This window comes from Eleutherodactylus coqui, chromosome 5 (assembly GCF_035609145.1).
Source record: "Eleutherodactylus coqui strain aEleCoq1 chromosome 5, aEleCoq1.hap1, whole genome shotgun sequence".
Classification (NCBI taxonomy): Eukaryota; Metazoa; Chordata; class Amphibia; order Anura; family Eleutherodactylidae; genus Eleutherodactylus; species Eleutherodactylus coqui.
In genome coordinates, this window is record NC_089841.1 from 21,680,909 (window position 1) to 21,825,087 (window position 144,179).

The 144,179-nt window shown below is 49.1% G+C and overlaps 1 protein-coding gene across 1 annotated transcript; it reads left to right on the forward strand.

The window, feature by feature from the left end:
• Positions 1–15,868: 15,868 nt before the first annotated feature.
• LOC136629001 (oocyte zinc finger protein XlCOF7.1-like) lies at positions 15,869–87,405 on the forward strand. Its single transcript, XM_066605102.1, has 5 exons — positions 15,869–15,948; positions 73,673–73,776; positions 81,084–81,263; positions 81,346–81,469; positions 85,501–87,405. Exons 2-5 carry the CDS (start codon positions 73,699–73,701, stop codon positions 87,087–87,089), a joined length of 1,971 nt encoding a protein of 656 aa, XP_066461199.1. The 5' UTR covers positions 15,869–15,948; positions 73,673–73,698; the 3' UTR covers positions 87,090–87,405.
• Positions 87,406–144,179: the final 56,774 nt, after the last annotated feature.

Genomic DNA, 144,179 nt, shown 5'->3' on the forward strand with positions numbered 1-144,179 from the left:
TCCCGCCCTAGGGTCTCTAGCATTTCTGCCGCTACACAGTTAAATAATCTACCCTCCTTAGACAACCTGGTGGCTCTGAGCTCCCCCAAGGTCACCATATTGATACCAAACTTAGTGCGGACACCCGATCGACATAGCGCAGAGCAGACCAGAACTCCTGGACTCAAGTGATCCGGCAAGACATGGAGGTGGGACGTACACACAAATAGACAGAACACTAGTATGGCTGGCTTAGTCTCACTGCCCCTTGGGATCCTGTCTGCCACTTCCCTTTCTCCTAGGTCTATTACCAGACTCTCCGAAGTAGCGATACCTGTCCAGACGTTTGACAGTTCCCTTACTCTTAGGTTTTGTAACCAAACCTGACCCGAGTAGGGATACCTATCAGGTTCCCTCCCCCTTTTTTAGGGCAACTTATTGACCTCGCCAGCCGACCAGTACTCTCAAGACAACAGGCATGTAAACATTCCTTTTCTTTATCTTATGACAGGTTTTATTGAGTGGTCGAGACTTAAAATACTTATCGTGCGGATCCAGAGCGATCGGCCTTGACATGGCACATAGGCAAGCTTGGAGTCAGCCACACAGGTATAGATAATTAATTTATATTACCGTGTTCTGATGATCTGTTGGGCCCGCCAAGTCCAAGGTTGCCTATGTCGGTGCCTTGTTTCCGATCTCTTTGGAGCCTATCGACCAATCACCGTACGGGCCTCCAACTGTCGTGGATTTCCTTTTGCGTCCAACGACTTACTTAATTAGGAATGTTTACACCCTTCCAGATGAATTATGAATTGATTATGCGCATAAGAAGATTTCACACTGACACAGGTTCAGCATGTATAAGCTTCCTCAATTCTGCTTTATTGTTGGGCGCGCAGCCTCTTTTAAAGAGTTTAACATATCTGCCCATCTGGGCAGGTCAAAGATTACATAGATACAACGTATTGTTTAATTATTGGATAAGCATCTTGAAATTCTTCCATCCTCCGGTCATCTGTGATTGGCCATCATGTGGTAGCAGGACGAGATGAGTGGGTTGTCTTGGACCCACGTGTGGTTCCTCCGATATGATTGGATATTACAGCTTGAACTATTAATTGCATAAATTTCCTGTGTTATTTGCATACGTTTCCCGTAAAACTGCTTGGGTTATTACTGCGGTAGCTGCTTCAGACTGCGGTTATTTATGTCTGATTTTACTTCTTCTAAAGTTACAAAACACACGGAGAAAATATAGAGTGTTTTTGCTAAATACTAGCTTGTCAGCAGAGTTTAGAGAATAGAAGTTTCATTAAAGGAAGTAGATACATTGGATACATGAAAGCATATATATCTATATTTGTATCAGAACAGCCAGCAATGGAAAAGTACTGTCATTTAATATACAGAATGCTAAACATATAAAAACAGGTTCACTGTCCACTACAAAGGTCCACAATCCAAAATATAGATATATTGGGTTTCCACTAAAAGTGAGGCTAGCATTCCTATATAGAGGAAGCTAGACCCTACTGCTCAGGGGAACCAGATCCTTTGTCCCACTATAGCTAGCATTCTTATATAGAGGAAGCTAGACCCTGTTGGTCAGGGGGAGCAGGTCTTTTGGCTCACTATAGCTAGCATTCTTATATAAAGGAAGCTAGACCCTACCTGTTGAGGAGACCGGGTCTTTTGGCCCACTAGAGCTAGCATTCTTATATAAAGGAAGCTAGACTCTACTGATCAGGGGGACCGGGTCCTTTGGCCCCTTCTTATATAAAGGAAGCTAAATCCCAGTGGGAAGAGAAACCTGTTTTTATGTCTTGATTTACCAAAGTATTTTTAATTGCAGCCTTGCAGAAAATGTATTATCTGTTACTGCGACCAGTTTATATAATTGACTACTACTTTAGAGTTATTTCCATTTTCACACATCAGGACTTTTAGAAAAATCCATGTTTTACAAAACGTCTCCAGTCAGTTTTAAGGCAAAAAATGTTTGTTAGCTGTACGGCTCCAGTCACATGTGCGGCTGTAATTCCGCTACTTTTTCGTTATCTGGCACTGACTTTGAAGCCGAACACCAAAAATGTTGGAGCTGCCGATCTGGCCCATACAGGACCCAAACAGTGTCGGACGGACCCCACTGATTACACAGATCTGCGACTAAAAAGCTGTTTGATTATTTTCAACTCATTTCCATGTATTTTGGTGTGCTGAAGACAATAAAAAATGAGAAAAAAAATCCAAGAAGCCAGGATTTACCACAAAATGCAAAATTCTCTTCAAATTTAGTATTTTTTTTTTAATCTTAGGATTTTTAACTAAATTTAAAGTCAAAATTACTATTAATTAATTCACATCAGTGCATTTAAGATATACAATGCCAAAAATACAACTTCCAACATAACACAATGGTGTTTTTTACGCTTCCATCCCTGCAGGTCATTCCGTACACTTGAAGGAAACCTACGAGAACTTGGAATTGTTTCTTCGTAAACTTAAATATGAAGACCACGGTTGGCAAGTGTGTGGGGATTTAAAGGTCTTATGCATGCTGCTCGGGCAACAAGCTGGATATACCAAATCTCCTTGTTTTCTGCGTTTATGGACAGTCGAGATCGACAAAATCACTGGACCAAGAAGAGTTGGCAGCCAAGGGTTCTCACAGTCGGTCAGAAAAATGACCTCCGAGAATCTTTGGTACCTCCACATAAAGTTCTTCTACCACCTCTTCATATAAAATTGGGATTGATTAAGCAATTCGTGAAATCACTTCGAAGAGATTGAGAATTATTCAAATATTTGGTCACCAAGTTTCCAGGCCTCTCGGAGGCAAAATTGAAGGAAGGTGTGTTCATCGGACCAGACATTAGAAGGCTTGTAGCTGATCAACCGTTTGTCAATACCATGACGGATATTTAAAAAGAAGGGTGGATTGCATTTAAAGATGTCATAGAGACATTTTTAGGTAATAAGAAAGATCCTGACTACAAAAAGATCGTCGGACGAATGCTGAAACCATTTCAAGCTTTAGGTTGCCTGATGAGTTTGAAAGTGCATTTCCTCCAATCCCACCTTGACTAATTGCATGAAAATTTGGGAGCTGTGAGTGAAGAACAAGGTGAATGATTCCATATAAACAAAAATAGAAATGTCATTCTTTATTGAATAAAAAAAAGCATAGAGCTCACAGGCCCACGCTGAACGCGTTTCGGCTATAGTAGCCTTTGTCAACAGCTATGAGGTATGAAATACACAAGACATTTATAGACAAAATACAAATTAAAATCAAAGAAGCAATACCTGTGTGTGCTAGCTTGTCAGGAGGAGAGATGGCTGAGGAATGGTGTGGAGGGTGTGTTCAGGAGTTAATTGCACCACATGTTGTAACTAGCATACAGAGATTTGTTGCAAAAGAGTTTTAAACAGACAGACAGAGGAACAAGTATGTATGTGGATATCTGGAAAGTAGTATTTGAATACATCTATACAATGATAAATAAGTGAAAATTCTAAAGGGAAAAGGAATCTGGAAAGCAAGAATTCCAACAAAGTAAAAGTCCAAAAGAAAAAAAACACAAAAACTTGAATACATGCTCTTAGATCTCCTAGATATATAGTTGCATAAGCTATCTCTGCATAGTAATAAAACGATTGTAGGGTATATAAGTTCACCAAAATCTACAGAGCAGAAGTCAAGAAGAAAAATAAATAAATAAATAAAAAAAATGCAAAAAAATTAAAAAAAAAAAATAAATTTGATTTTTTGCTCCTTTCTTCTGAATGCATACTCCCAGATCTCATAGATATATAGATACATAAATTATCTCTGCATAGTAGTAAAACAATTGCAGGATATATGAGTTCATCAAGAATGTACAGAGCAGAAGTCAGGAAAGAGAAAAAAAAATAAAAATTTTTTTTTGGTTTTTTAATAGACACAGAATAAATCCGTTCTATAATTCATACCAAACGGAAATATAGTATTTAGTTCCAAGATCCAATACGCTTCCCTACGGAGAATATCCTTCATTTCTACTTTTTGTTTCCTATTTTTCCAAACTCCGTCTATACCCAAACATGAGAAATTTTTTGTCTCACCACCATGTTTTAGGATAAAATGATTTGCAACCCCTGATTTTCCTAATAAATTTTTTTGGATGTCCCTCAGATGTTCTGCTATTCTGATATGTAGTCTTCTGGAGGTACATCCTACATAAAGTAGATTGCATAGGGTGCATACTATTATATAGATTATTCCACTAGTTTTGCAGTTAATAAAACTATTGATTTTGTATTTTTTGTTGTTCTGTGGGTTAATGAATTCCCTAGATTTATTAAGGGTGTACTGACAACAACCACAACGGGGGTCCGCACATTTACAGAATCCATTAATATTAATCCAATTATTTTTGGGTTTCTGACATATAAAATTCTTAGATACTCTGTCTCCAATAGTACGGTTTCTGCGAGAGGTGCATAGCACGCCTTTATCCAAGATAGATTTTAAATCATCATCCTGTTTTAAAATTGGAAGGTAGGAGAAGAATAATTTTCTTATCTGTGGGAATTCCCTACTGTATGGTGTAGTGAAGACAATTTTGTTGGATATACCATCAGATAAATCTTTATCCTTGTACAGTAAGGTCTTTCTATCCATTTTATTAACCTTGTCTTTAGCATTCCTCAAAATTTGTGGGTTATAACTTCTGTTCGCCAAACGGGTACAGCTTTGATTTTCTGACATATTATAGCTTGATGTATTAGTGCATATGCGTTTTGTCCTAATGAATTCCGTGAGTGGTATGGCATTGATTGTGTGTCGGGGGTGACAACTAGTAGCCTTAAGTATTGTGTTGCCACTGCTAGGTTTGCGGTATACTGAGGCATTGATACTATCCCTAGAACAACTGACCTCTAATAGGAGATCCAAGAAATTAATTTTGTTCTGATCACTATTAATGGTGAATTGTAAGTTAGTTATTTTTGTTAATGTAACTCGAGAATTCTAATAATTCTGAGTGGGCATCAGAAATAGCGACATTTTGGGAATGGGAAGATCCCTGTCTCCAAATAATAATGATGTCATCCAAGTATCTGGCGTACCACACCACGCTGTCAATGAACGGATTAGATATAGAGAAAATATAGGATTCTTCCCACCAAGCCATATACAATATGGCTAAAGTGGGAGAGAATTTCGACCCCATAGGAGTTCCTACCAGCTGTAAGAAAAATTGATTGTTAAAAATAAAAAAATTATGAGTGAGAAGAAACTCTGTACAAAGCATAATAAATTCTCTCAGCTCACTACTGTACTCGCTATATTCTTTCAGATGATAATGTAAAGCTTGTAGGGCAGCGTGGTGTGGTATACAGGTATAAAGACTGACAACATCACATGTTACCCAAATGTAATCCTCCTGCCACACAAATGTATCCAATTTTTTCAAAACACTGCTGCTGTCTTTCAGGTAACCCGGTACCCGCATAGCTAGTGCTTGTAAAGAGTCTTTCACATAGGGAACCAATTCCCGAAATAATAGGGCGCATGGGAGGAGGGAAGGAATCCTTGTGCGTTTTAGGGAGGCCATACATAAATGGGACTTTTGGGTTAGTAGGGATAAGGTATTCTCCCATATTAGTAGTAATCACACTAGAGTAGTGGGATCTCCCTGTAGTTTTTTATAAGTAATCCTATCCTCAAGAATGTGATTAATGCAATTAATGTATAGGGTAGTGTCCATAATAGTGATATTTCCCCCTTTGTCTGACTGACAAATTCTGATGTCTACATCTTTGGATAACCACGATAGCTCAATTCTCTCCCTCTTCGTCATATTGTTGAAACCAGAATGTCCATATTGATTGTCCTTAGTTTGTGCTTGTAATAACTTCAGTTCTTTTTCCATAATCGTTTGGAAACCTTCCACAACCTGTGTGCGGGTTTGTGTTGGATAGAAATCAGGGTTAGGTGTTTTCATGTTGATCCTGTGTGTAAGGACATCAGCTGTAGCTGACTCCCTATGTAGATGATGCAAGTCCAAAAGGGCAGCTGTGTCCTTCGGGGTTAAATCCTCAAAGGTATCCTGTATAGGTTCTCTCTTAGTAGCTGGAGTAAAGGAGTCATCACTGTTAATGAAATGTTTTTTCACCATTAAATTGCGGACAAATTTGTTGAGATCCAGAAGGGTTTGAAAAAAGTTGAAAGATATGTCAGGAACAAAATTGAGTCCTTTATTGAGTACATTGATCTGATTTTGTGTCAAAACCCGTGGTGTGAGGACTATGATGTTATTGTCCTCTATTTGTTTCTCCTGGATGGGAATCTTCTTCTTGTGTCTGTGTCGCTTGCATCGTTTTTTGAAGTAGATGGCTTGTGGTGGGCTCTATGGTCCTGTTCTTCAGAATATGAGCATTCCCAGCTGGAGGTGTCATACGTTCTGTCAGATCCTTCCTGATCTGAGGAGGAAAAGGTAACTGTAGAATTGCGTCGTGTGGGACCCCTCCTAGTTTTTAAAATGGATCTAGGGCGATGAACAGGCCCATCTCTCCATTGATTCCACCAGGACATTAAAGAGGTGGGAAGAAGATAGCAGGGAAAATGGAGCATTCCAATGATGGCAGACTGCTGTTGGATGCTGCAGAGAGACATTCCAGATGCTACTCACAAGTGTAACTGTACCAAGAGGAGCCTCACAGGAAAGAGGAAACGGTTTTAGTGGCTCATTTCAGCTCAAAAATGATTTTCATGTAAATTTTGTAATTAAAAATTAATTTTATTAGTTTCATTTATTTTGAGGCATTTCCTTATTTAACATAGATAACTGGATTGTCAGGAAACGTGATGTCTAGAGATGAGCGAACGCACTCGTTAAGGGCGATTTCGCAATCGAGCATCGCTTTTTTCGAGAACCTGACTACTCGGGGGATAAGATTCGGGGGGTGGCGTGGTGGAGCGGGGGATAGCAGTGGGGAACAGGGGGGAGCTCTCTCCCCCCCCCCACTCCCCTCTGCAACCCCCTGCTGACCCCCTGAATCTTTTCACCCGAGTAGTCAGGTACTAGAAAAAAAGCGATGCTCGATTGCGAAATCGCCCTTAACGAGTATGTTCGCTCATCTCTAGTGATGTCCTATGACATAGCGGAGGTCATTTTCGGATTCAGTGAAAAATATAAAGATTATGTGGAATAACCAAAACAGACATGTGTTATGTTTAATCCCTTATCGTTACATTTTACAAATATTTCCCAGACATTAGGGAACAGCAATAGAAATCAAGACCGGTCTCGCAGGATCTTCAATTTACATTGTACAACAATTAGGCAAATCTTCATATTAAAGGGGTTGTCCCGCGCCGAAACGGGTTTTTTTTTCAACCCCCCCCCCCCCCCCCCCGTTCGGCGCGAGACAACCCCGATGCAGGGACTTAAAAAAAAAACCGCACAGCGCTTACCTGAATCCCCGCGCTCCGGTGACTTCTTACTTACCGGTTGAAGATGGCCGCCGGGATCTTCTCCCTCGGTGGACCGCAGGGCTTCTGTGCGGTCCATTGCCGATTCCAGCCTCCTGATTGGCTGGAATCGGCACGTGACGGGGCGGAGCTACACAGAGCCGGCATCCTGTACGAGCGGCCCCATTGAGAAACGAAGAAGACCCGGACTGCGCAAGCGCGTCTAATTTGGCCATTAGACGCCGAAAATTAGACGGGCTCCATGGAAACGAGGACGCTAGCAACGGAGCAGGTAAGTGAAAAACTTCTTATAACTTCTGTATGGCTCATAATTAATGCACAATGTACATTACAAAGTGCATTAATATGGCCATACAGAAGTGTATAGACCCACTTGCTGCCGCGGGACAACCCCTTTAACAACAAATAGAACAAATAGTTCTTCTAGCCCAAAAGTAATCCCCCAGACCACCTCACCCCGTCGTCTACTCTTTTACTATATCAGTGCAAAACTGACTGAGAAGTAGGTGTGCGGCCCCATATCATAATAAAATGTTACCATTTAGACAATAGAAATTAAAAACAAGTATGACAATAGTAAGGCTCTTCAATAATAACACACAAAAACAGAGGAGACAGCGGGAAAAAAAGGGGGCGGGGGCACCTTGAGCGCATTCCTGTCAATCCCTTATTCTGGCGGACCTGTGTCACCTTCAAGGCTCATGGGTAGGTCTATTGAAACAGGCTGGTGAACTCTGTAGAGGACTCAAACAGAATGCAGGGCCACCAGGTTTCTCTGTATTTTCCCCTTTATTTTTCGTGTTCTCCAGAGTGTTCCGTGCATAGCCCTCCATATGGTTGGGATATGACATTTCTTGTTGCCACTCCTTCATGGAGGGGACTTGTGTGGTTCTCCAGTGGCGAGGGATGACTGCTCTGGCTGCTGCAATGCAGAAACAGAGTAGATCTCCCTTTTGAGCGCTAATGGAGGCGGATAGAATGGAGAGGAGAGATATCCGCGGAGTATTGTTTATGGATTTTCTGCACATCGAGTTATTGGTGGCCAACATCCTGTCCAAGAAGAGGTGCAATTTATCAGAACCCCACCAGACGTGTATCAGAGTGCCTCTACTGGTCCCACAGCGCCAACACATATCCGACACTGAAGGGAACATCGCGTGGAGTCGCGTTGGGTATCTGTACCATCTAGCCAACACCTTGTACCCTTTCTCCTGAGCAGCGCATGCCATGGTAAACTTGTGTGTGAAAATAAATGACTTTTGCCAGTAGCTCTGAGTGTTTTCTTCCCCCGACTCCTGCTCACAAGCCCACTTGGAACTTCTCCACTTGCTCCTGCAGAAGAAGACCGTATATTTGCGACAATGCGCGCTCCAGAGGGGACCGCAACTCAAACAACTCCTCAAAGGGTGTCAGCTCCAAGCCCAGGGTGCCACCTCCTTCCCAAGGCATTAGAAAAGAGCCTAGCTAGAAATATTGGAGCCAGGAGATATGAATATCTCCAAATTGGTGTTTGAGTTCCTGAAGAGAGGGCATTGATTGTCCACCAAAAACCTGCTGGACCCTGATATCAACCAATTCTCCCAACCCAGAAACCCATCTCGCGCCCTCCCTGGCAGGAAAGCTGGATTATCAAATAATGGCGTCAAAGGACTATTCCCTCTCTCCGTATGATAGCTTTTAAAGTCAAGCAAGCCTGCCCCTTCTTTTTGATTTGGGATACGACAACGTGCGCATACCCACCCCGTGGTCTCTGTCCCCCCTAAACAAATCTGATCAGTGCCGACCTCAGTTTGTTAAGAAATGTTTGTGGTACCATAATCGAGATGGCCTGGAAAATGTATAAGAACCTCCCAAACCATGACAAGACTCTGGTGGAATAGGAGGGGAGGTCTTGTAGAGTGCGGTCCAGCAGGGTGGAGTAGTTCATGGAGAAGAGCTTAGAGTTTTCCATTGGGACATGTATTCAAAGATATTTTATGGCCTCTTGTTGCCACTTAAGGGGATAGTGTTCTATTATGTGGGGTTTTTTTCGTTTCTGGGCCCAGGGATATATTTTGGGCTTTAGTTTTGCTGTAGTTAATTTTAAAATTGGATAGGTGGCCAAATCTCTCAAATTCTTCAATCAAGGAGGGAACTGTGGTTGTGTGATCTATAACAATAGATCATTGGCATATAGGGCCGCTTTATAATAGGTCCCCCCCACTGTCAGTCCGCTGATGTTCGGGTTGTTCCCAGCAGCTGGCACCTCAATTATAACGGTTGACATGAAGGGGGAATAAGTCCCATTCATCTCCTGTCCCGCTGGTCTTGTGGGTAACATCGATAAACCAATGCTGTTTTCCCTCACGCAGTGTGAACGGTTCTTTATATCCACCAGTACACTATACTATCCACGGTCCGTGGGCGAGACCTGATTATCACACTGACGTCTCATGTCCACGGCAAGCGCAGATTCCAAGTGCCGAATCCCGCAATGGAATCAGCTGTGCCCATAAGCAATGGGCACTTTCTTATCTGTGCGGATGCGGTGTGGGTCCTCTCCGCCCCAGCCAGATCTTCTTTCTTCTGCATGGCGGATGTGTGCTGGCGTACCACGGATATTTTTTATTTTTAAATCTCCTGCTATCTTGCGGATCCGCAGCACGTCCGCAGTGTCAGCTGCAGGTGAACCGCAGAACGCACGGTTCCCAAGGACTTTAATGGAAGCTGTCCATGCGGGAATCCGCAGAAAATGGAGCATGCTGCTGGTTACAGAAACTCATCGCCAGAAGACCCAGAGTCCGTAAATCACATGGAACGTCTATAGATTAAAGGGGTTGTCCCGAGGCAGCAAGTGGGTCTATACACTTCTGTATGGCCATATTAATGCACTTTGTAATGTACATTGTGCATTAATTATGAGCCATACAGAAGTTATAAGAAGTTTTTCACTTACCTGCTCCGTTGCTGGCGTCCTCGTTTCCATGGTGCCGACTAATTTTCGCCCTCCGATGGCCAAATTAGCCGCGCTTGCGCAGTCCGGGTCTTCTCCTCTTCTCTATGGGGCTCCGTGTAGCTCCGTGTAGCTCCGCCCCGTCACGTGCCGATTCCAGCCAATCAGGAGGCTGGAATCGGCAATGGACCGCACAGAAGCCCTGCGGTCCATGAAGACAGAGGATCCCGGCGGCCATCTTCAGCAGGTGAGTATGAAGACGCCGGACCGCCGGGATTCAGGTAAGCGCTGTGCGGGTGGTTTTTTTAACCCCTGCATCGGGGTTGTCTCGCGCCGAACGGGGGGGGGGTTTAAAAAAAAAAAAAAACCCGTTTCGGCGCGGGACATCTCCTTTAAGGGCGGCATGTGTTTTTATGCGCACTTCAGCACAACTCATTTGCTCCACGAACAAAGCGCTTTTGTGTGCGTATCTGCGCATTTTACCATACTTTCTTGCACATGATGGGCGTGTTCACTTGCATGCGGGACACGCCCACGCCATGATTTAAAGGGTTATTTAGCCTAACGAGTCCCAGCTGTGCTCTTTTCTCAGCAAAGTTTTGTAGTGTTTCAACCATTCGCCGCGCATTTGACGCACCCCCCCCCCCATAGACTTCTATAGGAACCTTTGGAGGCAAATGCACAGAAAATAGAGCAGGTTCTATGTAAGAAATACCCGTATAAATAACCGAAATGGGAGAGAACCCGCTGATATTAGTGGCTGTTTCTGTTTCACGCTGTACATTTTACGTGCTCAAAACAGCCCGTGTGAAGCCGCCCTGAGGGTGACTGTAGATAGAGCAATTATGGTTCCTCATGAAGGAGCCGGCGCCCCCTGGTGGATGATGGGAGTCGCTGCCGGAAGTTGCCAGCTATAACCCTTTCACTGTGTGGGGGAAATTATCCAGGACCCCATTATTGTGTGATACTATTTATTAATTCTACAGTCTCAGAGATTCATTTTCTCTATCACATACAACACTAACACATATGACCCTTAGACATTGCAATAATTCAGAAATAACTAACAAAGTAATAAAATAGCATTTGCAGGTTAGTCAGAGGGTGGGGAAAGATAAAGCTCTCAGCTGATGAAGGCTAATGTACAAGGGCGTACCAGGTACAAGCAATATATTTGCCTGTAAATAAAGCCATAAAGACAAACATGTATTGATAAATAACTATGCTGAATCATTATGAAATGTTAATTAGAATAAAATAGCAAAACCGCTGAAGAATGGAAAATATTAGGTATTATGAATGGACTTTGATCAAACATGTGGCAGACTACTGAATGATGTAAACACATATGTAATGTTTGGTTCAGAATCAATGTCACTTTAATTATGTGATATGCTTATAAAAGACCTCTTGTAACACCAATAAACTCGAAGGTGATTTTGTACATTCGATGGACATGTACGGTCTCATTTCTTCCTGCCGATTGGCATTACTTAAACAATAAGGAGTACTCATTACAATTTGGACGCCGGATGACATACCAAGGGGATATTTCCCCAACAACTGCCTGAGAGGCAACCTGTGCCCCTTACACAGCAGGGGGGGCAATTAGGAGTTTAATACCTCCTTTACATTGGTCACGGCCCGATATCACCCTCGCAACCTTTCTGAAAACCCCTGGATGTGAGGCATTTTCACATGAAAACAGCCTCACATCGCTATTGGGCTTCCCTTCCTCCCACATATCTGATGGGATTCCCTTCTTCCCGCATTCCTGGTGAGATTCCCTTCTTCCCGCATTTATGGTGGGATTCCGCTGTATCAGTGTCCGGACAGCCTGTAAGGTGGAAATTAGTGAGCAGGACCTGTGATTGGCATAGCAACGCGAGACTGCAATGCGGCCCACGGCCATCCCACTCGCCCCTATTGTAATCTGCACTGCTAAAGTCCTCCCTGCCTCTGAAAAGCATAGCGGCAATGGCAGACCCTATTACTACTAGGGCCACAATGTGGGACTGTATCGTTATTGGGGTGGCATTGGAGGACCCTATTACCACTAGGGCCACAATGTAGGACCCTATCATTATTGGGGTGGCATTGGAGAACCCTATTACTACTAGGGCCACACTGTGGGACCCTATCATTATTGGGGTGGCATTGGGAGACTAACGTTAGGACTGGTAGTGAAATGAATATGACTCCATTTTGTATGCGGCAGCCATCTTGTATGATCCTTCATACATTGTCATTTTTCTTTTTAAAATAAGAAACTACAGATATTAAATATCTGTAGTTCAAAAAAGCCTTGAGTGAAGAGCTGAGGCCGGGGCTACTGAAGATAATGAAAAGGCCTCCAGACTGCCCCCGTGTGGAGATGACATGTTCCTCGCTGTTCACATATGTTCCAAAATATGTTCTCTCTAAACCCCTTAATGATGCCATTACTGTACTTACGTGTTCTGAGAAGCTAATCATATATGATTCTACTGCGCCTGCTTGGCATTTTAGAGGTTAAATTCTTTATCTTGCCTATTCATATTGTGTTTATGTTTCATTGACCAATAGTAATAAATGAATTATAATAAATGTGAATTATTGTAATCAAAGCTTGAGTCTCCATAAAAGCTGCTGCCTGTCAATCAACAAACAGATAACTTTGGATCACATCCAGTCTGACAATTTGTTTTCGGGCCCATATATACTTCTAACCAATTTGGACCCCAGAAGCATATCACATAGCAAATATATTTATTTGCACTAACAGGGGCAGCAATGGGGGACCCTCATACTATTGGGGCAGTAATGAAGGGTCCTATCACTACTGGGGTGGCAATATGGGACCCTATTACTACGGGGTCCGCAATGGGGGTTACTATTACTACTGGGGCCGATATAAGGGACAGTATTTGTTAGGGTTATGCTGTGCTGGAATCTTTTTCCTTAGTGTTTCTAGCAGCACAGCTTCACAAGTGGTTGATTTAGCTAGCCAGGTTGTTTGCCCAGCTCAGCTAATCCCCATATATATGTGCATATATGTCTGTTCAGCTTGCTATGATTTGTGTCTTGCTGCCTTTGCAGTGCTCTGCTACATCCACAATACACATACAGTACAGGAGCGTGTACATTACACACATACAGCTCTGCTACATCCACAATACAGGAGCGTGTACATTACACACATACAGTTCTGCTACATCCCCAGTATACATACAGTACAGCAGCGTGTACATTACACACATACAGCTCTGCTACATCCACTATACTACATACAGTACAGGAGCATGTACATTACACACTGTAGCACAGCGGGGGTTAAAGAGCACTCCAAACCGTCACTTTTCTTCTTGTTTGGTATATTTATACAGACTTTAACAGAAACATAAATAACTGGGTCTCCAGATAAATGGTAAATGATAGCAATAACAAAAGTCTCTGTTCAGGTTTAACCCTCCACAGTCCGCAGGTGACGCAGGTAACTCCTCAGCTGAGGAGACCATGCAAGTCCATAGAGGTGCACAGACCTGTGGATGTCCAGAGCGCAGCTGGTCCTTGTGCCTTCAATCTTTCAGGATCTAGTCCAAGGGCAGGCGCATCCCCTCCAGGGGTCCTGCTGCAACCAGGCAGCGCCTCATCCACAGCGCCTCTCTGCTCACACTGGATGTCACAGAGTAATGCAGCCTGTATCTCCCAGGCGCACACACCTCCCTCTACCTTCCACCTGTCTCCTTAAATGGCATGCTGGACAGGTGGTAAGATCTGGCCTAGAGTGAGAGAGAACAGGACTACCTCACAGAGGCTAATAACCTCTGTGACACATACCTTCCACTCCAGACCATTCCTCTCACCCTGTTACAACACATACAGCTCTGCTACATCCAAAATACACATACAGTACAGGAGCGTGTACATTACACACATACAGCTCTGCTGCATCCACAATACACATACAGTACAGGAGCGTGTACATTACACACATACAGCTCTGCTACATCCACAATACACATACAGTACAGGGACGTGTACATTACACACATACAGCTCTGCTACATCCACAATACACATACAGTACAGGAGCGTATACATTACACACATACAGCTCTGCTACATCCACAATACACATACAGTACAGGAGCGTGTACATTACACACATACAGCTCTGCTACACCCACAATACACATACAGCACAGGAGCGTGTACATTACACACATACAGCTCTGCTACATCCACAATACACATACAGTACAGGAGCTTGTACATTACACACATACAGCTCTGCTACATCCACAATACACATACAGTACAGGAGCGTGTACATTACACACATACAGCTCTGCTACATCCACAATACACATACAGTACAGGAACGTGTACATTACACACATACAGCTCTGCTACATCCACAATACACATACAGTACAGGAGCGTGTACATTACACACATACAGCACTGCTACATCCACAATACACATACAGTACAGGAGCGTGTACATTACATACATACAGCTCTGCTACATCCACAATACACATACAGTACAGGAGCGTGTACATTACACACATACAGCTCTGCTACATCCACAATACACATACAGTACAGGAGCGTGTACATTACACATACAGCTCTGCTACATCCACAATACACATACAGTACAGGAGCGTGTACATTACACACATACAGCTCTGCTACATCCACAATACACATACAGTACAGGAGCACGTACATTACACACATACAGCTCTGCTACATCCACAATACACATACAGTACAGGAGCGTGTACATTACACACATACAGCTCTGCTACATCCAGAATACACATACAGTACAGGAGCGTGTACATTACACACATACAGCTCTGCTACATCCACAATACACATACAGTACAGGAGCGTGTACATTACACACATACAGCTCTGCTACATCCACAATACACATACAGTACAGGAGCGTGTACATTACACACATACAGATCTAATACATCCACAATACACATACAGTACAGGAGCGTGTACATTACACACATACAGCTCTGCTACATCCACAATACACATACAGTACAGGAGCGTGTACATTACACACATACAGCTCTGCTACATCCACAATACACATACAGTACAGGAGCGTGTACATTACACACATACAGCTCTGCTACATCCACAATACACATACAGTACAGGAGCGTGTACATTACACACATACAGCTCTGCTACATCCACAATACACACAGTACAGGAGCGTGTACATTATACACATACAGCTCTGCTACATCCACAATACACATACAGTACAGGAGCGTGTACATTATACACATACAGCTCTGCTACATCCACAATATACATACAGTACAGGAGCGTGTACATTACACACATACAGCTCTGCTACATCCAGCAGCAGAATGCTGCAGAAGCTAATCCTCCTGGTCATGTGACCATTGACTCCTCCTACATCAGTGATCACATGACAGTGACATCATCACAGGTCCTGGAAGCTCGCGGCTCTGCAGGTTTTGGTCTGTGGAGTCCTGAGTGAGTTGATCAGTGGAGCTTATAAGACCTGCAAGCAGTAAGTGTAATTGTTTCAGAGGGAAACTAGGGGTGCGTGTGGGGGTCACGATTACTGCTCGGGCCGCCGTGTGTGTGTGGGGGTCACGATTACTGCTCGGGCCACCGTGTGTGTGTGGGGGTCACGATTACTGCTCGGGCCACCGTGTGTGTGTGGGGGTCACGATTACTGCTCGGGCCACCGTGTGTGTGTGGGGGTCACGATTACTGCTCGGGCCGCTGTGTGTGTGTGGGGGTCACGATTACTGCTCGGGCCGCCGTGTGTGTGTGGGGGTCACGATTACTGCTCGGGCCACCGTGTGTGTGTGGGGGAAACACGATTACTGCTCGGGCCACCGTGTGTGTGTGGGGGAAACACGATTACTGCTCGGGCCGCCGTGTGTGTGTGGGGGAAACACGATTACTGCTCGGGCCACCGTGTGTGTGTGGGGGTCACGATTACTGCTCGGGCCACCATGTGTGTGTGGGTGTCACGATTACTGCTCGGGCCACCGCATGTGACAGGACACCAGGGAAAGCAGGAGTCGGGGGTCCCTGCAACGTAGCCCACAACCCCTGTCCCTGCCTACTTTCCTCCACTCCAGGCTAACCCCAGAAAGGCAACTGGGCGACGGTCCCTACACTGGCTAGGGGAATGCTGGGGAAATCCACAATCCCTGGAAACAGAAAACAAATGGACAGACAAACAGACAACCACAGCAAGGCACAAAGGGAAAACCGCAAACCAGTCCAGGAGCAAGCCAGGGTCAAGCACAAAAAGTCCGGAGAAACGTAGTACAGAAGGAGGAGACGAAGTCAGGTCAGGGGAAAAGCCGAGGTCAAAACACTAGTAAACAGGAATACAAGGTAACGCTGGTGAGTGCAAGGAAGCCTATACAAACACTGGCAGTGTCAGGAAGAAACTGAGGGGTTTAAATGCTGTCAGAGCTTCCGCCCCAGCATCTGATTGGGGCAGAGCACCTGACAGCAGCAGGATGATCAGAAAGTGCTGGGAGAACCTCCCTTAGCACTAGCAGACCAGACTAGGTCAGTGGGGATGCAGGATGCCATGTAAACAGGAACACGGCACCGGGCAGCAGCCACCATGCTCCTAGCACCTCTGCGCCGTGTAGGAGCCGGGCGGCCAGGAGTGATGACCAGCTTAGGAGTCCCCCTGTAACGCGCAATCGCAGCAGGGGCCACATAGCCGCCCATCCTGACAGTACCCCCCCCTCTTACGGGGAGACACCGGACCCCCATGACCCGGGGCTGGCTTGAGGGGGTAGGTCCTATGAAAGTGACGGACTAGCTGCGGTGCATGGACATCCTTGGCCGGAACCCATGACCGCTCCTTGGTTCCAAACCCCTTCCAGTGCACTAAATACTGGAAAGCACCCTGTACCCGCCTGGAGTCCAGAATTTGATCTATCTCGAACTCCATCTCTCCTTGGACAAGGGTGGGAGGAGGAGGTTTGCGGGTGGGCAATACCAGGGGAACAAACCTCTTCAAGAGCGACTTGTGGAAGACGTTATGCACCTTCCAGGAGTCTGGTAAGGTTAGTTCATAGGCCACCGGGTTAATAACCTTGGAAATAGGGAATGGCCCGACAAAACGAGGAGCTAACGTGAGAGATGGTACCTTCAACTTTAAATTTCTTGTGGACAGATAGACTAGGTCACCAATTACAAAGGGGTCAGACAGAGTGCGTTTACCAGCACCTTGTTTCTGCAACTTCTCCTGCGATTCCAGTAAGTTCTTGCGAACCTGGACCCAGACTGCGTCCAGCTACCCCGTAAAGGAATCATACGACGGCTTATCCGACGGCAAGGAGACAGATACGGTAAAGCAGGGATGGAACCCGTAGTTGCAGAAAAAAGGGGAAAACTGAGATGATGAGCTGGTATGGTTATTTATAGCGAATTCTGCCAAAGGCAAAAACTTCACCCATTGTTCCTGGTTGTCCGAGACAAACAGACGAAGGTACTGAATGAGTTCCTGATTCATACGCTCTGTCTGTCCGTTGGACTCAGGGTGAAAGGCGGAAAAGAACGACAGGTTAACATCGATGCGCTTACAGAACACCTGCCAGAACTGTGCCACAAACTGTACCGCCCGATCAGAAACAATATCTTCTGGAACACCGTGTAAACGGACTATCTCCTTAATAAACAGGTCAGCTAGGTCCCTAGCTGAGGGTAATTTACTTAATGGAACAAAATGGGCCATCTTAGAAAACCTGTCAACCACTACCCAGATGACGGTATGACTCTGAGACGGGGGTAAATCCGTAGTGAAATCCATGGATATGTGCGACCAAGGTTTACATGGAGCTGGTAGGGGAGGAATAAGACCTACACGGCGTCTCCTAACATTCTTTCCCCAAGCACAAACAGCGCAGGCCTTGACAAAACCCCGGACATCTGGGGCCACCAGTATAACCGGGAGCATAAATCCAGTGTCCCCCTAATGCCAGGATGACCGGTCAGAACTGAAGAGTGTATCTCTTCGAGAACCCGTAGTCTCAGGGAGAGGGGAACAAACAGTTTGCCCTCCGGAAGGGCCTCCAGGGCACCTTGCTGGGCGGCATGTAGCAGAGATGAGAGACCGGGGGTTAAGGCCACTAGAACCCCTCCAGGAGAGAGGATCCCCTCTGGCTGAGAATCCACGGGTTCAGGCATATCGAAGCTACGCGACAACACGTCGGCTCTAATGTTCTTCGACCCAGGCCAGAAGGTGACGACAAAATTGAAACGGGAAAAAAATAAGGCCCAGCGCGCCTGCCGTGCATTTAGTCGTTTAGCTGACTCAAGATACACCAAGTTTTTGTGGTCAGTGAGGATGGTAATCTGGTGTCTGGCTCCCTCAAGGAAATGCCGCCATTCTTCAAAAGCCCACTTGATGGCCAACAATTCCCTATTACCTATATCATAGTTACGTTCAGCAGACGAGAATTTTCTTGAGAAGAACGCGCAGGGTGGGAGGTTAAAGAGGGTTGCTGGACCCTGAGACAGGACGGCGCCCACTCCAAATTCAGAATCATCTACCTCCACAATGAAGGGGCTGTTCAAGTCGGGTTGAACAAGGACAGGCGTGGAGGAGAAGGCTTCTTTAAGATTCAAAAAGGCGGTGACCGCCTCCGGGGTCCAGCTGCCAACCTCAGCCCCTTTCTTGGTTAAATCAGTTAATGGTTTGGTGATGACTGAGAAACCCTTAATAAATTTGCGGTAGAAGTTGGCAAATCCCAGAAAACGCTGCAAAGCCTTCAGGTTAGTAGGTTGCGCCCAGTTTGTTATTGCTCTAACCTTCCCTGGATCCATCTTGATGACAGATGGGGTAATTATGTACCCTAAAAATGAGATCTCCTGGACCCCAAGCAAACACTTCGAGTTTCGCAAACAGCTGGTTAGCCCGAAGTCGGTTGAGGACTATCCGTAGGTGAGAACGGTGTGACTCCCAGTCAGCGGAGAACACCAGGATGTCGTCTAAGTAGACCACCAAGAATATGCCCATGACATCCTGGAATATAGCATTAATGAAACCTTGGAAGACGGCTGGGGCATTGCATAAACCGAAAGGCATCACCAAATACTTAAAATGCCCCAATGGCGTATTGAACGCCGTCTTCCATTCGTCTCCCTCTCTTATTCTGATCAGATTATAAGCTCCCCTCAGATCAAGCTTGGAGAACCATTTAGCTCCTGATACTTGATTCAGGAGATCAGGTATCAGAGGAAGAGAGTGCTGGTTACGGACAGTGATCTTATTCAACCCTCTATAATCGATGCATGGCCGCAGGCCGCCATCCTTCTTCTCTACGAAGAAGAACCCTGCCCCAGCAGGAGACTCAGATGAGTGGATATAGCCCTTGGCCAAACTCTCAGAAACGTATTCCTTCATGGCTTCTCGCTCAGGTCCAGTGATGTTATATATACCCCCCTTAGGAAGTTTAGCCCCGGGAATAATGTCAATTTTACAATCCCACTCCCGATGAGGTGGTAATGCATCGGACAGCCGTTTAGAAAATACATCAGCAAATTCGGTCAAATAATGCGGCAGGGTCAGATCCTTGCATTCAATGGTATGGACCTGAATGGCAGGCATGTGGTCACTGCACCCTGCCCCCCATCGGACTAACTCCAGAGTCTTCCAGTTGATGATTGGGTTATGTACCTTTAACCACGGCAGGCCGAGCACCACATCCACTGATAAGTTTTCCATGGCCTCCGTGTGTGTGTGTGGGTGTCACGGTTACTGCTCGGGCCTCCGTGTGTGTGTGTGGGTGTCACGGTTACTGCTCGGGCCTCCGTGTGTGTGTGTGGGTGTCACGGTTACTGCTCGGGCCTCCGTGTGTGTGTGTGGGTGTCACGGTTACTGCTCGGGCCTCCGTGTGTGTGTGTGGGTGTCACGGTTACTGCTCGGGCCTCCGTGTGTGTGTGTGGGTGTCACGGTTACTGCTCGGGCCTCCGTGTGTGTGTGTGGGTGTCACGGTTACTGCTCGGGCCTCCGTGTGTGTGTGTGGGTGTCACGGTTACTGCTCGGGCCTCCGTGTGTGTGTGTGGGTGTCACGGTTACTGCTCGGGCCTCCGTGTGTGTGTGTGGGTGTCACGGTTACTGCTCGGGCCTCCGTGTGTGTGTGTGGGGTGTCACGGTTACTGCTCGGGCCTCCGTGTGTGTGTGTGGGTGTCACGGTTACTGCTCGGGCCTCCGTGTGTGTGTGTGGGTGTCACGGTTACTGCTCGGGCCTCCGTGTGTGTGTGTGGGTGTCACGGTTACTGCTCGGGCCTCCGTGTGTGTGTGTGGGTGTCACGGTTACTGCTCGGGCCTCCGTGTGTGTGTTTGGGTGTCACGGTTACTGCTCGGGCCACCGTGTGTGTGTGTGTGGGTTTCATGTTTACTGCTCGGGCCACCGTGTGTGTGTGTGTGTGTGTGTGTGTGTGTGTGTGTGTGCGTCACGACTGCTGCTCGGGCCACCGTGTATGGGGGTGTCACGATTACTGCTCGGTCCACTGTGTGTGTGTGCTTGGGCGCCACAATTGCTGCTCTGGCCACTGTGTGTTTGGGGTCACGATCACTGCTCAGGCTTTTCGTGGATTACGTAGGGAGGTTACTGTTAGTACTGGGGATGATATATGAGACAATGCACAGTTTGATTGTAAATTGGCCATGTATGTGCAGCTAATTTCTGATCTGGATAATATTTTCCTCCAGCAGGTTTCAGGGTATTCTGTAGCTTCCAAATTGTATAGTGTGCACACATAATGAAAGAAACCAGTCAGACACAAGTCATCAGCCTTGAATCTCAACCAGCTCTCTCTCGAGTTACAGAGCCTCGGGTTTTTATTGAAACACATGATACCTCCCCTTTATGGGAGTTACTGCTCGGGCCACCGTGTGTGTGTGTGTGTCACGATTACTGCTCGGGCCACCGTGTGTGTGTGTGTGTGTGGGTGTCACGATTACTGCTCGGGCCGCTGTGTGTGTGGGGGTCACGATTACTGCTCAGGCCGCTGTGTGTGTGTGTGTGTGTGGGGGGGGGGGGGTCACGATTACTGCTCGGGCCGCTGTGTGTGTGTGTGTGTGGGGGGGGGGGGTCACGATTACTGCTCGGGCCACCGTGTGTGTGTGTGTCACGATTACTGCTCGGGCCACCGTGTGTGTGTGTGTGTGTGGGTGTCACGATTACTGCTCGGGCCGCTGTGTGTGTGGGGGTCACGATTACTGCTCAGGCCGCTGTGTGTGTGTGTGGGGGGGGGGGGGGTCACGATTACTGCTCGGGCCGCTGTGTGTGTGTGTGTGTGGGGGGGGGGGGTCACGATTACTGCTCGGGCCGCTGTGTGTGTGGGGGTCACGATTACTGCTCGGGCCGCTGTGTGTGTGTGTGTGGGGGGGGGGTCACGATTACTGCTCGGGCCGCTGTGTGTGTGTATGGGGGGGGTCACGATTACTGCTCGGGCCGCTGTGTGTGTGGGGGGGTCACGATTACTGCTCGGGCCGCTGTGTGTGTGGGGGGGGTCACGATTACTGCTCGGACCGCTGTGTGTGTGTGGGGGTCACGATTACTGCTCGGGCCGCTGTGTATGTGTGGGGGTCACGATTACTGCTTGGGCCCCTGTGTGTCTGAAGGGGGGTCACAATTACTGCTCGGGCCACTGTGTGTGTGTGTGTCTGTGTGTCTGTGTGTGGTCACAATTACTGTTCCAGCCGCTGTGTGTGTGTGTGTGTGTGTGGGGGGGGGGGGGGACACGATTACCGTTCGGGCCGCTGTGTGTGTGGGGGGATCACGATTACTGCTCGGGCCGCTGTGTGTGTGGGGGTCACGATTACTGCTCGGGCCGCTGTGTGTGTGGGGGTCACGATTACTGCTCGGGCCACCGTGTGTGTGTGTGTGTGTGTGTGTGTGTCACGATTACTGCTCGGGCCGCCGTGTGTGTGTGTGTGTGTCACGATTACTGCTCGGGCAGCCGTGTGTGTGTGTGGGTGTCACGATTACTGCTCGGGCAGCCGTGTGTGTGTGTGGGTGTCACGATTACTGCTCGGGCAGCCGTGTGTGTGTGTGTGGGTGTCACGATTACTGCTCGGGCAGCCGTGTGTGTGTGTGTGGGTGTCACGATTACTGCTCGGGCAGCCGTGTGTGTGTGTGTGGGTGTCACGATTACTGCTCGGGCAGCCGTGTGTGTGTGTGGGTGTCACGATTACTGCTCGGGCAGCCGTGTGTGTGTGTGGGTGTCACGATTACTGCTCGGGCAGCCGTGTGTGTGTGTGGGTGTCACGATTACTGCTCGGGCAGCCGTGTGTGTGTGTGGGTGTCACGATTACTGCTCGGGCAGCCGTGTGTGTGTGTGGGTGTCACGATTACTGCTCGGGCAGCCGTGTGTGTGTGTGGGTGTCACGATTACTGCTCGGGCAGCCGTGTGTGTGTGTGGGTGTCACGATTACTGCTCGGGCAGCCGTGTGTGTGTGTGGGTGTCACGATTACTGCTCGGGCAGCCGTGTGTGTGTGTGGGTGTCACGATTACTGCTCGGGCAGCCGTGTGTGTGTGTGTGGTGTCACGATTACTGCTCGGGCAGCCGTGTGTGTGTGTGGGTGTCACGATTACTGCTCGGGCAGCCGTGTGTGTGTGTGGGTGTCACGATTACTGCTCGGGCAGCCGTGTGTGTGTGTGGGTGTCACGATTACTGCTCGGGCAGCCGTGTGTGTGTGTGGGTGTCACGATTACTGCTCGGGCAGCCGTGTGTGTGTGTGGGTGTCACGATTACTGCTCGGGCAGCCGTGTGTGGTGTGTGTGGGTGTCACGATTACTGCTCGGGCAGCCGTGTGTGTGTGTGGGTGTCACGATTACTGCTCGGGCAGCCGTGTGTGTGTGTGGGTGTCACGATTACTGCTCGGGCAGCGTGTGTGTGTGTGGGTGTCACGATTACTGCTCGGGCAGCCGTGTGTGTGTGTGGGTGTCACGATTACTGCTCGGGCAGCCGTGTGTGTGTGTGGGTGTCACGATTACTGCTCGGGCAGCCGTGTGTGTGTGTGGGTGTCACGATTACTGCTCGGGCAGCCGTGTGTGTGTGTGGGTGTCACGATTACTGCTCGGGCAGCCGTGTGTGTGTGTGGGTGTCACGATTACTGCTCGGGCAGCCGTGTGTGTGTGTGGGTGTCACGATTACTGCTCGGGCAGCCGTGTGTGTGTGTGGGTGTCACGATTACTGCTCGGGGGCAGCCGTGTGTGTGTGTGGGTGTCACGATTACTGCTCGGGCAGCCGTGTGTGTGTGTGGGTGTCACGATTACTGCTCGGGCAGCCGTGTGTGTGTGTGGGTGTCACGATTACTGCTCGGGCAGCCGTGTGTGTGTGTGGGTGTCACGATTACTGCTCGGGCAGCCGTGTGTGTGTGTGGGTGTCACGATTACTGCTCGGGCAGCCGTGTGTGTGTGTGGGTGTCACGATTACTGCTCGGGCAGCCGTGTGTGTGTGTGGGTGTCACGATTACTGCTCGGGCAGCCGTGTGTGTGTGTGGGTGTCACGATTACTGCTCGGGCAGCCGTGTGTGTGTGTGGGTGTCACGATTACTGCTCGGGCAGCCGTGTGTGTGTGTGGGTGTCACGATTACTGCTCGGGCAGCCGTGTGTGTGTGTGGGGTGTCACGATTACTGCTCGGGCAGCCGTGTGTGTGTGTGGGTGTCACGATTACTGCTCGGGCAGCCGTGTGTGTGTGTGGGTGTCACGATTACTGCTCGGGCAGCCGTGTGTGTGTGGGGGTGTCACGATTACTGCTCGGGCAGCCGTGTGTGTGTGGGGGGTGTCACGATTACTGCTCGGGCAGCCGTGTGTGTGTGGGGGTGTCACGATTACTGCTCGGGCAGCCGTGTGTGTGTGGGGGTGTCACGATTACTGCTCGGGCAGCCGTGTGTGTGTGGGGGTGTCACGATTACTGCTCGGGCAGCCGTGTGTGTGTGGGGGTGTCACGATTACTGCTCGGGCAGCCGTGTGTGTGTGGGGGTGTCACGATTACTGCTCGGGCAGCCGTGTGTGTGTGGGGGTGTCACGATTACTGCTCGGGCAGCCGTGTGTGTGTGTGGGTGTCACGATTACTGCTCGGGCAGCCGTGTGTGTGTGTGGGTGTCACGATTACTGCTCGGGCAGCCGTGTGTGTGTGTGGGTGTCACGATTACTGCTCGGGCAGCCGTGTGTGTGTGTGGGTGTCACGATTACTGCTCGGGCAGCCGTGTGTGTGTGTGGGTGTCACGATTACTGCTCGGGCAGCCGTGTGTGTGTGTGGGTGTCACGATTACTGCTCGGGCAGCCGTGTGTGTGTGTGGGTGTCACGATTACTGCTCGGGCAGCCGTGTGTGTGTGTGGGTGTCACGATTACTGCTCGGGCAGCCGTGTGTGTGTGTGGGTGTCACGATTACTGCTCGGGCAGCCGTGTGTGTGTGTGGGTGTCACGATTACTGCTCGGGCAGCCGTGTGTGTGTGTGGGTGTCACGATTACTGCTCGGGCAGCCGTGTGTGTGTGTGGGGTGTCACGATTACTGCTCGGGCCGCCGTGTGTGTGTGTGGGTGTCACGGTTACTGCTCGGGCCGCCGTGTGTGTGTGTGGGTGTCACGGTTACTGCTCGGGCCGCCGTGTGTGTGTGTGGGTGTCACGGTTACTGCTCGGGCCGCCGTGTGTGTGTGTGGGTGTCACGGTTACTGCTCGGGCCGCCGTGTGTGTGTGTGGGTGTCACGGTTACTGCTCGGGCCGCCGTGTGTGTGTGTGGGTGTCACGGTTACTGCTCGGGCCGCCGTGTGTGTGTGTGGGTGTCACGGTTACTGCTCGGGCCGCCGTGTGTGTGTGTGGGTGTCACGGTTACTGCTCGGGCCGCCGTGTGTGTGTGTGGGTGTCACGGTTACTGCTCGGGCCGCCGTGTGTGTGTGTGGGTGTCACGGTTACTGCTCGGGCCGCCGTGTGTGTGTGTGGGTGTCACGGTTACTGCTCGGGCCGCCGTGTGTGTGTGTGGGTTGTCACGGTTACTGCTCGGGCCGCCGTGTGTGTGTGTGGGTGTCACGGTTACTGCTCGGGCCGCCGTGTGTGTGTGTGGGTGTCACGGTTACTGCTCGGGCCTCCGTGTGTGTGTGTGTGTGGGTGTCACGATTACTGCTCGGGCCGCTGTGTGTGTGGGTGTCACGATTACTGCTCGGGCCGCTGTGTGTGTGGGGGTCACGATTACTGCTCGGGCCGCTGTGTGTGTGTGTGTGTGTGGGGGAGGGGGTCACGATTACTGCTCGGGCCGCTGTGTGTGGAGGGGGGTCACGATTACTGCTCGGGCCGCTGTGTGTGTGTGTGTGTGGGGGGGGTCACTATTACTGCTCGGACCGCTGTGTGTGTGGGGGGGTCACGATTACTGCTCGGGCCGCTGTGTGTGTGTGGGGGTCACGATTACTGCTCGGGCCGCTGTGTGTGTGGGGGTCACGATTACTGCTCGGGCCGCTGAGTGTGTGGGGGTCACGATTAATGCTCGGGCCGCTGTGTGTGTGGGGGTCACGATTACTGCTTGGGCCCCTGTGTGTGTGTGTGTGTGTGTGAGAGGGGGGGGGTCACAATTACTGCTCGGGCCACTGTGTGTGTGTGTGTGTGTGTGTCTGTGTGTGGTCACAATAACTGTTCGGGCCGCTGTGTGTGTGAGGGGGGGGGGGGGACACGATTACCTCTCGGGCCGCTGTGTGTGTGGGGGGATCACGATTACTGCTCGGGCCGCTGTGTGTGTGGGGGGTCACGATTACTGCTCGGGCCACCGTGTGTGTCACGATTACTGCTCGGGCCACCGTGTGTGTGTGTGTGTGTGTGTGGGTGTCACGATTACTGCTCGGGCCACCGTGTGTGTGTGTGGGTGTCACGATTACTGCTCGGGCCACCGTATGTGTGTGTGCGTGTGTGTGTGTGTGTGTGTGTGTGTCACGATTACTGCTCGGGCCACCGTGTGTGTGTGTGTGTCACGATTACTGCTCGGGCCACCGTGTGTGTGTGTGTGTCACGATTATTGCTCGGGCCACCGTGTGTGTGTGGGTGTCACGATTACTGCTCGGGCCACCGTGTGTGTGGGTGTCACGATTACTGCTCGGGCCACCGTGTGTGTGGGTGTCACGATTACTGCTCGGGCCACCGTGTGTGTGGGTGTCACGATTACTGCTCGGGCCACCGTGTGTGTGGGTGTCACGATTACTGCTCGGGCCACCGTGTGTGTGTGTGTGGGTGTGTGGGTGGGTGGGTATCACGATTACTGCTCGGGCCACCGTCTGTGGATCATGAATAAAAGCCTTTTTATGGACATTTCTTGGTAAGAAGATCTATTCCAGTGTGCTGCCTCTCCTATATCAGTTGTGTGTGTGTGGGTGTCACGATTACTGCTCGGGCCACCGTGTGTGTGTGTCACGATTACTACTCGGGCCACCGTGTGTGTGTGTGTGTGTGTGTGTCACGATTACTGCTCGGGCCACCATGTGTGTGTGTGGGGGTGTCACGATTACTGCTCGGGCCGCTGTGTGTGTGGGGGTCACGATTACTGCTCGGGCCGCTGTGTGTGTGTGTGGGGGGGGTCACCATTACTGCTCGGGCCGCTGTGTGTGTGGGAGGGTCACGATTACTGCTCGGGCCGCTGTGTGTGTGTGGGGGGTCACGATTACTGCTCGGACCGCTGTGTGTGTGGGGGGGTCACGATTACTGCTCGGGCCGCTGTGTGCGTGTGGGGGGTCACGATTACTGCTCGGGCCGCTGTGTGTGTGGGGGTCACGATTACTGCTTGGGCCCCTGTGTGTGTGTGTGTGAGGGGGGGTCACAATTACTGCTCGGGCCACTGTGTGTGTGTGTGTGGGGGGGAAACACGATTACCGCTCGGGCCGCTGTGTGTGTGGGGGGATCACGATTACTGTTCGGGACGCTGTGTGTGTGTGTGTGTGTGGGGGGTCACGATTACTGCTCGGGCCACCGTGTGTGTGTCACGATTACTGCTCGGGCCACCGTGTGTGTGTGGGTGTCACGATTACTGCTCGGGCCACCGTGTGTGTGTGTGTGTGTGTGTCACGATTACTGCTCGGGCCACCGTGTGTGTGTGGGTGTCACGATTACTGCTCGGGCCACCGTGTGTGTGTGTGTGTGTGGGTGTCACGATTACTGCTCGGGCCACCGTGTGTGTGGGTGTCACGGTTACTGCTCGGGCCACCGTGTGTGTGGGTGTCACGGTTACTGCTCGGGCCTCCGTGTGTGTGTGTCACGGTTACTGCTCGGGCCTCCGTGTGTGTGTGTGTGTGTGTGTGTGGGTGTCACGATTACTGCTCGGGCCGCTGTGTGTGTGGGGGTCACGATTACTGCTCGGGCCGCTGTGTGTGTGTGTGTGGGGGGGGGGGGGGTCACGATTACTGCTCGGGCCGCTGTGTGTGTGGGGGGGTCACGATTACTGCTCGGCCGCTGTGTGTGTGTGTGGGGGGGGTGGGGGGGGTCACTATTACTGCTCGGACCGCTGTGTGTGTGTGGGGGTCACGATTACTGCTCGGGCCACCGTGTGTGTGTGTGTGGGTGTCACGATTACTGCTCGGGCCACCGTGTGTGTGTGTGTGTGTGTGTGTCACGATTACTGCTCTGGCCACCGTGTGTGTGGGTGTCACGGTTACTGCTCGGGCCACCGTGTGTGTGGGTGTCACGGTTACTGCTCGGGCCTCCATGTGTGTGTGTCACGGTTACTGCTCGGGCTTCCGTGTGTGTGTGTGTGTGTGGGTGTCACGATTACTGCTCGGGCCGCTGTGTGTGTGGGGGTCACGATTACTGCTCGGGCCGCTGTGTGTGTGTGTGTGTGTGGGGGGGGGGGGGGTCACGATTACTGCTCGGGCCGCTGTGTGTGTGGGGGGGTCACGATTACTGCTCGGGCCGCTGTGTGTGTGTGTGTGTGGGGGGGGGGGGGGGTCACTATTACTGCTCGGACCGCTGTGTGTGTGGGGGGGGTCACGATTACTGCTCGGGACGCTGTGTGTGTGGGGGGGTCACGATTACTGCTCGGGACGCTGTGTGTGTGTGGGGGTCACGATTACTGCTCGGGCCGCTGTGTGTGTGGGGGTCACGATTACTGCTCGGGCCGCTGAGTGTGTGGGGGGTGACGATTATTGCTCGGTCCGCTGTGTGTGTGGGGGTCACGATTACTGCTTTGGCCCCTGTGTGTTTGCGTGTGTGTGTGTGTGTGTCAGGGGGGGGGGTGTCACAATTACTGCTCGGGCCACTGTGTGTGTGTGTGTCTGTGTGTGGTCACAATAACTGTTCGGGCCGCTGTGTGTGTGAGGGGGGGGGGGGGGAACACGATTACCTCTCGGGCCGCTGTGTGTGTGGGGGGATCACGATTACTGCTCGGGCCGCTGTGTGTGGGGGGGGGGGTCACGATTACTGCTCGGGCCACCGTGTGTGGGTCACGATTACTGCTCGGGCCACCGTGTGTGTGTGTGTGTGTGTGTGTGTGTGTGTGTGTGTGTGTGTGTGTGTGTGTGTATGTGTGTGTGTCACGATTACTGCTCGGGCCACCGTGTGTGTGTGTGGGTGTCACGATTACTGCTCGGGCCACCGTATGTGTGTGTGCGTGTGTGTGTGTGTGTGTCACGATTACTGCTCGGGCCACCGTGTGTGTGTGGGTGTCACGATTACTGCTCGGGCCACCGTGTGTGTGGGTGTCACGATTACTGCTCGGGCCACCGTGTGTGTGTGTGTGGGTGTGTGGGTGGGTGGGTATCACGATTACTGCTCGGGCCACCGTCTGTGGATCATGAATAAAAGCCTTTTATGGACATTTCTTGGTAAGAAGATCTATTCCAGTGTGCTGCCTCTCCTATATCAGTTGTGTGTGTGTGTGGGTGTCACGATTAGTGCTCGGGCCACCGTGTGTGTGTGTGTGTCACGATTACTGCTCGGGCCACCGTGTGTGTGTGTCACGATTACTGCTCGGGCCACCGTGTGTGTGTGTGTGTCACGATTACAGCTCGGGCCACCGTGTGTGTGTGGGTGTCACGATTACTGCTCGGGCCACCGTGTGTGGGGGTGTCACGATTACTGCTCGGGCCACCGTGTGTGTGGGTGTCACGATTACTGCTCGGGCCACCGTGTGTGTGGGTGTCACAATTACTGCTCGGGCCACCGTGTGTGTGGGTGTCACGATTACTGCTCGGGCCACCGTGTGTGTGGGTGTCACGATTACTGCTCGGGCCACCGTGTGTGTGTGTCACGATTACTACTCGGGCCACCGTGTGTGTGTGTGTGTCACGATTACTGCTCGGGCCACCGTCTGTGTGTGTGTCACGATTACTGCTCGGGCCACCGTGTGTGTGTGTGTGTGGGTGTCACGATTACTGCTCGGGCCGCTGTGTGTGTGGGGGTCACGATTACTGCTCGGGCCGCTGTGTGTGTGTGTGTGGGGGGGTCACCATTACTGCTCGGGCCGCTGTGTGTGTGGGAGGGTCACGATTACTGCTCGGGCCGCTGTGTGTGTGTGTGGGGGTCACGATTACTGCTCGGACCGCTGTGTGTGTGTGGGGGGGTCACGATTACTGCTCGGACCGCTGTGTGTGGGGGGGGGTCACGATTACTGCTCGGGCTGCTGTGTGTGTGTGGGGGTCACGATTACTGCTCGGGCCGCTGTGTGCGTGTGGGGGTCACGATTACTGCTCGGGCCGCTGTGTGTGTGGGGGTCACGATTACTGCTTGGGCCCCTGTGTGTGTGTGTGAGGGGGGGGGTCACAATTACTGCTCGGGCCACTGTGTGTGTGTGTGTGTGGGGGAAACACGATTACCGCTCGGGCCGCTGTGTGTGTGGGGGGATCACGATTACTGCTCGGGCCGCTGTTTGTGGGGGGGGGGGGGGGGTCACGATTACTGCTCGGGCCACCGTGTGTGTGTGTGTGTGTGTGTGTGTGTGTGTGTGTGTGTGTGTGTGTGTGTGTGTGTGTCACGATTACTGCCCGGGCCACCGTGTGTGTGTGTGGGTGTCACGATTACTGCTCGGGCCACCGTATGTGTGTGTGCGTGTGTGTGTGTGTGTCACGATTACTGCTCGGGCCACCGTGTGTGTGTGTGTGTCACGATTACTGCTCGGGCCACCGTGTGTGTGTGTGTGTCACGATTACTGCTCGGGCCACCGTGTGTGTGTGTCACGATTACTGCTCGGGCCACCGTGTGTGTGTGGGTGTCACGATTACTGCTCGGGCCACCGTGTGTGTGGGTGTCACGATTACTGCTCGGGCCACCGTGTGTGTGGGTGTCACGATTACTGCTCGGGCCACCGTGTGTGTGGGTGTCACGATTACTGCTCGGGCCACCGTGTGTGTGGGTGTCACGATTACTGCTCGGGCCACCGTGTGTGTGTGTGTGGGTGTGTGGGTGGGTGGGTATCACGATTACTGCTCGGGCCACCGTCTGTGGATCATGAATAAAAGCCTTTTTATGGACATTTCTTGGTAAGAAGATCTATTCCAGTGTGCTGCCTCTCCTATATCAGTTGTGTGTGTGTGGGTGTCACGATTACTGCTCGGGCCACCGTGTGTGTGTGTCACGATTACTACTCGGGCCACCGTGTGTGTGTGTGTGTGTGTGTGTGTGTCACGATTACTGCTCGGGCCACCGTCTGTGTGTGTGTCACGATTACTGCTCGGGCCACCGTGTGTGTGTGTGTCACGATTACTGCTCGGGCCGCTGTGTGTGTGGGGGTCACGATTACTGCTCGGGCCGCTGTGTGTGTGTGTGTGTGTGGGGGGGGGGGGGTCACCATTACTGCTCGGGCCGCTGTGTGTGTGGGAGGGTCACGATTACTGCTCGGGCCGCTGTGTGTGTGTGGGGGTCACGATTACTGCTTGGACCGCTGTGTGTGTGTGGGGGTCACGATTACTGCTCGGACCGCTGTGTGTGTGGGGGGGTCACGATTACTGCTCGGGCCGCTGTGTGCGTGTGGGGGTCACGATTACTGCTCGGGCCGCTGTGTGTGTGGGGGTCACGATTACTGCTTGGGCCCCTGTGTGTGTGTGTGTGAGGGGGGGTCACAATTACTGCTCGGGCCACTGTGTGTGTGTGTGGGGGGGAAACACGATTACCGCTCGGGCCGCTGTGTGTGTGGGGGGATCACGATTACTGCTCGGGACGCTGTGTGTGTGTGTGTGGGGGGGGGGGTCACGATTACTGCTCGGGCCACCGTGTGTGTGTCACGATTACTGCTCGGGCCACCGTGTGTGTGTGGGTGTCACGATTACTGCTCGGGCCACCGTGTGTGTGTGTGTGTGTGTCACGATTACTGCTCGGGCCACCGTGTGTGTGTGGGTGTCACGATTACTGCTCGGGCCACCGTGTGTGTGTGTGTGTGTGGGTGTCACGATTACTGCTCGGGCCACCGTGTGTGTGGGTGTCACGGTTACTGCTTGGGCCACCGTGTGTGTGGGTGTCACGGTTACTGCTCGGGCCTCCATGTGTGTGTGTCACGGTTACTGCTCGGGCCTCCGTGTGTGTGTGTGTGTGTGGGTGTCACGATTACTGCTCGGGCCGCTGTGTGTGTGGGGGTCACGATTACTGCTCGGGCCGCTGTGTGTGTGTGTGTGTGTGGGGGGGGGGGGGTCACGATTACTGCTCGGGCCGCTGTGTGTGTGGGGGGGTCACGATTACTGCTCGGGCCGCTGTGTGTGTGTGTGTGTGTGTGGGGGGGGGTCACTATTACTGCTCGGGCCGCTGTGTGTGTGGGGGTCACGATTACTGCTCGGGCCGCTGTGTGTGTGTGTGGGGGGGGGGGTCACGATTACTGCTCGGGCCACCGTGTGTGTGTGTGTGTCACGATTACTGCTCGGGCCACCGTGTGTGTGTGTGTGTCACGATTACTGCTCGGGCCACCGTGTGTGTGTGTGTGTCACGATTACTGCTCGGGCCACCGTGTGTGTGTGTGGGTGTCACGATTACTGCTCGGGCCGCTGTGTGTGTGGGTGTCACGATTACTGCTCGGGCCGCTGTGTGTGTGTGTGGGGGGAGGGGGCGGTCACGATTACTGCTCGGGCCGCTGTGTGTGTGTGTGGGGGGGGGCGGTCACGATTACTGCTCGGGCCACCGTGTGTGTGTGTCACGATTACTGCTCGGGCCACCGTGTGTGTGTGTGTCACGATTACTGCTCGGGCCACCATGTGTGTGTGTATGTGTGGGTGTCACGATTACTGCTCGGGCCGCTGTGTGTGTGGGGGTCACGATTACTGCTCGGGCCGCTGTGTGTGTGTGTGTGGGGGGTCACGATTACTGCTCGGGCAGCTGTGTGTGTGGGGGGGTCACGATTACTGCTCGGACCGCTGTGTGTGTGTGTGTGGGTCACGATTACTGCTCTGACCGCTGTGTGTGTGTGGGGGTCACGATTACTGCTCGGGCAACCGTGTTTGTGTGTGTGTGTCATGATTACTGCTCGGGCCACCATCTGTGGATCATGAATAAAAGCCTTTTTATGGACATTTCTTGGTAAGAAGATCTATTCCAGTGTGCTGCCTCTCCTATATCAGTTGTGTGTGTGTGGGTGTCACGATTACTGCTCGGGCCACCGTGTGTGTGTGTGTGTCACGATTACTGCTCGGGCCACCGTGTGTGTGTGTCACGATTACTGCTCGGGCCACCGTGTGTGTGTGTGTGTGTCACGATTACTGCTCGGGCCACCGTGTGTGTGTGTGGGTGTCACGATTACTGCTCGGGCCGCTGTGTGTGTGGGTGTCACGATTACTGCTCGGGCCGCTGTGTGTGTGTGTGGGGGGGGGGGGGGGCGGTCACGATTACTGCTCGGGCCACTGTGTGTGTGTGGGGGGGTCACGATTACTGCTCGGACCGTTGTGTGTGTGTGGGGGTCACGATTACTGCTCGGACCACTGTGTGTGTGTGGGGGTCACGATTACTGCTCAGACCGCTGTGTGTGTGTGGGGGTCACGATTACTGCTCGGGCTGCTGTGTGTGTGTGGGGGTCACGATTACTGCTCGGGCCGCTGTGTGTGTGTGGGGGTCACGATTACTGCTCGGGCTGCTGTGTGTGTGTGGAGGTCACGATTACTGCTCGGGCCGCTGTGTGTGTGTGGAGGTCACGATTACTGCTCGGGCCGCTGTGTGTGTGGGGGTCACGATTACTGCTCGGGCCGCTGTGTGTGTGGGGGTCACGATTACTGCTCGGGCCGCTGTGTGTGTGGGGGTCACGATTACTGCTCGGACCGCTGTGTGTGTGGGGGGGTCACGATTACTGCTCGGGCCACCGTGTGTGTGGGTGTCACAATTACTGCTCGGGCCACCGTGTGTGTGGGTGTCACGATTACTGCTCGGGCCACCGTGTGTGTGGGTGTCACGATTACTGCTCGGGGCACCGTGTGTGTGTGTGTGGGTGTGTGGGTGGGTGGGTATCACGATTACTGCTCGGGCCACCGTCTGTGGATCATGAATAAAAGCCTTTTTATGGACATTTCTTGGTAAGAAGATCTATTCCAGTGTGCTGCCTCTCCTATATCAGTTGTGTGTGTGTGGGTGTCACGATTACTGCTCGGGCCACCGTGTGTGTGTGTCACGATTACTACTCGGGCCACCGTGTGTGTGTGTGTGTGTGTGTGTGTGTGTGTGTCACGATTACTGCTCGGGCCACCGTCTGTGTGTGTGTCACGATTACTGCTCGGGCCACCGTGTGTGTGTGTGTCACGATTACTGCTCGGGCCGCTGTGTGTGTGGGGGTCACGATTACTGCTCGGGCCGCTGTGTGTGTGTGTGTGTGGGGGGGGGGGGGTCACCATTACTGCTCGGGCCGCTGTGTGTGTGGGAGGGTCACGATTACTGCTCGGGCCGCTGTGTGTGTGTGGGGGTCACGATTACTGCTTGGACCGCTGTGTGTGTGTGGGGGTCACGATTACTGCTCGGACCGCTGTGTGTGTGGGGGGGTCACGATTACTGCTCGGGCCGCTGTGTGCGTGTGGGGGTCACGATTACTGCTCGGGCCGCTGTGTGTGTGGGGGTCACGATTACTGCTTGGGCCCCTGTGTGTGTGTGTGTGAGGGGGGGTCACAATTACTGCTCGGGCCACTGTGTGTGTGTGTGGGGGGGAAACACGATTACCGCTCGGGCCGCTGTGTGTGTGGGGGGATCACGATTACTGCTCGGGACGCTGTGTGTGTGTGTGGGGGGGGGGGGTCACGATTACTGCTCGGGCCACCGTGTGTGTGTCACGATTACTGCTCGGGCCACCGTGTGTGTGTGGGTGTCACGATTACTGCTCGGGCCACCGTGTGTGTGTGTGTGTGTGTCACGATTACTGCTCGGGCCACCGTGTGTGTGTGGGTGTCACGATTACTGCTCGGGCCACCGTGTGTGTGTGTGTGTGTGGGTGTCACGATTACTGCTCGGGCCACCGTGTGTGTGGGTGTCACGGTTACTGCTTGGGCCACCGTGTGTGTGGGTGTCACGGTTACTGCTCGGGCCTCCATGTGTGTGTGTCACGGTTACTGCTCGGGCCTCCGTGTGTGTGTGTGTGTGTGGGTGTCACGATTACTGCTCGGGCCGCTGTGTGTGTGGGGGTCACGATTACTGCTCGGGCCGCTGTGTGTGTGTGTGGGGGGGGGGGGGGGGGGTCACGATTACTGCTCGGGCCGCTGTGTGTGTGGGGGGGTCACGATTACTGCTCGGGCCGCTGTGTGTGTGTGTGTGTGTGTGTGGGGGGGGGTCACTATTACTGCTCGGACCGCTGTGTGTGTGGGGGGGTCACGATTACTGCTCGGGCCACCGTGTGTGTGTGTGTGGGTGTCACGATTACTGCTCGGGCCACCGTGTGTGTGTGGGTGTCACGATTACTGCTCGGGCCACCGTGTGTGTGTGTGTGTGTGTGTGGGTGTCACGAATACTGCTCTGGCCACCGTGTGTGTGGGTGTCACGGTTACTGCTCGGGCCACCGTGTGTGTGGGTGTCACGGTTACTGCTCGGGCCTCCATGTGTGTGTGTCACGGTTACTGCTCGGGCCTCCGTGTGTGTGTGTGTGTGTGTGGGTGTCACGATTACTGCTCGGGCCGCTGTGTGTGTGGGGGTCACGATTACTGCTCGGGCCGCTGTGTGTGTGTGTGGGGGGGGGGGGGGGTCACGATTACTGCTCGGGCCACCGTGTGTGTGTGTGTGTCACGATTACTGCTCGGGCCACCGTGTGTGTGTGTGTGTCACGATTACTGCTCGGGCCACCGTGTGTGTGTGTGTGTCACGATTACTGCTCGGGCCTCCATGTGTGTGTGTCACGGTTACTGCTCGGGCCTCCGTGTGTGTGTGTGTGTGTGTGGGTGTCACGGTTACTGCTCGGGCCTCCATGTGTGTGTGTCACGGTTACTGCTCGGGCCTCCGTGTGTGTGTGTGTGTGTGTGGGTGTCACGATTACTGCTCGGGCCGCTGTGTGTGTGGGTGTCACGATTACTGCTCGGGCCGCTGTGTGTGTGTGTGGGGGGAGGGGGGCGGTCACGATTACTGCTCGGGCCGCTGTGTGTGTGTGTGGGGGGGGGGCGGTCACGATTACTGCTCGGGCCACCGTGTGTGTGTGTCACGATTACTGCTCGGGCCACCGTGTGTGTGTGTGTCACGATTACTGCTCGGGCCACCATGTGTGTGTGTATGTGTGGGTGTCACGATTACTGCTCGGGCCGCTGTGTGTGTGGGGGTCACGATTACTGCTCGGGCCGCTGTGTGTGTGTGTGTGGGGGGTCACGATTACTGCTCGGGCAGCTGTGTGTGTGGGGGGGTCACGATTACTGCTCGGACCGCTGTGTGTGTGTGTGTGGGTCACGATTACTGCTCTGACCGCTGTGTGTGTGTGGGGGTCACGATTACTGCTCGGGCAACCGTGTTTGTGTGTGTGTGTCATGATTACTGCTCGGGCCACCATCTGTGGATCATGAATAAAAGCCTTTTTATGGACATTTCTTGGTAAGAAGATCTATTCCAGTGTGCTGCCTCTCCTATATCAGTTGTGTGTGTGTGGGTGTCACGATTACTGCTCGGGCCACCGTGTGTGTGTGTGTGTCACGATTACTGCTCGGGCCACCGTGTGTGTGTGTCACGATTACTGCTCGGGCCACCGTGTGTGTGTGTGTGTGTCACGATTACTGCTCGGGCCACCGTGTGTGTGTGTGGGTGTCACGATTACTGCTCGGGCCGCTGTGTGTGTGGGTGTCACGATTACTGCTCGGGCCGCTGTGTGTGTGTGTGGGGGGGGGGGGCGGTCACGATTACTGCTCGGGCCACTGTGTGTGTGTGGGGGGGTCACGATTACTGCTCGGACCGTTGTGTGTGTGTGGGGGTCACGATTACTGCTCGGACCGCTGTGTGTGTGTGGGGGTCACGATTACTGCTCAGACCGCTGTGTGTGTGTGGGGGTCACGATTACTGCTCGGGCTGCTGTGTGTGTGTGGGGGTCACGATTACTGCTCGGGCCGCTGTGTGTGTGTGGGGGTCACGATTACTGCTCGGGCTGCTGTGTGTGTGTGGAGGTCACGATTACTGCTCGGGCCGCTGTGTGTGTGTGGAGGTCACGATTACTGCTCGGGCCGCTGTGTGTGTGGGGGTCACGATTACTGCTCGGGCCGCTGTGTGTGTGGGGGTCACGATTACTGCTCGGGCCGCTGTGTGTGTGGGGGTCACGATTACTGCTCGGACCGCTGTGTGTGTGGGGGGGTCACGATTACTGCTCGGGCCGCTGTGTGCGTGTGGGGGTCACGATTACTGCTCGGGCCGCTGTGTGTGTGGGGGTCACGATTACTGCTTGGGCCCCTGTGTGTGTGTGTGTGTGAGGGGGGGTCACGATTACTGCTCGGGCCACCGTGTGTGTGTGTCACGATTACTGCTCGGGCCACCGTGTGTGTGTGTGTGTCACGATTACTGCTCGGGCCACCGTGTGTGTGTGTGGGTGTCACGATTACTGCTCGGGCCGCTGTGTGTGTGGGTGTCACGATTACTGCTCGGGCCGCTGTGTGTGTGTGTGGGGGGAGGGGGGCGGTCACGATTACTGCTCGGGCCGCTGTGTGTGTGTGGGGGGGGGGGGGCGGTCACGATTACTGCTCGGGCCACCGTGTGTGTGTGTCACGATTACTGCTCGGGCCACCGTGTGTGTGTGTGTCACGATTACTGCTCGGGCCACCATGTGTGTGTGTATGTGTGGGTGTCACGATTACTGCTCGGGCCGCTGTGTGTGTGGGGGTCACGATTACTGCTCGGGCCGCTGTGTGTGTGTGTGGGGGGGGTCACGATTACTGCTCGGGCAGCTGTGTGTGTGGGGGGGTCACGATTACTGCTCGGACCGCTGTGTGTGTGTGTGTGGGTCACGATTACTGCTCTGACCGCTGTGTGTGTGTGGGGGTCACGATTACTGCTCGGGCAACCGTGTGTGTGTGTGTGTGTCATGATTACTGCTCGGGCCACCATCTGTGGATCATGAATAAAAGCCTTTTTATGGACATTTCTTGGTAAGAAGATCTATTCCAGTGTGCTGCCTCTCCTATATCAGTTGTGTGTGTGTGGGTGTCACGATTACTGCTCGGGCCACCGTGTGTGTGTGTGTGTCACGATTACTGCTCGGGCCACCGTGTGTGTGTGTCACGATTACTGCTCGGGCCACCGTGTGTGTGTGTCACGATTACTGCTCGGGCCACCGTGTGTGTGTGTGGGTGTCACGATTACTGCTCGGGCCGCTGTGTGTGTGGGTGTCACGATTACTGCTCGGGCCGCTGTGTGTGTGTGGGGGGGGGGGGGCAGTCACGATTACTGCTCGGGCCACTGTGTGTGTGTGGGGGGGTCACGATTACTGCTCGGACCGTTGTGTGTGTGTGGGGGTCACGATTACTGCTCGGACCGCTGTGTGTGTGTGGGGGTCACGATTACTGCTCGGACCGCTGTGTGTGTGTGGGGGTCACGATTACTGCTCGGGCTGCTGTGTGTGTGTGGGGGTCACGATTACTGCTCGGGCCGCTGTGTGTGTGTGGGGGTCACGATTACTGCTCGGGCCGCTGTGTGTGTGTGGAGGTCACGATTACTGCTCGGGCCGCTGTGTGTGTGTGGAGGTCACGATTACTGCTCGGGCCGCTGTGTGTGTGGGGGTCACGATTACTGCTCGGGCCGCTGTGTGTGTGGGGGTCACGATTACTGCTCGGACCGCTGTGTGTGTGTGGGGGTCACGATTACTGCTTGGACCGCTGTGTGTGTGTGGGGGTCACGATTACTGCTCGGACCGCTGTGTGTGTGGGGGGGTCACGATTACTGCTCGGGCCGCTGTGTGCGTGTGGGGGTCACGATTACTGCTCGGGCCGCTGTGTGTGTGGGGGTCACGATTACTGCTTGGGCCCCTGTGTGTGTGTGTGTGAGGGGGGGTCACAATTACTGCTCGGGCCACTGTGTGTGTGTGTGGGGGGGAAACACGATTACCGCTCGGGCCGCTGTGTGTGTGGGGGGATCACGATTACTGCTCGGGACGCTGTGTGTGTGTGTGTGGGGGGGGGGGTCACGATTACTGCTCGGGCCACCGTGTGTGTGTCACGATTACTGCTCGGGCCACCGTGTGTGTGTGGGTGTCACGATTACTGCTCGGGCCACCGTGTGTGTGTGTGTGTGTGTCACGATTACTGCTCGGGCCACCGTGTGTGTGTGGGTGTCACGATTACTGCTCGGGCCACCGTGTGTGTGTGTGTGTGTGGGTGTCACGATTACTGCTCGGGCCACCGTGTGTGTGGGTGTCACGGTTACTGCTTGGGCCACCGTGTGTGTGGGTGTCACGGTTACTGCTCGGGCCTCCATGTGTGTGTGTCACGGTTACTGCTCGGGCCTCCGTGTGTGTGTGTGTGTGTGGGTGTCACGATTACTGCTCGGGCCGCTGTGTGTGTGGGGGTCACGATTACTGCTCGGGCCGCTGTGTGTGTGTGTGTGTGTGTGGGGGGGGGGGGGTCACGATTACTGCTCGGGCCGCTGTGTGTGTGGGGGGGGTCACGATTACTGCTCGGGCCGCTGTGTGTGTGTGTGTGTGTGGGGGGGGGGTCACTATTACTGCTCGGACCGCTGTGTGTGTGGGGGGGTCACGATTACTGCTCGGGCCACCGTGTGTGTGTGGGTGTCACGATTACTGCTCGGGCCACCGTGTGTGTGTGTGTGTGTGTGGGTGTCACGAATACTGCTCTGGCCACCGTGTGTGTGGGTGTCACGGTTACTGCTCGGGCCACCGTGTGTGTGGGTGTCACGGTTACTGCTCGGGCCTCCATGTGTGTGTGTCACGGTTACTGCTCGGGCCTCCGTGTGTGTGTGTGTGTGTGTGGGTGTCACGATTACTGCTCGGGCCGCTGTGTGTGTGGGGGTCACGATTACTGCTCGGGCCGCTGTGTGTGTGTGTGGGGGGGGGGGGGGTCACGATTACTGCTCGGGCCACCGTGTGTGTGTGTGTGTCACGATTACTGCTCGGGCCACCGTGTGTGTGTGTGTGTCACGATTACTGCTCGGGCCACCGTGTGTGTGTGTGTGTGTCACGATTACTGCTCGGGCCACCGTGTGTGTGTGTGGGTGTCACGATTACTGCTCGGGCCGCTGTGTGTGTGGGTGTCACGATTACTGCTCGGGCCGCTGTGTGTGTGTGTGGGGGGAGGGGGGCGGTCACGATTACTGCTCGGGCCGCTGTGTGTGTGTGTGGGGGGGGGCGGTCACGATTACTGCTCGGGCCACCGTGTGTGTGTGTCACGATTACTGCTCGGGCCACCGTGTGTGTGTGTGTCACGATTACTGCTCGGGCCACCATGTGTGTGTGTATGTGTGGGTGTCACGATTACTGCTCGGGCCGCTGTGTGTGTGGGGGTCACGATTACTGCTCGGGCCGCTGTGTGTGTGTGTGTGGGGGGTCACGATTACTGCTCGGGCAGCTGTGTGTGTGGGGGGGTCACGATTACTGCTCGGACCGCTGTGTGTGTGTGTGTGGGTCACGATTACTGCTCTGACCGCTGTGTGTGTGTGGGGGTCACGATTACTGCTCGGGCAACCGTGTTTGTGTGTGTGTGTCATGATTACTGCTCGGGCCACCATCTGTGGATCATGAATAAAAGCCTTTTTATGGACATTTCTTGGTAAGAAGATCTATTCCAGTGTGCTGCCTCTCCTATATCAGTTGTGTGTGTGTGGGTGTCACGATTACTGCTCGGGCCACCGTGTGTGTGTGTGTGTGACGATTACTGCTCGGGCCACCGTGTGTGTGTGTCACGATTACTGCTCGGGCCACCGTGTGTGTGTGTGTGTGTCACGATTACTGCTCGGGCCACCGTGTGTGTGTGTGGGTGTCACGATTACTGCTCGGGCCGCTGTGTGTGTGGGTGTCACGATTACTGCTCGGGCCGCTGTGTGTGTGTGTGGGGGGGGGGCGGTCACGATTACTGCTCGGGCCACTGTGTGTGTGTGGGGGGGTCACGATTACTGCTCGGACCGTTGTGTGTGTGTGGGGGTCACGATTACTGCTCGGACCGCTGTGTGTGTGTGGGGGTCACGATTACTGCTCAGACCGCTGTGTGTGTGTGTGGGTCACGATTACTGCTCGGGCTGCTGTGTGTGTGTGGGGGTCACGATTACTGCTCGGGCCGCTGTGTGTGTGTGGGGGTCACGATTACTGCTCGGGCTGCTGTGTGTGTGTGGAGGTCACGATTACTGCTCGGGCCGCTGTGTGTGTGTGGAGGTCACGATTACTGCTCGGGCCGCTGTGTGTGTGGGGGTCACGATTACTGCTCGGGCCGCTGTGTGTGTGGGGGTCACGATTACTGCTCGGGCCGCTGTGTGTGTGGGGGTCACGATTACTGCTCGGACCGCTGTGTGTGTGGGGGGGTCACGATTACTGCTCGGGCCGCTGTGTGCGTGTGGGGGTCACGATTACTGCTCGGGCCGCTGTGTGTGTGGGGGTCACGATTACTGCTTGGGCCCCTGTGTGTGTGTGTGTGAGGGGGGGTCACGATTACTGCTCGGGCCACCGTGTGTGTGTGTCACGATTACTGCTCGGGCCACCGTGTGTGTGTGTGTGTCACGATTACTGCTCGGGCCACCGTGTGTGTGTGTGGGTGTCACGATTACTGCTCGGGCCGCTGTGTGTGTGGGTGTCACGATTACTGCTCGGGCCGCTGTGTGTGTGTGTGGGGGGAGGGGGGCGGTCACGATTACTGCTCGGGCCGCTGTGTGTGTGGGGGGGGGGGGGGGGGGGCGGTCACGATTACTGCTCGGGCCACCATGTGTGTGTGTATGTGTGGGTGTCACGATTACTGCTCGGGCCGCTGTGTGTGTGGGGGTCACGATTACTGCTCGGGCCGCTGTGTGTGTGTGTGGGGGGGGGTCACGATTACTGCTCGGGCAGCTGTGTGTGTGGGGGGGTCACGATTACTGCTCGGACCGCTGTGTGTGTGTGTGTGGGTCACGATTACTGCTCTGACCGCTGTGTGTGTGTGGGGGTCACGATTACTGCTCGGGCAACCGTGTGTGTGTGTGTGTGTGTCATGATTACTGCTCGGGCCACCATCTGTGGATCATGAATAAAAGCCTTTTTATGGACATTTCTTGGTAAGAAGATCTATTCCAGTGTGCTGCCTCTCCTATATCAGTTGTGTGTGTGTGGGTGTCACGATTACTGCTCGGGCCACCGTGTGTGTGTGTGTGTCACGATTACTGCTCGGGCCACCGTGTGTGTGTGTCACGATTACTGCTCGGGCCACCGTGTGTGTGTGTCACGATTACTGCTCGGGCCACCGTGTGTGTGTGTGGGTGTCACGATTACTGCTCGGGCCGCTGTGTGTGTGGGTGTCAATATTACTGCTCGGGCCGCTGTGTGTGTGTGGGGGGGGGGGGGGCAGTCACGATTACTGCTCGGGCCACTGTGTGTGTGTGGGGGGGTCACGATTACTGCTCGGACCGTTGTGTGTGTGTGGGGGTCACGATTACTGCTCGGACCGCTGTGTGTGTGTGGGGGTCACGATTACTGCTCGGACCGCTGTGTGTGTGTGGGGGTCACGATTACTGCTCGGGCTGCTGTGTGTGTGTGGGGGTCACGATTACTGCTCGGGCCGCTGTGTGTGTGTGGGGGTCACGATTACTGCTCGGGCCGCTGTGTGTGTGTGGAGGTCACGATTACTGCTCGGGCCGCTGTGTGTGTGTGGAGGTCACGATTACTGCTCGGGCCGCTGTGTGTGTGGGGGTCACGATTACTGCTCGGGCCGCTGTGTGTGTGGGGGTCACGATTACTGCTCGGACCGCTGTGTGTGGGGGGGGGTCACGATTACTGCTCGGGCCGCTGTGTGCGTGTGGGGGTCACGATTACTGCTCGGGCCGCTGTGTGTGTGGGGGTCACGATTACTGCTTGGGCCCCTGTGTGTGTGTGTGTGAGGGGGGGTCACAATTACTGCTCGGGCCACTGTGTGTGTGTGTGGGGGGGAAACACGATTACCGCTCGGGCCGCTGTGTGTGTGGGGGGATCACGATTACTGCTCGGGACGCTGTGTGTGTGTGTGGGGGGGGGGGGTCACGATTACTGCTCGGGCCACCGTGTGTGTGTCACGATTACTGCTCGGGCCACCGTGTGTGTGTGGGTTTCACGATTACTGCTCGGGCCACCGTGTGTGTGTGTGTGTGTGTCACGATTACTGCTCGGGCCACCGTGTGTGTGTGGGTGTCACGATTACTGCTCGGGCCACCGTGTGTGTGTGGGTGTCACGATTACTGCTCGGGCCACCGTGTGTGTGGGTGTCACGGTTACTGCTCGGGCCACCGTGTGTGTGGGTGTCACGGTTACTGCTCGGGCCTCCATGTGTGTGTGTCACGGTTACTGCTCGGGCCTCCGTGTGTGTGTGTGTGTGGGTGTCACGATTACTGCTCGGGCCGCTGTGTGTGTGGGGGTCACGATTACTGCTCGGGCCGCTGTGTGTGTGTGTGTGGGGGGGGGGGGTCACGATTACTGCTCGGGCCGCTGTGTGTGTGGGGGGGTCACGATTACTGCTCGGGCCGCTGTGTGTGTGTGTGTGTGGGGGGGGGTCACTATTACTGCTCGGACCGCTGTGTTTGTGGGGGGGTCACGATTACTGCTCGGGCCACCGTGTGTGTGTGGGTGTCACGATTACTGCTCGGGCCACCGTGTGTGTGTGGGTGTCACGATTACTGCTCGGGCCACCGTGTGTGTGTGTGTGTGTGGGTGTCACGATTACTGCTCTGGCCACCGTGTGTGTGGGTGTCACGGTTACTGCTCGGGCCACCGTGTGTGTGGGTGTCACGGTTACTGCTCGGGCCTCCATGTGTGTGTGTCACGGTAACTGCTCGGGCCTCCGTGTGTGTGTGTGTGTGGGTGTCACGATTACTGCTCGGGCCGCTGTGTGTGTGGGGGTCACGATTACTGCTCGGGCCGCTGTGTGTGTGTGTGTGTGTGTGGGGGGGGTCACGATTACTGCTCGGGCCGCTGTGTGTGTGGGGGGGTCACGATTACTGCTCGGGCCGCTGTGTGTGTGTGTGGGGGGGGGGGTCACTATTACTGCTCGGACCGCTGTGTGTGTGGGGGCTCACGATTACTGCTCGGGACGCTGTGTGTGTGGGGGGGTCACGATTACTGCTCGGGACGCTGTGTGTGTGTGGGGGTCACGATTACTGCTCGGGCCGCTGTGTGTGTGGGGGTCACGATTACTGCTCGGGCCGCTGAGTGTGTGGGGGTCACGATTATTGCTCGGTCCGCTGTGTGTGTGGGGGTCACGATTACTGCTTGGGCCCCTGTGTGTGTGCGTGTGTGTGTGTGTCAGTGGGGGGGGGGTCACAATTACTGCTCGGGCCACTGTGTGTGTGTGTGTCTGTGTGTGGTCACAATAACTGTTCGGGCCGCTGTGTGTGTGAGGGGGGGGGGGGAACACGATTACCTCTCGGGCCGCTGTGTGTGTGGGGGGATCACGATTACTGCTCGGGCCGCTGTGTGTGTGGGGGGGTCACGATTACTGCTCGGGCCACCGTGTGTGTGTCACGATTACTGCTCGAGCCACCGTGTGTGTGTGTGTGTGTGTGTGTGTGTGTGTGTGTGTGTGTGGGTGTCAGGATTACTGCTCGGGCCACCGTGTGTGTGTGTGGGTGTCACGATTACTGCTCGGGCCACCGTATGTGTGTGTGCGTGTGTGTGTGTCACGATTACTGCTCGGGCCACCGTGTGTGTGTGTGACGATTACTGCTCGGGCCACCGTGTGTGTGTGGGTGTCACGATTACTGCTCGGGCCACCGTGTGTGGGGGTGTCACGATTACTGCTCGGGCCACCGTGTGTGGGGGTGTCACGATTACTGCTCGGGCCACCGTGTGTGGGGGTGTCACGATTACTGCTCGGGCCACCGTGTGTGTGGGTGTCACAATTACTGCTCGGGCCACCGTGTGTGTGGGTGTCACGATTACTGCTCGGGCCACCGTGTGTGTGGGTGTCACGATTACTGCTCGGGCCACCGTGTGTGTGGGTGTCACGATTACTGCTCGGGCCACCGTGTGTGGGTGTGGGTGTGTGGGTGGGTGTCACGATTACTGCTCGGGCCACCGTCTGTGGATCATGAATAAAAGCCTTTTTATGGACATTTCTTGGTAAGAAGATCTATTCCAGTGTGCTGCCTCTCCTATATCAGTTGTGTGTGTGTGGGTGTCACGATTACTGCTCGGGCCACCGTGTGTGTGTGTCACGATTACTACTCGGGCCACCGTGTGTGTGTGTGTGTCACGATTACTGCTCGGGCCACCGTCTGTGTGTGTGTCACGATTACTGCTCGGGCCACCGTGTGTGTGTGTGTGTGTGTGTGGGTGTCCCGATTACTGCTCGGGCCGCTGTGTGTGTGGGGGTCACGATTACTGCTCGGGCCGCTGTGTGTGTGTGTGTGTGGGGGGGGGGGGGGTCACCATTACTGCTCGGGCCGCTGTGTGTGTGGGAAGGTCACGATTACTGCTCGGGCCGCTGTGTGTGTGTGTGGGGGTCACGATTACTGCTCGGACCGCTGTGTGTGTGTGGGGGGGTCACGATTACTGCTCGGACCGCTGTGTGTGTGGGAGGGTCACGATTACTGCTCGGGCTGCTGTGTGTGTGTGGGGGTCACGATTACTGCTCGGGCCGCTGTGTGCGTGTGGGGGTCACGATTACTGCTCGGGCCGCTGTGTGTGTGGGGGTCACGATTACTGCTTGGGCCCCTGTGTGTGTGTGTGAGGGGGGGTCACAATTACTGCTCGGGCCACTGTGTGTGTGTGTGTGTGGGGGAAACACGATTACCGCTCGGGCCGCTGTGTGTGTGGGGGGATCACGATTACTGCTCGGGCCGCTGTTTGTGGGGGGGGGGGGGGGTCACGATTACTGCTCGGGCCACCGTGTGTGTGTGTGTGTGTGTGTGTGTGTGGGTGTCACGATTACTGCTCGGGCCACCGTGTGTGTGTGTGGGTGTCACGATTACTGCTCGGGCCACCGTGTGTGTGTGTGTGTGTGTGTGTGTGTGTCACGATTACTGCTCGGGCCACCGTGTGTGTGGGTGTCACGATTACTGCTAGGACCACCGTGTGTGTGTGTGTGTCACGATTACTACTCGGGCAATCGTGTGTGTGTGTGTGTGGGTGTCATGATTACTGCTCGGGCCACCGTCTGTGGATCATGAATAAAAGCCTTTTTATGGACATTTCTTGGTAAGAAGATCTATTCCAGTGTGCTGCCTCTCCTATATCAGTTGTGTGTGTGTGGGTGTCACGATTACTGCTCGGGCCACCGTGTGTGTGTGTCACGATTACTGCTCGGGCCACCGTGTGTGTGTGTCACGATTACTGCTCGGGCCACCGTGTGTGTGTGTGTGTGTGTGTGTCACGATTACTGCTCGGGCCACCGTGTGTGTGTGTGGGTGTCACGATTACTGCTCGGGCCGCTGTGTGTGTGGGTGTCACGATTACTGCTCGGGCCGCTGTGTGTGTGTGTGGGGGGAGGGGGGCGGTCACGATTACTGCTCGGGCCGCTGTGTGTGTGTGTGGGGGGGGGGGGCGGTCACGATTACTGCTCGGGCCACCGTGTGTGTGTGTCACGATTACTGCTCGGGCCACCGTGTGTGTGTGTCTCACGATTACTGCTCGGGCCACCGTGTGTGTGTGTATGTGTGGGTGTCACGATTACTGCTCGGGCCGCTGTGTGTGTGGGGGTCACGATTACTGCTCGGGCCGCTGTGTGTGTGTGTGGGGGGGGTCACGATTACTGCTCGGGCAGCTGTGTGTGTGTGGGGGTCACGATTACTGCTCGGACCGCTGTGTGTGTGTGTGTGGGTCACGATTACTGCTCTGACCGCTGTGTGTGTGTGGGGGTCACGATTACTGCTCGGGCAACCGTGTGTGTGTGTGTGTGTGTCATGATTACTGCTCGGGCCACCATCTGTGGATCATGAATAAAAGCCTTTTTATGGACATTTCTTGGTAAGAAGATCTATTCCAGTGTGCTGCCTCTCCTATATCAGTTGTGTGTGTGTGGGTGTCACGATTACTGCTCGGGCCACCGTGTGTGTGTGTGTGTGTCACGATTACTGCTCGGGCCACCGTGTGTGTGTGTCACGACTACTGCTCGGGCCACCGTGTGTGTGTGTGTGTGTGTGTCACGATTACTGCTCGGGCCACCGTGTGTGTGTGTGGGTGTCACGATTACTGCTCGGGCCGCTGTGTGTGTGGGTGTCACGATTACTGCTCGGGCCGCTGTGTGTGTGTGTGGGGGGGGGGGGCGGTCACGATTACTGCTCGGGCCACTGTGTGTGTGTGGGGGGGTCACGATTACTGCTCGGACCGTTGTGTGTGTGTGTGGGGGTCACGATTACTGCTCGGACCGTTGTGTGTGTGTGGGGGTCACGATTACTGCTCGGACCGCTGTGTGTGTGTGGGGGTCACGATTACTGCTCGGGCCGCTGTGTGTGTGTGGGGGTCACGATTACTGCTCGGGCCGCTGTGTGTGTGTGGGGGTCACGATTACTGCTCGGGCCGCTGTGTGTGTGTGGGGGTCACGATTACTGCTCGGGCCGCTGTGTGTGTGTGGAGGTCACGATTACTGCTCGGGCCGCTGTGTGTGTGTGGAGGTCACGATTACTGCTCGGGCCGCTGTGTGTGTGGGGGTCATGATTACTGCTCGGGCCGCTGTGTGTGTGGGGGTCACAATTATTGCTTGGGCCCCTGTGTGTGTGTGAGGGGGGGTCACAATTACTGCTCGGGCCACTGTGTGTGTGTGTGTGTGTGTGTGTGTGTGTGTGTGTGTGTGTGTGTGTCTGTGTGTGGTCACAATTACTGTTCGGGCCGCTGTGTGTGTGTGTGAGGGGGGAAACACGAACCGCTCGGGCCGCTGTGTGTGTAGGGGGATCACGATTACTGCTCGGGCCGCTGTGTGTGTGGGGGTCACGATTACTGCTCGGGCCACCGTGTGTGTGTCACGATTACTGCTCGGGCCACCGTGTGTGTGTGTGTGTGTGTGTGTGCGGGTGTCACGATTACTGCTCGGGCCACCGTGTGTGTGGGTGTCACGATTACTGCTCGGGCCACCGTGTGTGTGTGTGTGTGTCACGATTACTGCTCGGGCCACCGTGTGTGTGTGTGTCACGATTACTGCTCGGGCCACCGTGATTGTGTGTGTGTGCGTGGGTGTCACGATTACTGCTCGGGCCACCGTGTGTGTGTGTGGCTGTCACGATTACTGCTCGGGCCACCGTGTGTATGTGTGGGTCTCACAATTACTGCTCGGGCCACCGTGTGTGTGTGTGTCACGTTTACTGCTCGGGCCACCGTGTGTGTGTTTGTGTCACGATTACTACTCAGGCAACCGTGTGTGTGCTTGTGTGTGTCACGATTACTGCTCGGGCCAAAGTGTGTGTGTTTGTGGGTGTCACGATTACTGCTTGGGCCACCGTGTGTGTGTCACAATTACTGCTCGGGCCACCGTGTGTGTGGGTGTCACGATTACTGCTCTGGCCACCGTGTGTGTGTGTGTCACGATAACTGCTCGGGCCACCGTGTGTGTGTGTGTCACGATTACTGTTCGGGCCACCGTGTGTGTGTTTGGGTGTCACGATTACTGTTCGGGCCACCGTGTGTGTGTTTGGGTGTCACTGTTACTGCTCGGGCCACCGTGTGTGTGTTTGGGTGTCACGGTTACTGCTCGGGCCACCCTGTGTGTGTGTGTGTCACGACTGCTGCTCGGGCCACCGTGTGTGGGGGTGTCACGATTACTGCTCGGGCCACTGTGTGTGTGTGCTTGGGCTCCACAATTGCTGCTCTGGCCACTGTGTGTTTGGGGTCACGATCACTGCTCAGGCTTTTCGTGGATTACGTAGGGAGGTTACTGTTACTACTGGGGATGATATATGAGACAATGCACAGTTTGATTGTAAATTGGCCATGTATGTGCAGCTAATTTCTGATCTGGATAATATTTTCCTCCAGCAGGTTTCAGGGTATTCTGTAGCTTCCAAATTGTATAGTGTGCACACATAATGAAAGAAACCAGTCAGACACAAGTCATCAGCCTTGAATCTCAACCAGCTCTCTCTCGAGTTACAGAGCCTCGGGTTTTTATTGAAACACATGATACCTCCCCTTTATGGGAGTGCAACAGATTACATCGTTAACATATACATATTCTTATTCGCTGGGTCATATAGAATTCCCTGCCTCCCTGCCCACCTTGTCTCAAGTCCAGTGTAGTGTGGACTTTGTCCTCTTAGCATGCAGTCTAGCTGAAGGAATTTCTGTGTACATGAGAAGTCAATGTTTAAATAGTTTCTGTGTTATTTAAGAAGTTTCTGTGTGGGGGCAGGGCTGGGGAAACATCCAAGATGAACACAAGCAATACATATAGCACTGTGATTTAACTCTTTCCTTATGCAGCAAAACTCCACATTTGGCTGAAGTCACAAAACACACATCTTTCACCATGCCATTGTCCAGCAACTACCATAATGAAATTATGCAGTCATTAGCCTCTATAGAGTCAAATCACTACAGCTGCGTAATACTTCCAGTTTACTACAAATCAATAGACATTTTACGCTAACTAATTATCATGTCTATCACAATTTCATACTATGTGGCGCTCCCCCTCACCCCCTCTGCAGGTTTCCTTCTGTTGGCGCTACTCCCTCACCTCCTCTGCAGGCTTCCTGCTGTCAGCGCTCCCCCTCACCCCCTCTGCAGGCTTCCTGCTGTCAGCGCTCCCCCTCACCCCCTCTGCAGGCTTCCTGCTGTCAGCGCTCCCCCCTCACCCCCTCTGCAGGCTTCCTGCTGTCAGCGCTCCCCCCTCACCCCCTCTGCAGGCTTCCTGCTGTCAGCGCTCCCCTCTCACCCCCTCTGCAGGCTTGCTGCTGTCAGCGCTCCCCCTCACCCCCTCTGCAGGCTTCCTGCTGTCAGCGCTCCCCCCTCACCCCCTCTGCAGGCTTCCTGCTGTCAGCGCTCCCCCCTCACCCCCTCTGCAGGCTTCCTGCTGTCAGCGCTCCCCTCTCACCCCCTCTGCAGGCTTGCTGCTGTCAGCGCTCCCCCCTCTGCAGGCTTCCTGCTGTCAGCGCTCCCCTCTCACCCCCTCTGCAGGCTTCCTGCTGTCAGCGCTCCCCCTCACCCCCTCTGCATGCTTGCTGCTGTCAGTGCTCCCCCCTCACCCCCTCTGCAGGCTTGCTGCTGTCAGGGCTCCCCCCCACCCCCTCTGCCGGCTTGCTGCTGTCAGCGCTCCCCCCTCACCCCCTCTGCAGGCTTGCTGCTGTCAGTGCTCCCCCCTGACCCCCTCTGCAGGCTTGCTGCTGTCAGCGCTCCCCCCTCACCCCCTCTGCAGGCTTCTTGCTGACAGCGCTCCCCCCTCTGCAGGCTTCTTGCTGTCAGCGCTCCCCCTCACCCACTCTGCAGGCTTCCTGCTGTCAGCTCTTCCCCTCACCCCCTCTGCAGGCTTCCTGCTGTCAGCACTCCCCCCTCACCCCCTCTGCAGGCTTCCTGCTGTCAGCGCTCCCCTCTCACCCCCTCTGCAGGCTTCCTGCTGTCAGCGCTCCCCCCTCACCCCCTCTGCAGGCTTCCTGCTGTCAGCGCTCCCCCCTCACCCCCTCTGCAGGCTTCCTGCTGTCAGCGCTCCCCTCTCACCCCCTCTGCAGGCTTCCTGCTGTCAGCGCTCTCCCTCACCCCCTCTGCAGGCTTCCTGCTGTCAGCGCTCCCCCTCACCCCCTCTGCAGGCTTCCTGCTGTCAGCGCTCCCCCCTCACCCCCTCTGCAGGCTTCCTGCTGTCAGCGCTCCCCCCTCACCCCCTCTGCAGGCTTCCGCTGTCAGCGCTCCCCCCTCACCCCCTCTGCAGGCTTCCGCTGTCAGCGCTCCCCCCTCACCCCCTCTGCAGGCTTCCGCTGTCAGCGCTCCCCCCTCACCCCCTCTGCAGGCTTCCGCTGTCAGCGCTCCCCCCTCACCCCCTCTGCAGGCTTCCTGCTGTCAGCGCTCCCCCATTACCCCCTCTGCAGGCTTCCTGCTGTCCGCGCTCCCCTCTCACCCCCTCTGCAAGCTTCCTGCTGTCAGCGCTCCCCCTCACCCCCTCTGCAGGCTTCCTGCTGTCAGCGCTCCCCTTCACGCCCCCTGCAGGCTTGCTGCTGTCAGCGCTCCCCCCTCACCCCCTCTGCAGGCTTCCTGCTGTCAGCACTCCCCCCTCACCCCCTCTGCAGGCTTCCTGCTGTCAGCGCTCCCCCCTCACCCCCTCTGCAGGCTTCCTGCTGTCAGCGCTCCCCCCCTCACCCCCTCTGCAGGCTTCCTGCTGTCAGCGCTCCCCCCTCACCCCCTCTGCAGGCTTCCTGCTGTCAGCGCTCCCCCCTCACCCCCTCTGCAGGCTTCCTGCTGTCAGCGCTCCCCCCTCACCCCCTCTGCAGGCTTCCTGCTGTCAGCGCTCCCCCCTCACCCCCTCTGCAGGCTTCCTGCTGTCAGCGCTCCCCCCTCACCCCCTCTGCAGGCTTCCTGCTGTCAGCGCTCCCCCCTCACCCCCTCTGCAGGCTTCCTGCTGTCAGCGCTCCCCTCTCACCCCCTCTGCAGGCTTCCTGCTGTCAGCACTCCCTCTCACCTCCTCTGCAGGCTTCCTGCTGTCAGCGCTCCCCGGCTTCCTCTTCCCAGCGGTCTGGTCTGGTGAGGCCACTACAGGCTGCTGGGAGTTGGGGAGCGCTGATAGCAGGAAGCTTTTGGAGGGTATGTGAGTCCTACTGTCCATCTGTGAGTGAGTTACATGCTCTGCCCTGATCACATGACTTAGGCATCATCACAGGTCCTGTAAGCACACTAACTCAGGTTAAAAAACCTGTGATGATATCACTGTCATGTGATCACGGACGGAGCATGATGTTGACATCATCACAGGTACTTCATCCAGAGTGCTGTGCTGCTTGTGATCCCTGTTGTTTGGGATGAAAAATGTATGCAGCAGAGCTGTATGTGTGTGTGTGACATGCATGTAGCAGAGCTGTATGTGTGTGTGTGACATGTATGTAGTAGAGCTGTATGTGTGTGAGACATGCATGTAGCAGAGCTGTTGTTACGATCGTGTGGGCAGGCAAAACACGGGACCCACACAATCGTGACCAAAGGGGACACACACGGGATTCACACCGGTTTCAGGCAACTGACCCTGTGCTACAATGAGGAATGAGAGTGGCCCTACCTGAGCGGGGACATTGCCCCAATAAGGGCAGCCCAGCGGTCTTCAGATCTGGGCCCTAGCTGATCCTAAGAGCCACGCACCAGAACAGGATGCATTCACATGCCAGATGACAGACCCAGAATACACCGCATACAACATGCAACCACTAGTAACAGATTGGAAACTGAATATAAATACCAGGTATTGGTTGACATTTTGTACAAGATGTTGAAAGCTAGCAGGCCACTTCACGGCTCCTGGTTATACTGCTAGTCCCTACACTAACCAGGAGTCCAGCAGAACCGGACACCGTTCACACCGCACGCTGCAACAGGACACAACACAGATTGCCGGACACAAAGCAAGCTAACACAAAACTGACAGAATTTAAATGTACAAACGGACATGAACCAGATCACACTGCAAACCTCACCAGATAGCAGCATTCATGACTGCTCACCTTAGGGGCCATACAGACTGACCAGGAGCTGGGTTTATATGTGAGCACAGATCCAGGGGATTGGCTAGCAGAAAGTACCACAACCAGCCAGCTCAATCATTAACTCTGAGAGTGCTGTGCTGCTGAAATCACAATAGTACAACATGTCTCAGCAGCACACGTAACTGCTGTGTGGCGCACTGTGCCACCAGAAACACTTGCACTATAATTTCCTTACAATTGCTTGTCCTTTTTACAATGACAGATGTAACATCATACGTAGTGATAAGCCCCGCCACCTGATGTGTTGGCACTTTGTGATAAATAAGGGGGTTTTGGGATACAGTTTGGGCACACAAAGTTTTGCCATCACTACCCTAGACAGAGAGAGTGCCCTCTAGTTACAGTCTTGGGTATAACATGATAGGAGATCTCTGTACTTTCCCCTCATATACCCTTTGAATAGTTATTAGAGCGCCCCTAGTTACAGTTCTGGGTATAACTAGATGATGGGAGATCTCTGTACTGTCCCCTGATATATGTATACATAGTTATTAGAGCTCCCCTTTGTTACAGTCCTGGATATAACTAGATGATGGGAGATCTCTGTACTGTCCCCTGATATACGCATACATAGTTATTAGAGCTCCCCCTAGTTACGGTCCTGGGTATAACTAGATGATGGGAGATCTCTGTACTGTCCCCTGATATATGTATACATAGTTATTAGAGCTCCCCTTTGTTACAGTCCTGGATATAACTAGATGATGGGAGATCTCTGTACTGTCCCCTGATATACGCATACATAGTTATTAGAGCGCCCCTAGTTACAGTTCTGGGTATAACTAGATGATGGGAGATCTCTGTACTGTCCCCTGATATATGTATACATAGTTATTAGAGCTCCCCTTAGTTACAGTCCTAGATATAACTAGATGATGGGAGATCTCTGTACTGTCCCCTGATATATGTATACATAGTTATTAGAGCTCCCCTTTGTTACAGTCCTGGATATAACTAGATGATGGGAGATCTCTGTACTGTCCCCTAATATATGTATACATAGTTATTAGAGCTCCCCCTAGCTATAGACCTGGGTATAATAGATGATGGAAGAGATCTCTGTACTGTCCCCTGATATATGTATACATAGTTTTTAGAGCTCCCCCTAGTTACCGTCCTGGGTATAACTAGATGATGGGAGATCTCTGTACTGTCCCCTGATATATCTATGCATAGTTATTAGAGCTCCCCCGAGTTACAGTTCTGGGTATAACTAGATGATGGGAGATCTCTGTACTGTCCCCTGATATACGCATACATAGTTATTAGAGCGCCCCTAGTTACAGTTCTGGGTATAACTAGATGATGGGAGATCTCTGTACTGTCCCCTGATATATGTATACATAGTTATTAGAGCTCCCCTTAGTTACAGTCCTAGATATAACTAGATGATGGGAGATCTCTGTACTGTCCCCTGATATACGCATACATAGTTATTAGAGCTCCCCGTAGTTACGGTCCTGGGTATAACTAGATGATGGGAGATCTCTGTACTGTCCCCTAATATACGCATACATAGTTATTTGAGCTCCCCGTAGTTACAGTCCTGGGTATAACTAGATGATGGGAGATCTCTGTACTGTCCCCTAATATATGTATACATAGTCATCAAGCTGTTAGCTGTCTTCTTTTTAAACTAAATCATCCCAGTTTTGATAGCCTCTCTGGATATTGTAGTCCGCCCATTCCAGTAATTACTTTAGTTGCCCACCTTTGTACCCACTCAAGCTGTGATATGTCTTTCTTGAGTACCGGTGCCCAAAACTGTCCACAATATCCCATGTGTGGTCTGACCAGTGCCTTGTAAAGAGGAACAACAATGTTCTCGTCATGCGACCTCTTTTGACGCTGGTTGCTCCAGTTAACCCCTTAATGACACGGCCTATTTTGGGCTTAAGGACGCAACGAGTTTTGGCGGATTTTCTTTATTTATCAAAAGTCATAACTTTTTTATTTTTCTGTCAATGCGGCCGTGTAAGGGCTTGTTCTTTGCGTGGCGAACTGTAGTTTATCGTTGCCACTTTTGGGTACATTGACTATATTGTAAAACTTTTATTAATTTTTTTTATGATAGCAGGGAGAGAAAATGCATCAATTCTGCCATAGATTTTTGGGGTGTTATTTTTTTTTTACAGCGTTAATCATGCAGCATAAATGACACAATCCATTTTTTCTGCGGGCCGGTACGGTTACAGCGATACCAAAATTCTTACTTTTTTTTTTTAGGTTCTCACACTTTTCTGCAATAAAAACCCTTTTTTTGGAAATCTTTTTTTTTTTTTTTCCCTAAATTGCAGCATTCAAAGTCCTCTAACTTTTTTATTTTTTTATGTATGGAGCTCTATGAGGGCTTATATTTTCCGAGACGAGCTGTAGTTTTTATTGGTACCATTTTGGGGTACATACAGCTCTTTTGATCACTTTTATGGTGTTTTTAGGGAAGCAAAATGCTAAAAATTAGCACTTTGCCTCAGTTTTTTAGCGTTTTTTTAATGCTTTTTTTTCCGTGCACAGTCAAAAGCATGTGCAGCTTACTGTACGCATCATTACGGACACGACAATACAAAATATGTGCCATTTTAATTTTTTTTTACCTATTTTTATGCTAATATGAGAAAAAGCATTAAAAAGGCTTTTTTTAGTTGTTTTTAGTTTTTTTGGTTTTTTTTTAAACCTTTTTTTTTTTTTTTTACACTATTTGTGTCCCCCTGAGCGACTTACAACACTGCCCTGATGATTGCTGTGATAAGGCATGGCAGGGCTACTGCCCTGCCATGCTTTATCGCTTATACAGCAATCTCAGGCACTGGCAACACAGGACGCCAGTGTCTGGCATCCTGTTGCCATGGCAACAGGCCGGGCTCTCTGCGATTATATCGCGAGAGCCCGGCAACTTCACAGAGGGAGCGCGCTCCCTCTGTGAACCAATCCCATGCCGCGAACTACATAGATCGCGGCAGGGAAGGGGTTAACAGTGGGGGTCGCATATCCGATGCACCCCTGCTGCTGCAGCGGGAGGCTGGCTGTGACTGACAGCCGTCTCCCGCTGCGGGATAGCGCAAGATCACGTGCTATCCCCAGGATGTAAGTTTGCGCCCTCTTCCGGAAAGGGGTTAAAGGGGTTTTCTCATTAGGAAAAAAATCAATACTTACCTATTCCTCCCCAGGCAGTCTTCTTACCTCATCCTCTCGTCATCGATCTTCTCCTGGCCCCTCCAGTCCCTTGGGTCACGTCACCTCCAGCCGTCCAGATCCTCTACTTCCTGTTTTGGAGCGTCCATTAGCTGCAGTGAATGTTATGAGTGACGTAGGTTTCACTGCCTAGCAGGGAATGCTGAATCCTCTGCAGCCTGCTTTAGTGTACATTCGCGATATCTCATCGTCATGCAGTCACGCTAAAGCAGGCTGCCGAGGGTTCAGCATTCCCTGCTAGGCAGTGAACTCTATGTCACTAGTGACTGGGTACACTGAGCTGCAGGAAGCAGAATGCCGGCAATGTGTGCTACGTCACAGGAAGAAGAGGATCCGGACGGCTGGAGGTGACATGACTTGGGAGACGGGAGGAGCCAGGAGAAGATCATTGAGGTGAGGATCTGGTAAGAAGACTGACTGGGGGGGAATAGGTGAGTAAGATTTTTTTATTTTTAATGACAGAATCCCATGAAGTTTACAGGCCACAAACTTCATGTGTTTTATTTTTTTACAAGATTTTTAGCCGCTCATGTTTTTCACACAATGCTGTTAGTCATGTAGTGGACAGGAGGAGAGAGGAGAAGGGACAATACCTATCGGTCCCGCCTCTGTCCTCGATCACTCTGCAGTATTGCAAGCTTAAAGTCGTTAGAATACAGGCTGATTTATACGTAGCTTTCCCGGGCTTCTACACGCATGTGAAGCAAAATCTCAAATCATCCACCTGATCCGTTCTAACGCACTCCGGACCTCTGCAATACTCCTACAAATAACGCTGCCACCACCAGCTTTGGCATTGGTAAACTGGAAGCCGAATTATGAACATAGTCTTCACCGTTATGGTTTGTTTTAAAATGGACAAGGCTGACTTTTAAATTGCAGATTTAATCTAGAAAAGGCCTCGCAGTGCAATATATCTGATTTGTACAAAAATATAAAAAGGTTGTTCACAGGACAGAAGGAAATACAGTAGAATACACAAGACAGATTTTTAAAATAAACTGGTGTAAATAAAAGAGATATCGGATTTGGATATTGGTCCAATGTTCCAATACATGCAGAGTCACTGAAGTGAATGGGACAGCCTTATGCTAAGGCGTATCTGTAGGATCTGACAATTTGGGGCCTGTAGGTTCCCACATTATAAAAGGACCCTCAGAACACTCCTTACCCCGCCCCCTCTGCTGTCACTGGAGAGTTGGGGTGGAGTCCTGTATTCCTGGTGGAAAATCATAATTCCCCGTTTTCAGTCATATCTCGGCGGGAAAGCCCCCCCAAACGTGAATTTGGGTGTGGCATGTTCTTAGTCCTGATTTTACATATGGTTTGAGCCCACACACGGATGGGTTGACATCCATATTTTCCCAGATATGCAGTTCTGGGTGCTCTGAGTCTTGGACCTCAATGCCTGTAGATGTGTTTTGTTCGGCTGGTCAGACCGATTCTGAAAATCTAATTCATATCTGGCTAAGACCTTCATTCGCCCAAATGTCCTTTATTAAATGATTTCTTATGTGAACTTGGCACTGGATGTCTGCGTGAATCATCCAAGGTGCCAATCCATGCCAGCAGGGGCCTATTTAGCATCTCCTTGTCAGTAGCCGGTGGGACAAAGGGCTTCCTGTCCTCCTGTAGATCGAAGGCTTGCCAGATACAAAGGAGAGGAATAAGAGATTAGAACACTGAATTCATCCAGCTTTCCCAGGGCCTGACAAATGACAACCATAACATGGAAGCTGAGATGGGCCCAAGGCCTGACCCACACAATGTCTGACAGCCTGAAGTCTCTACACCACACTGTGCTACTTATCCAGGAAACTGCCATCCAGATCTTATTATGGTCACCGTGGTCTGTCCAGTACCTTATCCTCTGTATAAGAATAGAAAGTCCTAGCGGCTGAAGGAGCAAATCCCTCTGACCACCAGGATGTAGACTCCTCTGTATAAGACTAGTACGTCCTAGTGGCTGAAGGAGCAGATCCCTCTGACCACCAGGATGTAGACTCCTCTGTAGAAGAATAGTAAGTCCTAGCGGCTAAAGGACCAGATCACTCTGAGCACCAGGTTGTAGACTCCTCTGTATAAGAATAGTAAGTCCTAGTGACTGAAGGACCAGATCCCTCTGACCACCAGGATGTAGACTCCTCTGTATAAGAATAGTAAGTCCTAGTGCCTAAAGGACCAGATCCCTCTGACCAGAAGGATGTAGAATCCTCTGCATGAGAATAGTAAGTCAGTGCTGCTGCAGCAGCAGCAGATCCTTCTGACCACCAGTATGTAGACTCCTCTATGTAAGAACAGTAATTCTTAGTAGATGGAGCAGATTCTTCTGACCACCAGGTTGTTGACTCCTCTGTCTATGAATTATTATTCTTTGTCTAAGAATAATTAGTCCTAGCGGCTGAAGGACCAGATTCCTCTTACCACCAGGATTTAGACTCCTCTGTATAAGGAAAGTAAGTCCTAGTGGCTGAAGGACCAGATCCCTCTGAGCACCAGGTTGTTGACTCCTCTGTATAAGAATAGTAAGTCCTAGCGGCTGAAGGACGAGATCACTTTGACAAACAGGATGTAGACTTCTTTGTAGAAGAATAGTAAGCCCTAGCTGCTGAAGGACCAGATCCCTCTGACCACCAGGATGTAGACTCCTCTGTATAAGACTAGTAAGTCCTAGCGGCTGAAGGACCAGATCCCTCTAACCACCAGGATGTAGACTCCTCTGTGTAAGAATAGTTAGTGCTAGCGGCTCAAGGACCAGATTCCGCTTACCACCAGGATGTAGACTTCTCTGTATAAGAATAGTAAGTCCTAGTAGATGAAGGACCAGATCCCTCTGATCACCAGGGTGAAGAAGATGCAATCCTTTGCAGGGCAGGGTGAGGCTGGAGGGCCCCCCTGCAGGTTTATTTTGGTGGCCATTTGTATGACCTTCAGGATGTCTTCCATCTGTCATCAGGAATGTATTAGCCGTTCCTCACCAGTGATATTTGTTATCTCTGTGACGGCAGCGTGTAACGGGTTTCGCTATAGAAGCGGTCGGCCTATTTTCTGCTACAGATTGGGCCCAGACGGGATAGGGCGGTGTAAACTTTACTGAGGTTTGTGCGGATTATTGGATGCCGCGATCCGGACGCTGGTAAATGTTTAGATCGTGGAGTCAGTAAGTAATTAGTACAGAGAAGTAATTAAATGGGAATGGCCTCATCTTCTCACTCCTTTTCTGGAGGAGCCACGGGCATGGCTTGATAGGCATTCTGCCAGGACAGCCCCGGGGCGTTACAGAGGGCCCCCGGCTGCCATGACACCTGCACGGCTCCCTGCGATCTCATCCCATTTAAATGGCGCTATCAGAATTGACAGCTTATCGGAGTTGGTATCAGCCGCAGTAAACAGCCGGCGCTCGCGCTGTATGGAGGGAGATCGCCGCACGTTCATACACACCCCGACGCTGCAGGACGTACATGTACTACCTACAGCACTAAGGGGTTAAAGGATTCCAGCAAATGTTTTTATAAAATTTCCTATTAAATGAATTCCTAATAAAGTATTTCTAAGGTTCTCCCACATTAAATGCTGCTATTAAAAATCCTACTTGTCCCTCACAATAGCGGCGCTCATCCAGCGTTATTAGCAGATATAATAGCAATTGTCGTTGGGCGGTGGGGATGAGAAATGGCTGCAGGAAGGGGTTAAAGGGAGGCTGTCCGGAGGATTCTGCTGCCCGATGTCACACATACATCCCAACACGCATGTACATTGCAGACATCTATATTGTGCGCTAAAACACTGCAGCGCTTCAGAGAAAACCCCGTAAAAAGCAGCTGAACTTGGAGATGTTGGTTTTTGTAAGGAGAATTTATGTGTTTATCAAAGAGAAGACGATCCCAGATCTCGTGCAGAAGTCTGGGCACAGGAGAAATACAAATCACACCAGCCTGTGCGGTATCAGATGATTTCTAATTTATTCTAAAGGTGTTCGAAGCTTATGTGCCATAAATGACATCACAGGAAAAGTACATACCTCCAAGATTAATAAGAATACATAATAGGCTGAAACAAAAATGATTAACATAAGTTACACCTTTTGAGGTGTTACTATAATATACAATGAGACCCTTATGAGTTCAGTGAGAAGGAATGCAAGAGAGGCAGTCTGGAGATTCTTATCTTGTCTGTGTCAGAACCGGCAACTCTCGGGGCCGCCGTGCCCGCACCACCGGTCCGGCCACCCGGGGTGCAGGAGCGCGGCGCAGAGGTACCCCGGTTCTTGTGATCTCCCCGGGCCGCTGTAAGACTGGTCGCCGCCGGGTTGCTAGGGAGGCAGCTGGTGCTTCTAGTGTCCTGACTACCAGGCTGGCTTCCCTAGTAACTGTCTGTGCAGCTAGACTGGGGGCGTGTCCCCAGCACCGCCCTGATTAGCCCTGCTGCTGTCAGGCTCCCCGCCCCAATCAGCTTCTGGGGCGGGAGCGCTGACAGCATTTAAATAGGTGTGTTTTCCTCTCAGGCCTCGCCAGTGTTAGTTTGGTTCTCCAGCTGCACCCGCGTTTATCCTGACTGCTCTTGTGACCTCGGCTTTTCTGACACCTGCTTTTGGACTTGACTACGTTTTTGCCTGACCCCTCCGTACTGCGTACCCTCTTGTTGCCTACCCGGATTGTCTGACCATTCTACCGTTGCTTGTCTCAGTGTCTGTTTGTCTCCCGTGTCCCGCTTCCCTAGTGAGGGTAGGGACCGTCGCCCAGTTGTCGCCCTGGGGGTTAGCCCAGGGGGGCAAGTAGGCAGGGACAGGGGTTGCGGGATATCTCAGGGACCCCCATATCCCGGACACTGTCCTGACAGTAACACTGGCCGAACTAAGGTCAGACCCTTGCATCCGCCCGGCAACTTTGAGCCCCTCGATGGAGGCCGTGGCGGCTGTAGCGAACCAGGTCCAGGTCCTTACGACCCTTGCCCAGGACCTAACAGCCCGCTTGCAGCCACGGGAACAAGTGGCAGCTGCGGGCCCCATGCAGCCCTCGTCCGCTCCAGGAACGATGTCAGAACCTCGAGCCACGCTTCCGGATTGCTTCTCCGGAGAGAGAGAGCAGTTTTTTGCATTTAGAGAGAGCTGCAAGCTCTACTTTGATCTCCGCCCCCACTCCTCTGGTACTGAATACCAGAAAGTGGGAATCGTAATTACCCGCCTGAGGGGAGAGCCCCAAAATTGGGCTTTCTCGCTACCAGCTGGCTCTCCAGCCCGACTATCCCTTGACGCCTTTTTTTCCGCCCTGGGTCAAATTTATGACGAACCCGACCGGGCGGGCTACGCAGTCTCCAAACTTCTGGCCCTGCGCCAGGGTTGTAAGATGGCGGAGGACTACTGTTCCCAATTCCGTCAACATTGTACGGAATCCCGGTGGAACGATGCCGCCCTAAAAGACTTATTTTTGACCGGTCTGTCTGAGGGTCTCAAGGACCTACTTGTGGCCCACCCAGAGCCTAAAACCCTGGAGCAAGCCATGTCGCTGGCTATTCGAGCCGACCGACGTTTGAGGGCCAGACACGCCGCTCGGACCACCCCACTCCCCACGTCTACTTCTTCGACTGACCCGACCTGTTACCCTCCCACCACCGAGGCCATGGAGCTGGGAGCCGTGAACCCCGAGCAACGACGGGAACACCGCCTGAAGAAGAACCTCTGCTTCTACTGTGGGGAGCCGGGTCACCGCATTGCTACCTGCGCTAAGAAGCCACGGCAGGAAGAACTCCCGCTCCTAGGCAGTTGTCGGGGGGACTGTCTAGGAGCCAAGGTACTCCCTGTGTTGTCCAAAATGTTAGTGCCTTGCACCCTAGAATTTCATGCTTTCCACCGTACTGGGCAAGCCTTTGTTGATTCGGGGGCTGCGGCTAATTTCGTTAACTTTAATTTCGTTGCTCAACTGTCCGGGGTTTTGTTACGTTTAGAAACTCCGATTCTGGTTTCAGGAGTGGACTCCACTCCTTTGCAAGCAGGGGTGGTTAATCTGGTGACCCCTGAAGTAAGGTTTACTATAGGAGCCTTACACGTGGAAACCTGCACCTTTCTAGTGATGAGAGATTTGTCTGTGGACGTCGTCCTAGGCCTCCCCTGGCTCCGGGAGCACAACCCGGTAGTAAATTGGGACACGTTGGAACTGGTAAAGTGGGGTCCCCGCTGTGCCAACCACCTTCGTGCGGTGAAGGTGGGAATCTCCACCTGCGAGGGGACCCCCCTACCAGAATACCTCTCCGAGTTTTCTGACGTGTTCTCCAAACAATTATCTGAAGCTCTGCCCCCTCATAGGGAATGGGACTGTAAAATAGACTTGATTCCTGGGGCCAAACTTCCTAAGGGCCGCATTTATAACGTTACGGTTCCAGAGAGAGAATCCATGAGGGACTACATCCAGGACAGCCTGGCCAAGGGGCACATCCGGCCCTCAGAATCCCCGGTGGGTGCCGGGTTTTTCTTCGTTGAGAAGAAGGATGGGGGTCTCCGGCCCTGTATTGACTATAGAGAGCTAAATAAAATCACAGTCCGAAACCAGTATGCTCTTCCACTCATTCCTGACCTCCTCAACCAGGTCGCTGGTGCCCGATGGTTTTCCAAACTTGATCTCAGGGGAGCATACAACCTCATCCGCATTCGGGAGGGGGATGAGTGGAAAACCGCCTTCAATACGCCCCTCGGGCATTTTGAATACCTAGTTATGCCTTTTGGATTGTGTAACGCCCCCGCCATTTTTCAGGGGTACATGAACTCAGTGTTTCAGGATATCATGGGGGTGTTCGTGGTTGTATATCTAGACGACATTTTGATTTTTTCCTCCGACTTGCCGAGTCACCATACTCACGTTCAGACTGTGCTAGCTCGACTCAGACATAACAAGCTGTTTGCTAAACTCGAGAAATGTGTTTTCGGGGTACAAAAGATATCATTTTTGGGGTATATCATCACGCCATGCGACTTCCAGATGGATCCTGAAAAGGTGAAGGCCATCACGGAGTGGGCCCAGCCAGGGTCGTTGAAAGCCCTTCAACGCTTCCTCGGCTTCGCCAACTACTATCGCAAATTCATTAAAGACTTCTCCGTGGTGGCTAAACCTCTAACGGACCTCACCAGAAAGGGGGCAGATGTGAGGACCTGGTCTTCTGAGGCTCTGAGGGCCTTCAATACCCTAAAGGCGGCGTTCTCGTCTGCACCTGTCCTAGTACAACCGGATCTGTCCAGTCCTTTTGTGGTGGAGGTAGATGCCTCTGAGTTTGGTGTGGGAGCGGTACTGTCCCAAGGTCCCTCCACTCTCACCAACCTTAGACCGTGTGCCTATTTTTCTAGGAAGTTTTCGTCCACCGAACGGAACTATGATATAGGCAACCGGGAATTGCTGGCGATTAAGTGGGCTTTTGAAGAGTGGAGGCATTTTTTGGAAGGAGCCCATCACCAGATTACGGTACTCACTGACCATAAAAACCTCACTTATCTAGATTCCGCTAAGAGGTTAAATGCTCGGCAAGCCCGCTGGGCCTTGTTTTTCTCTCGGTTCAATTTTGTGGTTACCTATAGACCCGGTTCTAAGAATGTCAAGGCTGATGCCCTGTCTAGGAGTTTTGGTTCTCCGGAACCTTCCGAGCCGGAGCCTGAGAGCATTCTCTCCCCTGGGGTGGTCCTCGCTGCTGTCTCCTCCGACCTTTCACCTCTCATTCACGCCGCTCAACAATCTGCTCCTGAAGCCCTTCCGGAAGGCAAATTATTTGTCCCGTTGTCACTGAGATTGAAAGTGTTAGAGGAGACACATGCTTCAGTCCTAGCTGGACACCCCGGTATCAGGGGTACTCTGGAGTTAGCGGCCAGACTCTATTGGTGGCCGCACATGGCCAAGGATGTACGGGTATTTGTGTCCGCGTGCCCGGTTTGCGCAAGGGGGAAGAACCTCAGGAGACGTCCTGAGGGGCCTCTTCTGCCCTTGCCCATTCCGTCCAGGCCATGGTCCCAGTTGTCCATGGATTTTATTACTGATCTGCCATCCTCGCTGGGGAATACGGTCATTTGGGTAATAGTTGACCGTTTCTCCAAAATGTCTCATTTTGTTCCACTTGGCAAGTTGCCTAACGCCAAACTTTTGTCTGAGATGTTCATCAAGGAGATTGTTCGGTTACATGGGATCCCCGAGGATATTGTGTCTGATAGAGGGGTTCAGTTCGTCGCTCGCTTCTGGCGAGCCTTCTGTAAAAATCTAAACGTTAATTTGTCCTTTTCCTCCGCTTTCCATCCCGAGAGTAACGGACAAACGGAACGGATGAACCAAGAACTTATCCAGTATCTGCGACTGTTTGTCTCTGATAACCAGCATCAGTGGGCCAACTACTTACCTCTCGCCGAATTTGCTATTAACAACCATGGTAACTCGTCGACCCAACTGTCACCTTTTTTTTGTAACTATGGGTTCCATCCCCGGTTCTCGCTTTCTACTCCTTTGGTCTCGAACAATCCGGCCGCCGACATATCCGCCGAAGAACTGTGCACAGTTTGGGCCCAGGTTCGTAAGAACCTTCAGGGTTCCCAAGAGAAACTGCGTAAATACGCAAATAAAAGACGTACTATCTCTGCACCTTTTGTGGTCGGGGAGCAGGTTTTATTATCATCTAAGAATCTGAGACTTAAGGTTCCCTCCCTGAAACTTGCTCCTCGGTTCATTGGCCCATTTACGGTTTCTCAGGTTATCAACCCGGTGTCATATAAGTTGGCACTTCCTGACCCCTGGAAGGTCCACAAGGTTTTTCACAAGAACTTGCTTAAGAAGTATGTGACTCCAGTTCTCCCCACCCAGAACCCGCCTCCTCCCTCTCTGGTACAGGGGGAACTGGAGTATGAAGTAGAAAGGCTTGTGGATGCCCGACGGGTTAGAGGTGGGCTGCAGTACCTGGTCCACTGGAGAGGATTTGGCCCTGAGGATAGGACGTGGGTCCCTGCCAGGGACGTTCATGCGCCACGCCTAGTCCAGGCATTCCACAGGGCTTTCCCGCTTAAGCCCGCACCTGGCCATGGGGGTCCGGTGTACCCCCGTAGAAGGGGGGGTACTGTCAGAACCGGCAACTCTCGGGGCCGCCGTGCCCGCACCACCGGTCCGGCCACCCGGGGTGCAGGAGCGCGGCGCAGAGGTACCCCGGTTCTTGTGATCTCCCCGGGCCGCTGTAAGACTGGTCGCCGCCGGGTTGCTAGGGAGGCAGCTGGTGCTTCTAGTGTCCTGACTACCAGGCTGGCTTCCCTAGTAACTGTCTGTGCAGCTAGACTGGGGGCGTGTCCCCAGCACCGCCCTGATTAGCCCTGCTGCTGTCAGGCTCCCCGCCCCAATCAGCTTCTGGGGCGGGAGCGCTGACAGCATTTAAATAGGTGTGTTTTCCTCTCAGGCCTCGCCAGTGTTAGTTTGGTTCTCCAGCTGCACCCGCGTTTATCCTGACTGCTCTTGTGACCTCGGCTTTTCTGACACCTGCTTTTGGACTTGACTACGTTTTTGCCTGACCCCTCCGTACTGCGTACCCTCTTGTTGCCTACCCGGATTGTCTGACCATTCTACCGTTGCTTGTCTCAGTGTCTGTTTGTCTCCCGTGTCCCGCTTCCCTAGTGAGGGTAGGGACCGTCGCCCAGTTGTCGCCCTGGGGGTTAGCCCAGGGGGGCAAGTAGGCAGGGACAGGGGTTGCGGGATATCTCAGGGACCCCCATATCCCGGACACTGTCCTGACAGTCTGTCTACCTTGTAATGATATAGAAAAGGTTTCGTTTAACCACTTCACTACTTATACTAGCAGCAGGCTATATCTTTCTAGTCGACAATCCAATAAAAGAACAATTAACTGATACATTGATCTACAATTTTCTTAACATTTCCTACTTTAGATCAATACATCAACACAGTATAATAGTAAATACACATATAAAATGACTCTACCACAGACCCCCTGGCTTCTTTATGCCCGAAGCTTTATTACCAGGAGGCCTGGGTTCACACTTCAAGACTAAATATGTAATTATTTCATATAAAAGCATTACATTGATGCATATATATAAAGTTCTTCCCCCAATTGTATCCAAAATTAGGCCCGCCCCCAAGAGAAGCTTGGCCTTAATTTATTATTATCCAATTGATGCTTCTTTCTTCATATAAAAATGATTGTCCATCATGATATAAAATCTTACTTATCGAAGTGTCACTCAGTTATTAGAGCAATCCTCCGGTACAATTAGAACGCACTGGAATCAAAATGTCACACTTCAAAATCATCAAAGTAAAATAGCGCTTCCTTCATAGAACTTTTACCCATCACTTGTCATACAGAGGTGGTCACCTGACCCAGTAAGTCATCTTGTTCTTCGTCGTCTTGTATATTTTGGAACATAGTTTTGGTGATGGAAGTGTTAATAAGGTTTTGTAGCCGTCCTCGGATACATGAAATACAGTAGCGACCGCAGAGCACTAGAATGGAGGCAGATACTGACAGAGACTAGCATGGAGTATATGACTTGTGACCAGTGTCCGAACAAGCTTCCAACCAGTCCCTGAATGGATCGTCTATGCCAGAGTTATCAGCTAGTTCATTTTATTATGCATTTAACCCTTCCAGTGCTCAGGTATCATCTGGTGCTGTGTTATTAGGAATGATAGTACAACAATATCCTCCAATTATTTTACAAACTCTGCTAGTAACATATAACAAGAGCCATTCTATTTTGCCATGCAATAAGTGTAAGGTATGTCCTAGTTGTTTCTCTAGGCCCCTGATTGCATATCTTGTATAATTAACAAATCTCTGTTGGTTATAGTATGTGTATATATTCCAGTCTACATCTTTATTCACTGTTACCCACCATACAAGAAGAGACTCAACCCCCCCCCCCCCCCCCCCGCAGCCATCTGATTTCTCGCCCTATACTCGTCTGGTATCCCCCTTGGGACCCCGATGGCGTCATAGGTACCTTTGGGAGAGGAGTTCCTAGTTCTCCGGACACGGCCTTCGCTGTTGCCCTCGGAGGTCATGAGGTGCACAGGCATTATCAGTTGTACCAAGCACAATCCCGTTAGGGGCTGTACCTGGCACCTGTTCTAGGCCCGGTCACCACACAACCACCACTCGTCTGCGCGTGCTCTCTGTAGCTCAGGCCATATCCCAGAGACAGCATGCCCTTTATGGTTCTCCTCTCCGCCCAGTATCCCTCAGGCAGTCTCCTGTAGTCTGCCTTGGTCCCATTACCAGGTAGCGCGAAGCAAGTATAACCCCAGGATCAGAGGCAACAGCAGGTATGTGGTCCATGCCCACAGGTGGAAACAGCAAACTCAATGTATAACATGGATCACTTATCTGTGGGGGGTAGGTACAGTTAAGAAGCTTAATCACACATTTTACGTTCATCACAGCTTGAAGACTTGTCATTAACTTTTATCTATCGTGGGGTCAAGTCTTTCTATCTCATATAAATATTATTAACATTCTCTATACGCAATATTTACTGCATAACATTAAGATTCACACAACTACTACTACTCCAATCATCTGCAGAGTCGCTTGATCCTTCAACCTTAACAACCCCCCTTCTGGAATTTCTCTTATCAAGGAGAGGTGATGGAGTAAGATAAACAAAGCTTTAACTGTGTCTGGACTCCTACAGCTAGCTGCAGCATCCTTGTGATATCCTTCCCTTAATAGGAACACTCAGCTCTCACATTATCAACAACTTCATTATTATTATTTTTCTCTTACCTGACATTATCACATTGAAAACACCATTTAACAATCAAAATCACTGCAAAACAATCACAGACCTGACATGTACACAAATAACAGCAAGAATGTACGTTCCCTGTTCACACAAGTTTATACTAAACTTCATTCCTGATCATCTTCCTCAAGTCTATTCATATCAAGCAAGCAGAGCATCGCTAGAGTTAGTCACACTCCCCCTCCCTTCTTCTCACTGAACGCTAAAGCTGAAAGGCGGGGGTGAGGGTGAAACAAGCATTCCAATGTAACAGATGATTTAACCATTTGTGAGCTAACCCCACCACACAGAGCAGCACTCAAGCCATTGTCATCTTCATCTAATACTACTGTAAACTTTCATTCCTTCACTGTGTGATCCCAGGACTATCTGCATCATGTAATCATCCCTTCTGTCCTGCTGCCTACTATCCCTGATCCTTGTCAGTACTACCGTCACCCATAGCACCCCGTGCCTCACTACCTGACACTTATCTGAAGGAGACCGTACATATTCCTCGCTACGACTAAATATCCTGCAGTATCATACTGACCCTATCTTATAGCGCACACTTAAGACAGACAACATATCATTAAGACACAGAGGACAGTGATGGAGGCTGCTGACTATTCCTATGCAATTCAGAGAAGGCACTAATCACTGGTGTTGTGTACTACAAGTGCAAGCATTAGGATGCCAGGTAAAAGGTACATCTATGGGATGTAAGGAGCCAAGATGGCACCTGGGCGGCGGCTGAAGGTATTATAGCAGGTACTAAAATGGCCGCAGGCCTTGACTAGCACTAAGATGGCCGCCAGGGATGTGGCCTGACTAGGAGTACTATCAAGCCAGGCAAGCATCTAGCCACACCTTATTCCTTCGTGTGCAATGCCAACAAGTACCCGCATCTGACACATATCTATAATAATCTTTGTGTATAGCGCCAACATATTCCGCAGCGCTTACATAGACGGGGGATACAAAAAGACAAAAGTACAAACATTACAGAACCACGGTTACATAGTAATCAGTTGATGGAAACAATAGGGTAAGGGTCCTGCTCCAACGAGCTTACATTCTACAAGTAATGGGGTGATACAGAAGGTAAAGGGCTGGAGATGTGCACTGTATGGTGAGGTGTAGATGTGCACGGTATGGCGGAGTGGAGATGTGCATGGTATGGCAGGGTGGAGAGGTGTACGGTATGGCGAAGTGGAGAGTGAGGGATGCTATACACATAGACAATGGTCAGACATTTAGCCGTGTGACGGCAGAAACTGTGTGACTGCAGGAGTGGTTTATGACGGCTAGCAGGGATTGCAGTCAATAAGTCAGGGAGCAGATCTACCAGTATGACGCTCGTCACTCCTATAGAAGTTACACTCCGCGCTCTCCCAGCATCTCCCATGTGTAGGATCGGGTAATATGATGATGACCTCTGACAGTTTCAGGGCTGTAATCAATAGCCTTTCCCAGACTCACCAATCCACCAAAAAGAAATGCTATTCCTATCATTTATGTCCTTACCGAGGAGGCCCTCGGGGAAGGGGTGTGGATTTCTTCACCGGTTTGAGACGAAGACCACCTAATATGGCCCCCCCCCCCTTTGTAGGGGGCTTTTAAACCAGACCCCCTCGGCACACTGTCCCTGCTCTGCCTGTGTCACCTTATTATAGGTAGATTGGTGAATCCAGGTCTGCCATTCAGCAATCCTTATTGCAGTAGGAGTGGTCAGGAGTACCTGGTAAGTACAGTGGTACCTGGTAAGGTCTTTCTAACTTTGGGGTCTTCCAGTTGTTTTTCTTTATCCCCTTGAGGACCCAATCACCTGGTATTAGTTCCCTTAGTGATGCTTTAGCCACTGTGGCTGCATTCGCTGACCTGTGGGAAACACTTCTATCCACTTGGCTAAAGCATCCATGATAACTAGGCAGTATTTCTTACCTTCACATTTGTATAATTCTATGTAGTCCATACAAATGTGTTGGAAGGGATACTGAGGTGTAGGACGGCGCCCCCTCCTGGTCTTATACTCCCTTCTGCATTGTGTTTAGCACAAATAATACAAGACAAAAACATTTTTTTAGAGTAGTTTGTAAACCCCTAGGCTGTGAATACTTTCCATATGAGTGCTACCATCCCCCCTGTTGAGACATGACACAGGCCATGGCTCAAAACTGCTGCACATCTGAAGAACGATTTAGGTAAGATAGTTTTTTTTTTTTCCTTTTTTCTCTACGGAGATGTACAGCCCATCTACAAAGAGTGTATTCAGCATCTACAAGAGATACATCCTGCAGATCTGGTCTGAGTAACACCTCATGTGCCATCTCTCCTAGACAATTGTGTGGAGGACCGTCTGAAGAAATAGGCAGTAAGGTAGATGGATGGAGCGTAATACATCCCTAGGTTGTCAGGTGTGGCTGTAAGAGCAGTAGTGTCCTGCAGGGGGATGTCTACAAGGACTGAGATATAGAGTATAACTAACTGCGTGCGGTACTTTCAGTGTGAGTGGGAGGAACAGCACTATAGTGGCAGAAGGTCTGACTACCACTTCTACACAGGCTGGGAGCACTCGGTCACTGGATCTAGTCTGCAGAGTAGTATGCCAGCCAGTGCTTCGGATCTGGGCCCTAGCTGATCCTAGGAGCCATGCACCAGAACAGGATGCATTCACATGCCAGATGACAGACCCAGAATACACCGCATACAACATGCAACCACTAGTACCAGATTGGAAGCTGAATATAAATACCAGGTATTGATTGACATTTTGTACAAGATGTTGAAAGCTAGCAGGCCACTTCACGGCTCCTGGTTATACTGCTAGTCCCTACACTAACCAGGAGTCCAGCAGAACCGGACACAGTTCACCACATGCTGCAACAGGACACAACACAGATTGCCGGACACACAGCAAGCTAACACAAAACTGACAGAATATAAACGTACAAACGGACATGAACCAAGTTACACTGCAAACTCAACCAGACAAGCATTCATGACTGCTCACCTGAGGGGCCATACAGACTGACCAGGAGCTGGGTTTATATGTGAGCACAGATCCAGGGGATTGGCTAGCAGACAGTACCACACCCAGCCAGCTCAATCATTAACCCTGAGAGTGCTGTGCTGCTGGAAACACAATAGTACAACATGTCTCAGCAGCACACGTAACATTGTCATTCCCAAAGAGGACATCATTTGCTCATAGTTTTGGGACCTCCAGAATTGCTTACCTACCTTCATCTGACAGGTTATACCCCAAATATTTAACCGTTTGCTGACCGTATTGGAGTTTCTACCTGTTTACTTTATGGCCTTGCTCATAAAGAAACCTCAAGAGTGCGACTGTGTCCCCCCCACAATTCTCTCCACTGTCTGCTGCTGGCTACCAGCATACAGTAGTAGCTGACTACCTCTAGGAGGCTGGAACTGGGCTAAGTGTACTGACATAGCCTGAGAGAAAATTGTTGGAGATTCACAGCAGCCCTGAGGTACTCTGGTGAAGGTATACCTAATTTTATCATAATAGCTCATCTCAACAATTTTACTGGACATATTCGAGACTACATAATTTGACATTTCACAGGCTTATTTGTCTCTAGGTCTGTTATAACTGGTTCAGAGAGGGATTCCCTGTGGGTCCGGCCATTAACCCCTCTTACCAGGATATGCCTATTACTACATTTAACATTGGCTACATATTGGGATGTATTAATGTCCTGGTGGCTCCTGAGCCCACCAGGAAAGTAATCATCCGCCCATTCACCTGGAGATCTATCTCAGGCAGTAGAAATTGCCAAGAGATCCTCCAAGTGTTGTACATCGACCCCTCCTAGTCATTTTTCCCCAAGGTGCCTGAGAACATTGTTTCTCAGGGCACTCTCGGGCAAAATCACTAGACTTCCCATAATTCCAACACACATTTAAATCCCCGAGCTGCATCCCACCTCTGCTTCTTCCTCTGCCTCTACTTCCACATCCTCTCGCTGTCCAATGACCTCTCTGACTTTCTTGAACCATCATATCACATTCTTCTCCCCATATAAAAAAAACTCACTTTCTCACCCTTTTCTTTGTAACACTTTTCTGCATGTTTTGCATATTGCAAAACATCCTGCAAGGATCCCATCCTAAGAGTAACCATATATCTCATTATATAACCTCCTATTCCCTTCTTTATTCTACTTACAAACGCATTCTTTAATGGCTGATTATATGCAGCATTAGGATCATCTCTCATTCCCCCTGATTATACTATGGAAGGGGTCTACCATCTCCTCCCATCCCATTCTAATTTCCTTCTATAGAACTCCAATCTGGCCATAGAATTCTTCTATCTGCTCTCTCTATTTTTCATTCAATTGGAACTCCTCATTAACTCTTTGAATTGTTCATCAAACTGTCGGGGGTCTATTTTTATATGGGCGTGACAGTTTGAGGCTTCTTTTAACCAGACTTCAGCAGCGGATAATCTGTATTTCTGCTGATCTTTTAGCTGATTTTGTCCGTATTTTATCACATAATTCTTTACAACTAGGAACTTTAATTTATTTATTTATTATTAATTTTTAAATCCATATGTTTTCCACTTATGTCACAATATTTGACATAGTCAGGATCTAACTTGTGTATGTACTTCTTATCCCCTTGCAGGGCTTCCTGTCGTTGGCAACAACAACAGAGACATGCACAGGAGAATGCCTTACAGTTTATATTTCCCATTGTTAGTAATTATGTTCTTGGTGCCGATTTACAAGACAAACAACATAAAACAAGCCTCTGGCCACTAAAATGTTTAGTGAAAACGCAAAGGTCCCTTACCAGAATCGCTGCTTCGCTATATACACGAAGACCCCTTTTAGTTTTACCGAGTAGGGCCTGTGAACATTGAACGCAATAAGGGGCTTGTCCGAAAACAACCTGTGCAGCGAGGTTGGTCCTTAATGTGTCCTAGAGGTCAGTGCCCACGTATCGGATCCACTTATCTCAATCACTCACACATTCACTTCATGCAGTATAAGACAATAATACAAATATTACATTATATTAGTAGGCGGCCGCCCTCTTTATAATCTTAGTTACTCTATAACACAATACCAAAGAGAAAGTAATAGAAAGATAAGAAGTAAAGTTCCTGGACACCCCTGTGTCCCATGACGTCATCTAACAGCTTCTTTTTACGTGTCGCACAGAGTTAATTCTTTCGTGTAGCCTTCTCACAATGGCTATGGTCTCACATAGACTACTGCTATTGCCCCTTGGCAACCCATTCGTCTATACTTCTCATTTACCTTACACATTTCACATAGACTACTGCTATTGTCCCTTGACAACACATTCGTCTATACTTGCCTCTCATTTACAAAACACATTGTAAATTCTACTAACACTAAAGTATACAGAAGAAGAAGAAGAGAGAAGAAAAGTTTAACCATTGTTATACTTACACGTTATCTGGGAGGCTTCTAAATTCTCCAGCTAGTTCGGAAAAACGTCACTGTTTCAGAGAGGATGCCCGACTGGCCTCTAATGACGTCTAAGCAAGACGGAGGTCTTTTAATGATCGGAGAGTACTTCAGACCCACCTTTTCACAGCCAGGCTGTCCTCTCCCTCTGCAGTGGGTCTTTCTGGCTCGAAGGACCAAAAATGTAAGGAGAATTTATGTGTTTATCAAAGAGAAGACGATCCCAGATCTCGTGCAGAAGTCTGGGCACAGGAGAAATACAAATCACACCAGCCTGTGCGGTATCAGATGATTTCTAATTTATTCTAAGGTGTTCGAAGCTTATGTACCATAAATGACATCACAGCAAAAGTATATACCTCCAAGATGAATAAGAATACATAATAGGCTAAAACAAAAATGATTAACATAAGTTACACCTTTTGAGGTGTTACTATAACATACAATGAAACCGTTATGAATTCAGTGCAAAGGAATGCAAGGGAGGCTGTCTGGAGATTCTTATCTTGTCTGTCTACCCCGTAATGGTATAGAAAAGGTTTCGTTTAACCCCTTCACTACTTATAATAGCAGCAGGCTATATCTTTCTAGTCGACAATCAAATAAAAGAACAATTAACTGATACATTGATCTACAATTTTCTTAACAGTTTTTGTGGTTTTTACATTGGTTCATATTCTTTCCATTTAGGTCCCTACAGGATTCATTCATCAAAGATGGAGAAGGACAGAAACAAGATGGCGGAGAGTGTATTCAACCTCACCCTAGAGATACTCTTCCAGCTGACTGGGGAGGTGAGAGATTCTGATGATGTCACATTACATCATTCTTATCTATGGTAATAGCAGATGATGTCACTGGAGAGGGGAGAGATTCTGATGATGTCATATGTCATTCTTATCTATGGTAATGACTGATGATGTCACTGGAGAGGTGATGGACTCTGGAAATGCCTGTAGTGATATTTATTAATGTCTCCCCATATACAGGTTTACACAGTAGTGAAGACCTCTAGTGATGGCTGTCGGACCCCTGTGTGTTATGGATGGGCAAGACCCCTGAGCCCAATCACGGGGCCCCCACCTCACCCCCTGATACATGAGAACATCAATGTACAGAAGATTCTAGAACTCACCAACAAGATGATTGAGCTGCTGACTGGAGAGGTGACGCTGCAGGGAATGCTGGGACATTATACAGTAACAGCACTGGAGGCTTCTGGGTAATGACTGTATATTGTGTTGTCAGGTTCCTATAAGGTGTCAGGATGTCGCTGTCTATTTCTCCATGGAGGAGTGGGAGTATTTAGAAGGACACAAGGGTCTGTACAAGGAGGCCATGATGGAGACCTACCAGCCGCTCCCATCACCAGGTAATGGATGTATGTAGCAGGATCATAGCTGTGGAGGGGTGATGTGGGGCATGTGCCCCTGGTGCTTGTAGTGAGGAAGTGGGGTGTGAGCCCGGCAGGACACTGTGCCAGTTGGATTAGTAGAGCCATTCACTACACAGTTGTTGATTAAAGTCAGTATAATCAGAAGGCCTACATATCACCAGTACACATTTAGGCCCCCGGCACACGAGCGGAAATTCCGCAGCAGGATTTCCCGCAGAATTTACGCCTTTGGAAGCTGCCATAAGATTGTGTTAGAAAATGCAATCCTATGCAGACGGCCGCCATTTGTCCGCGCGAAATCACGTGTGGAAAACAAATCGCGGTATGCTCTATTTCTGTGCGGGGCTCTGAGAGCCCCGCACAGAAATGTCACTCTCCGGCTGGCGGCTCCACTCCGCCATGTGCCTGCTGGCCGGCAGCCGGCACATCAAAGAGCCGGAGCCACGCTGGTCTCTGCAGGGGCTCGGGTCGGGTCCCTTTGCGACAATTCTCGCAGCAGGATCCGACCCAGTCGTCTGCAGGCGGCCTTATTAATTGCTGATATGTAAGCATCCCGGTCCTACAGTGACACTAGTCAGCGACTGTATGACGGATGACTGATATATCAAACAGAATGTGTCTACAGAAGATCTCTGCTCCACCAGCCCTACTGCTACAGTAGCTGGCGGCGGTGCAGGGCTGGAGAGGTGCCTTGGCCCATGCTGCCCCTGTCCCCCCAACTATCCCCACCAGCTCCTCCGCTTTGCATTTAATCCCTGCAGGACCGGAGGAGGAGGGATCTGGCATCACCGGTAAGAGCTGCTAGGTTGTATCTACAGAGTGGATATCCAGCTTGGTAGGACTTGTAAAATATCGTTGTCTGCCTTTATTGTTCTCTTAGGCCTCCTTCCCATGGGCGAGACGGGCTTCGCCGCGTAATATTACGCAGTTAAGCCCGTCACGGCGCCCCCCAGAGCCCCTATACTTACCTGCGGGAGATAGCGTGAAAACGCTTCCCCGCCCACCGCCGTCGCGTCGTGTGACACGCCCACCGCGTCACGTGACGCGGCCGGCAGTGTCACGTGACGCGCCGGCCGCGTCAAATGACGCTGCGGCGGTAGGTGGGGAAGCGTTTTTTCACGCTATCTCCCGCTGGTTACAGCGGGAGATAGCGTGAACGGACGGCTTCCATTGACTGCAATGGAAGCCGTCAGCGCGTACAGCCCGTCCTCACCCGCAGCAAATAGAGCATGCTGCGGGTGAGGACGGGAGAAATCGCGGTGCGTAATTCCGCGGTGGAATTACGCATCGTGAGCATTGTGCTATTAGGTTCAATAGAACCTAATAGCAGGGGGCCACGCAGCGGATTTTTGCCGCGAATTTACGCGGCGTAAATCCGTTCGTGGGAAGGAGGCCTTAGTTTCATATTAGTAATTCGTAGAACCGCTCTAAATTGGTGAAGGGGTCACCAGTACGGCTATGGCTACATGGAGACTCTGGCCACAATACTCTTCTCATTGGGATGTAATGGCGGTCAGTACGGTTGTATCGCAGTTTGCTGTGACCCTACAATTACATGAAGCCCAGCTAGTTTGGACTTCTTGTGATTGTCGGTCGGGGGGAAAACTGCAAGCCACAATGCATTCCCCTTCACAGAAGTAGTGGATGAGAGGGGTGTCGTGGATATCGCCTATCTGGGTGTCAGGAAAGCCTTTGTACAGTTTCACATTAACCCCTTAGTGACGAAGCTTGTTTCTGCCTTAGTGACGGAGCCAAATTTTGAAAATCTGACATGCGTCGTTCAACATAGCATAACTCCTTAAAGGTTTTGCATATCCCAGTGTTTCTGACATTGTTTTTTCGCCACATGTTGTACTTCATTTAGCTGGTAAAAATAGACTGATCGTATTTATGTATATTTATTAAAAGTACCAATATTGTGAAAATTTTGAAAAAATTGTCATTTTTTTCACATTTTCAGCTGTTATATCTCAAATATGTCCAAACATACTGTACAAAGTTTTGATGGGATATATAGTTCCACCTGTTTACTTTATTCTGGATGCACGTTTGAAAAACTTGTTTGTTTTTTTAACCATTTAGGAGACGTATAAATTTAACATTACTTTTAAGCATTTTGAAGAACGCTTTGTTTTCCTACACCAAGCTAAGATTGCAAAGGCTCATAGGTGTCAGAATGATTGATACCCCCCAAATGACCCCATTTTAAAAACTACACCCCTTAATGTATCAACTGAGGGGTGTCGTGAGTATTTTGACCACACAGCTTTTTTTTTCAGGAATTCAAATTTAAAGACCTATTTTTTTTCTATAGCGCACATGAAAATGAGGATTGACACCCCAAAATGGATCCCCCTGTTTGTACAGTGTTCAGAGACATGCCCATTGTGGCCCTAATGTTATGTCTGGATGCACAACGTGGGCCAAAATGAAAGGAGTAGTCGGTGTCTTTCAGAACATAAATTTGCTTGAAGGTGTTTTAGGCCCCATTGCCCACTTGTAGAGCTCTTGAGTGGCCAAAACCATAGAGAAACCCCACAAATGACCCCATTTTGAAAACTGGACCCTTTAACGAATTTATCTAGGGGTGTACTGTGTATTTTGAACCCACAGTTTTTGAATGAATTCAAGCAAAGCAAAAGGAAAAAATTGTGATTTTCATTTTTTTTGGCAATTGTCATTTTAAAAACCGCTTTTTTTGAACAGCACACACATGAATGAAGACTTGCACCCCAAAAGAGATACCGCTGTTTGTCCCGTGTTCAGAGACATGCCCATTGTGGCCCTAATCTTATGTCTGGATGCACAACGGGGCCCAAAATGAAAGGAGTAGTCGGTGTCTTTCAGAACAGACATTTTGCATGAAGGTGATTTAGGCCCCATTGCCCACTTGTAGAGACCTTGAGCGGCCAGAACCCCCACAAACGACCCCATTTTGAAAACTAGACCCCTTAATAAATTCATCTAGGGGTGTACTGTGTATTGTAACCCTACAGTATTTGAATGAATCTAAGCAAAGCAGAAGGAAAAAAATTACAATTTTCATTTTTTTGTCAATTTTGTCAATTTAAAAACAGTTTTTTTTCTAAAGCACACACATGAATGAAGACGTTCACCCCAAAATGGATACCCCCGTTTGTCCCGTGTTTAAAAACATTCCCGCTGTGGCCCTAATCTACTTACAGGAAACATGGCAAGGCCTGTAATGGAGGGAACACCCGTTGGATTGCAGGGCACAACTGAATAAATTCCTGGCCCCATTGCCCACTTGTACGAAATAAAAATTGACACGTTAAAAAATTCCTACCCGCCTCCCCCCCGCCCTTTTCGGCGTTCCCCAAATCTTAGATAAAAGTAATAATATGAACTGTGTGGTATTTCCGAAGACAGGGGTAATTACAGAGGCTGGGTGGGATGGGTACATGGGGCAATAAACCAGGTATCCCCCCTCCTCTCATGCTTTTTGAGGGGTATTTTGTGACCTCAGCCGCGTGGATGGGGTGTAAAAAGTGGCACTCTGTGGGTCTTCATAAGCTTGCCAAGGTGCGGTGGTCTTACACAGAAGGTGCTCAACAAGCTGCTCCTGGAACTGCATGAAGGCGAGCGTTCCCGGGGCTTCTTGTAAAATACGTATTACAGGTAGTGATCTGAGTAACGCCGGGCTCATGCGGCCGTAGGTGGAATCGGCTTGCGGAGGCCCGCAGCGGATCCCAGCTGTGAGCCCGGCTGTGACCCTGCGTACGGCCGCGTAATCTACTGCGCATAATTGCCTACTCACACAGGCGGTCATGCGCAGTACACCTTTTGTTTTTTGTTTGTATTTCCCGCACCGTTGCTTAGCGATGACACGGGTACCCGCAGCCCGTATACAAGGTAGTTGCGTATGGGCTGCGGGTATATCCACGACCATGGAGCACAATGGGCTCTGTGTTGCTGATATCCGCAGTAAAATAGAACCTGCTGCGTTCTCTTTTCTGCCAGTGGATTACGTAATTCCAACCCACTAATAGGAGCGGAATTGTGTAATCCAATGCGATTGATCTGCGTATTATCACGGATCAGACGCATGCGGAATCCGTAATTCCTATCCGGTCATGTGAGACCGGCCTAAGGTAGATCGCTACCTTTTTATCAAGTGACCGGCGACCGCTCAACAAGGTCACTGCTCCAGGCTCTCGGCGACTGTTGGTTGCTGGGAGTAAGGAGATTTTACATTTCCTGGGCTCCCCGACTCCTGCGCATGTGTCTGGTGTTTTGCTGGATGACAGCTGAGAGCTGCCCCTGATTGGTCCCTGCGCTGAGCCAATCAGAGGCAGCACTCACTCACCCATTCATGAATGGGTGAGTGAGAGCTGCCTCTGATTGGTGAGGCTGTGACCAATCAGAGGCAGCTCATTCAGCAGGCGGGGATTTTAAATCCCCACCTGCTGAATACTACAGAAAGCAGTTCAGGAGAACTGCCGGCCAGACGCGGCTGAACTCCCGCTGCAGCGGAACGGTGAGTATACATTTTTTTTTTTATTTTTACACATTTTAGGATGATTTTCAGGTAAGGGCTTATATTTTTAAGCCCTTCCCGAAAATACATCCCGCTCTCGCCGGCAGCCCATTGCTTTCAATGGAGCCGGCTGTATTGCTGGCTCCATTGAATTCAATGGGCTAACATCGTTCTTCTCTGTTACAGCTGTGGCATAGGAGAACGATCTTTATGCTGACAGAGTGGGGGGGGGGGGAAGTCTCACTCTTGCCACTATTGTGGCTTAGTAGTGAGACCTCGAAGCCCGAAATGCAGCCCTGCATGTTGCTCCTCGCCTGCCCTATCCATTTCTGTGTTTTTTACATGACTTTGGTGATTTGCTAAGATTTTCACAAATGAAAACCTTAGCGGAGCACCAGTCATATACAAAAATGCTTGAGTCGCCTATTGACTTCAATGGGGTTCGTTACTCGAAACGAACTCTCGAGCATCACTGAAAGTTTGACTCGAGTAACGAGCACTCGAGCATTTTGGTGCTCGCTCATCTCTAGTAGACTCCTCTATGTAAGAACAGTAACTCTTATTAGATGGAGCAGATCCCTCTGACCACCAGGATATAGACTCCTCTGTCAAAGAATAATTAGTCCTAGTGGCTGAAGGACGAGATTCCTCTTACCACCGGGATGTGGACTCCTCTGTATAAGAATAGTAAGTCCTAGTAGATGAAGGACCAGATGCCACTGATCACCAGGGTGTAGAAGATGCAATTCTTTGCAGGACAGGCGTGGGGCTGGAGGGCGCCCCCTGCAGGTTTATTTTGGTGGCCATTTGTATGACCTTCAGGATGTTTTCCATCTGTCATCAGGAATGTATTAGCCGTTCCTCACTAGTGATATTTGTTATCTCTGTGACGGCAGCGTGTAACGGGTTTTCGCTATAATCGGCCTACTTTCTGCTACAGATTGGGCCCAGACGGGATAGGGCGGTGTAAACTTTACTGAGGTTTGTGCGGATTATTGGATGCCGCGATCCGGACGCTGGTAAACGTTTAGGTCGTGGAGTCAGTAAGTAATTAGTACAGAGAAGTAATTAGATGGGAATGGGCTCATCTTCTCACTCCTTTTCTGGAGGAGCCACGGGCATGGCTTGATAGGCATTCTGCCAGGACAGCCCCGGGGCGTTACAGAGGGCCCCCGGCTGCCATGATACCTGCACGGCTCCTTACAATCTCATCCCATTTAAATGGCGCTATCAGAATTGACAGCTTATCGGAGTTGGTATCAGCCGCAATAAACAGCCGGCGCTCGCGCTGTATGGAGGGAGATCGCCGCGCGTTCATACATACCCCGACGCTGCAGGACGTACATGTACTACCTATAGCACTAAGGGGTTAAAGGATTCCAGCAAATGTTTTTATAAAATTTCCTATTAAATGAATTCCTAATAAAGTATTTCTAAGGTTCTCCCACATTAAATGCTGCTATTAAAAATCCTACTTGTCCCTCACAATACCGGCGCTCATCCAGCTTTATTAGCAGATATAATAGCAATTGTCGTTGGGCGGTGGGGATGAGAAATGGCTGCAGGAAGGGGTTAACGGGAGGCTGTCCGGAGGATTCTGCTGCCCGATGTCACACATACATCCCAACACGCATGTACATTGCAGACATCTATATTGTGCGCTAAAACACTGCAGCGCTTCAGAGAAAACCATGTAAAAAGCAGCTGAACTTGGAGATGTTGGTTTTTGTGGTTTTTACATCGGTTCATATTGTTTCCATTCAGGTCCCTACAGGACTGATTCATCAAAGATGGAGAAGAATAGAAACAAGACGGCGGAGAGTGTATTCAACCTCACCCTAGAGATACTCCTCCAGCTGACTGGGGAGGTGAGAGATTCTGATGATGTCACATTACATCATTCTTATCTATGGTAATAACAGATGATGTCACTGGGGAGGTGAGAGATTCTGATGATGTCACATTACATCATTCTTATCTATGGTAATAACAGATGATGTCACTGGAGGGGGGAGAGATTCTGGTGATGTCACATTACATCATTCTATCTATGGTAATAACAGATGATGTCACTGGAGGGGGGAGAGATTCTAATGATGTCACATTACATCATTCTTATCTACGGTAATGACTGATGATGTCACTGGGGAGGTGATGGACTCTGGAAATGTCTGTAGTGATATTTATAAATGTCTCCCCATACACAGGATTACACAGTAGTGAAGAAGACCTCTAGTGATGGCTGTCGGGCCCCTGTGTGTGATGGATGGGGAAGACCCCTGAGCCCAATCATGGGGCCCCCACTTCGCCCCCTGATACATGAGGACATCAATGTAGGGAAGATTCTAGAACTCACCAACAAGATGATTGAGCTGCTGACTGGAGAGGTGACGCTGCAGGGAATGCTGGGACATTATACAGTAACAGCACTGGAGGCTTCTGGGTAATGACTGTATATTGTGTTGTCAGGTTCCTATAAGGTGTCAGGATGTCGCTGTCTATTTCTCCATGGAGGAGTGGGAGTATTTAGAAGGACACAAGGATCTGTACAAGGAGGCCATGATGGAGACACGCCAGCCGGTCCCATCACCAGGTAATGGATGTATGTAGCAGGATCATAGCTGTGGAGGGGTGATGTGGGGCATGTGCCCCTGGTGCTTGTAGGCAGGAAGTGGGGTGTGAGCCAGGCAGGACACTGTGCTAGTTGGATTAGTAGAGCCATTCACTACACAGTTGTTGATTAAAGTCAGTATAATCAGAAAGCCTACATATCACCAGCACACATTTAGGCCCCCGGCACACAAGCGGAAATTTCGCAGAAGGATTTCCCACAGAATTTACGCCTTTGGAAGCTGCCATAAGATTGTGTTAGAAAACGCAATCCTATGCAGACGGCCTCCATTTGTCCGCGCAAAATCACGTGTGGAAAACAAATGGCTCTATGCTCCACCATGTGCCTGCTGGCCGGCAGCCGGCACATCAAAGAGCCGGAGCCACGCTGGTCCCTGCAGGGGCTCGGGTCGGGTCCCTCTGCGACAATTCTCGCAGCAGGATCCGACCCAATCGTCTGCAGGGGCCCTTATTAATTGCTGATATGTAAGCATCCTGGTCCTACAGTGACAATAGTCAGCGACTATATGGCGGATGACTGCTATATCAAATAGAATATGTCTACAGAAGATCTCTGCTCCACCAGCCCTACTGCTACAGTAGCCGGCGGTGGTGCAGGGCTGGAGAGGTGCCTTGGCCCATGCAGCCCCTGTCCCCCCATTTATCCCCACCCATTGCCCACTTGTACGAAATAAAAATTGACACGTTTGAAAAATGCCACCCCCCTCCGCGCCCTTTTCGGCGTTCCCCAAATCTTAGATAAAAGTAATAATATGAACTGTGTGGTATTTCCGAAGACAGGGGTAATTATGGAGGCTGGTTGGGATGGGTACATCGGGCAATAAAACCGGGTATCCCCCCCCCCTCCTCTCATGCTTTTTGGGGGCTATTTTGTGACCTCAACCGCGGGGATGGGGTGTAAAAAGTGGCACTCTGTGGGTCTCCGTAAGCTTGCCGAGGTGCGGCGGTCTCACACAGAAGACGCTCAACAAGCTGCTCCAGGAACTGCAGGAAGGCGAGCGTTCCCGGGGCTTCTTGTAAATTACGTATTACAGGTTGCGGTCTGAGTAACGCCGGGCTCACGCGGCCATATGTGGAATCCGCTTTTGGAGGCCCACAGTGGATCCCAGCTGTGAGCCCGGCTGTGACCCTGAGTACAACCACGTAATGGACTGCGCATAACTGCCTACTCACACAGGCGGTCATGTGCAGTACATTTTTTTTTTGTTTGTATTTCCCGCACCGTCACTTAGAGATGACACGGGTACCCGCAGCCCGTATACAATGTAGTTGCATATGGGCTGCGGGTATATCCGCGACCATGGAGCACAATGGGCTCTGTGTTGCTGATATCCGCAGTAAAATAGAACCTGCTGCGTTCTCTTTTCTGCGATTGGATTACGTAATTCCGACCCGCTAATGTGAGCGGAATTGTGTAATCCAATGCGATTGATCTGCGTATTACCGCGGATCCGACACATGCGGTATCCCTAATTCCTATCCGGTCATGTGAGTCCGGCCAAAGGTAGATCGCTACCTTTTTATCACGTGACCGGCGACCGCTTAACAAAGTCACTGCTCCAGGCTCTTGGCGACCGTTGGTTGCTGGGAGTAAGGAGATTATACATTTCCTGGGCTCCCCGACTCCTGCGCATGTGTCCGGTGTTTTGCCAGTGGTCACATGTGCAGAATCCGGGAAAGTTCACGGAGAAAGATCGCGTCGGGGTGCAAATACGGAGGCCCCGCTAAAAAGTTTCCTCTCCTCTAACCGATCACATCAGGGAGGGGAGATGAAGCTTCACCTTTTTTTACTTTTACGTGATCGCCATTATCGCGGCTCTCCGTGAAATCTCCAGGCTCTCGGCTAAGTATTGTAGCCAGGAGCAAGGAGATTTTGAATTTCCTGGGCAATCTTTGACTTTTGCGAATGCGTCCGCCATTTTGGCAACGGGCGCGTGCGCAAAAGCTAGGGTAAGGTCCACGGATAAATCCAGGGGCCTTACGTACGTCATTTCATCCTCCTTCACAGATATGATCTGTGGGGGGAGATGAAACGTAAGCTTTTTACACTTTTTTTAAACTTTAAATGATCACATGCTGGGTGACATCCCTCTGCTCCTGGCTACACATGGCAGCCAGGAGCAGAGGGATTTTGAATTTCCCGGGGCTCGAGCCCCTCTGTGCACGCGCACGATGATTGACATCGGGCGCTCATGCGCAGAGGTGGATTTCGGGTCCCAGAATACCAGGGACATCGCGGAGGACCCGAGGTGAGTATTTTTGGATCCATGAGGGGAGGTGAAACTGGAACTTTTTTTTACTTTTTTTTTTTTTACTGGATAGCGGCGATCACGAACCTGGGGACCGCTCACATCTCCTGGTTCCCCGCTACCTTCAGGAGCCGGTAGCCAGGAGATTTTGAATTCAGGGCAGCTGAATATCTAACTTTTTTTCCACTTTTGTTTACTTTATTGCGATCGGCGCTATCGCAATACCGGGGGGACTACCCACAGCCCAGGATGACAGCTCCATGCTATCGGCTACCTGCGGGCACCAACAGCATGGAGCTGTCACGTCCTCAGCCAAGTGGGCATTAATCCTAAGAGGACGCATATTTCTACATCCTCTAGGATTAAAGCCCACTTAGTGAGGACGTAGAATCCCGATGGGGCCGTCACTAAGGGGTTAAGATGAATCTCTGAGCTCTTATTGGCTGCAGTCCCTGTGATGTCCCATAAACTGGGCAGGACTGCAGCTGTAAATTGTCAGTCATTGATGCCTCCAACCTACCATCTGGGTTAGGGGCCATTTTATTCATCTTTGATTCGCTATTTATCTTTTATTTCTCCTAGCAGCTATTAGGCAGGCAGGGGAATGTATTTATTGTAAGGATTCTATGGAGCACAAAGAGTCTTAGAGGCTGTACTGATGGGCGATGAAGTTATTTATCACATATCTAATTGAGCATTATCAATTGCTCAGTGAGAGTCTAGTCTTTCATCCCCCAGTGGGTGTAATCAGCACTGAGGAGTGTGAGCTGGCAAGACCACCAGCCTCTTGTGTACCTGGCTTTATTAGAAGTCTGACAGACCATTATTTCCAAGGTTTGCTCCACATTAATTCCCAGAGTAGAGGACATTGATACTAATTTTTTTTAATGTATAATAATTAGGGATACATTTTAGGTATATGTCTCTTCTGTGAAGGGCCTTTTTCTTTTGGTTACAAAAAACATTTTCTGCCCCAGAGAATTTATTTTGCAGCATGACCGGGAACTATGAAGTGTATAGGCTCCAGGGTCATACGAAGAAGCCATGGGGCCCCAGAGCAATACTCAGAATGCCTCCCTGCCCCGGCCTAGTCCTGGTCTGAGGTAACAGAATATAGAATTACTGTATGCACCAAGCTGTCTTCTGGATGAGCAGTTCTGTATTTGCTGCACACCGTGTGTTACTGACATCCGGCTTCATGGGAGATTTTATATGCGTTCTTTATTGAAAACCAGAAACTAATGTTTGTGCAGAAATGGCCGAACTCCATCTGTATGGAATATACTATTCCTGTAGCTTGGGCTCGGAGATCTACCGGGGACAGGAGCCCGGGGCTTGTGGGGGACTGCAAATTACTCTTCATGACCCTTTTTCAGACCCCCCAGGACCCCCATGTTATTGATGAAAACCAGAATTAGTTACTTGTAAGTCCCGATTCACATCTGTAGTTTTTGGTGATGTTTTCTGCACTTACAATCACTTGGTCTTTAAGTGAGCTGCAAACCAAGCGCCTTCTATAAGTGAATGATCCTCACTCACTTGCTCTGTCAGGACTCGTGTTTACATGGACAGACAGTTGTTTGTAATGGCTCTTTTCAGTGATTATTCTAGCCACTGTGTAAAAGTCCCCCTAGATGATGATTACCTTTTTCTACATGACTTGTTATTTGCATAGAAATGTTATAAAATATCAGGATCATTTTAAGATCTATAATATGAAAAAAATCAACTTTATTCTTGGCAGATGGCGGTACCGGGAGCTCAGAGGGACGTCTGATATCTGCAGACTGTAAAGCAGAGGATCGTGGTATCACACAAGATACATATGAAGAACCTGCCATTATCCCAGATATCTCATCAGCCCTTCACAGCAAAGATCCATCATCTGATTCTCTTATACAGGCCCCATCTTCTGATATATCACAGACCGATAAGCAGAATAAATGTCACGGGAGGAGAAAACATCAAAGAGCTGACAGAAAGGAGAAGCCATATTCATGTTCAGAGTGTGGGAAATGTTTTGCAGCAAAATCACTACTTGTTAGACAGCAGAGAAGTCACACAGGGGAGAAGCCGTTTGTATGTTCAGAATGTGGGAAATGTTCTGCAGTGAAATCGGACTTTGTTAAACATCACAGAATTCTCAAAGGGGAGAAGCCATTTTCTTGTTCAGAATGTGGGACATGTTTTGCAAGGAAATCACTCCTTGTTACACATCAGAGAATTCACACAGGAGAGAAGCCATTTTCTTGTTCAGAATGTGGGAAATGTTTTACAGAGAAATCACATCTTATTAGACATCAAAATAGTCACACAGGGGTGAAGCCGTTTTCTTGTTCAGATTGTGGGAAATGTTTTGCAGTGAAATCAGACCTTGTTACACATCAAAGAATTCACACAGGAGAGAAGCCATTTTCTTGTTCAGAATGTGGGAAATGTTTTATACAGAAATCACATCTTGTTACACATCAGAGAATTCACACAGGAGAGAAGCCATTTTCTTGTGCAGATTGTGGGAAATGTTTTGCACAGAAATCAGACCTTGTTACACATATGAGAATTCACACAGGGGTGAAGCCGTTTTCTTGTTCAGATTGCGGGAAATGTTTTGCAGTGAAATCACTCCTTGTTGATCATCAGAGAATTCACACAGGAGAGAAGCCATTTTCTTGTTCAGATTGCGGGAAATCTTTTGCAGTGAAATCATATCTTATTAGACATCAAAATACTCACACAGGGGTGAAGCCGTTTTCTTGTTCAAATTGTGGGAAATGTTTTGCAGTGAAATCACATCTTGTTACACATCAGAGAATTCACACAGGAGAGAAGCCATTTTCTTGTTCAGAATGTGGGAAATGTTTTACATGGAAATCAGTCCTTGTTACACATCAGAGAATTCACACAGGAGAGAAGCCATTTTCTTGTTCAGATTGTGGGAAATGTTTTGCACAGAAATCAGACCTTGTTAGACATCAGAGAATTCATACAGGAGAGAAACTGTTTTCTTGTTCAGATTGTGGGAAATGTTTTGCAGTTAAATCACGTCTTATTAGACATCAGAGAATTCACACAGAAGAGAAGACATTTTCTTGTTCAGAATGTGGGAAATGTTTTACTCGCAAATCACATTTACTGCACCATCAAAAGGTTCATCCACGAGTGAAACCGTTTGTATGTTCAGAATGTGGGAAATGCTTTGCAGTGAAATCACATCTTGTTACACATCAGAGAATTCACACAGGGGTGAAGCCGTTTTCTTGTTCAGATTGTGGGAAATGTTTTGCAGTGAAATCAGTCCTTGTTAGACATCAGAGAATTCACATAGGAGAGTAGCCATCACTAAGGGGTTAAGATGAATCTCTGAGCTCTTATTGGCTGCAGTCCCTGTGATGTCCCATAAAATCAAACTCCTATAGAGATTTCTACCGCGCCCGCGACCCTTACATGAGAAGTCTTGATGGTAGTGCATTTATGTAAACCATCTGTACATCTATCACTTGTATATGTGAGGTCTAGATGGTAGCGGTTTATGCTCACAGATAAGTGATTTAGTGACAGTAGCGGATTTCTGATCGGTCTGTCATCTAATCCCGTTAATTGTTCTGACTGCAGTTCTGGTTGTTGTAAGAACCTGCAGTCTGTGTTTGTAGCCAATAACATTAATGTATACTAATAAAGGATACATTTTAGGTATATGTCTCTTCTGTGAAGGGCCTTTTCCGTTTGATTACAATAAACTTTTTCTGCCCCAGAGCATTTATTTTGCAGCATGACAGGGGAGTATGAAGTGTATAGGCTCCAGGGTCATACAAAGAAGCCATGGGGCCCCAGAGCAATACTCAGAATGCCTCCCTGCCCCGGTCTAGTCCTGGTCTGAGGTGACAGAATATAGAATTACTGTATGTACCAAGCTGTCTTATAGATGAGCAGTTCTGTATTTGCTGCACACCGTGTGTTACTGACATCCGGCTTCATGGGAGATTTTATGAGTTCTTTATGGAAAACCAGAAACTAATGTTGGTGCAGAAATGGCCGAACTCAATCTGTATGGAATATACTATTCCTGTAGCTTGGGCTCGGAGATTGTGGGAAATGTTTTGCAGTGAAATCACATCCTATTACACATCAGAGAATTCACACAGCGGTGAAGCCGTTTTCTTGTTCAGATTGCGGGAAATGTTTTGCAGTGAAAGCACTCCTTGTTACACATCAGAGAATTCACACAGGAGAGAAGCCATTTTCTTGTTCAGAATGTGGGAAATGTTTTACTCGCAAATCCCATTTACTTAATACTCCATATCATGGTGCAAACATTTACAGATCAGGTAGATACTGCCAGCAGAAATACATAAGATCTTACTTAGACTTCAAGCCTAACAGAACCCGGCGCACATCTCCATAATCCAGTAAGACTCACGTAGGAAAGGTTTTCTGTGCCAATCACCTCACTGAGAGGGAGGATTAACCCTTAGAAGACATATTGAATGGTTTTGGATGAAATGTTGTGATGTCATTCGGGCAATATGGGTTCTTTGTACATTATAGCCATTTCCTTCCCGGGGAGGGGATTGGCACAGGAAACTATTGGTACATGAGTTTCCTGGATTATGGAGTTGTGTGCCCGGGTTCCGTTAGGCGTGAATTCTAGGTATGATCTTATGTATTTGTATTGACAATATCTGCTCGATCTCAGATTTATATTTTCACTTTCTGTGGTGATTGAATGTAAATGTTTGCACCCTGATATGGACTATTGTGCCGGACCGGTTCTTACAAGTTACCACTTATGTATAAACCTCTTGGATCACCTGACATCTGACAAGCCATGACTAAGAGCCTACCTGAGTTGGAAAGGGGGAGGCGGTTGGTCTTAATGGATTGTGCACAAAGGGCTTTCCCTTATTCACTAAGCTCAGTTTTTGCCACACGCTCCTCTATATGCTGAAGCAATAGTCAGACAGTGAGGGGCGCTGCTAGCAGCCCATCAGGATTCCGTTGGGTGATTATAAGGAGCTGATGAGCACCAGTGGCAGCCGCAGGCCTGGCAAAGCCCTCCAAGTCAGCTAGAAGAATGGCGTAATAGATTGCATATCAGTTATACCCGAACAGCCAATAGTGTTTTGGACTGTTACCAGGTCTACATGTAGAGGAAAGAAGGTTTCTACACAACATAGGGTTCTTTACTGTAAGATTTTTAACAAGATCCCCGGTTATAGTCACTAGTTTGCTTCAGAGGGGCCGTGATCCCGGGGTCCCTGATCTGGCTAACAGACTTCATTGGGTATATTTGCCTTCCTGTAGATCAATATTGGGGTAATAGGCTGAACTCCGTGGATTTACTATGTTTCCATGTTTTGTTACTATTTATTGTATCGCTGCAATCAGAATCTGTGGTAAAGGATAACATTCTATATAAATTACACCAGCATGACAAAGTAATAATGCACCAAGTGTGGAAATGCTGGTTTTATTCACAAAACCTCTCTGTAGGGGCTTTTACCCACTAGAGTTTTTTTAACGCTGCGATTCATTTATTTTTTTTACTGCAAATGTCAATGGGACTTTCTAGTGTTAAAATCGCAGAAGAACAAACGTGCAATTTTTGTGCTCTGCGATTTTAACATTGGAAAGTCCCACTGACATTTGCAGTAAAATAAACGCAGCGATATCGCAGCATTAAAAAAATGCTAGTCGGTAAAAGCCCTAAAGCTTAGGAAGAAAGGGAAAAATCAAAACCATAAATTCAATGTTGTCCCCACAAGCATAAAGAATGACGGCTCACCCGGCCTCACTTGTTCCGCTGTCAGGAAACTTCATCGGCTCCATTTATTCCTAGGATGATGGGAATTTGATTGTGGAAATCCTCGTCTTTTGTGCAATTGCATCTTAAGTAGAGATGAGCGAGTAGTGCCTTATTCGAGTACATGCCCACTCGTCTCTAAAGATTCGGCTGCCGGCACGGGTGAGAGGTGAGTTGCGGCGGTGAGCGGGGGGAGACAGTGAGAGAGAGATCTCCCCTCCATTCCTCCCTGCTCTCCCCTGCCGCTCCCCCCTCCTCCGGCACCCGAATCTTTAGAAATGAGCGGGCAGATACTCGAATAAGGCACTACTCGCTCGAGTAGCTTGCCTTATCGAGTATGCTCGCTCATCTCTAATCTTAAGCTATAGGATTGTACAGAGGGGATGGGAATTTTTCATTTTTGGATATGGACCCTTTTGTAGTGTAACAGGCGGTTACTGTCCGCTTAAAAAAATGTTTTGGTAATAATTCTCCCTTTTTCGTGACTCACACTAAATAGTCAATAGATCAGAGTCTTGGCCGGTAAATGTAGGATTCCAGTCATTAGTATTAAGGTACGGAGTAAAATGTAAGAAGACCTGTGAATGTAGCGTCTATATAAATTCCTATGTGACCAATGGTGCTGGGATGATGTGTGTTTAGTTACAAACTCTCCCACATAGAGAAGTCCATACATAGAGAGGCAGCATCCACGGCAGCAAGATGAATAAAAAGGAACTTTATTCCATTATGGATCCAGTAACAAAAACAACAACATGGACTGCAAAACCAGGTAGTAACGGCGACGTTTCCATCTAGATAGGATCTTTCTCAAGGCCAGTCAAACTACCCACACTCAAAGTTTATATACATGTAATAATTAAAAACTAATTACCACCAGCTGATTGATCATCATTGGTCTGCGTCATCACGCTGGGACTACCACTGCAATAACGTAGACCTTCCATCATCGGAGCGGAAAAGTGTTTCGCCCATCATACCTACTACACATGCGCCAACCAGGCCAGCTGTTCCACGGCCCGCCCTACGTCACTCCTCACATACCTCAAGCGAATGCGCAAGAAAGAACAGCTATCGCGCAACCAGTTGCCATAGCAGCGGACGCTCCCTGTGGTAATGCGGGCCCATCATGCCTACTACGCAGGCGCCTACCAGACCGGCTATCACACGGCCCACCCTACGTCCCTCATCACATACCTAAAGTGCATAATGCGAAACTTCAGCTGGCTGACTGCATGGCCGGCTGAGTCAAAATGCCTAGGTATCGGCAAATCTAGCTTCTTCGTACGAATAGTACTTTTATGGCTCAGAATCCACGACCGAGCCTCCATCGTGGTTTCACCCACATATAGTATGCCACATGGACACAAGATAAGGTATATAACATACATGGACTGGCAAGTGTATCTTTTCTGGATCTGGTATGGTTTACCCATCTGGGTATGGTGGAACGTATCGACCCCAAGAGGGTTGCTACAGCATGAGCATCCGAGACAGGGAAAGTTGCCTACACGTCCAAAAGATGGGGTGCCTGCTGCATGACTATCCATCATACTATGCACCACTCTGTCCCGGATGTTCACACCTCTTCTGTATGCCACCAAAGGGGGGCGGGCCAAATTCATTAACCAACGGGCAATTTTTTTCCCAACATGTGCCAGTGCCTACAAATAATACTGGAGATCCTACCACTCATGGGTCCAAATATCGAGATAAACGGTATCCTAGGGGCCTTTTCAGATTTCAGTCTGGGAACCAATAAATCACCCCTCGGCACAGTACGCGCTCTTGCAGCCGCAGATGCCACCAAGTCATCAGTGTAACCCCTCTGTAAAAACTGTTCACACATCTTCGAAAGCCTGGCATCAATGCAATCATCTGCCGCATTTTGGCGAACACGAAGGCATAGACTCCATGGCAACGCCTTCAGCAAACATCCAGAATGACAACTCGAGTAACGGAGTAGGTTATTTCGATCTGTCTCCTTGCGGTACAAGTCAGTGGTAAGCACTGTTCCATTTTGGACCACTAGGATATCCAAAAATTCGATCGACACAGTAGAGGAGGTCAGCGTGAATTTCAATTCCAGAACTAAATTATCAAGGTAATTGTGGAAATCTCTCAGCTCATCAAATGAGCCGTTCCAGAGCATAAAGATGTCATCTATGTATCTCCACGAGCTGCCAGTGTGGAGACACAGACACACCTCTCAATGTGGTCCATATACGTGTCCGCATAAGTGGGGGCCACATTGGACCCCTTCGCATTGGCCTGGCACTGCCTATAAAAGATTTATTAAAGAGAAATAAATTCTCAAAAATGAATTCCAGCAGCGCCAGGGCAAACTGCAGGCATGTATTGGACCACTGAGATGTCAACAAACGCTCCCTTACAGCTTTGAGACCTCAGGAATGGGTAATGTTAGTATAAGGGGACACCACGTCCAGTGTCACCAGGATCGTGGTGTCAGATACCCTCGCTGCACTCAACTCAGATAAAAAATCCCCATTGTCTCGAATAAAGGAGGTGGCCCATGTTGCGTATTGTCAATGGGCTGCGCGACAGCCGCTCTTTCTGGTGCATGCACTATAGGTATGTGATGAGGGACGTAGGGCGGGCTTTGCAATAGCTGGTCTGGTTGGCGCATACATAGTAGGCATGATGGGCCCGCATTACCACAGGGAGCGTCCGCTGCTATCGCAAATGTCTGCGCGCGATAGCCGTTTTTTCTTGCTCATGCGCTTGAGGTATGTGAGGAGTGATGTAGGTTGGGCCGCGTGACAGCTGGCCTGGTTGCCGCATGTGTAGTAGGTATGATGGGTGGGACACTTTTCCGCTCCGATGATGGAAGGCCTACACTGTGGCGGTGGTAGTCCCAGCGTGATGACGGCGCTCACTGGACGCAGACCGATGACGATCAATCGGCTGGTGGTAATTAGTTTTTAATTATTACATGTATATAAACTTTGAGTGCGGGTAGTTTGACTGGCCTTGAGAAAGATCCTATCCAGATCGAAACGTCGCCGTTACTACCTGGTTTTTCAGTCCATGTTGTTGTTTTTGTTACTGCAACCATAATGGAATAAAGTTCCTTTTTATTCATCTTGTTGCCGTGGATGCTGCCTCTCTATGTATGGACTTCTTGGTGAGTAGAACAGGCTTTGGATCCAGCCTGAGGAGGCGTGTCATCATTGTGGCTGTAGGTCACCTTAGAGTGTGAGACACCTATGTGAGTGCTGTTGTGGCATTGTGAATTCTCTGACATAGAGGTTTGCGGAACTGGGCAAGAAGCACGTACCCATTGCAGTGCCTTTTGTCTGTTTCTCACTTGATTGTGGGTCAGAAGCGGTGTCGTGTCTCCTTAAGGAGAGCACCCAAAAAGTGTGTAGGGACATCTAGGGGGTGAGTGCATCAGGGAATGGTATAGTCTTTCTCCAAGGAGAGCACCTGGAAGGCGTGTGGGGACACCTAAAAGCTAAGTAAGGAGATTTATAAAGCAATGCTTCTCTGGGAAATTTATGCAAATCAGAAACATGGAAAAATACCTCTACAGCGCCATCTATTGGATAACAGCATTCCTTCAATTCAAAGTGACCTTGTAAAAAAATTTCTACAATGGTTGGGATTTTAAAACTAAGCCAGAAACCATGCATAAACAGACTGTTTCGGGGTGTTTGCCCCTCATCGGGTGTCCCCACATCCCTTCTGGGTGCTCTCATTTGGGAGAGACTATACCATCCCCAAATCCACTCCCCCCTAGGTGTCCCCACACACTCTTTGGGTGCTCTCCTTAAAGGGGTTTTGTCATTAAAAGAAAAATTATCTAAACTTACCTATTCCTTCCCTGTCTGTCTCCTTATCATATCTTCTCCTGGTTTAACTTCTCCAGTGCCCCAGATCAGCTCACTGCAGGCACTGGACCCAGATTGTTATGAAGGCTGCTTATCACAAACCCCTTCCTGCTGGGTCAGTGAAGGTCAAATCCCTGTTCTGTAGCTTCACTGCCTAGGAAGGAATTGTAATCTATTTCAGAGATAGCTCGCATGAGTAATCTCTGAAGAAGATAGGCAGTCCTCCTGCTGGCCTGTGGGCTGTGACATAACGTACATTGGCACACTGCCAACCAAATGTATGTTACCTCATAGGAAGGAAAAGAATCAGACAGCTGGAGCTGGACCCGTCCCCTCCTCCCCTCCCCCGGACTGCAGGAGACAGGAAAAGATAAGGGAGGTGAAGAACTGGTAAGTAGACTGATGTGTGAGGGTATATATATATATTGCCATATGTGTTTTTTATGCTTTTATACCTATATGCAAGTTTTATTCGATTCCAAATGAGAGAAAAAACTTAAATGTCACCTTACATCAGATATCCCAAGGCTTTGCAAGAAGATGTTCTAGAAATTCAGAGAAGATACCGAACCAGACGCAAGGACGCATGTACTTGGCTATTTTCCCAGAAGCCCATATCAAGATGTTCAACCATGTACATAATTTTCACTGTCTCAGTCCGCAAATCCGGACTGCCCATATATGGTTATGAGCCCATCACCCCCTAGTGGTGAGAGGGCAGAGGGTATAAGATCTCATGTAATCTGTAATAAAGTGCGCAGTTTTTTCTCCCGTGTGAGGAGCTAAACCAGACTCCTGTGTGTGGTGTCTCTTCTTACGGCCGGCAACGGGGCAAGTGGGGTGGGCCGGATTGGTGTTGCACTTAGGAATTTTAACCCTCATAAATGGCGCCCGAACGTGCGGCGGTAAAATCGGAGCTTACAGCGCAATTCACCCGGATCCACGCCACTGAGAAACCGTCCTGCTGCAAACCGAGCCTGATCAACTCACTTAGAACTCCAGGTAAGGCCGACATATATTTATGTTGTGTTTTACACTGCGAGTGTTGCAGCAGGACTGACTATCTGTGGTTTGTGACCGGACGGGTTGGGTTAAGAGTTCTACACGGTAACTCGTGTGGGCTACGGGTTTGCCGTCATGGACCACTGACCGTGATATGCGCACCAATGGGTCACCCAGAAATTAGTCTGTAGTTTATTTGTTGTTGAAGTCCGTAGCGTTTTAGCGATAGTGGAGATTGTTAGATTGTTTGTTGTATCTGCAGAATTTTTTTCTCTTACTTTTTATTTTGTCTCATAGAAGAAGGGACCCTCGGGTTTAGTTTAGTTAGTTAATGGTTTAGCTGAGGAGGAGACGCACTCTATGAGAAGTCTCATAGAAAAAGGGACTCTCGGTCGGTTTGCCTTATATATGGGGCTAGCGATTTGATTTCAGAGAGATGCATTTTTATGGGACTGGTTCCATAAGGAGAAGGGACCCTCGGTTGTCTGCCGGTATATAAGGGGCTGACAATTTGAAAATTAAGAGGGATGCATTCTATGGAGCGTGTTATTATTATTATTTTTGTTGTTTTTGTTGTAATATGCGTAAGATCTTATTAAAGAAGACAGAGCCCCTCAAGGGCTGCCGCCGTGTGGATGAATCTGTAAAATGTAAGAAAACTCTAATGAAAATGTGTGACACCGACCCGCATGGTAGATTACAAAATGGTGTCTGGGAGGAGGTCTTTAGGACCGAGAGGTGCCTTGGAAGACCAAGGTTTGCTAGGAGCAGAGAGAGAGACAGTCAGAGAAAGTTACGTATGTACACATTATTTGTTTAAGAAAGTATCCGTAAGTGAAATGTTGAAAAGTACAGTAAGTGATCAAGAGGGCGTCAGGAGAGTGTCTATTGAAGGTTATATTGGCAGTTAGGTGGGGGAGAGAAATAAGGGGAGCAGGCAAAGTCGATAAGTAAGTTACAATGCACGTGATTTGTTGGTAAAGAGAGATGGAAATGTGTATAATACAAGATAGATAATATGTATAATCCATACTAGGTGGATATATGTGTGTATATATATATACTGTATGTGCAAATAGTTAACAGCTTGCTCTTAGGGGAGAAGAGGTTGTTGACATATAGCTGCGAGTCTCTGTGTAGCCTTCCAAGGTCAGGAAGATAACAGCGAGAGAGAAAATACAATAACATCCTTGGTTAATATCTTGGCTTGCTTGCAATGAATTGAAATGAATTTAATTAGTTATACTGTCTTAGTAGGCAGGGAAATATGGCAATTTCTAATGTATATTCTTACTTATACAGGGGTTGAAAATGAATGTTGCAAGGTCCCAGCATATGCGTTAATTATGATTTCAAATGTTTTTTCAATAGTTTAAGCTAAAACTTATTTCAGTATGTGTTTCATAGTCGCGGAGAGATAAGAGATTTGTTTTGAAAAGGTGGGGGCTTTCAGATTCACTCTGAGCTCAGGGTCACAAGGGGGGTTGAAAAATACCCAGAGATTCTAAAACACTTCAGTGTTTAATACAGCATATAATAGCTTCAGTAGATAAGAAATATAGAATATTTCAGTCACTCAGCAAACTTTTTCACATAATTTGTCAAAGATAGCGCTCATTCACAATCTCATCTCAATAGAATCATGTACTTTATGATAAGCACTCACCTCGGTGTTTTTCAGCTGATGATGTATGTTTGTCAAACTTTTTTTTTGTCCGTGCATCTGCATGGACTGGTACATCTCCAAGGGGGGTGACGGAGCAGACTTGAGAGCATGGATGGATGAGAGTTGGTGACCCGTGTTCAAGCTGCGGTGAGTGATGGAATGTGTGATGTGGATAAATGACTGGGGATAAAAGTCCTACCCCATGCATGGGACTTTGCTTGGTTGAGATGTGGACGTGTGGACGGTTAAGCTAAAATGGAGCTGAGAAGACGGACGCAGTGTGCCAATATCGAAGGGGTGGAGCTAGATGATGTAATAGTACGTAATAATGTTTCATCCCTCCTCTTGCACGAGGGAGGGGGTGAGGATTTTGAGCAGCTAGTTTTTTTTCTCCTGTTTTGTTTTTTTTCTCCTGTCTGAAATTTTGATAAGACTGCAGGCAGGAACAGACTAATAATGAATTCACTTAAAGGGATATCACATTTCAAATATTAATAGATGTTTTGTAGATTATTCTGCCCCGGTGTAACTCATGTTTCTGTTATAGGTGCTAACATCTTACAGGCCTTATCTGCATCCATCAAATCTTTTTACAATGTTATACTACCTTGAAACCGGGTGCTCTTGTTCCAATTGCGTACCCTGTTTCAAAGGGGGGGAGGAGAAGGCATAGGTGATCTAGGTATTGCAAGTCAGCCATTTTAGGTATTGCAAGTCAGCCATTTTAGGTATTGCAAATCAGCCATTTTTAAATTTTTTTGCAAGTCATTTTTAAATTTTTAAATTTTTTGCAACAAGGTTCTAATCTTTTTGAAATAGAATACCAGCCTGATTGTCCAGCATTGATGCAACAAGAAAATTTAAGTTTTAAAAAAGTTACTGAAAACCCTTGTTAATAATGCATATTTTGAGTTGTTTTTTATAGATGGAACCAGGGTGATTGACGACTCCACACTGGATATACGGTGGTTACACAACAAGATGTCCTAAAAGCAGAATATCTCCGCATGTCGCAGTACAAGAAGCGGAATTAAAAGCACTCACGGAGGCGTGTGGAGTGGCCACAGGTAAGACGGCAAACATTTACACTGACTCCCGGTATGCATTTGGCATAGCTCATGATTACGGCCCAACATGGAAGGCCAGACAGTTTTTTACCACAGCAGGACAGCTAATTAAGAATGATGCATCGGTGCAGAGTCTCATGGAGGCCCTACTTCTACCTGACAAAGTGGAAAGCTCACACCAATTCCTACACCAAAGAAGCGAGAGGCAACGCCATCACAGACCACACAGCAAAAGCAGCGGCCCTCAAGCCGTGGAAGAAAGAAGAAAAGAAGAATTTGATAAAAAACTTGGACTTTGATAAAAATCTTGGACTTTGATAATAATTTTGGACTTTGATTTGAACTTGGACTTTGATAAAAACATTGGCCTTTGATATGCTAAAGACTTTACAGTTAAGAAAAAGACAAATGGACTAAAAAGGGACGGCGTATGGTGAACAGTCAACAGAACTTGCCCACCATAGTCCCTGTGCCCAATGATGGCCCAGCTGACGCACGGAAAGATGCACCTCTCAAAGCAGTAAGGATGTCGATGCTTGAACAAGGACGGGTGGCTCCTTGGTTTTCTGTAGCTGCTGCATCATTTGTCCAATTTTGCATGATCTTTGCCGTAAGCAACAGGGCAGAAGTAAATTTGCCACATCACACTTGCCTAGACCACTCTACCCATTTCAGGGATTGCAAATTGGCTACACTCAGCTCCTACTTGTTGGGAATCATGAATATGTGCTTGTTGTTAATGTTTTTCAGGTTGGAGACCTACTCTGTTACCAAAGTAAATAAGCAGGTAATCGCACAGAAGCTCATGAATGAGGTAATCCGCAGATATGGGGTATCGGAAGTGATTGAGTCAAACAAAGGTACACACTTCACAGGTGAAATAATGCAACACATCATGTCTGTTTTGGGTATATTCCAGGTTTTTCACACACCCTACCATCCGCGGAGTAGGGGGAAAGTAGATACAAAAGGCAATGAAGAAAATGGGTAAATCTTGAATTGAGTGTTTTCCATTAGTTTTTCTTTTTTCCAGGAGGATACATGCCACAGTAGCAGAGTTTGGGAAATGATTTTCTTGTTAATTTTGTCATAGGCCTCTCCAAGGAATTGTTAGTAATGTATTCTGTAGTCTCTGTTTTTCTCCCAGGTCCTACAGATGAGTGTCACTATCTAAAATCAGGTGACAGGGTCTATGTGAAAAAGTTTGAGAGAGAAACCCGGTTTGAATGTCCTTACCAGATATTGTTCACCCAACTGCAGTCAAGCTCGAAGGAAAGCCCACTTGGATCCACACTTCGCACTGAAAAAAACTAATGATCCTGCATATCCTTTAAATGCTATAATGTTGTACAATTCCTCTAACACACACCTTTGACTACTGTACACTAGCCCCCTGTTTCAGAACAAATTAATACAATCAAATGTGCAATATGAAGACTACACTGAGGGTGAGAATCTAACACCGCATCGTGCTAAGAGAGAATTTGACACTCCAGGTGGTAACTTTAATCCACATGTACACATAAATGCAATAGGAGTGCCAAGGGGGGTGCCAGATGAATTTAATTCTAGAGATCAGGTTAAAGCAAGTTTCGAGTCCTTATTTGCTTTTATCACTGTTAATAATAATGTAGATTGGATGAATTATATCTATTACAATCAGCAGAGGTTTGCAAACTACACCAGAGATGCTTTACAGGGGTTAGCTGACCAGTTAGGGCCCACTGCATCCATGGCGTTCCAAAATAGAGTAGCCCTGGATATGATTTTAGCAGAAAGAGGTTGGGTATGTAATTTTCTGTATGTGTATTATCCCTTTGATCAAAGAGTATGAGTAAGGGACTGGACAATGTGACACCAAAATTTCCCTTGTTTGAAAAAGATGAAGAGCCAGTTCCGATAATGCCAACCAGATACGTTACCAGAAGAATGGAGAGATGGACTAGTACTGCGCCGCCTCAGTCTCATAAGATGGACTGTCAGTGGACTTCCCATTTGCCTAGGGAAAGTGCAGAAGACCTTAGGTTCCGGCGAGGGCACACCCTGTGGGGTGTTAACTTGTACAGATAGAGGGTATGGAGGCCCGGAAATAAGCCCAGGGAATCCATGGCCTCCTTCTGAGGTGAGGTAGGGATCCCTCCCTTTTAGGAGTAGGGACTTACGGACAGTGGAGAAACCCTGACGCAAGGGAGAGACGACCGAGGAAGAGTGCAAGGTCTGATGCTTGATCTCCATATTAAGTTTTTTAGGGGGGTTTGTGAGGGTATATATATATATTGCCATATGTGTTTTTTATGCTTTTATACCTATATGCAAGTTTTATTCGATTCCAAATGAGAGAAAAAACTTAAATGTCACCTTACATCAGATATCCCAAGGCTTTGCAAGAAGATGTTCTAGAAATTCAGAGAAGATACCGAACCAGACGCAAGGACGCATGTACTTGGCTGTTTTCCCAGAAGCCCATATCAAGATGTTCAACCATGTACATAATTTTCACTGTCTCAGTCCGCAAATCCGGACTGCCCATATATGGTTATGAGCCCATCACCCCCTAGTGGTGAGAGGGCAGAGGGTATAAGATCTCATGTAATCTGTAATAAAGTGCGCAGTTTTTTCTCCCGTGTGAGGAGCTAGACCAGACTCCTGTGTGTGGTGTCTCTTCTTACGTCCGGCAACGGGGCAAGTGGGGTGGGCCGGATTGGTGTTGCACTTAGGAATTTTAACCCTCATAGATGGAGGAGGAATGGATAAGTAGAGCATTTTTCTTTTTTAGTGACAGAACCCCTTTAAGGAGACACAACACTGCTTCTGACCCACGTCATGGGCCCCTCACAGACTAAGCCAGGGACCTGCTGCATACTGATGAGGGGAAAACACCCCATAGATGGATGGTTTCTGGCTTGGTTTAAAAATCCCAATCAATCATTGTAGACATTTTTTTTATAAGGTCACTTGAATTGAAGGAATGCTGCCATCCAATAGATGGCGCTGTAGAGGTATTTTTCCATCATTTGATTGGCAATTGTTCAAATTATTATTGTTCAATATAAACTGAATGCTGTCGGTTATAAATAGAGATGAGGGAGTATACTCGCTACAGGCAATTGCTCGAGCGAGCATTGCCTTTAGCGAGTATCTCCCCGCTCGAGACTGAAGGGTTCGGGTGCCGGCGCGGGGGAGCGGTGAGTAGCGGCAGTCAGCAGGAGGGAGCAGGGGGGGGAGAGCGAGAGAGAGATCTCCCCTCCGTTCCGCCCCGCTCTCCCCCGCAGCTCCCTGCCCGCTGCCGACACCCGAACCGATCGAGCGGGGAGATACTTGCTATAGGCAATGCTCGCTCGAGCAATTGCCTTTAGCGAGTATACTCGCTCATCTCTAGTTATAAACTGTTTTTGTAGATGTGGAATGAAGTGATCAATACTCAAGAAGAAGGATGGCTGAGGGGAGAACTATTTAAAAACATATCAGGGGGCACTAGACTCTACTAAACAGAAAGACCGGGTCCTTTAGTCCACTAGGCTTTAGCATTCCTATATAGAGGAAGCTAGACCCTACTGGTCAGGAGCGCCAGATCCTTTGTCCCACTATAGCTAGCATTCTTATATAGAGGAAGCTAGACCCTACCTGTTGAGGAGACCGGGTCCTTTGGCCCACTAGAGCTAGCATTCTTATATAGAGGAAGCTAGACTACTGGTCAGGAGGACCGGGTCTTTTGGCCCACTAGAGCTTGCATTTTTATATAGAGGAAGCTAGACTCTACTGATCAGGGGGACCGGGTCCTTTGGCCCCTTCTTATATAAAGGAAGCTAAATCCCAGTGGGAAGAGAAACCTGTTTTTATGTCTTGATTTACCAAATTATTTTTAATTGCAGCCTTGCAGAAAATGTATTATCTGTTGCAAAAATCCACGTTTTACAAAACGTCTCCAGGCAGTTTTAAAGGCAAAAAATGTTTGTTAGCTGTACGGCTCCAGTCACATGTGCTGCTGTAATTCCACTTCTTTTTCGTTATCTGGCACTGACTTTGAACCCGAACACCAAAAATGTTGGAGTTGCCGATCTGGCCCATACAGGACCCAAACAGTGTCGGACGGACCCCACTGATTACACAGATCTGCGACTAAAAAGCTGTTTGATTATTTTCAACTAATTTCCATGTATTTTGGTGTGCTGAAGACAATAAAAAATGTGAAAAAATCCAAGAAGCCAGGATTTACCGCAAAATGCAAAATTCTCTTCAAATTTAGTGTTTTTTTTTAATCTTAGGATTTTTAACTAAATTTAAAGTCAAAATTACTATTAAATAATTCACATCAGTGCATTTAAGATATACAATGCCAAAATACATGACTTCCAACATAACCCAATGGCGTTTTTTACCCGAGTAGTCAGGTACTCGAAAAAAGCGATGCTCGATTGCGAAATCGCCCTAACGAGTATGTTCGCTCATCTCTAGTGATGTCCTATGACATAGCGGAGGTCATTTTCGGATTCAGCGAAAAATATAACGATAATGTGGAATAACCAAAACAGACATGTGTTATGTTTAATCCCTTATCGTTACATTTTACAAACATTTCACAGACATTAGGGAATAGCAATAGAAATCAAGACCGGTCTCGCAGGATCTTCAATTCACATTGTACAGCAATTAGGCAAATCTTCATATTAACAACAAATAGTTCTTCTAGCCCAAAAGTAATCCCCTAGACCGCCTCTCCCTGTCGTCTACTCTTTTACTATATCAGTGCAAAACTGACTGAGAAGTAGGAGTGCGGCCCCATATCATAATAAAATGTTACCATTTAGACAATAGAAATCCCTTTCGTTGGAAAGGGGAAAAAGAAAAAAGTATAGAGAAAACCTAAGAAAATTAAAAACAAGTATGACAATAGTAAGGCTCTTCAACAATAACACACAAAAACAGAGGGGACAGCGGGGAAAAAAGGGGGGCACCTTGAGCGCATTCCTGTCAAGCCCTTATTCTGGCGGACCTGTGTCCCCTTCAAGGCTCATGGGTAGGTCTATTGAAACAGGCTGGTGAACTCTGTAGAGGACTCAAACAGAATGCAGGGCCACCAGGTTTCTCTGTATTTTCCCCTTTGTTTTTCAGGTTCTCCAGAGAGTTCCCTGCATAGCTCCTCCATATGGTTGGGAGAGGACATTTCTTGTTGCCACTCCTTCATGGAGGGGACTTGTGTGGTTCTCCAGTGGCGAGGGATGACTGCTCTGGCTGCTGCAATGCAGAAACAGAGTAGATCTCCCTTTTGAGCGCTGATTGAGCCCGGTAGAATGGAGAGGAGAGATATCCGCGGAGTATTGTTTATGGATTTTCAGCACATCGAGCTATTGGTGGCAAACATCCTGTCCAAGAAAGGGTGCAATTTATCACACCCCACCAGACGTGTATCAGAGTGCCTCTATTGGTCCCACAGCGCCAACACATATCCGACACTGAAGGGAACATCGCGTGGAGTCGCGTTGGGTATCTGTACCATCTAGCCAACACCTTGTACCCTTTCCCCTGAGCAGTGCATGCCATGGTCAACTTGTGTGTGAAAATAAATGACTCTTGCCAGTCGCTCTGAGTGTTTTCTTCCCCCGACTCCTGCTCACAGGCCCACTTGAAACTTCTCCACTTGCTCCTGCAGAAGAAGACTGTATATTTGCGACAATGCGCGCTCCAGAGGGGACCGCAACTCAAACAACTCCTCAAAGGGTGTCAGCTCCAAGCCCAGGGTGCCACCTCCTTCCCAAGGCATTAGGAAAGAGCCTAGCTAGAAGTATTGGAGCCGGGAGGTATGAATATCTCCAAATTGGTGTTTGAGTTCCTGAAGAGAGGGCATTCATTGTCCACCAAAAACCTGCTGGACCCTGATATCCATCAATTCTCCCAACCCAAAAAGCGATCTCACGCCCTCCCTGGCAGAAAAGCTGGATTATCAAATAATGGCGTCAAAGGACTATTCTCTCTCTCCGTATGATAGCTTTTAAATCCAGGCAAGCCTGCCCCTTCTTTTGATTTGGGATACGACAACGTGCGCATACCCACCCCGTGGTCTCTGTCCCCTCCAAACAAATCTGATCAGTGCCAACTTTAGTTTGTTAAAAAATGTTTGGGCTACCATAATCGAGGTGGCCTGGAAAATGTATAAGAACCTCCCAAACCATGACAAGACTCTGGTGGAATAGGTGGGGAGGTCTTGTAGAGTGCGGTCCAGCAGGGTGGAGTAGTTCATGGAGAAGAGCTTAGAGTTTTCCATTGGGATATGTATTCCAAGATATTTTATGGCCTCTTGTTGCCTCTTAAGGGGATAGTGTTCTATTATGTGGGGTTTTTTCGTTTCTGGGCCCAGGGATATATTTTGCGCTTTAGTTTTGCTGTAGTGAATTTTAAAATTGGATAGGTGGCCAAATCTCTCAAATTCTTTAATCTAGGAGGGAACTGTGGTTGTGTGATGTATAACAATAGATCGTCGGCATATAAGGCTGCTTTATAATAGGTCCCCCCACTGTCAGTCCGCTGATGTTCCGGTTGTTTCTGATTGCCGTCGCTAGATGCTCCATTGGTAATACAAATAGCAGAGGGGACAGGGGGCAGCCCTGCCTAGTACCATTCCAATATGGATGGAGGAGGAGAGCGTGCTGTTTATCCTAACCCTGGCCATGGGGCAAGCGTAAAGGGCAAGTGTTCTTATAAAGAATTTAGGACCCAGCCCTATCTGTTTAAGGGTTCCCGCAAGAAACTGACCTCACTGATTATAATGGGGTCCGTCCAGCATCCTGACTAGATTTTTCTGCACAGAATAGCGCAGCGTCTACTAGAGCCGGCACCACTGACCATAGGAATAAGTTACTTTGAAAGGTGTCACTAAACTAGAAGCAGCTCCTATCCATGGAGGCGCTGCAGCAGTCGGCTCACTCATTTAGGTTTAATGGTAATCCAAACGCCATCAGAGCCCTCCTATTCTTCCCAGCAGCTGGCACCTCAATTCTAACGGTTGGCATGAAGGGGGAATAAGTCCCATTCATCTCCTGTCCCGCTGGTCTTGTGGGTAACATCGATAAACCAAAGCTGTTTTCCCTCACGCAGTGTGACCGGTTCTTTATATCCACCAGTACACTATACTGTCCACGGTCCGTGGGTGAGACCTGATTATCACACTTAGGCCTCATGTCCGCGGCACGCGTAGATTCCAAGTGCCGAAGCCCGCAGTGGAATCCGTCTGTGCCCGTAAGCAATGGGCACTTTCTTACCTGTGCGGATGCGGTGCGGGTCCTCTCCGCCCCAGCCAGATCTTCTTTCTTCTACATGGCGGATGTGTGCGGGCGTACCGCGGATATTTTTTCTTTTTAAATCTCCTGCTTTCTTGCGGATCCGCAGCACGTCTGCAGTGTCAGCTGCAGGTGAACCGCAGATCGCACGGTTCCCATTGACTTCAATGGAAGCTGTCCGTGCGGGAATCCGCAGAAAATGGAGCATGCTGCTGGTTATAGAAACTCTGAGATCTCATCGCCAGAAGACCCAGAGTCCGTAAATCTCATGGAGCGTCTGTAGACTAAGGGCGGCATGTGTTTTTATGGGCACTTCAGCACAACGTATTTGCTCCACGAACAAGGCGCTTTTGTGTGCGTGTCTGCACATTTTACCATACTTTCTTGCACATGATGGGCGTGTTCACTTGCATGCGGGACACGCCCACGCCCTGATTTAAAGGGTTATTTAGCCTAACGAGTCCCAGATGTGTTCTTTCCTCAGCAAAGTTTTGTAGTGTTTCAACCATTCGCTGCGCATGTGACGCACCCCCCATAGACTTCTATAGGAACCTTTGGAGGCAAATGCTCACAGAATAGAGCAGGTTCTATGTAAGAAATACCCGTATAAATAACAGAAATGGGAGAGAACCCGCTGATATTAGTGGCTGTTTCTGTTTCCCGCTGTACATTTTACGTGCTCAAAACCGCCCGTGTGAAGCCGCCCTGAGGGTGATTGTAGATGGAGCAATTATGGTTCCTCATGAAGGAGCCGGCGCCCCCTGGTGGATGATGGGAGTCGCTGCTGGAAGTTGCCAGCTGTAACCCTTTCACTGCCTGAGAGGTAACATGTTCTCCTTACACAGCAGGGAGGACAATAAGGAGTTTAATGGCTCCTTCACACTGGCGAGTGCGATATTGGCTGTGATTCATGGCCCGATATCACCCTCACAACCCTTCTGAAAACCCCTGGATGTGAGGCAGTTTCACATGAAAACAGCCTCACATCGCTATTGGGGTTCCCTTCCTCCTGCATATCTGATGGGATTCCCTTCTTCCCACATTTATGGTGGGATTCCGCTGTAGCAGTGTCCGGAAAGCCTGTAAGGTGGAAATTAGCATGCAGGACCTGTGATTGGCATGGCAACGCGAGATTGCAAGGCGGCCCACGGCCAACCCACTCGCCCCTATTGTAATCTGCACTGCTAAAGTCCTCCCTGCCTCTGAAAAGCATAGCGGCAATGGCGGACCCCATTACTACTAGGGCCACAATGTGGGACTGTATCGTTATTGGGGTGGCATTGGGGGACCCTATTACTACTAGGGCCACAATGGGGGACCCTATCATTATTGGGGAGGCATTGGAGGACCCTATTACTACTAGGGCCACAATGTAGGACTGTATCATTATTGGGGTGGCATTGGGGGACCCTATTACTACTAGGGCCACAATGGGGGACCCTATTATTATTGGGGTGGCATTGGGGGACTCTATCCCACTATTGTTAGGACTGATAGTGAAATGAATATGATCCCACTTTCTATGCGGCCGCCATCTTCTATGATCCTTCATACATCGTCATTTGTCATATTAACCCCTTAAGGACATGGCCTATTTGTGGCTTAAGGACCAAGCCCTATTTTTCAAATCTGACATCTGTCACTTTATGTGCTAATAACTTTTGAATCCTTTTACTTATCGATGTGATTCTGAGATTGTTTTTTCGTGACATATTGTACTTTATGTTAGGGTAACAATTGCATCAATAAATGTTGTCCTTATTAGGAAAAAAAACAAAATTTACTGAAAATTTGGAAAAATTCACAATTTTCAAACTTTGAATTGTTCTCTTTGTAATATAGAAAGTAGAGATGAGTGAGCACCAAAATGCTCGGGTGCTCGTTTCTCGAGTTGCGCTTTCCGCGATGCTCGAGAGTTCGTTTCGATTAACGAACCCCTTTGAAGTCAATGGGCGACTCGAGCATTTTTGTATATGACCGATGCTCTGGATAGGTCTTTACTTGTGAAAAACCAGAAAACATCCGAAATCCATGGAAACACCACAGAAATGGATAGGGCAGGGCAGGGGCAGCATGCAGGGCTGCATCTCAGGCTCCCAGGTCCCACTATTAAGCCACAATAGGGGCAAGAGTCTGCCCCCCCCCTAACAATTTTTACTTTGGACAAACCCTCATTAGCAAGGCACACCTTAGCTAAGCACCACACTACCTGCAACCAAGGACAATCACTGCCTGCAGGTGACACTGCCGCCTCTTCTCCTGGGTTACATGCTGCCCAACCCCCCCCCCCCCCCACACGACCCTGCGTCCACAGGGCACACAAAAGTTTCCCTGCCCAGCCTTCAGCTGCCCTCATGCCACACGCTCGCTTCATAGCCACAACACCCTCATGTCTATTTCCAAGTGCGTCTGCAATGAGGAGGAACCGGAGTGGGTTGGCAGGGCCAGGCAGTGACCCTTCGAAAGTGTGGGCGATAGCCCACAATGCTGTGGAGAATTGATGGGAAATTGACGTTCGATCTTCACGTGAGCGGGCCCAGGGTCAAGCTCGTTCCCAGCCTCCATCTTGTATGACCCAAGGTGCCACGAGTTACATAGCAATGGGAATCCATGTGCTGGACACGATATATAGATGATATTTTCATTGCATAGGAGGGCAATGAAACAGAACTTCATGCTTTCAATGAGTGGCTCAATTGTGTAGTCCCTGGTTTGCATTTCACGCTGAACGTATCCAATGATAACATACAATTTTTGGATATTATGGTCCATAAGCATGAGAATAAGATTGTTACGGACTTATATACCAAGTCCACTGACAAGAACAATCTTTTAAGATTCGACAGTGAACATCCAAGACGCATGCTCGAATCTCTCCCAATTTTTAAGAGTTAGGAGGAAGAAATGAATGATAAATTTCTTGCTAGGGGATATCCTCCATCTATAACATATAAGTTGATGGAGAAGGCCTTACAAAAACCTAGGGATGAGTATTACAATCCCGCCCTAAAGATGATACGCAAAAAAGGATTCTCTTTGTGTCTACTTTCAGCAGAGATAGTGGTCGGATTAGATCTATACTCCTGAAACATTGGCCTATTTTGAAGATGACGTGCGGAAATATTCCAGAATTTATGCAAACCCCAATTATGGCCTACAGAAGAGCCCGCAATTTGTGGGACAAACTTGTAGCATCATCTTTTAGGACTAAGGTATCAACTGGACAGCTTCTGTTGGGTCCCCTTAAGACAGGTAATTTTCCCTGTCTTAACTGCTCCAACTGTAGTAACCTAATCAGGGGTAATACTTTCCAGCACCCACACACAGGCCAGACATTTAAAATACGAGCACACCTGACCTGTAGGTCGGACTATGTCATCTATTTATTTACCTGCCCGTGCAGTATGGCCTACGTGGGGGAAACCACACAAGAGATTCGCTTAAGAATGAACCAACACAAGTCTACCATACGCACCAAGGCTAGAGACTTACCCATTCCTAGGCATTTTCTTGATTTTGGGCATTCAATTAGCCAATTGAGGTTCAAAATCATTGATTATGTCCCCCCACTGGAACGTGGTGGCAATAGGGAGTTATTGCTACTTAAAAAGGAACTTAGATGGATACATACCTTGGATACGTTACATCCTAGGGGTTTGAACCTAAATTATCCTATAACCCCACATTTGTGAGTTTTACATGAAAACATAGGATATGTCTTCCACTTTTTTCTTCTCTCTTCCTCTTCCTTCTTCCTTTTCCTTTTGCCATTGGAGAGATTGATCAGTGTTAGGGATAAGATATATGTAAATATTGTTCTCTTTTAATGGTAGCCACTTTTTATTTTTAGGTTATTCATGTCTACACATTTGGTATGTTCTGTATGTGCATATTTGTACTAATTTGCTTATTATTTCTTTTGTTCTAGATTTCTTACTCTGGATTATGGATGCCTTTGTGCGCTCTGAGGACTTACATCTGGGCTCGTTTTCTCTATTTGCTATTCTATAACGCTTTATTTGAAATTCCCTTGTTATGCTCAAGATGGGCCAATTCTGCTATGTGCGTCTGATGGAAGTAAAATAAATTCTTTTTGAACATTAGTTCAGACTCTGTAATCCCCTTTTTGTCATATTGGATGTGTTTGTTAATTAACGTAAGACCGGGATAATGTTTATGCGACGTTGAACTAATTAAACTAATGTAATAATTCTGGTCATGATTAGTAATAGAATGATATAAATTTCGACTAAGAAGACTGTGTATTCACAGATTTTGCCATTAAGATTTTTCCAAAATACCACCAGAGTTTGGGTGTTTTAAGACTATGCTCACTTCCTCCTCTTTCTCCCTTTTTCTCCCCCTCCTTCTTTCCCCTCCCCTCCTTTCCTTCCCCCTCCCCCCCTCCCCTTTTTTATCCATGAGTGGGTTAATGAAAAGTTTATTGTGATAGATTAAAACATAATGATGTTACTATTGTACCCATCATTTAAGATCATATGCATGATAGATGATGCCCAGAAGTGGTGATGTCCTGATTGGATGATTCCCACTTGCGGGATCTTTGTTCTGTTTATTCCTGCTACGGCTTAACCTGCATTTTGGGATCACCCCGGACTGATATCTGCCGTATACATGATGACGCGAGGGGGGGATTGGTTATGTGATTTCTGTCGTGGGCATGTCTATGTTTATGACACGCCGGTGTCCGGCGCGTGAGAAGGCTGACGTGATGACGTTGGGACGTCATGGGCGTGATGACAGTTATGACGCGCTGACGCTTGTAGCGTGATGACGATGCTGTGGGCGGCGCCACTTGCGTGATAGGCGCCGCTGTGAGCATCACATGGACATGATGACGCAGCGGTAGATGCAACTATGCCGAAGAGATGTGCCCTCAGCATGAGTTTAATGACGTCAGTATGTGAGCTTTTGACGCCAGACAATTTGGGATGGCATTTTTGTCCCGTGAAGCAATGAGATTGATATTAACCCTTGCTTTGAGCCACATGATGTCTTCGGGGAGCATGAAGGGATCTTATCCATTTGAGGTATGTGTAGGTGTATTTTTTTTTTAAACAAATATTTTATTAATTTTCACAGGGGAAATAAAGTACATTATAAACAAGCATAGAGATTTCGATACATACAGATGTGCATATCTGTCCACAATATTGATCAACATTGAATGAACATTTCCATTATAACTATGTACTTAAAGGTGGGTCTAACATGTACCCAGTTGTGTCAAGACATGAAAAATGTCTTGTTAGGGTTCTCATATTTATTCAGATCTCATATATGCATAACCACTTATAGGGTAGCCATAATGGCTATTTCCTATCAGTTGTGGACATAAAGCTGATGAGAAATCACCATGCAAGAGAATAACTCCTGTGAAAAACAGTAGCAACAATAACTATTAAGAAACAACATTTTAAAGTTAGGAACTGTTGGTCTGGGTTAAGCGCCACCAAGACAGGCTGAGTGTGGTCGATTATGTAAGATACATGCCAAATGCCACAACACACCACCCATCCTCTTCTTTCCTAAACCCAATGATCATAGTGTGGGGACTTAACAGGAATAACCTGAGAATTGAAGCCACTTTGCCCAGTTGTTTTTGAATTTTCCCACCTGGTCTAGTTTAGTGGCAATTAAATGTTCCATTACGCAGTTGTGTTGGACCATTAAGAAAATTTCGGATAAGGAGGGGATATCAGAGCATTTCCATCTTCTAGCAATAGCTGATCTAGTTGCAGTCAGTACATGGGACACTTGCACTCCAATTAAAGTTAATCTGTAGAATGGAGCAAAGTGATAGATGTATTTGCTCCCATAGAGGCTTGAGCAAATCACACAACCACCAGACATGTATTAGCGTGCCTGTTTGTTTGTGGCATCTCCAACAAAGGTGTGAATGCTGTGGTAAAATCTTTGCTAGACGATAAGGAGTCAGGTACCATCTGTATAAAAGCTTCCTATTGGTTTCTAGGTGATTTGCACAGTGAGATGTCTTCAAACTGAGTTGGAATGCTAGCGACCATTGATCGGAGTTGAAAGATTTCTGAAAATCTCTCTCCCAGTTGATTTGAAAAAGAGAATTCTTTAGGTGTAAACCAGATGATAGGGACACATAGGCTTTAGATATGCCTCCAGCTTGCTCCCCACTCTTGTAGAGGAATGACTCAAACTTTGTAAGTAAGGTTGTAGGCGGGGGTTTTAGTGATGAAAGATAGTGTCATATTTGAAGGTATTTATAGAACTCTTTATGTGGTAATAGGTATGTTGCATGTAGCTGAGCAAAAGATTTCATAACAGGTCCTTCAAATAAATCCACTATATATCTCCGATGCCCAGATTGAGCCACATGTCAAGGTTTATATCTGGTATTAGTGATTGGATCACTTCCAGAGGCATTTTAAAGATTCGACAAGGAAGGAAATTAGTTACTATAGTCATTCTTTTCCACATGCGAAGGGTAGCAGTGATAGGGAAACTCTTAGTTAGTCTAGAGACCCATAGGAGATTTGATAGTTTAGAGTATCCAGTAATATCAGACTCAAGTTGAATCCAGTGTTTAGAACTATCGTTTATCCGCCAGCCTTTAAGTTGATCAAGTAATGATGCATAGTAATAATCCTTTATACAAGGGCACCCTAGCCCTCCTTGGGATGGGTGGAGGTATAATACTTTGGCCGGCACACGCGCTCTCTTATTGCCCCAAACATAGCGCATCAGCAAACTTTGTATTCTATTTAAAGTGCTATTAGGTATAACCACAGGGAGGTTACGGAATAAATATAACATTTTTGGAAGCAACAACATTTTAACAAGGGCAATGCGGCCTATCCAGGAGATTCGTAATTTAATATAGTTTTGGATGTCTTTTTCTAAACCTGACAGTAAAATGTTTAAATTGATATGCCCTAATTGGCTAGTAGGGAATGTTAGGGTAATACCTAAATAGGGGATTTGTCCATCTACCCACTGATAGGGGTATAGTGATTGTAGTTTTGCTTGGGTGTTTGTAGAAATTCCCATATTGAGAATTAGAGATTTGGAAGCATTGATTTTGTAGTAACGGACCCGACCAAATTTTTCTATAATTTCTGATAAAGTACTGAGGGAGGATTCTGGGGATGTTAGACTAAGAATAACATCATCTGCAAATAGGCCTATGCGGTGTTCAGTGCTACCTATTACGATGCCGGAAATGTCTGGAGATGAGCGAATCATATGGGCGAGGGGATCCATCACCAGAGCGAATATTGTTGGGGATAGTGGGCAACCTTGTCTAATTCAGTTTGAAATGTCAAATGGTTTAGAAATGGAACCATAGGTATATACTTAAGCAGAAGGGGAAGAATACAAGGCCATTATAGAGGAAATCAGATGACCGCCAAAGCCAAATTTCAGAAGCACTTTTTTAAGATACCCCCAGTGTACACGATCAAACGCCTTCTCTGCATCCAGAGTAAGGAGCAGAGAAGGGGTTCCACGGGCACAAGCTACAGAAATTATATTAATGAAACGGCGTGTGCCATCACTAGTTTGACGACCTTTAATGAAACCAACTTGGTCCTTGTCGATTAGATTTGGCATGATCATCATTAATCTGTTTGCCAGTATTTTTGCATATAGTTTTTTATCCGTGTTTAGGAGGGAGATTGGCTTAAAATTTGTGGGGGTATCAGGAGTCTTTCCAGGCTGATTAATTTGGTAATGTGCACGTTTAACGCTTGAGCGTGCGGGTGCGTGGCGGCGTATTTGCGCTTTCGCTCCAACGCTTGCACTAGCGACAGTTGGACGCTACGCTGAGAGACATTGCTGGATGGGGTCGAGGACAGCGGAGGTGAGGGTGTGGGGGCAGGCCAGGAGGCGCTCGTGCCTGTGTCCTGAGAGGGGGGTTGGATCTGAATGGCAGGTTGGGGCACAGGAGAAGAGGCAGTAGTGCGACCCGGAGGCGGTGAACGGCCTTCATCCCACCTTGTGGGGTGCTTGGCCATCATATGCCTGCGCATGCTGGTGGTGGTGAGGCTGGTAGTGGTGGCTCCCCGGCTGATCTTGGCGCGACACAGGTTGCACACCACTGTTCGTCGGTCGTCCGCGCTCTCACTGAAAACATCCACACCTTTGAACACCTAGGCCTCTGCACAGTGGCTTGGCGCGAGGGGGTGCTTTGGGAAACAGTTGGGGGATTCTTTGCTCTGGCCGTGCCTCTACCCCTGGCCACCCCACTGCCTCTTCCAACCTGTCCTGCTGCTGCACATGCCTCCCCCTCTGGAGACCTGTCCTGAGTTGGCTTAGCAAACCAGGTGGAGTTAGTCACCTCATCGTCCAGTGGCTCTTCCTCCGAATCCTCTGTGCGCTCCTCCCTTGGACTTACTGCCCTTACTACTACCTCACTGATAGACAACTGTGACTCATTAACATCGTCCTCCTCACCCACTGAAAGCTCTTGAGACAGTTGCCGGAAGTCCCTAGCCTCATCACCCGGACCCCGGGAACTTTCCAAAGGTTGGGCATCGGTCACGACAAACTCCTCAGGTGGGAGAGGAACCATTTTTTCCCAATCAAGGCAGGGACTCGAGAACAGTTCCTGGGAGTCTGCCTGCTCATCAGAATGTGTTATTTTCACGGAGTGAGGAGGCTGGGAGGAAGGAGGAGCAGCAGCCAGAGGATACAGAGTTGCAGCAGTGGATGGCGTAGAAGACTGGGTGGTCGATAGATTGCTGTTTTCTGCCATCCACGACAGGACCTGCTCACACTGCTCTGTTTGTAATAAAGGTCTACCACGTGGACCCATAAATTGTGATATGAAGCTGGGGACCCCAGAAACTTGCCTCTCTCCTAATCCCGCAGCAGCCGGTTGTAATTCACCTGGAACAGGAACTCGGCCTGTGCCCACACCCTCACTTGGTCCTCCGCGGTCTCGCCCGCATCCACGATCACGTCCTCGAGCCCTACCTCTACCCCTCAGCATGGTGGATTACGAATAGAGCAAACACAGAGCGGTGTAAATAAATATGAAATTATTTGTGTACACTTTCACGCTGACAGCTGTATTGTAATGCTAACTCCAGGCAGAAACAAAGAATACAGAAGGCTGCAAACAGGCCTAGCTGTGCAATAGTGATGCACTACAACTCCCACCAGACACCCTGTAAATTTCAGACGGTCAGAGGTAGCTCAACGATGGAGCTCTTTTTTTTTTTTTTGAAAAAGAATACAGGCTATATACAGTGTATATGACTTTCCCTCTATCAGGGGCTGCCGCCGTACACTGTGCGTTAAGTTCACTGCAGACACAGACCGGTGTAAAAAATTATGGAATTATTGGCGTACAGTTGGAGGCTGAGAGCGATATTGTAACGCAAACTGCAGCCAGAAAAAAATTATACAGAAGGCTGCAAAAGGGCTAGCCGTGCAATAGTGATGCACTACAACTCCCACCAGACATCCTGTAAAATGCAGACGATCAGAAGTAGCCCTAAGAAGGACCATTGGGGTTCTTGTAGACAGGATCCTACACTACCACTGTCCCTATCTCAGCAACACTTTCCCTATACTCTGTATTACAGACTGCAGACTTAGAATGCTATAGCTGTAATAGCCTGCACAACCCGAGATGAAAAAAAGAATTTTGGTGCAAAACTGCTCCCAGCCAGCCACAACAGTAATGCACACGGTCAGATGTAGCCCTAAGAAGGACCGTTGGGGTTCTTGTAGACAGGATCCTACACTAACACTTTCCCTATGCTCTCCCAGTGTGTGTCTGAGGCGAGCCGTGGGTGGGACCGCTTTAAGTACTCGGAGGTCACTTGATCTTGCCAGCGACTCACTGCAGGGGGGTGGGATAGGGCTGGCACGTCACAGGAGGAAGTGGTAATGCCTTCCCTGCATGTCTATTGGCTAAAAAATGGCGCTAAACATGCGGGGAAGGAAATGGAATTGACTCGAGTACCGCGTAGTGCTCGTCTGGAGTAACGAGCATCTCGGACACCCTAATGCTCGGACAAGTGTGCTCGCTCATCTCTAATAGAAAGTCAAACACCACAACATAGGTAATAAGTGACATTTCCCACAGGCCTACTTTACACTGCAATAATTTTTTAAGTGTTATTTTATTTTTTTCAGACTCCACAAAGTATATAAATTTAGCAGTAATTTTTCACATTTCCTAGCAAATTTCAAAATCTGACTTTTTTAAGGACCAATCCAGTTCTGATGTGGATTTTAAGAGCCTGCATATCAGAATCCCCCATAAATTGCCCCATTTTAAAATCTGCACCCTTCAAAGTATTCAAAATGACATTTAGAAAGTTTATTAACCCTTTAGATGTTTTACAGGAATTAAAGGAAAGTGCATCAAAAATTAGAACTGTTCCATTTTTCTACAGATTTTCAATATAAAAGCCTTTTTTTCTTTAACCCCCTAATGACGCGGGCATTTTTCTTTTTCCATTTTCGTTTTTTCCTCCCCCCTTTAAAAAAATCATAACTCCTTTATTTATCCATCCACGTCGCTGTATGAGGGCTTGTTTTTTGCGGGACAAGTTGTATTTTTCAATGGTGCTATTTAAAGTACCATATAATGTACTGAAAAACTTTTAAAAAATTCTAAGTGGAGTAAAATGAAAAAAAAACGACATTTTGCCATCTTTTAGTGCATCTTGCTTCTACGGCGCACAAATGGCAACAAAAACGACATGATAACTTTATTCTATGGGTCGGTACGATTACTACGATGCCAAACTTGTATAGGTTTTTTTTTACTATACTCCTCTTTTTTTTTTTTTAAAGACGTAAAATTTTTTTCAATTATTTTCTGCGGTCATTTTGTGCGCGCAATAACTTTTTTATTTTTCTGTCGACGTAGTTGAGCAAGGTTTCATTTTTTGCGAGATGTCCTGTAGTTTCTGATAGTACCATTTTGGAATACATACGACTTTTTGATCGCTTTTTATTGCGTTTTTTCTGGGAGACAGGGTAACTAAAAAAATGCATTTCTGGCGTTCTTCATTTCTTTTTTCGAACGACGTTCACCGTGCGGGAAAAATTATGTGGTACTTTGATAGTTCGGACTTTTACGGACGTGGTGATACCAAATACATATTTTTAATTTATTATTTAGATTTTTTAATAATCGATATGGCAAAAGGGGGGTGATTTAAACTTTTACAACTTTTTTTTTTTTTCAATTAAAAGAAAACTTTATTGATTTTTTTTTTTTACTTTACTTTGAAGTCCCCCTGGGGGACTTTAAGATGCGATGCTTTGATCGCTCCTGCAGTATGACGTAATGCTATAGCATTACGTCATATTGCTTTTTGACAGGCAGCCTATGAAGCCACCCCACGGGGACGGCTTGATAGGCAGTCTGCTAAGGCAGCCCTGGGGCCTTTCATTAGGCCCCCGGCTGCCATGACACATGCACGGCTCTCCCGATCTCACCGCGGGGGGGCCGTGCGGGACCCCCGAACATCGTTCGGGGGATTTAAATGCCGCTGTCAGAATTGACAGCGGCATTTAAATGTTTAATAGCCGCGATCGGCCGCGCGGCCGCGATCGGCTATTGCCCGCGGATGTCAGCTGTTATAAACAGCTGATGCCCGCACTGTATGAAGAGAGGTTGCATCGCAACCTCTCTTCATACATACCCCGACGCTCCATGACGTACCAGGTACGTCATTGGTCGTTAAGGGGTTAAAACAGCAGGAGTTGGCAAAGAAACAAAACTCGGAATATATTACCCAGATTCCGCAGTTTTTAGAAATGCCGCATATGTGGATGTAATCTGTTGTATAGGCACATGGCAGGACTCAGAAGGAAACTACACCCCTCAGGGACTTTTTTAAGGGGTGTAGTGAGCGGTTTGAACCCACAGGTGTTTGAGGAATTTTTTCTAACAGTTTAAGTTCAATACAAAAAAAATCTAATTTTTCACATAATGTTCAGCTTTAGGCCCAGATTTTAATTTTTTACCCAGGGCAGAAGGAGAAAACGAACCCCATAATGCGTTACCCAGTTGCTCTCGAGCACGGAAATGCCCCATATGTGGACGTAACCTGTTGTATGGGCACATGGCAGGGCTCAGAAGGAAAGGAGCGCTTTATTTGAATGCAGATTTTGCTGGAATCATTTTCAGCCCCCATGTAGTGTTTGCAGCCCCTGAGGTACCAGTGCATTTGAGACCCCCAACAACTGACCCCATTTTGGAAACTAGACCTCTTAGGGAATTTATTAAGGGGTGTAGTGACTGGTTTGAACCCACAGGTGTTTGAGGAATTTTTTTAACAATTTGAGTTAAGAACGAAAAATTCCAATTTTTCCAATAATATTTAGCTTTAGGCCCAGATTTTTATTTTTTAGCAGGGGCAGAAGGAGATAAAGTACCCCATGATGTTACCCAACAAGGAAATGCCCCATATGTGGGCGTAAACTGTTTGGGCACATGGTAGGGCTCAGAAGGGAAGGACTTGGCATGTGGTTTATGTACAAGCTGTGCGAAGTACATCGGGGTAACACGTCAGGGCAATAGTAAAACCTCAATTTCAGGGAGGTGAAGTAGATCTTAAAGCAATGTTTTATACACAGGCCGGGTTGTGTGGGGCCCGTTTCACACTGGTATACGGTGTCTTTTCTTATCCCCTTTTTATAGCAGACTCTGCACCTCTTTTGGGTCCTTCCCTTCTTCGCAGTGCAGGGAAATTCACTGGGAAAGTACTGCCCTGGAACAATCCTCGTGGCCTCACTTCCAGAAGTACTGGGCCTCTCCCTCACCTCCTGGTCCCCAAATATTAGGTCCTTGATTACTTCTTCCTGAAATTCAAGGAATGTCCCCCTCTGGCCTGCACCCCGATGCAGCACGTAGGCATTATACAGTGCCATCTGTACGAGGTGAACGGCCAGTTTTTTGTACCACACCCGTGTTTTCCGCATGGCATTATACGGCTCCAGTACCTGGTCTGATAGATCTACCCCTCCCATGTACTTATTATAGTCGAGGACACAGTCTGGTTTGGGGGTCTCTGCACTTGGCACACGGGGAAAAAGTTTTATTGGATAGGACACTGCGGGATGGTGTGACCACGGGACGGGGACAGAAAGACAGCGGAAACGTATGTGGTGTATTCACACTGACCAATATGGCACTGAGCACACCTGTTGGGTTTTTTTACACTGACAGACTAAACGCTACACTGACTAACTACACGCAACACACTAGACGGACTAACTACACGCTACACTAACTAATGACGGGTGACGGGATAGGTAACGAAATGGGAACAGGAACTTTTTTTATTTTTTTTTACACCAAGGGATACACTGACACTACAGGAACTAACTACACTCTAGACACTAGATGGACTAACTACACGCTACACACTAGACGGACTAACTACACGCTGCACTGACTAATGACGGGTGACGGGATAGGTAATGAAATGGGAACAACAGGAACTTTTTGGGGGGTTTTTTGTATTTTCTTTACACCAAGGGATACACTGACACTACACGCTGCGCTACACTACACTTCTGATCACACACTACAGGTCACTAACTACACTACACTTCTGATCACTACACTACAGGTCACTCACTACACTACACTGCTGATCGCACACTACAGGTCACTCACTACACTTCTGATCACACACTACACTACACTTCTGATCACACACTACAGGTCACTCACTACACTACACTGCTGATCGCACACTACAGGTCACTCACTACACTTCTGATCACACACTACACTACACTTCTGATCACACACTACAGGTCACTCACTACACTACACTGCTGATCACACACTACAGGTCACTCACTACACTACACTGCTGATTGCACACTACAGGTCACTCACTACACTACACTGCTGATTGCACACTACAGGTCACTCACTACACTACACTACACTGCTGATCGCACACTACAGGTCACTCACTACACTTCTGATCACACACTACACTACACTTCTGATCACACACTACAGGTCACTCACTACACTACACTGCTGATCACACACTACAGGTCACTCACTACACTACACTGCTGATTGCACACTACAGGTCACTCACTACACTACACTACACTGCTGATTGCACACTACAGGTCACTCACTACACTACACTACACTGCTGATCGCACACTACAGGTCACTCACTACACTTCTGATCACACACTACACTACACTTCTGATCACACACTACAGGTCACTCACTACACTACATTGCTGATCGCACACTACAGGTCACTCACTACACTACACTGCTGATCACTACGCTACACTACACTTCTAATCACTCACTACACTACACTACACTTCTAATTACTCACTACACTACACTGCTGATCACTACACTTACTACTGTAAACAGCGCGAACTCCGCTGCCGCACTGTGATTGGTCAGGGTGTTTTTCCCTGACCAATCACAGCGATCGTGGGGGAGGGACCGCTGTGATTGGTCCCCAGCCCGGACCAATCATTAAAGTGTCACCGCGGCGACACTTTAATGACATTACGTACCGCTACGTCATGTTGCGGGAAGTACCCGGCTTCCATGACGTACCGGTACGTCATGGGGAGGGAAGGGTTTAAATATCTGTACTTCAAAAAAGCCTTGAGTGAAGCGTTAAGGCCGGGGCTACTGAAGATGATGAAAAGGCCTCAAGACTGTCCCCGTGTGGAGATGACATGTTCCTCGCTGTTCACATGTGTACCAAAATATGTTCTCTCTAAACCCCTTAATGATGCCATTACTGTACTTATGTGTTCTGAGAAGCCAATCATGTATGATTTTACTGCGCCTGCTTGGCATTTTAGAGGTTAAATTCTTTATCTCGCATATTCATATTGTTTATGTTTCATTGGCCAATAGTAATAAATGAATTATAATAAATCTGAATTATTGTAATCAAAGCATGTGTCTCTATAAAAGCTGCTGCCTGTCAATCAATAAACAGATAACTTTGGATCACATCCAGTCTGACAATTTGTTTTCGGGCCCATATATACTTCTAACCAATTTGGACCCCAGAAGCATATCACATAGCAAATATATTTATTTGCACTAACAGGGGCAGCAATTGCGGACCCCCATACTATTGGTGAAGCAATGAAGGGTCCTATCACTATTGGGGTGGCAATAGGAGACCCTATTACTACTGGGTCCGCAATGGGGGTTACTATTACTACTGGGGCCGATGTAAGGGACAGTATTTGTTAGGTTTGTGCAGTGCTGGTATCTGTTTCCCTCAGTGTGTCTATCAGCACAGCTTCACAGGTAGTTGGTATAGCTGTCTAGGTTGTTTGCTCAGCTCAGTCAATCCCCATATACATGTGCATATATGTCTGTTCAGCTGCTATGATTTATGTCCTGCTGCCTTTGCACTGTTCTGCTACATCCACAATACACATACAGTACAGGAGCTTGTACATTACACACATACAGCTCTGCGACATCCACAATACACATACAGTACAGGGGCTTGTACATTACACACATACAGCTCTGCTACATCCACAATACACATACAGTACAGAAGTTTGTACATTACACACATACAGCTCTGCTACATCCACAATACACATACAGTACAGGAGCGTGTACTTAACACACATACAGCTCTTCTACATCCACAATACACATACAGTACAGGAGCGTGTACATTACACACATATAGCTCTGCTACATCCACAATACACATACAGTACAGGAGCGTATACATTACACACATACAGCTCTGCTACATCCACAATACACATACAGTACAGGAGCATCTACATTACACACATACAGCTCTGCTACGTCCACAATACACATACAGTACAGGAGCGTGTACATTACACACATACAGCTCTGCTACATCCATAATACACACAGTACAGGAGCGTGTACATTACACACATACAGCTCTGCTACATCCACAATACACTGTAGTAGACATGATAATTAGTTAGTATAAAATGTCTATTGATTTGTATAAACCAAATGTATTACGCTACTGTAATGACTTTTAACTCTGTGGAGGTTAAAGGGGTTGTCCCGCGTCGAAACAGGTTTTTTTTTTTTTTTTCAACAGGCCCCCTGTTCGGCACGAGACAAACCCGATGCAGCGGTAAAAAAAAAAAAGTCCAGTACTTACCCGAATCCCCGCGCTCCGGCGACTTCTTACTTACCTTAGTAAGATGGCCGCCGGGATCTTCACCCACGATGCACCGCAGGTCTTCTCCCATGGTGCACCGTGGGCTCTGTGCGGTCCATTGCCGATTCCAGCCTCCTGATTGGCTGGAATCGGCACACGTGACGGGGCGGAGCTACGAGGAGCCGCTCTCCGGCACGAGCGGCCCCATTCAGAAGAAAGAAGACCGGACTGCGCAAGCACGTCTAATCGGGCGATTAGACGCTGAAATTAGACGGCACCATGGAGACGGGGACGCTAGCAACGGAACAGGTAAGTGAATAACTTCTGTATGGCTCATAATTAATGCACAATGTACATTACAAAGTGCATTAATATGGCCATACAGAAGTATATAACCCCACTTGCTTTCGCGGGACAACCCCTTTAATGGCCACACAATCTCATCATGGTAGTTGCTGGACAATGGAATGGTGAAAGATGTGTGGTATAAAGTTAGCCTAATACATAAGTTCCACAAGCAGCCTCTAAGAGTTAAAAGTCATAGTACTACATGTATACCTGTATTCAGGACTGGGTGTCTTCCCAGTCCTTTCCCACCCCCCACACTTCTCCAACAAAGAAAATTCTTTCTGTTTTGACCTCATGTTGATAAGACCAAGGCTACTATATAGATTGGACTTGAGAGAGGTGTGGAAGCGGGGAGGCGGGGAATTCTATATAACCTAGCGAATAAGAATATATATGTGTTACTGATGTAATCTGTTAAACGCCCATAAAGGGCAGGTATTATGTGTTTCAATAAATGAGGCTTTCTGGGCGTTTATGTTCAGAGCCATTTTGACATGAGACTGATACCTTGCGTCTAACTTGGCCAGTGTGCGCATACTGGTTTTTTACACAATTAGAAGCTGCAGAATACCCTGAAGCCTGCTGGAGAAAAACATATTCCAGCTCAATTGGCGTTCCTAGGTGAGCGGGTGGATCTGTGAAGAGTCAGAGTCTGGAACGTATAGAGACCGGCAGATAACACGCAGAACTCAGGGGCCCAAAAATCTACAGAACACGGTAAGATTGCTTTATGTTAATCTACCTGTGTCAAGCTGATTTCTAACTGTTGATCTGCCTGTATCTGATCCAGACTAGACCTTCACTGAAAGGCAGGTAATAACTCTAGTTCTGTCTACCCGAAAACCACCATGTTACCTGTCTAGGCGTATTCTGTATGCTGTGGCTGCTGTATCTGAGATGGTTAAAGACTGTGTATCTAAGACCAAGAGACAAATTCTGTTAGGATTAACCTTTTGTGCATAGAGGGGCGGACTTGAGTGTATAGTAGGACATAGTCTGTGTTCCTATACGCTTTGAGGGCGCACGCCCGAGGGCCGCGCTCCCCTAGGTAATAGTGCACGTTTGCTCTAATACACTTGGAGAGCGGGCAGGTAAATTTAAAATGCGCGTATTCATTTGTATGATCAAGCACGGTATATGCTCTTGTACAAAGGGAGGATTACGTGGGAATTATAGCCATGCTTTGTGATGGCTGACGTCTCCAGATATTGTTGAGGTCTTTGACACTGAATATAATCGTAAGTCTCTGTGTGTAGCTAAATGTCCTGTCCAAACTGTGTGCAGGGAGTGCTGTTGGGGATTACTAGTGGAGGGTGGGCTGTCGCAAAGGTAGGTGAGCCATATACCTTGAGCTGTTGTGGGTATTCTCCAGTAATCCTGTCTGTCCCGTCTGTTCGGTGTTATAGAATTAATGTGCATTGTGATCTGAGGGGGAAAGAGGGGTTATATTGGAAGGATTTGAAGAAAGCAGATTTTACAAGAGGAACACTACTGTGTCCAGAAACTTCGGATAGGATAGACTTGGTAGGTAGAATAGAGTTGAGCAGATTGAGAAGGTTAGGCATAGACGCAGGTTGTTTAGAGAATGGGGAACAAAGTGAGCAAGGACAAGGGCCACAAAGCTTGTGATTTGGTTGCTGAAAGGGAGGGAGCAGAGTTTTCTGAACAATGGGAAAGGATCAGGAAAGTTGCAGGATGGGAGAAGATTAGGGGTGGTAGATTACAGCCAGAACAATGGAGGAAAGTTTTGAGGGACAAAAAGGGGTCTCTGGCAGACAGGGGGGTGCTGCAGTCTGCTGAGGCATGGTATAGAGTAGCAAAAGGGATACACGAGCAGAATTGGGTGGAGGAGGAGGTGAAGGAGGGGGGGATGTGTATTACTTGTATCATGAACAATGTAATGCCTTTGTGTCCACCACACCCCCTCCCTATGATGGCGACCATCCCTGCTGGACTTGCCCTGTTTGTAATGTTCCAAATCCCACATGGCGTGAGGTCTGCAGTAATTGTGGGGCGCCCTGCCCCTACCGTGATGTTACTTCCTCCTTTGTGTCCACTTCTAGTGTCGGTAACATCACTTCCGGTCCCTCCCCATCCAGGACAGGACCTGGCCCTGCCCCCTCCTCCAGCGGCCATTTTGCCTCACCTGGAAGTGCTGCCGCCCCTGGCCCTGCCCCTTCCTCCTCCGGCGGCCATCTTGCCTCACCTGGCCCCGCCCCTTCCTCCGACGGCCATCTTGCCTCACCTGGAAGTGCTGCCGCCCGAGGCCCCGCCCTTTCCTCCTCCGGCGGCCATCTTGCTACACCCGGGAATCCTATTTCTCTGACGTCCCTGTATCCAGTGCTGCATGCAGATGGCTCTTTTCATGTGCCACCCAGCGCTGTGCCTCTATCCCTAGAAGGCACTGTTGAACTAGCTAACCAGTTCAATTCTGGCAGCCTTCCCCCCATGATGTTAGGGAAAGATGGTTCCCCGAGCCTTGCCCCTGGCTACGGACTCCATCCATGGGCAGATCCTTCCCTCTCTAGTGCTAATGTAACCCGTAGCCTCATGGGGGAGTTCCAAGGAGTACAGAGATATATCCGAAGTGCGCAGGACCACCATGAACACTTCATTAACGCAAGTAGTGACCAGCGGGCCTGGATGCCAGGGCCCGCACGTTTAGCCCACAGCCAACAGCCTTCCAAGTCCGCAGGAGTCTGGCTTCCAGCTGATGCTCCTGTGTTGTACGTTTCTTTTACTCCTACTCAAGCATCCACCCTTAACACCAGTCTCCCTGACCCGGAGAGACAGCCGATGCCTTTTTACCGGAGACTGGTGCAAATTCAGAAGAATTTTAGTGCTACCTGGAAGGACCTCCAGGCCCTTACTGAAGTTAAAGCAGGAGACACCTACTGGCCAGTGATTGAAAAGCACCTGGACCCACTGAAGGTGGAGAGCGACATTACATATGAATCCGGTATTCAGTTCTGTGAACAGATCAAGGTGTGGGCCCAGGATCGTCTTGCAGATCAAGCGACCACCATCCAATACGTCACCCAGGAAAAGGGGGAATCTGTGGAGAAGTACCACACTCGCCTGATTCAGTTGTTTAATGACCTAGGCTTCTCCACGCAAACCAAAGCGCATGCCCAAATGCTTTCATCTGCCTTTGTGTCGGGACTTCGTGAACCCATACGGAAAGGTCTCATCACATCTCGTCCGGAATACAAGACGCTGTCCATGGATACGCTGTTACTGGTAGCAAAGGGACTAGAAGGAAAAGGACACACACTGGCAATGCTGGCAGAGGACCCATCCCTGCAGAAGTTTCGGATGCCACAGCCTGGGCAACCAGACATGCGTACATGCTAACAATTGTGGTCGCCCTGGACATCTCCGCCGTGACTGCCGTGCCCCAAGAAGGCGACGTTCCGTCCAAAGTACCAGAGAGCAACTTCCTCCCCCACCTCCTCCAGCCACTGACCTTCTACAATAGGACAGTGGCAAGCCTGCGTCCATTATGGCCATGTCTCAGCGGGATACCAACATTGATCTGCCGGGTCCACAAGCCCAGGTTACCCTCTCCATTGCAGGCCATCCCACTACCTTCCTCCTGGACACAGGTGCAGCCAGAAGTGTGATTAAGGAAGCGGATTTCCCTTTCAAGACCCTGCTGGATAATGTTGAAATCTTGACCATGGGCATAGAAGGACATCCTTCCTCCCACCGCCTTTCAAAACCCCTACAAATTGGCTCTCTCCCTAATGTGTTAGCACGGTTTGTGATCCACGAGACATCTCCGCTGAACCTGCTGGGAGCAGACCTGCTATCCAAGTTTCAAGCCACCATCACCTATACCGAGGATGGAGGAGGAAGATACGATGATTCTGGCATCAGAACCTTTACTCCTTGCAGTCAGCACAGAAAACCCTAATACAGTGCCGGCCGTTGTCCTCCAGCGAATTCCAGATAAACTGTGGTCCAAAGGCCCGGAAGGCATCGGTAAACTCCGAGTGCCACCTGTGGTAGTTAAACTGAAACCTGGAGCCAGCCTCCCACGTCGGCCGCAGTATCCACTTAAGATTGCTGTCTCACAGGCTATCGCAGGGCAAGTGAAGGCACTCTTTGAAAATGGGGCACTCATACCCTGTGAAACTCCCTGCAACACCCCGTTGTTTCCAGTAAAGAAGAAGACACCCAAGGGGATGCCGGTGAAATACCGTATGGTGCAGGACCTCCGAGCAGTGAACGAGGCCACCATTTTGGACACACCCCTTGTGCCTAATCCACATACCCTGTTGGCGGGGGTACCGCCCACCGCCACATACTTCACAGTCGTGGATCTTGCAAATGCCTTCTTCAGCATCCCGTTGGACCCGTCCTGCCAATTTCTCTTCGCCTTCATCCATGATGGCCGGCAATATACATGGACCGTGATGCCTCAGGGGGCCCAGAATTCTCCAAGTCAGTTCGCGAAAGCCATTGCGTCTATCCTCGAACCATGGCAATCTGAACACACTACGGTGGTTCTCCTACAATATGTTGATGACCTCTTGCTGTGCGCCGATGACCTCCCCACAGCTGAGGCGGCGTCGGAAAGCCTGCTTCACTTCCTGGCCGACCAAGGTTGCAAAGCATCTCTATCCAAGCTCCAGTGGTGCTCCACTTCTGTGGTTTTCCTTGGTCACTGCATCACGCAGGGGGCCAGGCACCTCACCCACGAACGGATACTGGCAGTCCAGAGGATACAAGTGCCAAACTCCGCGCGCGCGTTACAGGCTTTCCTTGGCCTAATCTCCTACTGCAGATCATGGATCCCAGAAGCCTCTCTACTGATGCAACCTCTGTACGATGCTTTAAAGACAGATCCATTCCTTCTAGGACCCGAGGCGCTTGAAAGTTTCTATCTTTTGAAGACAGCCATGTCCACAGCCCCTGCATTGGGCCTGCCGGACTATAACAAGGACTTCCACCTTTTTGTCAGCGAACGGCAGGGACATGCGACGGATGTCCTTGCCCAATCTCTCGGCCCCAGAATGAGGCCAGTTGGCTACTACTCTGCACAGCTAGACACAGTAGCCCGTGGAGGGCCCTCCTGCCTAAGGGCCGTTTTTGCTGCTCAGGTCCTGTTGGACAAAACTTCGGACCTTGTTTTGGGACACCCTTTGATTGTCCAAGCTCCTCATGACATTACGGCCATCCTCAATCAAACGCAACCAAAACATCTTTCATCAGCAAGACACCTCAGACTGCAATGTTCGCTCCTCCTGCTGGATAATGTGACTCTACGCCGATGCCATATACTCAACCCCTCCACTCTCCTCCCACTTCTTGAGGGGGGTGTAGAGTCAGAAGACGAAAAAGAAACAAATGATCCGGGGGTGCCCGAACATGATTGCTTTGAGCTCATGAAACAACAAACCTCACAACTACCTACTGTCCTAGATACCCCACTGCAGAATCCCAAACTTACAATTTTTATTGACGGTTCCAGGTACGCGGACAGCAAGGGAAGGTTTCACACGGGGTATGCAATCACTACGGAAGACACCATCCTCCAAGCTCAGAGATTGCCTCCAACGATGTCTGCACAAGAAGCAGAACTGCAAGCCCTGATTTCAGCCTGTAAATTGGCCAAAGGTAAGACTGCAAATATCTACACGGACTCCAGGTATGCTCTTGGAGTGGCTCACGACTTTGGACTAATATGGAAAACCAGGGGATTCCTGATGACAGCTGGTACTCCAGTGAAACATCATGAGGCTATCGGAGAACTGATGGATGCGCTACATCTACCTACCCAAGTGGCTGTGCTGAAGGTCAAGGCTCACGGAAAGTTAAATTCACCAGAAGCTAGAGGGAACTATCTAGCTGACAAGGCAGCTAAAGAAGCAGCAGCAGGTCCAGACGAAGGAAGTGAGACTTGGGTGGAAGATCAGGCAATGGAAATGGTCGCTTAGACGGGACCAGAAGTGTCTACCACCCCAGATGTAAGAAGTCTCTCAGAAGCACAGGCGAGAGTTACGCCAAAAGAGCTGAAAATCTGGGAAGATAAGTGGGCTACCAAAGACAGAAGAGGGCTGTATCAAATCTCAAGGAAACCCTGTCTTCCAAGATCTCTGTACCCGGCAGTGGTACAATGGGCTCATGGACCCACGCATTTTCTCCAAAATGCTGATGAACGCCCTCATTCAGAAGTACTACGTGGCCCCTGGAATCTCCGTTCTGACTGATCGATACTGTAAGTCGTGCATTACTTGTGCGGAATGTAACCCAGGACGTATGGAGAAGGTTCCTGCAAAACACCTCGCCAGACCCGTGTATCCCTTTCAACGGATCCAGATTGACCACATCCAAATGCCAAAGAGCGGGCGATACGAATACGCCCTAGTAGTGGTAGATGTTTTCTTCGGCTGGCCAGAAGCATACACAGTGAGCAATATGACTGCAAGGATTACTGCTAAGAAACTACTCTCAGAACTCGTCTGCAGGTTCGGAATCCCAGAGGTCATCGAAAGTGACCAAGGTCCAGCGTTCACTGCCAACGTCACCAAAGAAATTTGGCAGGCCCTTGGTAGCAGTCTGCTGTTCCACACACCTTACCACCCCCAGAGTAGTGGAAAGGTAGAGAGACTTAATGGCACACTAAAGAGCAAAATGCTCAAAATGACGCAGGAAACAGGGCTACCCTGGACAGACTGTCTTCCAATAGCCCTATTTAGTGTGAGATATACACCCAGGGGGGATCACACACTATCCCCCTATGAGATCGTGTTTGGGTCAGCCCCAAGGTTAGGTTGTTACTACCCCCAACAGTTACAACTGCAATCTGATGTGTTGACTAAGTATGTGACTTCCCTTGCCAAAGAACTAACCAAGGTCCATGCACAGGTGTTCTCTTCCATTCCAGATCCAGAGGCGGACACCGGGACCCATACCTTGAAGCCTGGGGATTGGGTGTATGTCAAGAAGTTCCTCAGGAAGCACTACCTCAAGCCTCGATTTGATGGTCCCTACCAGGTGCTTCTGACTACTGCCACAGCTGTGAAACTAGCCGGAAGACCCATCTGGATCCACGCTTCCCACTGTAAGAAAGTTCCAGATCTGGGAGACCAGGTCTAGTCATGCTGTGGACATTATTCTGGTTGGGACTCGTCAGAGTGGGAGGTGGGTCTCAAGCAGTAATCACGAGAGAGGAGGGTGGCAACTGGAATCCTTGGTCGGAGGAATATGAGGGTACTGTTACCTTTTGGTATAACTCATCCAACACTCAGGTGGCCACATATTCCTTCGACTATTGTACTGTGGTCCCGTATCTAGAAACAAAACCCCACCATGGGCCGGATTCAGCCCGATCCAGCTGGCTATATGACTTGTACACCCGGGGAATTCAATATATTTGTGTCACTGATAATGTCTGGAGAGAAGTCTGTGGCTATTGGGGATCAGTGGGATGGAACACAGGAACAGACTGGTCCTACAAACCGTGAAGTGCCTTAAATAAGAAAGATAAGAGCGGGAAATCCCTAATTAGTCGTATGACCCTCCTTAAGAATAATAAGGACAGTGGGAATCGGAAGGCTGAACTTAGTATGTTGCTTGGCTTTAATATGGTTCTTACACTAACCATAGAAAATCCAAGCCTGGGAGACGAGGGGACTTATTGTTTGTGGACATACCGGTACGGGAGGACAGATCCCTTAGGGAAGTTTAAAATAAGGCATATGGTAGATGCTCCCGAATGGAGGCCTTCACCTAGTCCCGTGGCTATATTTAACCCCCTGCGCCCCAAAATAAAGACCTTGACAAACATGATGGCCATAGCCGACCCTACCTTTGAAGACGTCATGACAGTAGAGACTGGCTACTCTGACCAGAATCTCTGGTTAGAGTGGATGAGGTACAACGCCAACAAGAGCAACAAGTCTAACTGTTACGTGTGCGGTAGTGCCTCACCGCACTTGGGGACGGTCCCACTGAATCTCCCTGTAGATGTTGAAAAGTGTTTCCTTAGTCTCTTCACGAACATTTCCACCAATCACACTGCTTGTGAGAAGTGGAAAAAGGAATACCCCATAATCACCCAAGTGCCTCGCCCCGGGGAGAGTATTACAATCTACCCGGAAACTACACCTGTAATGCAAACAGACAAGGGGGAGGGAGATTTTTGGGGAACTTCACCAACGGATATTGCTCCTCCTACAGTACACTGGGAGGGGAATGGATGCAGAATCAGGTCCAGCCCTTAGGAGACGTTTACTGGCTTTGTAGAGACATGAGGTTGAGGACCCGTCTGGAAGGTAATTGGACAGGGCAGTGTGCCTTAGCAAAAGCCCTTATGCCCCTCCACATCCTGTCAGATAACGTTGAGGATAATGAGGTTACCCCCAATAGTTACCATAGAGTGAGAAGAGAGGCTCCTGGCGGTAGTTTCGATTTACACATGTACATTGACGCCATAGGACAGCCAAGGGGGGTACCTGATGAGTATAAAGCTAGAGACCAAGTTAAAGCTGGATTCGAGTCCATTTTCCCAATCATTACGGTAAATAAAAACGTTGACTGGATTCATTATATTTATTACAATCAGCAGCGATTTATAAATTACACCAGAGATGCCTTACAGGGACTAGCTGACCAATTAGGACCTGCCTCGACTATGACTTTTCAAAATAGAATGGCTTTAGACATGATTTTAGCTGAGAAGGGGAGTGTCTGTAAGATGATAGGGGAGACTTGTTGTACCTACATCCCAGATAATACAGGACCCACGGGTAAAGTCACAGTTGCCATTAAAAAGTTGATCGCACTATCGGAAAAATTAAAAAGAAACTCAGGGATAACTGACCCTTGGGGCCAGTACTTTTCATGGATGAGCGGGTGGCAGAGAATTTTGGTCCATATTGGCATTCCTGTTCTATGTGTACTGATTATCTTTTCTATTTTAGCCTGCTGTGTTGTCCCCTGTGTCAAAAAGACCTGTGAAACTTCTGTTGAAAAAGCCGCTCCCACAATGAGTTTACTGGATGCATCCCCAGAAGGAGTGGACAAGTCCTACACCCCCTTGAAGACTCTAAATCCAACCTACAACGCGCTCCAGTTATAGGGTCAGACCACCCTCCTTGGAATTACGAGTCGGTGACTACGGGGGACCCAGGCTAGCTGTGGTCCAGTTGCAAGGGCTGTGAAGCACCCATGGTTGGCTTAGAGAGCTTACCTTGGTATGCTTGATGGGCCTGCCTAGATTTGGGACCCCAAGGAGGGTCACCCGCAGAGGATTGTGGAATTACTAGGGAAAGTTAGAGAATAGACATTTCAAGGGGGGATTGTAGTAGACATGAGAATTAGTTAGTATAAAATGTCTATTGATTTGTATAAACCAAATGTATTACGCTACTGTAATGACTTTTAACTCTGTGGAGGTTAATGGCCACACAATCTCATCATGGTAGTTGCTGGACAATGGCATGGTGAAAGATGTGTGGAATAATGTTAGCCTAATACATAAGTTCCACAAGCAGCCTCTAAGAGTTAAAAGTCATAGTGCTACATGTATACCTGTATTCAGGACTGGGTGTCTTCCCAGTCCTTTCCCATCCCCCACACTTCTCCAACAAAGGAAATTCTTTCAGTTTTGACCTCATGTTGATAAGACAAAGGCTACTATATAGACTGGACTTGAGAGAGGTGTGGAAGGGGGGAGACGGGGAATTCTATATAACCTAGCGAATAAGAATATATATATGTTACTGATGTAATCTGTTAAACGCCCATAAAGGGCAGGTATAATGTGTTTCAATAAATGAGGCTTTCTGGGCGTTTATGTTCAGAGCCATTTTGGACATGAGACTGATACCTTGCGTCTAACTTGGCCAGTGTGCGCATACTGGTTTTTTACACAATTAGGAAGCTACAGAATACCCTGAAGCCTGCTGGAGAAAAACATATTCCAGCTCAACACATGCAGTACAGGAGCGTATACATTACACACATACATCTCTGCTAAATCCACAATACAAAACAGTACAGGAGCATCTACATTACACACATACAGCTCTGCTACATCCACAATGCACATACAGTACAGGAGCGTGTACATTACACACATACGGCTCTGCTACATCCACAATACACATACAGTACAGGAGCGTGTACATTACACACATACAGCTCTGCTACATCCACAATACACATACAGTACAGGAGCGTGTACATTACACACATACAGCTCTGCTACATCCACAATACACATACAGTACAGGGGCGTGTACATTACACACATACAGCTCTGCTACATCCACAATACACATACAGTACAGGAGCACCTACATTACACACATACAGCTCTACTACATCCACAATGCACATACAGTACAGGAGCGTGTACATTACACACATACAGCTCTGCTACATCCACAATACACATACAGTACAGGAGCGTGTACATTACACACATACAGCTCTGCTACATCCACAATACACATACAGTACAGGAGCGTGTACATTACACACATACAGCTCTGCTACATCCACAATACACATACAGTACAGGAGCGTGTACATTACACACATACAGCTCTGCTACATCCACAATACACATACAGTACAGGAGCGTGTACATTACACACATACAGCTCTGCTACATCCACAATACACATACAGTACAGGAGCGTGTACATTACACACATACAGCTCTGCTACATCCAGCAGCGGAATCCAGCAGAAGGTAATCCTCCTGGTCACGTGACCCTTGACTCCTCCCAAATCGGTGATCACATGACGGTGACATCATCGCAGGTCTTGGAAGCTCCAGGCTCTGCAGTCTTATAAGACCTGCAAGCAGTAAGTATAATTGTTTCAGGGGGTCACATTTGCTGCTTGGGCTTTTGGTGGATTACGTAGGGAGGTCCCTGTTACTTCTGGGGATGATATATGAGACAATTAGTGCAGAGTTTGACTGGAAATTGGACATGTATGTATGGCTAATTTCATACTATGTGGCGCACCCCCCTCACCCCCTCTGCGGGCTTCCTGCTGTCGGCGTTCCCCCTCACCCCCTCTGCGGGCTTCCTGCTGTCGGCGCTCCCCCTCACCCCCTCTGCGGGCTTCCGGCTGTCGCCGCTCCCCCTCACCCCCTCTGCGGGCTTCCGGCTGTCGCCGCTCCCCCTCACCCCCTCTGCGGGCTTCCGGCTGTCGCCGCTCCCCCTCACCCCCTCTGCGGGCTTCCGGCTGTCGCCGCTCCCCCTCACCCCCTCTGCGGGCTTCCGGCTGTCGCCGCTCCCCCTCACCCCCTCTGCGGGCTTCCGGCTGTCGCCGCTCCCCCTCACCCCCTCTGCGGGCTTCCGGCTGTCGCCGCTCCCCCTCACCCCCTCTGCGGGCTTCCTGCTGTCGGCGCTCCCCCTCACCCCCTCTGCGGGCTTCCGGCTGTCGCCGCTCCCCCTCACCCCCTCTGCGGGCTTCCGGCTGTCGCCGCTCCCCCTCACCCCCTCTGCGGGCTTCCGGCTGTCGCCGCTCCCCCTCACCCCCTCTGCGGGCTTCCGGCTGTCGTCGCTCCCCCTCACCCCCTCTGCGGGCTTCCGGCTGTCGCCGCTCCCCCTCACCCCCTCTGTGGGCTTCCGGCTGTCGCCGCTCCCCCTCACCCCCTCTGCGGGCTTCCGGCTGTCAGCGCTTCCCCTCACCCCCTCTTCTGGTTTCCGGCTTTTGGAGGATGTGTGAGTCCTACTGTCTGTCTGTGAGTGAGTTACACTCTCCGCCCCCTGATCACATGACTTTGACGTCATTACACATCCTGTAAGCACTGAAACTTGGAATGAAGAATCTGTGATGATGTCACTGTCATGTGATCAGGGGCGGAGCATGATGTTGACATCATCACAGGTACTTTTTCCAGAGTGCTGTGCTGCTTGTGATCCCTAATGTATGCAGCAGAGCTGTGTGTGTGTGTGACATGCATGTAGCAGAGCTGTGTGGTGCACTACGCCAACAGAGACACTGGCACTATAATTTCCTTTACAATTACTAGTCCTTTTTACAATGACAAATGTAACATCATAGTGATAAGCCCCGCCCCCTGATGTGTTGGCACTTTGTGATAAAGTGGTTTTGGGTTACAGTTTGGGCACTCTAAAAATTTTGCCATCATTGCATTAGACGGAGAGAGCGCCCCCTAGTTACAGTCCTGGGTATAACTAGATGATGGGAGATCTCTGTACTGTCCCCTGATATATCTATACATAGTTATTAGAGCGCCCCCTAGTTACAGTTCTGGGTATAACTAGATGATACGAGATCTCTGTACTATCCCCTGATAGATATATCTATACTAGCTGATATACCCGGCTTCGCCCGAGTTAATTTGATCCTGGTGTTTATCTGTTGTTCACACGGAAAAGCTTATGAAGTCGTCGTTACTTTAGAGATACCAAGGAAAAAAATATGTTCACCATTTTGCATGGTTCTCTGCTTTAGTCAGGAAACACCACGTGGAGGTAACCATGCGACGTTTCCTTTGTATAAAATGACATCAGGAAGTGAGAGAATTAGATTCTGTACGTAAAATTTGGACGCTAATTCTTTTGCGCATAAAATTGAATAATCGAGTTGGGATCCATTAAGTTTTCCTATTTATGACGTAATGAATGACCGTGCCAAATTTCAAATTTCTACGACATCAGGAAGTTAGAGAATTAGTGGCGAGTCAGTGAGTGAGTGAGTCATTGAGGGCTTTCATCATATATATATATATATATATATATATATACCCCCGATCAAGCTGTGGTATGCCTTTCTTGACTAGTGACTTGTAAAGAGGAAGAACAATGTTCTGTTCATGCGCCTCTAGATCTCTTTTGATGTTAAAGTGGTTTTCTCATTAAAAGAAAAATCAGTCCTTACCTATTCCTCCCCAGGCAGTCTTCTTACCTCATCCTCTCCTCACCGATCTTCTCCTGGCTCCTCCAGTCCCCCCGGGTCACGTCATCTCCTGCCGTCCGGGTCCTTTTCTTCCTGTTTTGGAGCATCCATTAGCTGCAGTGAATGCTATGAGTGACGTAGGTTTCACTGCCTAGCAGGGAATGCTGAATCCTCTGCAGCCTGCTTTAGTGTACATTCACGATATCTCGTCACTAGTGTTTCATACAGTATAGTATATGATACACTAGCGGCGAGACGTTACACAACCGCAGTCGTGCTAAAGCAGGCTGCCGAGGATTCAGCATTCCCTGCTAGGCAGTGAACTCTATGTCATTAGTGACTGGGTACACTGAGCTGCAGGAAGCAGAATGCCGCTAATGTGTGCTACGTCACAGGAAGAAGAGGATCCGGCCGGCTGGAGGTGACATGACTTGGGAGACTGGAGGAGCCAGGAGAAGATGATTGAGGTGAGGATCTGGTAAGAAGACTGACTGTGGAGGAATAGGTGAGAAGATTTGTTTTATTTTTAATGACAGAATCCCATGAAGTTTACAGGCCACAAACTTCATGTGTTTTATTTTTTTTTTCAAGCTTTTTAGCCGCTCATGTTTTTCACACAATGCTGTGTGTCATGTAGTGGACAGGAGGAGAGATGAGAAGGGCCAATACCTATCGATCCCGCCTCTGTCCTTGATCACTCTGCAGTATTGCAAGCTTAAAGTCGTTAGAATACAGGCTGATTTATATGTAGCTTTCCCGGGCTTCTACACGCATGTGAAGCAAAATCTCAAATCATCCACCTGATCCGTTCTAACGCACTCCGGACCTCTGCAATACTCCTACAAATAATGCTGCCACCACCAGCTTTAGCATCGGTAAACTGGAAGCCGAATTATGAACACAAACTTCAGCGTTATGGTTTGTTGTAAAACGGACAAGGCTGACTTTTAAATTGCAGATTTAATCTAGAAAATACCTCGCAGTGTAATATATCTGATTTGTACAAAAATATTAAAAGGTTGTTCACGGGACATAAGGAAATACAGTAGAATACATAAAAGACAGATTTTTAAAATAAAATAAAAATACCGAATTTGGATATTGGTTTAATATTCCAATACATGCACAGTCCCTGAAGTGAATAGGACAGCTATATACCGAGGTGTATCTCTATAGGGTCCCACATTATAAAAGGACCCTCAGAACACTCCTTATCCCGCCCCCTCTGATGTCACTCTGGATAGTTGGGGTGGAGTCCTGTATTCCTGGTGAAAAATCATAATTCCCCGTTTTCGGTCATATCTCGGCGGGAAAGCCCCCAAATGTGAATTTGCGTGTGGCACATTCTTAGTCCTGATTTTACATATGGTTTGAGCCCACGCTTGGATGGGTTGACATCAATATTTCCCCAGATATGCAGTTCTGGGTGCTCCTTGTCTTGGACTTCAATGCGTGTAGATGAGTTTTGTTCGGCTGGTCAGCCCGATTCTGAAAATCTAATTCATATCTGGCTAAGACCTTCATACGCCCAAATATCCTTTAATAAATGATTTCCTTTTGATGTGAACTTGGCATAGGATGTCTGCGTGAACCATCCAAGGTGCCAATCCATGCCAGCAGGGGCCTATTTAGCATCTCCTTGTCAGTAGCAAGTGGGACAAAGGGCTTCCTGTCCTCCTGTAGATCGAAGGCTTGCCAGATACAAAGGAGAGAAAGGGAGATTAGAACATTGAATTCATCCAGCTTTCCCAGGACCTGACAAATCACAACCATAACATGGAAGCTGAGATAGGCCCAAGGCCTGACACACACAATTTCTGACAGCCTGAAGTCTTTACACCACCCTGTGCTACTTATCCAGGAAACTGCCATCCAGAACTCATTGTGGTCAACGCGGTCTGTCCAGTACCTTATCCTCTGTATAAGAATAGTAAGTCCTATTCGCTGAAGGACCAGATCCCTCTGACCACCAGGATGTAGACTCCTCTGTATAATAATAGTAAGTCCTATCCGCTGAAGGATCAGATTCCTCTGACCACCAGGATGTAGACTCCTCTGTATAAGAATAGTAAGAGCTACCGGCTGAAGGACCAGATCCCTCTGACCACCAGGATGTCCTCTATGTAAGAAAAGTAACTCTTAGTAGATGGAGCAGATCCTTCTGACCACCAGGATGTAGACTCCTCTGTATAAGCATAGTAAGTCCTAGTGACTAAAGGACCAAATCCCTCTGACCACCAGGATGTAGACTCTTCTGTATAAGAATAGTAAGTCCTGGGGCGTGTCCTTACATCCCTTAATGGCGGACGTCTTCTCCTAGAGCTCCGCCAAGCTGAAAGAAAAACTACACGAGATAACCTCTCCTGTAGCTAGAAGCAACTCAGGAAACATAAAGAAAGCTTCCCTGAGCACCGAAGCACATCTTGGCAGCCAGACCAGCCCGAGGAACATCAGTAAGGAGAGAGGAAAGCCTGGACTCCACCGTGGCCCGCTCGCCACTGGGTGCGACAGCCCATGGGAAACAACAACTGCAAGCTATCAGCGGCGCCCACTAGGAGACAGCTACGAGCCCCTACTACAATTACACCACCGAGCCGAGGACAAAATCCCAACCTCACGGCAGGCAAGATCACCGGCGGCAGAACACCGCTCCGAAAGCAGCGGAAGTCAGACCATTGATCTCCCGGCTCCTTGTGAGCGACGAAGACGCCACTTGCCCCCCTCTGCAGGCGGAGGTACTCCTGAGGACCGCAGAGACACCCCGATCCTGAGAGGGAGAGAAGCTTCACAGCGGAGGTACGGCAGCTGGTCCTGCTGAGTGCCAGCAGGAATCCCTTGAGCCTACCTGGGTGAGTCCTTTCCAGCTCTGCTACACCCTGCACAGCAGAGCCAGCAGTACATACACCCAGAAGCCACACTGAACAGTGACATACTCTTTGTTGGAGAAGCTAATCTTCCTCCAACCTGCTGATATCCCAGCATCTAACAATACTATATACTTCCTGTGAGCTGAACACTCACTTTAAGTTTGGATCCCCTCAACATCTTTACTTGAGACTATTCTTATACCCAGTGAATACAGCAAAAATTAAACCTAAAGAGAACTTTCCTTATCCACACAATACCAGAATAGCATTCCCAATCCACTTCAGCGCTACAAACGAAACTCCATTAAATTGGATTAACCCAAAACTCCCAAAGAAAAAGCGCCAAACTTCCATCACTGAAAGAAACCTCTATTATAAACCACAAATCATAGACTCTACTGCCACCAAGAGGTCAACATCAATATTACCAGTATAAAAACTACACCAGCACAACATAGTGTGCATAGAGACATAAAAGCAAAGACAACATAACCTTCACAAGGAGGATAAACACCATACGCACTACCATACCAGCGTGCCACACCAAAACTTTCTGGAAGAGGAGGCCCCAGCCTGTTAAAAGGATGCCATTTTCTTAATGCACCTTTAGACATACGCAGCTCTGTTAGGTGGCCAAATTGCCAAGTGGACCTCAAGACATACCCTATCCAAAATCTGAGCAAGAGAACACCACAACCATGCGCCCGGCGCAAACTAGAATGGTAAAAAAACACCCAAGCTTCACAACAGTATACCAAAAAATCCTTGAAACTACAAGATACTCCCACCTCCTCCGACGAGAACTCCCGCTCGTCAATGGAGGACTCTCAGCTCCCATCACAACCAAACAATGAAGAATCTAATCAAAACCCTTCAAGGAGTTTTGTACCCACTCTCCCGGAAAATCTCTTAATCCAAATAGAATCGCTACTACAAAAAGAACTGTCCAAAACCTCCTCAGAAATTACGATTAAACTCTCTGGCGAAATCCGAGAACTTAGCCAGAGGACAATTGCCCTTGAAGATAGAATGGACAATGCTACCATAGTTCTCAAATCTCACGAAAAGCATAGAACAACTCTACGAGGAAATTCATTTCCTACACGACAAACTAGAAGACGTGGAAAATGGAGCCCGGCGGGACAACATCCGCATCCGTGGAGTCCCTGAATCGATAAAAGACCTTCAATCAACAATGACAGCACTCTTTAAGAACTCTGCCCCAGTATCCCAATCGATCGTCTAGAGTTCGATAGAGTACACAGAGCTATGAGGGCACCAAACCCAAACGAACCCCCCAGGGATATAGTGCTTAAACTCCACTTTCACCGTACTAAAGAACAGCTGATGCACGCTGCCTGTCCTTCTCACAAATTATCCTTCCAAGGATTCGACTACCAACTATTCCCCGACCTGGCCCCATCTACTTTATCAAAAAGAAAAGCACTAAAACCATACCTACAGATCCTACAACGAGAAAAGATCGAGTACAGATGGGGCTTCCCATTTAAATTGACTTTCTCATACCAAGATAAAGTGCACACTGATGGAGTCCGGCGATGCTTTAAAGAACTGAACGTCCAACAACCACCACCTCAACCGAATTCTTCAGACTTATCACCTGCACCCCCATCGTCCTCAACACCTACTTCCGGAAACAAGAGAAGTTACACAACAACCACTTGAAAACCATACAACCTCCCGAAGATGAAACCGTGGGAGAAAAACAAAACCACAAGAAACCGAACCTACCCATACCCCCCCTTTTTTTTACGATTTTTTTTTTCCCACACCTCCTCTTTCTTTTCTTTCTCTCTCCTTTTCTCTCATTTAGTATGCAACTCCCAAATGACATAAAGACCACCCTACAAGACCGTCGAGGGAAACAAAGCAAACGAGAAAACCCCCTTCCTTTTCTTCAGCCCATCTCTTCCTCCTATGCATAATTTATCCCCCCCCCCAACTTCCTACAAGATCCACTTGAATCTATACTACCACGAATACCCAGACTCATAAACCACCCCACCTCAGAGCTGGCGTCATCTCTGAAAACTACCTGGCAAACATGAGACTCTTCTGGTACTCTGCCACTAAGGCAGCCAAACCTACAGTTCCTAAAATTAATCTTGACAGTTGGCCGCCCCCTCCCCCACTCCAGCCCGCCCTCCCATGGGGTGGAGACCCTGAGACAGCCATTCTTTCATATATTCCTTACCCCCGCCCATGGATTTAAAAATAATATCCCATAACGTCCAGGGATTTAATTCCCCCTCAGAAACGCTCAAAAGCATTTTGGTATTACAAGAGCAGACAGGCGGACATAATTTGCTTGCAGGAAACCCACTTCTCCTCCAATTCAGCACCACGCTACCTTTCTCCTCACTACCCTACATTTTACTCAGCAAATGCACCAACTAAAACTAAATGAGTAACTATCTGCTTCAGCAGATCAGTCCCCTTTTCACTTACCTCGACTATTGCAGACCCCGAAGGCCGCTACCTAATACTAACGGGCTCTATTCAAGATGTTCCCACAACTATTGTCTCCTACTATGCCCCAACTTGAGGCAAATTAGTTTCTTCGCAAAATTATTTGAACTAGTTGAAAATAATAAAATAGGCACCGTAATTCTTTGCAGAGATTCTAACTGCATCCTTGATCCGAGTCTGGATAGGAACTCCATCACCCTTCCAATCCACTCTCCACTACCCCAGCACTCAATCTCTCATAACTTTAAATCTCTCCTCCAACAAAACCACCTAGTAGACATATGGCGGGAAATAAACCCAATCACAAAAGACTATACACATTTTTCAGCCCCACATTCATTATACAGGAGAATAGGCCACATCCTAGTTCCTGACACTTTCGTACCCCAAATACCACAATCAAAAATATTATCTGTCCCATGGTCTGACCATAGCCCAACGTCCATTACTTGCAACTCCCAAATGACCAAACCCACAAACTCATCCTGGATTCTTAACGACTCCCTCATATAAATACCTGAAGTAATAACTTTACTAACATCACAATTGGAAGAGTTTTTCCAAATAAATAGCCCATCCGCTTCCTCTCCTATTCCCCTCTGGGAGGCGCATAAAGTAGTAATCCGAGGCCACCTGATACAAATAGCAGCCCGACGTCTCTCACAACAAAAGAAATTGGAACAACAAGTAACCAACTAGAAGAAACAGCCAAAAAACACCCAACCAAAAAAAACCTTCAATCACTATCACGTGCCAAAACCGAACTCGACCTTTGCCCCACTGACACCATAGAAAGAAAGTTGCGCTGGTCCCGCCAACGATTCTATGCCCTCAACAATAAACCCACCACACCATTAGAACGTAGGCTCCGATCACACCCAGATGCAGGCTCTTTCTACAAAATACGCATAAACCAAAACAGAATACCAGCCAACCCACTTACAATAACACAAAAATTTCAAAAGTTCCTAACTAGAGATGAGCGAACGTACTCGTTTTGAGTAATTACTCGATCGAGCACCGCGATTTTCGAGTACTTCAGTACTCGGGTGAAAAGATTCAGGGGGCGGGGGGAGGTGTGGCGGTGTGGGGGGTAGCAGCGGGGAACAGGGGGGAGCCCTCTCTCTCTCTCCCCCCTCATTTCCCGCTGCAACCCCCCACTCACCCACGGTGCCCCCGAATCTTTTCGCCCGAGTACGGAAGTACTCGAAAATCGCGGTACTTGGGCGAAAAAGGGGCGTGGCCGAGTACGTTCGCTCATCTCTATTCCTAACTAAACTATACTCCCAACACCGCCCCCTTCCAAGAGAGGAAATCATCTCCTATCTACAAGAAATATCCTTACCTAGACTGGAACAAACATCTCTTGAATACCTAGCCTCTGAAATCACCCAAGAAGAGTTAACAAATGCCCTCAAAACGCTTAAAAGTAGCAAACGACCCAGCCCAAATGGCTTTTCAGCCCCTTATTATAAGAAATTTTCTTCAATCCTCAGCCCCCATTTAGTAAACTACTTCAATGCAATAAAAGAAGGCAACCATGTTGGCCAAACGACTTTGCTAGCCTCAATATCTATGATACCTAAACCAGATAAAGACCCATTGGATATACAAAACTATCGCCCCATATCTTTAATAAATGTTGACGTAAAACTTCTTACTAAAATCCTCGCTGCACGCCTAACTATAGCTCTCCCTACACTAATAGGAGGAGATCAAGTAGGATTTGTCCCAGGCCGACAAGCCCCAGACAGTATCAGAAGAATAACCCATCTCTGTAGGGCCAGAGGTATCCTGGCGATGCTTCTGTCTCTTGACATAAACAAAGCATTTGATACCCTGGGTTGGGACTATCTATTTTCAGTTCTTGACCAATGGGGGCTCCCTGGTGGGTTCCTCTCGTGGATTCGGATACTATATACTCACCCTAAAGCCTTTGTACGATATCGAGGCTTCTGCTCCGACACATTTTCGATCCTTCGGGGGACACGCCAGGGATGCCCACTATCCCCTTTACTTTTTATTTTGGCCATGGAACCCTTAGCTATTAAAATCCGCAACAACCCGACTATAAAAGGGTTGAAATAGCATCAGTCCATCACAAACTCAATGTTTGCGGGTGACCTACTCATGCTTATAACCTCCCCTCACACTTCCCTACCCAACCTAATGGGGGAACTATCCAGATTCGGGTCAATATCTGGCCTAACCATCAATCAAACGAAATCTAAAGCGTTTAACCTTACACTACCACCTGATGTGTTAAACACACTCCAGGGAAACTTCCCCTTTCAATGGGCAATGGGCTCGCTGGGCTACCTGGGCATCCAACTAACTAACACTTACGCATCTCTATATAACCAAAATTACATCCCTCTCCTTCGCAAAACAAGAGCACTTTTGAAAAGTTGGAGTCGCTATCACATATCCTGGATAGGGAGAGTTAATGCCTTGAAGATGACACTCCTCCCTAAACTACTATACTACTTTTGAGCGCTCCCGATTCGAGTACCTGGATATCTACTGAAGACTCTCCAACAAATATCTCTCCGATTTGTGTGGAAGGGATCGATACCAAGAGTATCACAATCCACCCTACATAGACACAGATGGAAAGGAGGTCTGGGAGTCCCAAACTATCTAAAATACTATCAGGCTGCCCAGTTGGCCCTCCTACATTCCTCCCATAACATCCCACTCTGGGTATCCTTAGAAGCCACTGAAATACATCCCCTGACAACAGACTCAATATTATGGATCCCACCCAAACACAGACCCCAAATCAACAACCCCATAATCAACCACTCCTTTCATATCTGGGACTCTATGAAATACTCAGGGAAATTGATATCCCCTCTCTTACCCCTTGCACCACTACTGCATTATCCCATTTTTCTACCAGACATGGAATCGCCGCAGTCATTCACAAACTGGACTAAATCAGGCCTCACCAAGCTATACCATCTATACTCATTAAATGGACCCAACCCACTAACCCTAACTCCATGCAAGAGGCCTCATTTCGCAGATCTACTTGGATCTAATACACTCCTTTTCGATCACAACTCCCATACATAAACCGCTGGGAAAGAGACCTTGGTAAAACCCTCCCGGAAGAAGATTGGACCCAAATATGGGAGACCACTAACAGTAGTGCTAGAAATATACTAATGCTAGAAACTTCTTTCAAAGTTCTACTCCGCTGGTACCTAACCCCAGACCGTGTAGCCCACGCAATACCCGGGCGATCTCCCAATTGTTTCCGTGGATGTTCAGCCTCAGGAGACATGCTTCACATCTGGTGGACTTGTCCTCGGGTTAAGAGGCTCTGGATCAGAGTCTACTCTCTAATATTCTCAGTTACAAATCATAACATCTGTAAAGACCCCTGGGAAGCGCTTCTAAACAAACATATAAACACTATGCCTTCCGACTCCAGGAAGTTAATATCCTTCTTCTTCCTGGCCACGTAGCAAGTAATTGCCCATTCGTGGCGCAAAACTTCTCTAGACTTCACAGAAGTCAAACGTAGACTAGACTGCTACCTAATAAACGAAAAACTAACCTCTATTCTTGCTGACAAACATGAAAAATTCCTAAAAATATGGTCTCCATGGCTAGACTACTCACACCCCTCGCAAAACAGCAGATTCTTGACCTCTCTATAAGCAACAAAGAAAAACACCAACTGAAACCTACCCTGGTACTACAAAAACCAGGGCTGTCTCTGGCGACGTCCACCCCGTTGGAAAATCTCAACCTGTCTAAAGAACCAGATCACTCTGAGCACCAGGTTGTAGACTCCTTTGTATAAGAATAGTAAGTCTCAGCGGCTGAAGGACCAGATCCCTCTGACCAGCAGCATGTAGGCTCCTCTGTATAAGAATAGTAAGTCCTAGTGACTTAAGCACCAGATCCCTCTGACCACCAGGATGTAGACTCCTCTGTATAAGAATAGTAGGTCCTAGTGGCTGAAGGACTACATCCTTCTGACCACCAGAATGTAGACTGCTCTGTATAAGAATAGTAAGTCCAAGCCACTGAAGGACCAGATCTCTCTGACCAGAAGGATGTAGAATCCTCTGTATAAGAATAGTAAGTCCGTGCTGCTGAAGCAGCAGATCCTTCTGACCACCAGGATGTAGACTCCTCAATGTAAGAAAAGTAACTCTTAGTAGATGGAGCACATTGTTCTGACCAGCAGGTTGTTGTCTCCTCTGTGTAAGAATAGTTAGTCCTAGCAGCTGAAGGACCCAATTCCTCTTACCACCAGGATGTAGACTCCTCCGTATAAGAATATTAAGTCCTTGCTGCTGAAGCACCAGATCCCTCTGACCACCAGGATGTAGACTCCACTGTATAAGAATAGTAAGTCCTAGTGGCTGAAGGACCAGATCCCTCTGACCACCAGAATGTAGACTGCTCTGTATAAAAATTGTAAGTCCTAATGGCTGAAGGACTAGATCCCTCTGACCACCAGGATGTCCTCTGTGTAAGAACAGTAACTCTTAGTAGATGGAGCAGATTCTTCTGACCACCAGGATGTAGACTGCTCTGTATAAGAATAGTAAGTCCTAGCGGCTGAAGGACCAGATCCCTCTGACCACCAGAATGTAGACTGCTCTGTATAAGAAAAGTAAGTCCTAGTGGCTGAAGGCCCAAATCCCTCTGACCAGAAGGATGTAGAATCCTCTGTATAAGAATAGTAAGTCCTAGTGGCTGAACCACCAGGATGTAGCCTCCTCTGTACAAGAATAGTAAGTCCTAGTGGCTGAAGGACCAGATCCCTCTGACCAGAAGGATGTAGAATCCTCTGTATAAGGGCTCCTTTCCACTGGCGATAGCGATATCTCTGCAAGAAAATCGCAATGTTAAAATCGCAGCGCTGCAAAATCGCAATCGCTAGACTGCTCTGTATAAAAATTGTAAGTCCTAATGGCTGAAGGACTAGATCCCTCTGACCACCAGGATGTAGAAGATGCAATTCTTTGCAGGGCAGGCTTGAGGCT

Coding starts and splice junctions, on each gene's coding strand:
- LOC136629001 (XM_066605102.1), top strand. CDS start 73,699: ATGGAGAAGGACAGAAACAAGATGGCGGAGAGTGTATTCAACCTCACC. Junction 81,264..81,345: donor TTGAGCTGCTGACTGGAGAG/GTGACGCTGCAG, acceptor TTGTGTTGTCAG/GTTCCTATAAGGTGTCAGGA. Junction 81,470..85,500: donor CCAGCCGGTCCCATCACCAG/GTAATGGATGTA, acceptor TATTCTTGGCAG/ATGGCGGTACCGGGAGCTCA.